Here is a 141031-nt window from a genome sequence, read left to right on the forward strand (position 1 = left end):
GCACCTCCAGCTCCCGTCCAGCTCCTCCAGCTCCCGTCCAGCACCTCCAGCTCCCGTCCAGCACCTCCAGCTCCCGTCCAGCTCCTCCAGCTCCTGCCCAGCACCTCCAGCTCTCCTCCAACAGCTCGGGCTCTCAGGGCCATGGCCTGTGCCCATAAACACCATTTATCCATGCATGTGACCAGTTAGGTACATAATTACCACTTTATATTCACTCTCAGCTGGAGCTTTTGAGTGCTGGGCATGTTCAGAGGCTTGACACTAAAACATGCAGAGCAGTGCATTAAGGCATCAAAAAGGGTAACTTAAAAGTCATTGCCATGGCTACATGACAACTTATTTTGCAGTATAATATGTTCTATGAAATATGTATGATCCTATTCAATATATATCATTTGTTTTTAGCATTTCATTTCTGATAATAGCCTTTTAATGATAATCATGGTCTTTTAATGACTGTAATAATTAGACTCTTATAAATCAACAAGTTTTATGTTAAATATGCTGAAATCCTTTAAAAATATTTATTTTTCTCTGCAGTTTAGAAAGTGCTTTGCTCTTTTGCAGTGTCTGGAATCTCTTTAGAATCACATTAAAAAGTCTTCCAGGAGCTTCACTTCCTTGCCTGTCTGCCAAAGGCTTCTCATGTCTTTTTCTTCTTCCTTTAAGGATGTGATAAATACAAGAAAATCAAGCACCCATTTTTTTCATCTAAAATGTAATTGATAACATTCTTCATCTTTTAACTAACCAGAAACCATTAAATCTTGGTGCTGAAGTTGTAAACAAGGGTCTCAGAACAGCAACACAACACTGAAGTTGTTCCAGACCCATCACTCCCAGCACCACTGGCTCCTGGATGTCCATACAACCAACAATAGCTCTTTGTAGACTTTGCTTTTTTCCTTTCAGAGCCAATAGTAGGCAGCTTTGTAGTCTGTAACTTCCCCATTCTTCAAAACCCCACGTCTTTCATTCTTTCTTGGTGAAAAATATTGAGAGCTTTCAGTGAGGTCATATATCCAGAAGGGAAACTCACGGTTCATTCGATCTTGCAGCACCCCAGATTACACAGGGAGGTTTAATTATACATCTAACAGTTACTCATTTCAACACAGCTTTGTTAGACTTTTATTAAAGACAGGGATGGAAAAAGAGAGGATTATTTGTAATACTCTCTAATTTTTTCTACTTTTAAAGGGAAAGCTATATGCTTTCTTAAGTTCTCCCACATGTCTGCCCACTGACACAGACCTGACCCATCTCCTCTGTTGGTCATGCAAGAGTCGAGATTAATTGTTTTTCAAATAAATAGGAAATACTGCAAAAAGTTTGAAATGAACAGCGCGTTGCTTTGTGCCTGCCCTCCTGGAGCCTGCCCTGCACAGCCCCAACAGCAGGATGACCAGGAGACAGAAGGCACATTTTGGCCTGGCCCAAAGCAGCACATTTGGTCAATATAGGTTCTAACATTTTCAATTATGAAAAATTCAGTTTAAGCAATAATTATAGCAGATCCCCTCTATATAGTAGCAATGGAAGGAGAACACTGTCACAATTGCCTATGGCAACAACTTGAATAAAAATGGGTTAGAGGGGAAAGAACACAATTAGGATGAGACACACATGCCTGACTTTGAAAGGCAGAAAGACAGTTTGTGCCTGGTGCATTAGAGAAAAGGCTCCAGAAGAGCTCGGTGAGCCCTGGGCTCATCTGTCCCACACAGGACGGGGCACACAGGCTCCATGGAGCTGCTGGAGCACTGGCCAGTCCCAAAAGCAGAAGAAAACCTCTCTTCTTTCTGTGTTTCCTTCCCTGCCTTGGAAGAAAAAATTCCCAAAAGACATTTGTGCAACCAATAGACAATAATATATTTATAACAAATAAGTGCAACAGAAACATAGGCGATGTATTAAAGGAAAAAAGTGCAGTATTGAAAAGGGAAAGTGCTGGGAATGAACAGAAAATAAGAATATTGATACTGGTGCCAGGAGCAGTACAAAATAATCATTCCTGTCTTCCTGCATCAGCATCACTGTTCAGGGAGCACACCTGGGGAATGCAAAGCCAGTTTTTGCCACCAAGCCCTCATTTCCAGTACCAAGCTGCGAGGTCAGAGCTCGGTGGGTGCCAGGAGCGAGCCCTGCTCAGGGTGCCCAGCCTGGTGGGTTCTGGGGCTGAGCCTGTGCCCAGCTGGGCTGCAGCACGAGGCCACCACCCTCACAGGGGAGAGCCTCAGGTGGCTTCAATAGCAAAGAACAAACCCAAACCTTTAAAAACAAACAAACAAGGAAAAAACCCACCAAAACAAACAAACATACAAACAAACAAACAAACAAACAAAAAAGAAACATTTCTCAGGGAAATGAAAAAGAAACATTTGCTATCAGGGAACTTGGGTCCAATCTCATCAATCCTACTAAAAGTATCATCACTTTTAGTGTAAAGCCTGGGTTACAGGACCTCATGTTCCTGTCAGAACAAACCAGCTCCATCCCCCTGTCTCGCTCTTTCGTGTCTCAGGCCCAAAAATCACACCACAGTCAGAAGCAGACACCTTCTCCCACTCACCGAACACTCCACTGGAGCCTTTCCACTGAACTCCTCCACTCTGCTTCTCACCAGACATTTTTCAAAGAGTGATTTACACTAGGAGTAATAGTTATCAAATATTTGGTGATTATATCAAAAATAGAAACTTGTACACCACACTGTAATGATAATACATTGGACTTCTGCTAGCATCTCCTCCGTACTTTTTGAAGATTTACTGTGGTTGGGGTTGGGTTGGTTTTTTAAAGAAAGACTGAATGTATGGTGCCATCTCCTGGACAGTATAACCGAAACTACCAACAGTTAAGTGTTTTTCTCAAAAAACCTTGAGAGGCAATTGATTTTACTTCCCTACAGTTCACAGAATCACAGACTGGTTTGGCTTGGGAAGGACCTTAAAGCCATGGCAGGGACACCTTCCCCTGTCCCAGGTGCTCCAGCCCCAGTGTCCAGCCTGGCCTGGGCACTGCCAGGGATCCAGGGGCAGCCACAGCAAATCTGGGAATTCTATTCCAGGGCCTGCCCACCCTGCCAGGGAGGGATTTGTCCCTAGTCTGCAATGTAAATCTCTCCTCTTTAGTTTAAAACCATTCCCCCTTGTCCCTTCACTATCTGCCAATGTAAGAAGTGACTCTCCCCCTCCCTACGTTCCTTTAGAGACTGGCAGGGCTCTGAGCTCTCCCTGGCTCCTTCTCCTCTCCAGGTGAGCCCCCCCAGGTGTCCCAGCCTGGCTCCAGCCCTGCAGCAGCTCCGTGGGTTCCTCTGGGCTCTCTCCAGGTCCCTCCTGGGCTGGGGATCCCAAAGCTGGGCACGGTGCTCCGGCAGCCCTGCAGGGCCAGCTTGCCCACCCCAGAGCAGGGAGAAGGCACCAGCCCACAAAGTGGCAGCTTAGCTTCAGACTGTTCGTATAGAGGGAGAGAGAGACTTTCTTTCTGGGCTTTGTGAATTTATTTCTAGCAGGTATCAATGCCTGTTTAATTCTAACATACTGCCCCGTGGGACTCATTAGCAGTTTAACAAACTGTCCGGGTACAAACACACTGCAGATAAAAAGACAGAATCTTAAAATATTGTATGTATGCCTGCAAAAATAATCTGGGTGAATGATGAAGGGTGTCAGGGAAGTGCTCAACCAAATCAAACATTGAAAACATTCCTGAGATGGGCTGTTTAAATATTAAATAAATACCCTGAACTTCTGCAAATGTCAAGCAGGAGAAATGATGGAATGCTATTTTTCCTAATCTGTTTCCCACTGTAATTATGGACTCTATACTCCAGCTAAAAAGATCATTTATCTTCTGCTAAGCATTTCAATTGCTTTGTCTCCAATAAATTGCAGATATTACCTTTGACGGGTATGTAAGCCCAGCACAGTCACAGCTGATGTGCCTAGAAAATATTTAACATTTTTCTTACATATGACTTTAATAAAACGTTTTTAAAATGTTTCACTTCTATTTTTGTGGAAGTTATTTTACCAAATTATGTATTGCTAAGAAAAATAATTTCTTCTACCCAGATATATTTTAAGGAGGGAAAGCTTATTTACAGGCAAATGGTCTGAACTGTATCCCCTTTTTTATAATACCACCAGTGTAACAATATTTATATTAATGTACAGTAGTATACAAATAACAACACATGTAAGTTATTTTTCCATGAGCTGACCTGGCCACCAGCATGCAGTGGGGACACTTCCACCGTGACACAGATACACAGATAATTTATGCAAAATAAACCCAAAGCATAAGTAAGTGCATGTGTGAGAACTGGGAAACTAATCAAGTAGAGCCAGCGCTAATGAGCGCTGGCAGGCAGGAGCAGGGGCTGTGCCAGGCGTGGGGACAGCGGGAGGGGAGAGCTCGTCCGTGGGACAGAGCAGGGCACGCTCTGCAGATCGAGCAGCGAGGCGGGAAAACACCTGCGGGATCCCCGAGTGCCACCTTGCCCCGTGCCCCTGTCCCCAGCCCCGAGTGCCACCTTGCCCCGTGCCCCCCGTCCCCAGCCCTGAGTGCCACCTGCGCCCCGTGCCCCTGTCCCCAGCCCCGAGTGCCACCTTGCCCCGTGCCCCCCGTCCCCAGCCCCGAGTGCCACCTGCGCCCCGTGCCCCTGTCCCAGCCCCGAGTGCCACCTGCGCCCCGTGCCCCTGTCCCCAGCCCCGAGTGCCACCTTGCCCCGTGCCCCTGTCCCAGCCCCGAGTGCCACCTTGCCCCGTGCCCCCCGTCCCCAGCCCTGAGTGCCACCTTGCCCCGTGCCCCCCGTCCCCAGCCCCGAGTGCCACCTGCGCCCCGTGCCCCTGTCCCCAGCCCCGAGTGCCACCTTGCCCCGTGCCCCTGTCCCAGCCCCGAGTGCCACCTTGCCCCGTGCCCCCCGTCCCCAGCCCTGAGTGCCACCTTGCCCCGTGCCCCCCGTCCCCAGCCCCGAGTGCCAGCTGCACCCCGTGCCCCTGTCCCAGCCCTGAGTGCCACCTGCGCCCCGTGCCCCTGTCCCCAGCCCCGAGTGCCAGCTGTGCCCCCTGTCCCCAGCCCTGAGTGCCAGCTGTGCCCCGTGCCCCCCGTCCCCAGCCCCGAGTGCCAGCTGCACCCCGTGCCCCTGTCCCCAGCCCCGAGTGCCACCTTGCCCCGTGCCCCTGTCCCCAGCCCCGAGTGCCAGCTGCACCCCGTGCCCCTGTCCCCAGCCCCGAGTGCCACCTTGCCCCGTGCCCCCCGTCCCCAGCCCTGAGTGCCACCTGCGCCCCCTGTCCCCAGCCCTGAGTGCCACCTGCGCCCCGTGCCCCCCGTCCCCAGCCCCGAGTGCCAGCTGTGCCCCGTGCCCCTGTCCCAGCCCCGAGTGCCAGCTGTGCCCCGTGCCCCCCGTCCCCAGCCCCGAGTGCCAGCTGCACCCCGTGCCCCTGTCCCAGCCCTGAGTGCCACCTGCGCCCCGTGCCCCTGTCCCCAGCCCCGAGTGCCAGCTGTGCCCCCTGTCCCCAGCCCTGAGTGCCAGCTGTGCCCCGTGCCCCCCGTCCCCAGCCCTGAGTGCCACCTGCGCCCCGTGCCCCCCGTCCCCAACCCCGAGTGCCACCTCCAGGGGTGGGCACTCCAGCCCTCCCTGCCAAGGCCTGACCCCCTTTCCGTGAGGAATTCCTCCTGTGTGGCACAAGCCAGCACCACACCTGTTCATTTTTGCCACCTGAGCCATGTAGGCATTTCCTCCCATTTTTATGCAGCATTCACAATCCAGTTCTAAGGAAAAGGACCATAAGAGCACAGATTCACAGCACTTATCAACACATTTAATTCACCTTGAAATACCAGGTATTTACTGTTCTGGGTAGGAGTATAGGAAATCTGAGCTAAATCAGAGACTTTAATTTAGCAGTTATTTTTTGTTGCTATTTAAGCCAGGCAAAGCTGAGCAGCGGGTCTGGTGTTACAGGTCCATCACTGCTGAGAACAAGCAGTTTCTCACTGTGCCTCTGCAAGAGCTTAGATTACAAAAATGACATAAAATCTCAGCACTTTCATAAATATTCAGGGCTTGAGCATTTTCCATCTGAGGTGTTGGAGGGACTCGGGCTCTCCCACTGGTAGCATAGCTCACACCACAGGTGTGGGAAACCTCTCCCTCACACAGTTTGATGGGATTTGGTGGAATAAGTGTGCTCAGAAACAAATGCCTGTACTTTTTCACTGCACTACTCTAGCACAGCAGCAGGTGAAGGGATAGCTGCTCAGTGATAAATGCAGCTGGGGTTGTGTCCTGTAATCACAGCACAAGCGAGGTGCCAGCGCTGCGGGGCCGTGCTGGAGGTGCAGTGCCAGTTTTGGAGTGGGAGATCCTGGGGATGCTGGCGCAGCATCCAGAGATCCCGCACAGCCCGGCCAGGGCCACGGATCCGCGGGGCCTGCAGAGCTTGGGCGCTGAGCAGAAAAGGACTCCCGGGAAAGCCGGGACTGCCGGCAGCATTGCTGTCAGCAATGAAAACCCCGCACAAAAGAGCAGAGGTGCAGCTCCAGCAGAAGAGAGCATCGTCCTTACTGGAGCGGGTCGAGAGCTCAAGGAAGGATCAAAGGGATCTTTGTGGTGTGCATTGCTCTGATTAGGACTGTTATCCCCTGCATCACAGCCTCACACTGAGGAAGCACAGTGAAGCATTTATCTTTTTTTCTTTAATCTTCTCTGTCAGCGGTTTACAATCACGAAAAACTATGGATTTATCGTACATTTTTTTAACTTCATAAATTCTTTTTTTTTTCTCAGTAGCTCCTATTGTGCTTTTACAGCTACTTTTTATTGTAAGATTTGTGTATAATGAGATCTTATCACAGCAAAGCCTTCTTTCATTCCCCTCTGACTGCATTTGGTATCTGTAATCTCACCAGACTCTGAATACAAACGGAACCCGCAGATCAAAACCCACAATATCCGAGGCAAGGAACCGCAGAGCGAAAAATCTTCAGCAGGAAAAACCTTCAGCTGTGTGACTCCTGCCGGTCGCTATCAGAGAAAGCAGGCGCTATCGGCCTGGTAGGTGCCGCTCCCCAGCTCCCAGCGGGGCGGGAGGGGCGGCAGACGGCAAAGGGCGAGTCCAGGAGCCGCTGGACTCTGCTCCTCAGCGGATTTACAAACCGGGCACCCGCCTGCAGCCCCGGCGGGTGCAGGGAGCGGCCCCGAGCCGCGCCCGCCCGGAGCCCCGCAGAGCCGAGCCGAACCGAACCGAACCGAGCCGAGCCGAACCGAACTGAGCCCAGCCCCGCAGAGCCGCAGCCCCGCAGAGCCCAGCCCCGGCCCCGCCCGGCCGGGCGGTCCCGAGGGTTCCGCCCGTCCCCGCCCCGCCGGCGCTTCCGGGTCGCGCTCCGGGCCGGGCCCCGGCGCTCCGGGCCGGGCATGGGGGAGCGCAGCGCGGCGCGGCGGGAGGACACGGCCCGGCGGCTGGCGCGGTTCGCGGCGCTGCGAGGTGCGGCGGGCTGGGGGCGGCCCGTGGGGCCGGGCTGGGGGCGGCCCGCGGGGCCGGGCCGGGCTGGGCCGTGTCCCGCGGGGCCGGGCCGGGCTGGGCCGTGTCCCGCGGGGCCGGGCCGGGCTAGGCCGTATCCCGCGGGGCTGGGGGCGGCCCGCGGGGTCGGGCCGGGCCGTGCCGGCGGAGGCTGAGCGGGGCCGTTCCCGCAGGCGCGGCCGCCCGGCCCGGCGAGCTGTGGGACGCGGTGGTGCTGACGGCGGCGGACGCGGCGCAGGCGGGCGCGTTCCGGGAGCAGCTGGCGGAGAAGCTGCGGCGGGAGCAGCTGCCCAGGGCCGTCCGGTACCTCGTGTGCGCCGACCCGCCGGGACCCAGGATCGGTGCGTGCGGCCGCGGGGCTCCTGCGCGGCCCGGCCGCGGCCCCGGGCAGCGCTCGGGGCGCGCTGCGGGGACAGCGGGCATCGGGGCGGCGGGAGCCCAGTGGGACCGGGCGGGTGCTGGGGAACGGGCTGTGCCGCTCCTAGGAGCGTGTCCTCTGGGTGTGGGATAGCACTAACTCGTGTGTTGCACATTCGTACTTGCCTTGACCTGGTTATTTAAACAGTCTGATTATGTTTTAGTACACTACCCAGTGGTGATGTAAAACTGGTCTCACTGCTCATAATACCATCCTGTAAGTCTTAATTCCTGTTCACTTTGATGTACAAATTAAGTAATCTCAGTATTATCTGTGGCGTAGAGTAATATGCAGAGGTTAATTCTCAGGAATCTGGCGGTTTTAAGTTGCATGAGCTCATAAAATATCCCAAACCATTCCCTCAGATCCCAAACGTTTCTTATTTCCATACTGTTAATGTCAGGAGTACTTCTGAACACTGCCTTGAATCCATTAGTAGGCTTTTATGTTACTTGTTTCTTACAGGAGCTGGTTTTTGTGGCTGAGTTATGGCCTATTTGATTGATTAAATGCTTCAAAGGTGGGGCTGTGCAGAGCTGACTGGGAGGGCAAATCACAGATTTCCCTGGAGCTGTCTGCTCAGGATGCCATCCCCTCAGAGAGCACAGGCTTCCAGAGGGACTGTCCATCAGCTTCTGCGTGTGATCTTATCAACCATGATATGGTAGAAAGTCTATCCCATGTCTCTGGCTGGGCACCAGTACACCTCACCTGTCAGAACAGGTGTTACTGGAGCTCTTCTCACAGATGCTAAAATGCTTTTCCTTTAGGAAATGGTGGATCAACTCTTCACGCTCTTCGGTGCTTGGAAGAGCAGTATGGTGATCAGTGGACTTCCTTCACTGTGCTGCTGATCCATTCTGGTAAATTTTATATATTTTACTATAAAGTGATACCTTTTCTTTTGTTCTTCCTTAAAATAATAAAGTGGCCGAGGAGCTGGAGTTCCAAAATACTGTTCCCTGAGAAAAGTAACCCGTGTGTCTGATCATTTGAAATTAGGCTGGTGCTTGCCAGATGTTACTGTCACTTCAACACTTTTTCTCAGCACCTAAAGTTGCTCAGTCAGTGAGAAAGATGCGATTCGCAGGTGTGATTTAAATTTCTGCCTTGAAACATCCATTTAAGGAACACAACCCTCCCTCAGGGGACCTTGGGCTCCTCATGCCTCTGGGCAGGCTGAATACTTGCCTTCTCATCCACTGAGTCAGGCCGCTTCCACATGTGGGAGAGCATCAGTGCTGCAGAGGAGAAAGAAACCAAGTGATAACAAGTGTTGTGACCAAACCTTGGCCTTTTTGACCCATCACTGGCTTAAAATTCCCATCAGGAATGTGATGATTCTCCTCCAAGCACAAAGCGGGTAATGTTTGCTTTTGTCACTTCAGCAATAGATAGCTCTGAAACAAAAAGGTAACAAAATCAATCACAGTTTTAATATGAGCTAAATAAGGCAGGCTGGGTTTTGGACATAAGGTCAGATGTGCCCTGAGACTTGGTGTGTGACCAAGCTGAGAGGTGGTTAGCGCTTTTGTGTAGCTGTGAAATAGCTGCCTAGGTTTAGTTTTTTGCTCACTTAGGTGCAGTGTCTCTGTGGAACTAAAAGAGTCTTTTTCCAGGTGGGTACAGCCAGCGTTTGCCAAGTGCAAGTGCCCTGGGCAAGATCTTCACGGCCCTGCCGCTGGGCGAGCCCGCGTACCAGATGCTGGAGCTGAAGCTGGCCATGTACATCGACTTCCCCCGCCGCATGAAGCCAGGAGTGCTCGTCACGTGCTCGGATGACATAGAGCTGTACAGCGCCGGAGTCACGGAGGCCATCACCTTTGACAAACCTGGCTTTACTGCCCTGGCCCACCCCTCAGATCTGGCAGTGGGGACCACGCACGGGGTGTTTGTGCTGGATCCGTCCAGCTTTTCAGGAAAGGGAGGGCTGGAGTACGGATCGTGCTATCGCTTCCTGCACAAGCCTGACGTGCAGACCATGCGGCAGAGCGGTGCGGTGTGCGTGAGGAGGGGTCACCCTCAGCTCAGCGCCCCTGGGAGCTGCGGAGACTCGGCCGTGGCCTCGGAGTGTGTGTACACAGACAGCGTATTCTACATGGACCACAGCACTGCCCAGCAGCTGCTGCAGTTCTATAAGCAGATGGGCACTCTTGGATGTGAAATAGATGCGTATGGTGACTTTCTCCAGGCCCTGGGGCCTGGAGCCACCCCAGATTACACCAAAAACACAAGTAATGTCTCCAAGGAGGAGCCAGGGTTGGTGGCAGTGCGGCAGCAGCTGTACTCCCTCCTGCAAGGCACGGCCCTGAATGTCATAGTCCTCAACAACTCCCAGTTCTACCACATTGGGACTACTCAGGAGTATTTGTTTCATTTTACTGCTGAGAGCAAACTGAGATTTGAGCTTGGCTTGCAGCCTGTGGCTTTTAGCATCTTCCCTGACTCAGCCAAGACCTTGGATCAGTTGAGCATCATCCAGAGCATCCTTGAGCCCGGGTGTGTGATAGGGCCTGGCTCTGTCGTTGAATACTCCAGAATTGGGCCTGAAGTCTCAGTAGGGAAAGGCAGCATTGTTAGTGGGTCCTACATAGATTTCAATGTGGACATACCCTCAGACTGCTTCCTGAGTTCAGTAAGTGTGAAAATGGCTGATCGAGTGGAGTATGTCACCATGGTGTTCGGTGTAGGCGATGACTTGAAAAAGGGCGTGAAATTGCTGTCAGATATACACTCCCTCCAGTTTTTTGGAGTCAGCTTGCCAGAATGCCTTGACCTCTGGAGCTTAGAGGCTTCGGACCAGCTCTTCTCCAGTGAGGGCACACGTCTGGGGCTGTGGACTGCAAGGATTTTCCCTGTTTGTTCTACTCTGAGTGAATCGGTTAGGATGTCCCTGAACATGCTGAATTCTGTGCAGCACAAGTCAGCTTTCAAACTGAGTGGCTTTCAGCTTCTGTCTGTTGAAGAAATGCTCACCTACAAAGATGTGGAAGACATGCTGAAGTTTAGGAAACAAATTTATTATGAAATCTGCCTACAAAGACAAAAAGAGAAGTCTGATTATAGAATGAACGGTACTTGATCAAACCTCCTGTTTTCATTTCTGGACAATTGATTACTTCCCTGCTTGTAAGAATCCTAAGGGAGAAGTGCACAGATCTCTTCTCTGATCTCATTGAAGTAGAAATGAAGGAATTGCATAACATTAATAAAGCAGCAAATGCAAATAAAGTGTTCTTTGATTAAAACAGGGAAATATTTCAGATCTAAAAACAGTATTTGGTGACCTTTTATGGGTTGGATGTTATGTCTTGTAGCTTTTTGTCAGAATACAATAGAGAAAAAAATGTCTATTTGGCTGAAAACAGCTTCAAAAGCTTTTGAAGGGTAGAACAGTAGCAATGTGGAATGATACAACAACTTATGTTTCCCTCTTTTTATGCTGCCATTTTGCAATACAGTTTCAAACAGTAGTTAGGTGGAGGTAAAATGATTAAAAGTGCTTTTAATTCAAGACATCTTGTCCTGGGCATTAATAATTTTTTTCTCTTTTGTTTCATAACTTTTAATTCTTTCTTGGTTTTTGTCAGAAGAAAAAAGATTGGCACGAGTGATTTTTCTTCCCCTTGTGACTCGTAGTACTGGGGTCAACACCAGTCATCAAGACATAATGATTTATTTTTTTTCTAGTAGTTGTTGGAAGCTGGCAGTGTGATGGAGAAGCTGCCAGCTCTTTGTCACCCACGGATTGACTGATGTGTGCCTTGCAGAAAGAAGCACCTTGTATTTCTCTAAACTGAGCTGTTGCAGTCTTTGCTGTCCTTGGTGGGGCAGAGCAAAAGCCAGAGAGGTTTGTTGTGAGTGGCCCCACAGTGCATATCTTCTGACAAACCCTATTCCCCTTCTCCCCCTTCTGCAAATAAAGTTAATATTGAAGTCCTCCTGTTTCTACTTTAGATGCCCAAGATCCAGGTCCAAACAAATAAATCTGCTGGTTTAGGAGTATGCTGTGCAGTGTATCAGCGTGACTTGGCTGTAAATGTGATGCATCTTTTTCTCTTGAATGTCTCTGTGGGTTTTCATGTTTTATTTAATGTCTCATGATGACAGTGTTTATCTCCCTGCTGACTGAAATCCCAAATGACACCTTTCTTATGCCACCTACGAGGCAGCAGAGCAATGTCCCCTGAGCATTACCCACCCTTCTTTACCTGGCGGTAGGTTTCTTCTTCGTTAATAAACCTTCCAAGAAGAAATAGAAAGAAGTTAAATGTGGAGGTTGGGAATTGCTGGAGTTGGCTTCAAAGGAATAAGAATTGCTGAGCAAATAGAGAGTCTAAAAGTCAGTATGAATTATTAGTTAAACAATGGAAGTAGTAGGTTTGGGAACACTTAAGTCCAAGATAAGCCCTCTCAGTCAGAAAGTGAAAGTAGTCACAGAGCATGGAGTTGTCATTTGTATATCATCCTGTTTGCATGATTTATTAATCTACTGCTGCACAAAAGATTTTAGGAGAAACATGTTTGATGCAGACTTTGCATCTTGAGTTGGAGACCAAACTTTGTTTGGTACAGACTTCCCTGAGGGTTGCTGTGCTGCCAGCTGAGTTCTCGGAGTGTTTGGTGACAGTGAAATGCATCCTTTTAACATGGTTATCCACTTTAACTGATACAATTGCATTTGTTCTGAATTCCAGGTATTGATTTCATTACTGAAAGCAAACTGGATAAAAATAGGAAGTGGATTTGTTTCTGGCACATAAGTATTGGGAGAATGAGGAAAAATGGTGACGGAACAACTTGTGGAAAAGGTTGCGGTAGGTGGGGCCAGCAGCAGCTGCTGTGGTTTAGGGAGCAGTGTGAATTCCAAGGCAAAAAAAAAGGAGTGTCATCCTGGTGGTAGCCATGGACCAGCACAGCTAGCCCCCAGGTCAGATCTTGAGGCAAAGGTTTTAATGAAAAAAGAAAGTCTGTTGTAATGGAATAAGCATGGATTTACCAGGTAAGAAACATTGCACTGCTTTAATTCTGTCACCCACTGCTTTCCTCTTACTCTGAACATTTTTGTCTCAAATTGAGAAGGCAGATTTCAGTCAGTATTAGCCCTGGATAACATCAGCAGGTTTAATGGATTACAGGTATGGGAATATCTGGTGGTGCACCATTCTTCATTTTTACACTGCAATCAAGTTTAATGTAAAATGTTACGAAGAACATTATGATATATATTTTATTTATAGAAGGTTATATTAGTTATTTTCCCCTATGATATATTCAAAAGCCACGTGGATGTGGCACTTGGAGACAGAGGTTAGTGGTGGCCTTGGCAGTGCCAGGGGAGTGGTTGGGCTTGATGGTCTGGGAGGGCTTTTTCAGTCCAAACGCTTCTTTGATCCTACAATTCTCTGTATTGCAGCTATTTGTGAAGTGTGTACATCTTTAGCTATAACAAATTGCAGGCCCTACAGCAAGGGTCATGCTACAGTGTGAGTACATCTTATTAAAATCAGAAAGCCTGCAGAGCAGACCCTTCCTGACAACAATAATCCACGGCTGAGGTATTCAATCCATGTATGTATTTTATCTGTATTGCATTTACAGCTCCAGGTAATCTTTGTATTCCACAATCTGCTTTTAATGTAGATGACAACAATTTTCTCGTGCAGCCGGCTGGGATAAGTGTGTCCCAGGGAAACTGAGAAACTTGTGCAAGGCCACCCAGTAAAACTCCACAGCAAGGTCAGTAATTTGGGAGGGTTGCTGGTTTCCAGTACCAGGCCCTTAAAACAAGACCATCACAGCATCCTGACCCATGATTTTCCTGCAGTCTGAGTGATGAAGGATGCAGTCATGAGAGTGCCAGGCATGCAGGACCTCTGTGGATAGGAGTCATCTACTGAAACCTAGAGTTTGATTTTGTATGATTCTCACAGTTTCCCAGATAGGTGCAATGTTCATATATCCTCTAGATCATTGCCTGACTCCATCTATCCTGAAATGCAATTCGGGTTGGTACAATCTCAAACAAACTCAAGATGAGCTTTTAATGATTTTTTTCATGTCAGCTTTCTTTATTCAATTAGTTTTGCTGTGTAGTGCAATAATAGGGCTCATAATGAACATGATTGCAGTGATTTCCCTGAATGCCTTGAGCAGGCGCCATGATCAGCAGAGGTTTAGCCCTGCTGTCTGTGCTATCCTGAAACCTGAGAGGGGGTATGTCAGTGACCTTTGGTGCAGGAAACTGAAACCTGAGAAATTGGGCACTTAACAAAGAGCACAAGGGAGGGCAGCTGACATAAAAATGAGCAGCTGAGAAGAATCTGTGCCAGAAGGATTTGGGGAGCTGACGAGAGGAAGTAAGCTCCAAGGATCAGTTGGATCTGCAGAGCGATGTTCGTGCCTTGTCAGGGTGCTTTTGCTCGAGCTCACAAGTTCCAGCCTCCTCTCGTTCCCAAACCTCTGATGTAAGAGCTTTGTTCTTTGCTCTCTGCACTTGAGCCCCCGTGCAAAGGCCTCTCTAATGCTGCGGAGCAAAAACAACAGCGCAGTGCTGCCGTGCACTCTGTGCATCTGCTGCCACGGGGTAGCCACTGCAAACACCTGCTCCCTTACAAGGGCCAGGGGGCCTCCACTTTCTTCTTCAAAACATGTATTTTCTTTTAGCGCCCTTTTCATTGCCTGGGACATGGCCCAATGTTACCATGATGGCAATGAAGTTTAAGGGAGCAGCTTACAGCTTCCTCAAGTAAATGACAGATGTGAATAGTGTTAATTGTGGGTATGTTCTGATTATTTGAAATAAAGATAATTTCAAAAGACTTACTCCTGTAAGCCCTCCCTGTGAAGGACATTTAAAACCTCAGCTCTCCCAGTTGTTTGGAGACTGGATGTGGGAATCAGTTGCCAGGCTGGTGCCTTTGTGCAAATCACTGGTGAAATATCCCAGGATACACTGAGACAGCAGTTCAGACTCTTCAGACATAGATCCTTGGGTTCATACATAAGTTTCTGCAAGTAAAGGGACAGGCTGGTAGTGCCAGGAGTTCAAACTCTTCTGAAATGGATCTTTGGATTGGTGAGTAAGTTTGTGCAGGTACAGGCACAGGCTGGTAGTGCCAGCAAGGTTGTTACAGCGGGCTGCAGCGTGTGGGAGGATTTAGAGATGTGTGTTCTGTTAACTTGTCTGCTTGCCTGAAATCCTTCACTGCGATGAGAACTCACATACAGAACAGCTGCCAAGGTCAATCACCTCACTTTAAATACATAAATATATCAATATAAATATTTATGTGTGTATATTTGCATCTCACTTTGAATTCTATATTGCCCTTCCTGAGTGCCATCCCCAGATGCTCCCAGTGCCACCCCCTGTGCCAGGGGGTTGTGAGGGGCAGTCATCCCTGGCCCCTCTGATCTGGGCACCCCTGCGCTCCTTGGGGATCCTCACAGAACACCTGGGATTCAGGTGCTCAAATTCCCTTTTCTCTACAAAATCAGCAGCAAGCTGCCAAATTACCACTTCCCACTAGTTGTAAGTGCTCAGCAGATGAAGGCAAGGGTTTGTGTGGGAGTGAACTGGGGGTTTTAAGCAAGCTGAGTGGGGGTTTCTACGACTTTAGCCCAGTGGACAGCACAGGCTGCTTCGCTCCATGCTATTGTTGCATGACATTCCTCTTGGCACAATGTTTATTTTTAGCCAGAGACTATCACAAGTATTTTTCAGCAGGACTGTCACTGCCTCTGAACAGGGAATCATATTACTGCAAGAACTTTGCTGAAACAAAGAAGATAAATTGGACAAATGGGAAATTATAAATCTAGACCAACCCAGACTTGCACGGGTAACTAATGTCACTTTTTTACAGGCAGTGTGCCATCCATCCATCAGAAAGGAGCAAATGGTATTTCAGGAGATAACTCATTCCTGGTTTACTCTTGAGTTCAAGGCTCAGGTATTGTTCTTGACTTAACCCAGATACAGGCTGTGAAAGAAGACAAAAAAGCCAAAAAAACTACTGAACTAAATTTATTTGGGCAACTATGGAAGATCATAATAATTTGTATACTATGTTGATTTAACTCATACTTCATGAGAAAAACCTGTAAGTCTCTAACCTTTTTCTGCTGTGTGTCTGTTGAGGAAAAAAGAGCTAACAAATGCAACCTGAACTTTAAGTTTTCTCTTGAATATTATTTAATATTAAAATATATATGCACTGTCTCTGAAATCCTTGTATATGGTTCTGTATTGACTGCAGTAGGAACAGTTTAATAGCTGTAATATTTTAAACTTTATTAGAAATATGTGTGAAACTGTAAAATTGGATGTTTAAAAATCCAGTGTTTTGGTTACTGCAGCATTATTATTTCTGTGCTTTGAAGTGTTTTATCAGTTTGGAGTTTTTGTTGTAGATGAATGGAAGAAGAAAGTCAGTGAATCCTATGCCACAGTCACGGAGCGCTTGGAGGACGACCTGCAAATCAAGGAAAAGGAGCTGGCAGAGTTAAAGCATGTTTTCAGGTAAAATATTCTGTGAATCTGTTTATCGATTTATTTAAAATGACTATTTGTTATCAAACAGTATTTCCAGTTTCAGGTGTTTTATATGGACAGAGTTTCTCCTATGTGGAATGCATGTTCCTTATGTCTATTTTTGGGAGTATGTCATCACAGTGCTGGGTAGAGGCCCACAGCAGAGTACCAAAATTAGTGGCTGCTGATTATTAATGCCAATATTTTACAACAAACACCTCTATTTGTAAAATAGTTAGCTCTAGTACAATGTCTGATTTGGCTGTGCACTTTTCGGTTTTGCTGATGTGCTTCTGCAGCCAGGAATATTGCTGAAGCGTACCACTGTGAGCAAACACAGAAGCAGTGGGTTCAAGGTTAGGATGGGACTGGCTTTCTCAGGACAGCACACACTCACACTCAGGCTCACCCAGCTGAGTCACACAGACCTGCAAAGCTCCAGTGCAGCCAACTCCCAGCTCACAGACTGGAAAGGAGCTGAGAAAAGTATTGAAACTTCTTTTTTATTGTAACCTTGTTAAATACCTGTAATGGTTGCTCCTCCCTCAGGGTGGGTTTATTGTTACACAAATCCGAGTGTTCTGCAAACTCAGGGTCATGGGTGTGCTGATACTGAATGGAAACTTCTATGGTCAGGCCAAAATTGAGATTCTCCAAAGCAATATTAACTGTAGGTTTATTTTGTTTTCAGCAAATGTAATTACTTACAGTGCCTGATGGATCACTAACAAATCAGTCTGTGCTGAAGGAAACTCACAAGGCTCAATGACAAAAGCTAAAATGTCCAAGTACTGTCTCATTTAACAACCTGTAAGCAAGCACAGTGATCACTGCCCCTGTCATTTCATCTGTGGAGTATAAACCCACTTTTTGATAGGCTTTTCCTGGTTATTCTTTTCATTTAGCAAGATGGCCCCCGCTATGTGCATGTCCTACTCACCATTTAAAAATCAATACACATATTTTAAAAACGCATTGTAGTTATTATTGCATTAATATAGATGCTGAGTTTATATGGATTGTTTATATTTTTAAAGAGTCTTTCTTCTGTGATTTCCCCTAATTTAGATACATTTAGAATGTATATATTGTGATTGCATAGCCAGATTTCTCAGAAAACAAAAATCTGGACCACTCAACCTAATAGAAGTAAAGTATTTCTAGATTTACAGATTGTACACTGGGTATAAATTCAGCCTCGTGTCTCAAAAAAAATTACATTGAGATTTCTCTTTTAAATGTTTCCCACATACAAGAAGCTGTGCTGAAAGATGAAAGAAATACTCATCTGTGAAATCCCTTTTTCAGCTCTGATGAAGCCTTCTGCAAGGTGAACCTGAATTACCGCACGGAGAGCGGGCTCTCGCTGCTGCACCTGTGCTGCGTCTGTGGGGGTAGGTGTGGGGCACGGCACCCTGCCCCAGCGCGGGGCTGCCATGGCTGGCAGAGGCCTGGGCTCTCAGGGAGCTCCTCAGCTGGGTGTGTGGGGCACAGCACCCTGCCCCAGCGCGGGGCTGCCATGGCTGGCAGAGGCCTGGGCTCTCAGGGAGCTCCTCAGCTGGGTGTGTGGGGCACAGCACCCTGCCCCAGCGCGGGGCTGCCATGGCTGGCACAGGCCTGGGCTCTCAGGGAAAGCCCCAGCTGTGTGTGTGGGGGTAGGTGTGGGGCACCCTGCCCCAGTGCGGGTCTGCCATGGCTGGCAGAGGCCTGGGCTCTCAGGGAAAGCCCCAGCTGTGTGTGTGGGGGTAGGTGTGGGGCACAGCACCCTGCCCCAGCGCGGGGCTGCCATGGCTGGCAGAGGCCTGGGCTCTCAGGGAGCTCCTCAGCTGGGTGTGTGGGGCACGGCACTCTGCCCCAGCGCGGGGCTGCCATGGCTGGCAGAGGCCTGGGCTCTCAGGGAAAGCCCCAGCTGTGTGTGTGGGGGTAGGTGTGGGGCACCCTGCCCCAGCGCGGGGCTGCCATGGCTGGCAGAGGCCTGGGCTCTCAGGGAGCTCCTCAGCTGGGTGTGTGGGGGTAGGTGTGGGGCACCCTGCCCCAGCGCGGGGCTGCCATGGCTGGCACAGGCCTGGGCTCTCAGGGAAAGCCCCAGCTGTGTGTGTGGGGGTAGGTGTGGGGCACCCTGCCCCAGTGCGGGGCTGCCATGGCTGGCAGAGGCCTGGGCTCTCAGGGAGCTCCTCAGCTGGGTGTGTGGGGCTCAGCACCCTGCCCCAGCGCGGGTCTGCCATGGCTGGCAGAGGCCTGGGCTCTCAGGGAGCTCTCAGCAGCATGTGTGGGGTAGGTGTGGGGCACAGCACCCTGCCCCAGCGCAGGTCTGCCATGGCTGGCACAGGCCTGGGCTCTCAGGGAGCTCCTCAGCTGCAGCAGCAGCTCTCAGCTGTGTGTGGGGCACCCTGCCCCAGCGCGGGTCTGCCATGGCTGGCAGAGGCCTGGGCTCTCAGGGAGCTCCTCAGCTGGGTGTGTGGGGCACAGCACCCTGCCCCAGTACAGGTCTGCCATGGCTGGCAGAGGCCTGGGCTCTCAGGGAGCTCCTCAGCTGGGTGTGTGGGGCACGGCACCCTGCCCCAGCGCGGGTCTGCCATGGCTGGCAGAGGCCTGGGCTCTCAGGGAGCTCCTCAGCTGCAGCAGCAGCTCTCAGCTGTGTGTGGGGCACCCTGCCCCAGCGCGGGTCTGTTCTGGCTGGCAGAGGCCTGGGCTCTCAGGGAAAGCCCCAGCAGGAGCAGCAGCTCCCAGCAGGGCTCTGAGCTGCCCTGCCCGAGGCTTCAATGGAGCCCCACAAGAGCTGATCCTTCTGTCTGACCAAGGCTCTGTGCAGGATGCACCATGATCCACTGCAGGTTTTCAGCTCATCCTAAACTGCTTCCGATTCATCAATCCAAACCCATCGCTGAGCATTTCTGGCTCCACATTTCTGTCCTGGCTCAGGCTCCAGGACAGGGACCTTGTTGTAGCAGCACTTCATGGTACTTACACCACCAACTTTTCTACCGTAATGAAAATATCTGTATTTCATTTCACATTGATTGAAAGAAGAATTACTGAAATGCTCTAGTGACAAGCATCAGCTGATAGGGCTTTTCCAGATAGCACATCAGAATACACAAGGGAGAAGGGCAAGATGTGTTCTGGGACGCTCATACAAACATACTAATGGTGGGATTTTCCACTTGGATCCACACAGCTGCTCTGTTATCCACAAAAAAGTCATTAGTTCATGTACTTGCTTTGCTCTTGTTATACAATTTTTAGCAGACATTGGCTGAGAGAGGCAGAGACTTTTACCCTGAGGTTTCAGCTCTGCAAAGTACTGACATGCATAAATTATTTTATCAATCTTAGATGTTCACCATGAGGAACAACCTGATCCTGCACTACTGAAAAATGAGTGCATCTTTACTTGTCATTTTTGAGTGCAAGATCCTATCCAAAGATGGCATCAATACCTGGGAACATCAGTGCAGTTGGGGTAGCTGAGAGGAAGTTTAGGAAAACACACACTTACCGTTAGTTCTGTGAGCACTCAGAGAAGGGCAGAGCTGCTAGATCTGACATTGTCCTTGGCTACTGTCACAAGTGCTCAAAAGGCAGATGAATTTATTGAATTTATGTATTTATTCACTGTGTGTCAGAAAGGTCAGAGCAAAGCTCCTGGCCTGGAGCACATTAATGGAGCCACATTAGCACTGCCCAAAATGACTGTCCTTTTGAGGATGTCCTGTGTAGGGAGAGCAGTGCTCCAGTTCTGAGATGGCAAAGGAGTCAGTGATGGGGAAACCAGAGGTTCCAGAAGCACCTTCTGGCTCATGGAGCTCTCTGCAGCATGCTCTGCATGCTAAAGGAGGAGTTGGCTTCTCTAGAAGCTCAGCTACCCTTACCAAACCCTCATTAAAGTGTGAACAAACAGTGAGCTGGTATGTGGCCAGACCCGCAGTTGTCCCAGCCAATGAGGTATTTCCATCAATCTCATCATTCTAAAGTTTCAAAATATATATTTTATTACTTGCCTCAGGTCAGCAGTCAAGAGAGCTATTTCTCTGCTTTCAAACTCACACAGGAGCTTCTTGCCTCATCTGCATGTTCTTTCCTGTAACTGTCTTTTCTCCACTTTTCTCTCTAAAGGCAACAAATCCCACATCAGAACTCTCATGCTAAAAGGGCTGCGCCCATCCAGACTAACGAGAAATGGATTTACAGCTCTGCACTTGGCAGCTTATAAGGTAAATTATTTTAAATAGAATTGATGATGGGAAATCAGAACTGAGCAACTGATTTGTCTGAACTGTCCAGATGAGCTCTCTAGTCATTATTTCTGGTGGAAATGTAAGTTTCACATCTGGTGCGTAGGAAAAGGCCCCATAAAGATCCTATGCACAGGAATCAGTGTGTGCTTTTGCAGTGTCATCTGTGCAACTCCAGTGCAACATCCAGTGCAGCTCGAGACAGAGGAGTTGTCCAGTGCCACCATAAAATCAGCGTAGAGACTTTTTTAACAGCCAGGCCTCAGTATAGAGAAGAGAGAGCCCTGGTGCTGGGCAGAGCTGCCCCAGCCTCCCGTGGCACTGAGCCCCTGCAGCGCGGCTGCTCCCTCTCCATCACGGCCAGGGCTGGGCTGCTCCCTGCAGCTGTGAGAGCCTGTCCAGGAATGATGTGGGTTCATCCTGGCCTGCAGGACAACGCAGAGCTGCTGACGGCGCTGCTGCACGGCGGGGCTGACATCCAGCAGGTCGGGTACGGGGCGCTGACAGCGCTGCACGTCGCCACCATCGCCGGCCACCACAAGGTACGTGTCCCTGGGCTGTGCAGGACTCAGGTGAGTGCTGGCGTTGGCAGGTCATTCTGCTTTACTGTCTTTCAAAACAGAATTCAGAACTGCTTAAGTACAGCTGGATTTTGTTTAATTTTTTCTGCATTTTGGGAATATCATATCTGTGCATGTATTTTTACACTGAACAAACATGCACAAAAGGACGCGGGTCAAAGGTTGGACTTGATAGGTCTTGGAGGTCTTTTCCAACCTTGATGATTCTTTGATTCTGATAGTTCAGTGCAGAATGATGGTGGAGCTGTTAACCTGAGCCCTGACTCTGGGATGGTCTCATTCACAGGTATTTACTGTCTCCTTTGTGGACAGTACAAAGAGGTCTTCTCTGAGCACTCTGGGGTTTCAAGCAATTTCTAAAACATCTGGGCTTTCTGCCCTAAATGTCAAAGGCAGACCTGCTGTTGCTCCCTTGTCCTGAGCTCCTGCTGAGGTTATGGGCAAGTTTAGGGTGCTCACAACCCAACCATATTAACTCAATAAGAAATAAACTGTTAGTAGTATTGAAAAGTTTCTTATTTCCTCCTTTGGAATGATCAGCTCGGTATCAGAAGCATCTCCATAAATTGAGTGGGACTCTCTCTATATATAAACTCATTTGGTTCATCTGCTGCTCAGGGGACCAAGGATTCGTGGTCCGAGTTCTTGCTTTCCTTCTTTACATAGCTGTGAGTTTTTCAGTCAGCTTAGAAGTTCCTCTGCCAGATAAAGTAGCTTGTTTTGTACACAATTTCATTAATATTTGTGGAAACATGGAATAATTTTTTCAAACCCCTTTATAAGGGTGGGTTTTTACCCCTTGCCCTTTTCCAAAAGGCAAAGTCCTTATGATGTCTGTCTCATGGGGTTTTTGTTGGCTCCCTCTAACCTTCAGAGTGGCTTAATTAATTGTCTTTGAAGTGAGATCATTGACTTGAGTGTTCAAAAAACTTCTGAATAATAAACCTTTTGTAAGAGAATTTTAAGAAAAATTGCAAAGTGAGACTATTGTGCAATTTGTTTAAGTATTGTTTTGAAATAACATTTGGTTGTACAAGGAGAGGGAGGCATTAGTTCCCCTTGTTCTCCAGGCTGTGCTGGTGTGAGCCCCACTGGGATGCTGTGGCTGCCTCAGACCAGCCCACCCAGCTGCTTCCTCTGCAGCTTGGGAACGTCCCCTGGGTTACAAGCTTCACTTTCACTCACCGTCAGTCTCCTGAGGATTAAAACCTTTTTTTTCCTACTTAGTTTCTGAAGTATTTCTATCCCTCCAGCATAGCCTCCTACTTGTGATGCCTGTGACAGCTTTCAGTGCTTTCTAAGACTCCTTTCTTCTTTCCTAGAAAGATATCTTGTCTGGGAGACTATCAAGCCTGTCTCTGCACCCCTCTCATCATTTACACTTGAGTGGAGTTTGCTTAGTACAGCGCACAGAATTCTATTTATCAGGGGATCACAAAGCAGCAGGCACGGCTGCCATTGCTACAGCCTGGAAAATGTGTCAAAACCCATCTAGTTCTTTGTTCATCATCAGGGATGGATCCACATCACTCAACACAGTTTTTTCACCTTGAAGATCCACCTTGAAAGCTTCTAGATGAATCTAAATTTTGAATTCCAGCTCCCAAAGAGTTTGAGGAGAATATGGAGTTATTAATTGGAGTTACTCACATCCCTGAATGTGTTACAGCCTCACACTTCATGGCTAAATTAAAGTCAGGCTAATCCAAAGACATTTCAGTCATATTAGTGTAAAAGCTACAGGCCCAAACATCTCTTTTCAGAGACAACAGCTACAGCTTCAGGTTTTTTTTCATGGTAGTTTGCTGGAAAATGTCTTAGTAGACTAATCATTTGAAAGCCACCAAACCATTAAATCCCTGGCTGGCTGGCTCTATGTTCCCACCTCTGGCTCACCAAGATATTAAAAATAGGCCAGAAACACCATGGAGGGAATCAGCTGTGTTAGCTAAATAATGGAGTGTGTTCTTTATTTAGCAGCTGAGCATATTCCCACCCATCCCCTGAGTGCCTGTTGCTGAGCTGATAGAACAGCCAGAAGAAAGATCTCAGGGGATCTTTCTGCAGATTTTTGTTATGTAGTCAAATGCTTTTTTGAAATCAGCAGCAAAACACATGTGACATTTGGCAAGGGAAATTCTGACTGTATGTAAAGGGGGCGAGGGGATCACAACGAGAGTGACGCAGCACTGAGGGCATTCCAGGGAGGATGCAGAACCCCCACACTTGGCAGTAGTCACACCTGGCCCTTCAGTGCTGCCTCCGGGGGAAATCATAGCTGATGCCATAGAAAAATGGTTAAAAATAATGGGAAATGGATACATTTACATTTGTCAGGGCACACACTTTGTGCAGAAAATATCTTCAGGCCTTCTTATGGAAAAGAATAATTGAAATTGTGTAAAGAAGCAATCCCTGTACACTGATGTTGCTTGGGAAGAGTTGGTATTCTCAGAGCCCTCAAGAGTTGCATGGGTTGGACTGACTGTCCTTGTTGTTGCATGTTTTATGTGATTTGGGGGTTTCAGTTGAGCAAGCAGGTGACAGAGGTGCATGGTGACAGCTGGCACTGGCTGCCCTCCTCCAGGGGCTGTCCATGGGCAGGCACTGGTGTGAGCAGCACAGTGCAGGATGGCCCCTGCCCCGTCCTTGGTAGCCCTTCAGCCCCAGCTCTTTACTCTCCATGCACAGGCACCAGTGTGAGCAGCACAGTGCAGGATGGCCCCTGCCCCATCCTTGGTAGCCCTTCAGCCCCAGCTCTTTACTCTCCATGCACAGGCACCAGTGTGAGCAGCACAGTGCAGGATGGCCCCTGCCCCATCCTTGGTAGCCCCTCAGCCCCAGCTCTTTGCCCTGTCCTGACTCATGGTTCTGTGTCCTTCATCATCATGACTCTCAAATCTTTGCACCCATCAAACTGGTATGCAGAACTTCTGAAGCAATCCCCAGCCCAAGCCCTCTGTGTGCCCAAGGACTCCCTCGTGCTTCAGAAAAACCCCTTCAGGCTTCAGTGTAGAACACAAAGTGGTTTCATTCCGCCTTCTATTTTGGCAGCTATGCAGCAAGGCATGTCCTGAGAGTTCACAGCTTTCAAAAAATCATGGGCCTCCTGAAGGACCAAAAAAAAAAAAAAAAATTTTGAAAGAGAGCACTTAGGGTTATTTATTGAAGCCAAAGAGCTCTTATGTTCTAAAATACAAAGAAATCTTTCCGTGTTTGAGGATTTACCTTCACATATTTAAATTTAAAAGGATCTTTCATTTTGTGTGACTTTTTCACTTCTAAAAACTCTGGTATGTTTACAGCTCTTTGTTCATAATGGCTAGAAGAAAATTAAAGGTTTTTTGAGAATATCCAGACAGCCATTTCTGCGTCTCTTACTTAATAGATGAGATTTTTTAGTGGCACACCGATTTTCAGGCTCATTTATAAAGCATCAGTGACATTCAGTGTTCAGTTCAAGTACTGTAAGCTAATCACTTTTACATGCTCTGCATCTTTCTAACCCGTTTGTTTGGGGCTCTTTGGCACGTTTTAAATGGGAGGCATGAGGTCTCGAAGTCCTGTTTCACCAGCTGAGCGCATGCAATGCATGCACGGAGCATTGCAGTGGGCCCGTAGCACACCCCCCAGTGCTGGTGGTGGTGGGCAGTGCTGCTGTTTCCTGCAGGCTGTGGACATGCTGCTGCAGCACGGGGCCTACGTGAACGTGCAGGACGCCGTGTTCTTCACGCCGCTGCACATCGCTGCCTACTACGGCCACGAGCAGGTAACGGGCCCTCAGCCCTGCCCCGTGAGGGGCACTCTGAGCCTGCTCCTCTCTTGTGCTGGCTGGGCTCTGTCCATTCACCACGGGGAATGTTTTGCACAATTAATGTGTGCTTGCTTTTGAGAGTTTTAATATTTTTATAGACATGGAACTTGAAAATGAGTTTCCTATTGAATCTCTTCTCCCTGTTTTAACTTTACAGAGATGCCCATGTATAGTATTACCCAATGCACTGTTGTATCTGGTTTTCCCAAGGTTTTACTTTCATGTGATATTTTAATCAACCCTAATTATTTAGGTAACCCACCTGTTACTGAAGTTTGGAGCCGATGTGAATGCGAGTGGTGAAGTTGGGGACAGACCTCTCCACCTGGCTGCTGCCAAAGGCTTTCTCAACATCACAAAGCTTTTGATGGAAGAGGGAAGCAAAGCTGATGGTAAGAAAAGATATTTTAAAATCCTCTTTAGAGATGTCTTTTCTAGACAGAGTCCTAGCTTCCTAACACATACTCTTTGTATGTGTGTCTGTGTATCATCTTTGGACAACTGAAACAAGAAAACAGCAGTTGGAAAGCTTTCCTTGGTTAAGCATGCTGGTGTGTCATCTCACGTTTACTCTATTTTCAGTAGTAAGTTAGAGGTAAAAAACGGGGAAAAAACAAAATTAAGATTAATATACAGTGTGGCTCATTATTTAGACATTGATTCAGGCAGGGAACATGTGGCCATGTGGTGGGGATCTGTAGTCAAAGTGATTCCAATGCACAGAGAACTAGTGAACGAGGTACAGGAGAAGGATTTAAAGTCAAAATTATGCTGCAAGTAATTTAAAATAATTCATAAGGAAGTCAAAATTCCACAGAGACTGTTTACAAGGGCCTGGAGTGCCAGGACAAGGGGAATGGCTTCACACTGGCAGAGGGCAGGGTTAGATTAAACACAGGGAAAAATCCTGCCCTGACAGTGTGGACAGGCCCTGGCACAGGTGCCCAGAGCAGCTGTGGCTGCCCCTGGATCCCTGGAGGTGTCCACAGCCAGGCTGGACATTGGGAGCACCTGGGACAGTGGGAGGTGTCTCTGCCCACAGGGAGGGACCTGAAAGATCAGGGTCCCTTCTAACCCAGGCCATTCTACGATTCTGTGCAATACTGAGCAAATTCCAAATTATTTAAAGATTAATGTCTTATCCTCAGAGTAAGAGACAGAAATGTTTTTTGGGACGTAGCAGTACATTGCTTGGAAATGTACTGCTCGTTAATACATCAATTTACCATGTTCTCTGGGAGTCCTGCCTGCAATCACACATCCTCCTCCTGCAATAAAAATGCACGGAGGGAAGCAGCACAGTCAGGTCTGTGCGTGCTGTTTTCAGAAGTGAGCTCAGGGTGTTTCAGCCTCGATGTGTATGCTCTGGGCTGAAATAATTATAATAAATGGGGGGAAAAAGAGACATTCTCTCATCATGACAAGGCAGTGGGAGGTTTGCCCTCTGTTAGAGAGTTTATTCCAAAAGGAAAGAATCTGGGGCACCATTTCAGGTCCTTTTCTTTAAACTCAAAATCTTCTGCACAGAAAAAAAGAAAAGGGAGACTGGAAGCGGGAAGCCTTTTGCTCTTAAAGTAGCACACTTTGAAACTTGCTGTAAATGCAGCAGCAGAGGAAAAGTCTTTAGTGCCCAGGAATGAAAGAACCTGGGAAAGAACCTGAATAAATTTGGCACTGTTCAGTGCAGATTGTTCAGTAATTGGGGTCACAAACTTGAACTGTTTCTTTTAACGCAATGTGAGCCCAAACCCGCAGCAATTGCCCATCCCGAAAGCAGGCAGAAGGCTCCCTGGCATGGGGAGCTCCATGACAGCTGGCAGGCTCCAGCATTCCCATCTGCAGATCAAGGATCCCCCAGGGACCCTCTATGCAACTGCCCTTGGGATGTTTTGCTACGACTAGTACATGCCAGCAGTTCTGTGCTGCCCGGACGTTCCCTGTTCTGTTGATGTTGTTATTGTCTTACTTTTGCTTCAAAACTGCTGTTTCTGAAGGTCATTTATAACTCATGATTCCTTCATGGAAAGCTTTGTCAAAAGACTCAATAAGTTTGCAGCTGGAAGAAAGCAATCATGCCCCAAGTTCAGAAAATCACCTTGACAGTGCACTCCAGGTGGCTCAGAGCAATGTGGGTTTGATATCCAAAAGATCACGGAAGTTTCAATTTTGAACAAATACACCCACAAATATTGTTCCAGGAGGTTTCAAAATGCATAGACGCAACACATAAAATTCTACTAAATATCCCAAACCACCCCAGACACACTGTGTTAAGGATAAAATCCTTTCTGTGGTCTTTCTCTTGGTGAACCGGCAGTGAATGCTCAGGACAATGAAGATCATGTGCCTCTGCACTTCTGCTCTCGATTTGGGCACCATGATATTGTCAAGTTCTTACTGCAGAGCAGCTTCGAGGTGCAGCCCCACGTGGTGAACATCTATGGAGACACACCTCTACACCTGTGAGTGCCCTGGAGCAGCTGCTGGACGGGTTTGGGGCTCTTGGGAAGGCTGGTCTGGCTAACTCCTCTGTACTGGCTTCCTCTTCAGTGCCTGCTACAATGGGAAGTTTGAAGTTGTCAAGGAAATAATTCAGCTCTCAGGAACAGAAAGTCTCACTAAGGAAAATATATTCAGCGAAACAGTTTTCCACAGGTGAGGTGTTCAAATGCCAATGTCAGTAGAGCTCCGCTTACACACTAGTGCAACACAACACCCAAAATTACCAATGTCTCACAACACTCAGAATTACAAATGTCTCCCCAGCACCCAGGTGAGGGACAGAGCAAGCAGGGAGCTACACAGGGAGGGTGAGTTTGTGTCATGAGATACATGACAGGGCATGAAGCAAGAGGTACAACAAGGCAGTGAAAATCAGATTCACCAACACCTGATTGGACAGTGGTTCCTCTCCTTGTCCAGTCTGAACAGACTGTTTGCACAACAGTGCAAAATTAGGTGATTCAGCAATAATTAAAATGTTTCTGAAACAATAAAAATGAATATGCTCTGGTGGATTAATCATGCATTTGCACATTTCTAATGATCCTTTATTACTGCATTTTTATTTCTTTGTAATTCTTTTTTGGCTACCCAAAGTACTCCTTTTATGGACTATGGCACTCACCACTCCCTTTGCTTCTGCAGCGCTTGCACCTATGGAAAGAACATAGAACTTGTCAAGTTTCTTCTTGACCAGAATGTTGTAAGCATCAATCATCAGGGGAGAGATGGGCACACAGGTAACATCTCCATACTTACTGGGTATGAGGGTTTATACCAGCACCACAATATTGGGAAGCCATGCACCACCAGGATTTCCAGCACCCCAGTACCTTTCAGGCAGAGCACAGCTTTCTTGAAATATTTTTACTGGAGGCATAGAAGTGATAAGACGTCAGTGAGGATGTATCAGGCTCATTAGGGTGTTTATGAGAAACAAAACCTGGTGTAAACTGTTCCTCCTATATTAAGGCTTCTAAGTAGTGTTACAAATCATTCTGCAGAGATAGGCTTCTGGAATGTAGTGTCTGAAGGGCTGCACACCTTCCTGTCCCCACTACACAGAGCTGCCTTTGTTTCCACTTGCTTTTTCTCACATACAGAGTTGTTAAATGTGGTTTGCAGGTGGGAAAGTGGTGGCACATTGTGCAGAGGCAATAGATTGGTTCTTGCAACCTTAAAGTTTAATTTTCGCCTCTTGCCTCAGGTATTTTTTGACAACATATTTATTTATCGAGGAGATCAATTTGCACTTTACAGTTGTTGCTGCAGTCCCAGTGCTGTGTTCTGACTGCTGTGCTCCCCACGCTTCTCTGATGTTGCAGGATTGCACTGTGCTTGCTACCATGGCCACATTCGCCTTGTGCAGTTCTTGCTGGATAACGGAGCTGATATGAATCTTGTAGCTTGTGATCCCAGCAGGTCCAGTGGAGAAAAGGATGAGCAGACCTGTTTGATGTGGGCTTATGAGAAAGGTATTTCAATTTTCCAGTTTCTGCTACAAAACCCAGAAGCTGTGCAGGAAGGAGAGGGCAGCATGGGAAGGAGATAACACTGACAAACCACCTGCAATGTCTGCAGACAGAGCTCCTTCCACCTGCTCCCCAGGCACTGGACAAAGGGTTATAAACACCAGCCCTTCAATTGTCATCTCAGCTCGCTGCTAAACATTCATTTTATCCAGCACAAACTCAAGAAGAATTCACTGAAGACTATATATTGTCAGTTTCCATTGCAGAATTCCTGCAGCAGTTTTCCTTTGCCATATCTTACATTTTCAAAGTGGACTCAAGAAAATAATGTGCTTGTTTTTACTGGCAGAAATTTCCCATATTTCTTCAATTAAGAATCGCAGTAAGTTTAGATTAGCGTCACCATGTCTTTGCATATTTTGTAGTCACATTTTACGTTTTTTTTTTAATCCCTTGATTTTGTATAAATTAATATTTTTTAAAAGTCTTTTGAGCTACCAGCAAATCCTTGTGTTTCACTTTCCCTCCTAGGTCACGATGCAATTGTGACCCTCCTGAAGCATTACAAGAGACCTCAGGATGAATCCCCCTGCAATGAATACTCCCAGCCTGGAGGAGGTATGGGCTGAGCAATCATTTTATTCAAAGGGCCTGATCCAAAGACTGCTGAAATCTCTGGAAGTGCTCCACCCATGTCAGAGAGCTTTGGGTCAGTCCTGTCCAGCACAAATTAAATAACAGTCATGAGACTCAGCATTTTCTGGCCATACTCAGATTCCTTTTGAGGCTGCAGCCATCCAGCACCCCACTCTGCTGTGCCTGGTACAGTGAGGAAAATGAACTGTATCCCAGCCCAAGCCAGCTCCCATCAGATGTGTTGGTGTGTTCATCTGAATTATTGCCCTTTATTATTAATTCTTTCTGGCATCGACTCATTAATTTATCAGCACCATCACTTATGTTGTCATTATGAACTCCATAATTTCCCTCTGTTCTTTATTTCAGACGGTTCCTACGTGTCAGTGCCATCCCCCCTAGGAAAAATTAAAAGCATGACAAAAGGTATTTGCAATGGCAGATTGGGAAAACGTGAACTTTTGTGGTCCTTTGATCCAATCTGTTTGTCAGCCTGAGCATCCTACACAGGGTTCATTATTCCTGGACTTTCTATGGTACATTGTTCTATTTCCCTGGGGTAATTTTAGGAACATACTTAGCTTTGTTACTCAGTATAGTGACAATTCCTGTATTTGTCTTGTTTTCATTAATTTCTAAAAAATACATATATTTCTTTTTATTTCTTTGAGGAAAGGCTGTGATGTGAAATAACACTAATGAAATACCCATTTCTCCATTAATGCAAAGTATCATTTAAATCACACCATAGAATGCTTGAATTATCCTTATAAGAAAATTTCTGTCCAAAAATAATTGGTGTTGCTCTGAAAGAAATACAGCTGAAACATTCAGATAAATATTTTAAGATATTTTAATATATTTCCTCTTTTTTTTTTGTGATACTTTCAATTTTCCACTTTAAATGTTCACTCTGAATGTCATCAAATCCTTGCATCCTTCACATAGCAGCATCAAAATGCTCTGTTTAGAAATATTCTGATAAACTTTATAATAATAAACTAAAAAGATCAACAAGATAAAGACATTTGACAACTAAATTCAGTTGCAAAGTTTAGATTCTGTCACCAAGAGCCAGTGAGCTCTGGAATAGCATCCCCAGCAGCAGCAATGGGCACTGGCTGCACAGAAAGAAGGGATGAGTTCTCCATGTAGGGAATTCTGCACTACCATCCCATGGTGCAGGCAGAGTCTGGGGACGTGGGGCAGTGCTCACGGCTGGCAGGTGCTAACGCCAGGAGGGCCCGAGGCAGCCTGTGGCATTGCAAGGATGTGTCTGTCACTGGGCTTTGCTGTGGCAGGGACAGGATTGGCAGTCCTTTTACAGGGAAAAATCAGCTTTCCCAGTGCAAGAGCTCTGAATTTCAGTGCTTTTATGCCTGGTCCTCCCCCTGGCCATGTTTTACAAACGGAATGGGTGTTTCTCCTGCAGAAAAGGCTGATGTCCTCCTCCTCCGTGCTGGTTTGCCATCACACTTCCACCTGCAGCTCTCTGAGATAGAGTTCCACGAGATCATCGGCTCAGGTACCAGAAGTGAAAGGGCACTCGCTTTAAATGTTCCGTGTTCACAACAAACATATTTGAGCTTATTTATTTTAAACTATTTTAGGGTCTTTTGGAAAAGTCTATAAGGGACGATGTAGAAATAAAATTGTTGCAATCAAACGGTAAGTTTGTCATGCTTTTCCATTCTGCTTGGTCAATCACCTAGTTTGAAGCATTTCAAAACCCCATATTTTATGATACCTTTGCCTTCTGCTTCCTCTCATGTCACTCCAAGCTACCGAGCCAACACCTACTGCTCCAAGTCTGATGTGGACATGTTCTGCCGCGAGGTTTCCATCCTCTGCCGACTGAACCACCCCTGTGTCATCCAGTTCGTGGGAGCCTGCCTGGATGACCCCAGCCAGTTTGCCATTGTCACCCAGTACATCTCGGGGGGATCGCTCTTCTCCCTGCTCCACGAGCAGAAGAGGTATTGCCCTCATCCACCAGCGGGCCTGCTAACAGAATTCGGAACAGCAGGGAATCTGAGCTCATGTAAATATCCATTTCAGCATAGGACAACAGAGAAAGGAACACCCTAGAAAATGTTGAGCTTTGGTTCAGTTTATTGGGTGTACAAGGTAAACTGATAAGTCTTCACGAATTTGTTGTTGTCATTATTTTACAGTATATAGATTTACTTTACATAGATTATGTAACATTATTTTGTATGTAAAACAGTTTTAAATGTTGCACGATTTACAGATCAGAATAATTTTCAACTGTCCATTAACTTCAAGTAATCTTTTATTTTATTTTACAAAATACAGAATTCTTGATCTGCAGTCTAAATTAATCATTGCTGTAGATGTGGCCAAAGGCATGGAGTACCTCCACAATCTCACACAGCCCATCATACATCGGGATCTGAACAGGTCAGTTTCTGTCTCTAACCTAAAAATTTAGACAACATGAAGGCTCAAAGCCACAGGGACACTGTGCAGTGTCCCACAGCCCCAGTGTCTCATTAGCACTCAGTTGAAATTAATCTCAGGGGTTTTATACAAACCTGTACAAGTCACAATAGCTGAACTGTGGTTGTCCTGGAAGGCTGCAGTAGCTGACAGTGTTTTCCTGCATCTGTTTGTTTTCCTGAATCTCTGTTTTCCAGTGCTGAGTTTCAGCCTAACACCGTCTGTCAAAGGGCACTTGGTCACATTCCCTCATCACTTCCTCTCCATCCCTTTGCTTTGTCTCTTTTGTGTAAATATTTCCCCCCAGTCACTGAGTTGGTGTGTTTCTCGGTTTGCTGAGCTCGTTTGTTACAGCTAACAAACAGCAAGCAGCTCTGATTGCTGCCCCTGGGAGCTGGGATCTTGCATGGCACTGGGCACTCCTCCATCTCCTTGGTGGTGTCCCAGTGGGAGCACTGAGGTCTCAGCATCTGCAGGGAAAAGCCTGTTCTTTCTGTTCTAGCTATGGGAACAGTCCTGTGCATGTTGCAGCAACAGGGGATGAAATACTGAGCTGCACTGACTGCAAGGTTGAAGTAGAAAATGATCCTTTGCTAAAGCCAAAACATGGTCCTTTGCTCTGTCAGGCCTCGAGAGCAGCAGGCAGGCTGGAATGGCATCTCCACTGTGCTTCCAGGCCACAAACCTGTGTTGTTCCAAGGGACAGCCTTGCTCCTGAGGCAGTGGCACGAGCCAAGAGCCCATGGCTGACTCTGCAGCCTGTGGAACTGCTCATGGGGAGCCAAGGCTCAGACCAGGGCAGCCCCATGCCTTGGCGGCTCTGAGGAGAACAATTCTGCATTGCAGGATTTTAGATAATTATTTCCTCAAAAGAAAGCCCAAACCAGTACCTTCCTAGAGAGCCAGAAAGCCCCACAGCAGCCATACAGATCATATTTGTAAGGGTCAGAAGATAATGTGCTCTGGGGTTGTTGGTGCCATTCATGTGTGCTGCTGAGAGAACTCAACTTCTGAAAGTTTAGTGCAAGAGCAGGAGTCATGTTTGCAGCATGAGTCCCAGCCAACCCACAGGCACAATTACCAGATGAAAATCTTTGCAACAGCTTAAGAGAAAGAGTAAGAGTGAAACTCTGTGTTAAGTTTTGCCAGTGGCTTCACAGGAGCCTCATATTTTTTACCTTAAATTTTCGCATAACTCATAACCACCTTTGTGAATTCTGAAATCTAATGCACTGCATATAATGCATTAAATAAACCTGCAATATGGCTTGACAGAACAGAGAGGAAAATTAATCTTTCATGTCTCTACCCTGGAAAAGGGGTTATCCTTCCATTTGAAGAATAATTGGGAGTTTTATTTTGCTTTTCAGTTCTGACAGCCATCAGAAATGGTGACATGCATCAACTTATTTCCACTTACACCATGGTGAGGGATGGCAGCCACGATGATTATAGCACTTTAATAAAAGAGACCATTTTATTATCCATTTAATTTAAGCCATAACAGCTGAACATGGCTGGAGGAAGCCTTTGAGCGACTGACCTGCTTTTGATGACTCTAACTATCTGTGAACACTTCTGAGAGCTGCTTGGTGAGGGAGATGAAAGAGAGGATGGCAGCCTGGTGTAATGAGGATGGAGTCTGCGACTCCTCTTTGTTGAAATATCCCTTGTGAAATCTTAAAATATCCATTGCTTTTCATTACACCCACAGCATGTTAAAGGCAGAAGGATCTTTTAATGGCCTGAATCCCTGTGAAAGGGACATGCTGAGCCTGTCACTTGCCATGGGAGAGAGAGGCCTCCGTGCCTGGCAGACCCAGCACCACGTCCTTTCACAAAGCCAGGATGATTGCACACTCCTCGTTCTTATCTCCTTTTCTTCCTTCCATGGTTTCATGACGAGAACAATGCCTGCTCTCACCACTGCAATCCCTGTGTGACCTTAACAGAAGACAATTAATTTCTGATTCTGCTGAACTCAGTATTAGTCTTCTGCCAGCTCAGTTCAGCTTGGATTTTTCTTGCTGTATTTCTCAAAACACAAGCTTAAGAGTTACCTGTTTCATCTGAGGTTTTCAAATTTTCAAGTGCCACTGAGGCAATAATAGCATTTTTAAGATGTACCTTCCAAACCTTATTTCTGTGGGGTGTATTTTTTACTTTAAAAAAGAAAAATGAGTAACTGTCGTGCTTCCTGGAGGTAGCAGACTGACAAAGCCCTCCCAGAGCCTGCTTCCTGCTCTCAGATATGCCCATCAATGCACTCAGCACCAAGATGAGCATTTCAGCACTGTTGCTCAGATCCTGGGCCAGGGAAGGTTCAGGTTGGGCATCAGGGAGAATTTCATCACTGAAAGGGTGGCCAGGCATTGAAAGAGGCTGCCCAGGGCAGTAGTGTATTTCCCATCCCTGGAGATGTCCAAGGAACAACTGGACATGGCACTCAGTGCTCTGGGCTGGGGCAAGGTGGGGATTGGTCACAGGTTGGACTCTGTGATCTTGGGGGTCTTGGAGACTTCTTTTCCAGTCTCAAAGATTCTGGGGTTCTATGAAAGGCTGATGCATGCTATGAGGAGAAAGGGAGTTTCAGTTTATTTCTCTGCTTCTCCACAAAAACTGTCAGCCTAGGTCTTCATTATGTCTTGACTTGTCAAGTTGGATTTATTCAGGTCTACACAATCCTGGAATAGATTGAAGTTGAAGCTAGGGCTCAGTGCAGTTTATTCACATTGAGACATGGTGATATTTTTTGTCCCTACTGACAGAGGCCAAATTTGAGCAAAGACCACAGCAAAGTCTGTAGCTTTGTTTGGCTTGTGTACCTGCACCTACCCTGGGGCACAGCCTTCAAGAGTCTCTCTAGTTCAGCCTTGTGTTTGATTCATATTTTCATTTGGCATATGGTGTGGGTCTCAAAACAATTCCACGTGTCATACTAAAATCATGTCAATATTTTGATGGAAAGTACGTGTGAGAGCTAAAATCAGATCAAAGATAAATCAAGAGAGTCATGGTTACAGTTTTATGGTTAAATTTATCATCCCAAGGGTTGGGTTTAGGTGAAGGTGAAAATCTTGAAGACAGTGATTTGTGGGAGTGCTGCTTGAGAAAGCTTAAATTTCTTTCTGTCCTAAGACTGTTATCTGGTAAAATTTGTGTTCCTCACTTGACTGTTTTTGTTTGTATCCGCAGCTCTAATATAAGCAAGTTGTGCTTTTTGTTGAGACCATCAATATTACTTCCATTTTCCCTCCTCATGTAAACTCTTGCCAACTTTTTAATTTCTGTTTTTCATACACTTTTCACTCTTCTGAATTTTCTTGGCTCAGCATTTGATAAATATCCTGAGAGCACTGTTGTGTCCACATTCCTTACGTTGTGATTTGCTCAGCCCTTCCACAGCCCTGTGCTGTGAGGGTGTAGTGACTGGGGCAGGGAAATCTTCATCTCCAGAGGTACTGGAAACCTGTGACCTCGCTAAAGCAGCTTGTGGGTCTTTCCCCAAGTTTCCATTTTGTTTGAAACCCTGAGTTTTTGTTGCTGATTTATAAAAGTCTCTCTGGATTTGTTGCATGCAAGTCAGTCAAAGGTTGGCTTGCCCTCTCAGGGGTAATGTGTACTTTCTAACAGTAAATATGAGGCATACCTACAGACATTTAGCTATCTGAGGAGGTGATTTGAGCTCAAATGTTTAGCTAGGACCCGAAAACTATAGCATTTTCACCATCTTTAAGATGCTATCAAACAATTACCTATGGTTTTTTTCCCCAGTCACAATATTCTCCTGTATGAGGATGGTCATGCAGTAGTTGCTGATTTTGGAGGTAAGAAGTTTTTATGAAACACTTATAAATTAACCCCAAATACTCTAAAACTAAACATGTGCTTTCTGAGGGGGCACATGGAAATCCCTGTGGAATTGCACTTAAGGTAGGACTTTTGTATAGTAAGTGTATTGGCCTGAGAGTAATTCTTTTTCTTGCTCTGTTTCAGAATCTCGATTTCTGCAATCCCTGGATGAAGACAACATGACAAAACAACCTGGGGTTTGTTTCTTTTGTTTCTTGTTTTGTTCCACATAATTAATATCAAACAGGCAGGCAAACACAGTTTAGGAGAAGAAGACATTGGAAATACCTTTATTGGAATAGATGGACAGGTGTAGTATTAAATCTCTCTCAATGTTTCTCTGTCTTGGTTTTATTTTTTTCCTCTGTCTTCAATAACAGAGATGAGGGAATATATAACATCTGCAGCAGAAAACAATGCTTTATAAGGCTATCTTTGGAGCTCTATTGCTCCAATTCCTTACTAAAGAGTTATTTTTAATCCACTCTTCCCTACTCACATGCTGTTGGCAGGTGGTTCCTTTTTCTAACAGCTACTCAGCACTGGTTCCCTGATTTCACAGTTCTTTTCTTCACAGCAGCCTGCTGCTCACAGTCAGATTTACAAGACAGCTGTTCTCTTCGTGGGTTTGCGTCCAGATGTGTGCTGTGTGTCACTCTGTGGCCAGGAATGTTCACATTATCCCAGCTGGGTGATGGCATGGAGTGGAGGGGGCAGTGCCAGAGGATGGTGGTGCTGCCCCAGGCCTTGGCCAGCAGCTCGTTAACACTCAGGAGTGGCACTCGCTGTGTGGGTGGAGGGTAGGGAGCACAAGGACTCTAAAAATCCACCCTGAGCCCATCACTCCAGAGAGAGATGAGTTGCTGGTGAAGCAGCCTCAGAACTGGGGGTCTGCAGGGAGCAGCAAGACCCCAAGAGAGCAGGCTCCAGTCCAATGCAGCTATTGCCAGCTTTTACTTCTGCCAGCTGGAGCAGTGGTTAATTCCCATCATATGGCATGTGTGCACATATCTCTCAGACCGTGTGATGTGGTCTCCAGACCTTGAGCCTGGGGTTCTGTTTTTATTCTCACCCTACTGTGATGTTTTAAGAAACATCTATGGCTCTATGGACCTGAGACAGCCCCAGGCTAATGCAGGTACATGTCATGCACTGTAACACACTGACTGGATCTTGCAAGCCAGGTGAAAGCTTTTCCTGGCAGATTACCAATTATTTTATGGAGTGTTGGAGGCAGGAAATATGGAAACAAAGGAAAACAAGCATACAAATAGAGGAATAGGTGCTTGTGTGGGGAGGCAAACACTGCTAATGTGTGATTGCTGTTTCCTGGTGTGCAGAACCTGCGCTGGATGGCCCCTGAGGTGTTCACCCAGTGCACAAGGTACACCATCAAAGCCGATGTCTTCAGCTACGCTCTGTGCCTCTGGGAGCTGTTAACAGGGGAAATTCCCTTTGCTCACCTGAAACCAGGTAACATGCTTAATGAATTAATATTCTGAATTTCTCTGAAGTCGAGAAGAAGCTGCACAGTGTAATTTTTAACCCATATCATACTGAAGTGTGCTATTAAGTGCTGAGATACGGCATTTGGTGAAGAGCACAGAACTATCCTATCTAGGTCTAGGACTAGCAACAAGACACTGACTACAGAGTGTCTGTCTCTCACATGAATATTGGGATTGCAGAGCCATTCTCTGGTACATCTCCTTGGTGTGCCTCAGGACAGCATCCACAAACCAGGGGTAAAGGGGGGTGTACAACAGCAGAGCAACATTTCAAGGGCTGCACTTTGCACTCGTGAGATTCTGACCCCTGGATGTCTGACAAGAGCTGTTAGGGGACATGAGTGCTGCAGGACATGGTCAGAGCCAGCATGGGAAAGGAGGGAGGGTTCAGCCCCTGTGCCAGTGAGACCCTCACTGCTGTCTGACCTGTAACCAGACGTGGGCCTGGGGCCATGGCATGGGCATCCCAGTCTGCTCTTGGTCCGATGGAAAAAGCCTCCTTTAACCTCCAGCCAGCCTTTATTCGTTGGTTGGACGGCTCAGCAGAAGGTTTCCACACCTGCTGGGTGTCTCAGCAGTGGGCAGGGGTGGTCCTGGGGTTGGTGTGACTGCAGGGCTGTGTCTCAGTGATGGGCAGGGGTGTTCCTGGGGTGATCCCAGGTGCTGATGGGTGTCTCAGCAGTGGGCAGGGGTGGTCCTGGGGTTGGTGTGACTGCGGGGCTGTGTCTCAGTGATGGGCAGGGGTGTTCCTGGGGTGATCCCAGGTGCTGATGGGTGTCTCAGCGGTGGGCAGGGGTGGTCCTGGGGTTGGTGTGACTGCAGGGCTGTGTCTCAGCAGTGGGCAGGGGTGTTCCTGTGACCAGGGTGACCCCGGGTGCTGACAGGTCTCTCCCTGGTGGGCAGGGGTGTTCCTGGGGTGACCCCAGGTGCTGATGGTTGTTGTCTCTGGCTATCCCATGCAGCGGCAGCAGCAGCAGACATGGCTTATCACCATATCCGTCCCCCCATCGGCTACTCCATCCCCAAGCCCATCTCTGCCTTGCTGATAAGGGGCTGGAACGCCTGTCCTGAGGTGAGTGTCCCCAGCAGAGGGAAAATGGGCACTTTGATGCCCCCAAAATCACAGTTTCTGTGGGAAGGGTCACTGCAGAAAGCCCCCAGGCAGGCAATGGGATGTGTCAGGAAATACAGGAGAGTTGGTGAATTGAGGAGGAAAGTAAATTAACATTTAGCCTTTCAACAAAACTTAATTAATCACGTAATGCTGATTATGACTTGAGCTGTTCCAGAATGAGTAGAAAATTCCTTGCTGCTCTCAGATTTTTGTAAGCAATGGTTAATGACAGCATGTAACACACATTGATTTTAAATTCATTAATAAGATGTCATATTAAAGTGCTGACTTAGGCAGGCAGTGAGATGGGTACAGTCCCTGTGTCTTGTCACCATTCCCACAGCCAGTCAGCCCCTGTAAATAGACACCATCTTTTCAGAGTCCCAGTACAGTTTGTTACCCATCAGTGTGACTCCAATGTCACTTCATCTTTAGAGCTTCAGGACAAAACTATAAAACTATTGATGGCTCAATCAGCCCATGGATGGCCAGAACTCTGCACAAGATGTGAGCAAAAACTTGCCAAAATTATCTTTATTAAGGTTTTTTTGCTACCGTTCTTTATTAGGCTCTATTTTGCTTTACTAAAAGTGTTTTGCTACCATTTGTTATGGAAAAATGGTGAGTTTTGGGGCTCAACGAGTGTTCTCAAGTAAAATCCCCCACTGGCCTCCAAAGCTCTGCTCAGTTTACAGGAAAAAAAGGGAGTGGGAGTCTTGCTGGATGGCCATGACATGCCTCCAAGTTAGAAAATGTATCCTTTTATTTATCTTTCATTTCATTCAAGGCTCATCCCAGCTGAAAACTAGTTCCCATGTGCCATGTCCCTGTTTCTATTTATCAGGTAGTTGAACATCTGTTTCCCAGAAACTTTTGGCAGCAGCTGTTTCCAAAGGCAAACTGGTGATTAGAAGATTAGCAGCATCTCCTGAGAAGCCTTTTTCATTGGCTAATTGGATTTGTGAGCTTTAATTAGAGCTAGAGAATTTGCCATAAGGCCTAGGGCTGAGCTCTGTAAAGAAGTAAACATTTAGTTTTATGAAGTGCAACTCTCATGGACAAGGGAGGGAGGAGGATGGCCACACAGACAGGCTGGCCAGGAACTCGCCCACTGCTCATCCCTGCTGTTGCTGTGTCTGAAGTCCTGTTCATGGCCAGAGAGAAAGTCAACCTAAAGAGCAGAGCCAATAATTTATTGATAGTTTTTTTGTGATCTAGTCATCATTAGCTCAAATCTAATTGTTACAGAAAGAGAGATCAATTGCAGTTAAAGTTCATACGCACACACGTCTTCATGTTGTAGCTCAGCGCTGAACTTGCAGATTTCATCAGATTCCCAAACAGACTGACAGCTATGCCATGAAATTCAGTGAGGGGAAATGGTGGGGACTGTGGCTCATCCCTTCCCTGTGTGTCAATCTAATCCCATCAGATCTGTTCCCTTCCATTTTTAACCCAGCTCTGGTTTTCCTGCTGTGTTCACAGGGGAGACCAGAGTTTTCAGAAGTTGTCACAAAGTTAGAGGAGTGTCTGTGCAATATTGAGGTAAGGACCTGGCTGCCAGCAGGGCAGGTCTGTGTGTGTGCGAGCAGATGGGAGTGCCAGTGGGCACAGGGACAGTGGCAGCAGCCGGGGACAGCGGTGGCTTTGGAGCGGCTGCAAAAGTCCAGGGGAAAGTGGGATGCAACTAATGAGAGAGATGAGGAAGGACTTGTAAATATGCCACAATGGTATTTAAATAAAAATATTTAAATTTTTTTTTTTAATCCAGTTAATGTCTCCAGCCTCCAGCAACAGCAGCGGGTCCCTGTCTCCCTCGTCCTCCTCGGACTGCCTGGTGGCCCGGGGTGGGCCTGGCCGCAGCCACGTGGCCGCGCTGCGCACCCGCTTCGAGCTGGAGTACGCCGTGAACGCGCGGGCCTGCGCGGCCTGGGCACAGGGGTGGGTACGGGGCACCCTGCCTGGGCACGGGGTGGGTACGGGACACCCTGCCTGGGCACAGGGGTGGGTACGGGGCACCCTGCCTGGGCACAGGGGTGGGTACAGAACACCCTGCCTGGGCACGGGGTGGGTACGGGGCACCCTGCCTGGGCACAGGGGTGGGTACGGGGCACCCTGCCTGGGCACGGGGTGGGTACGGGGCACCCTGCCTGGGCACAGGGGTGGGTACAGAACACCCTGCCTGGGCACGGGGTGGGTACGGGGCACCCTGCCTGGGCATGGAGTGGGTACAGAACACCCTGCCTGAGCACGGGGGTGGGTACGGGACACCCTGCCTGGGCACAGGGGTGGGTACGGGGCACCCTGCCTGGGCACGGGGTGGGTACGGGACACCCTGCCTGGGCACGGAGTGGGTACAGAACACCCTGCCTGGGCACGGGGGTGGGTACGGGACACCCTGCCTGGGCACGGAGTGGGTACAGAACACCCTGCCTGGGCACGGGGTGGGTACGGGACACCCTGCCTGGGCACGGGGTGGGTGTGGAACCAACACCCCGGCTGCTCACGGGGTGGGTACCCAACACCCGGGCTGCCTGGGCACAGGGGTGGGTATGAGCCACCGTGCTCTTCAGGCTCCCCTGACACGACTGAAGGACAGAAGCAGGCTGTGCTGCTGGGAGGTGGCGTGGCAGGAGGGGAGAGCACTGGACCTGTGCCATCAGCTTGTCCATCCCAGAGCGCAGGCTCCATTGGGAGGGCAGTGGGGCAAGGTGAAAGTGTCCTTGCTGAGAAGGGAAGGGGCAGGTGGACAGACAGAAAGACAGAATCCAGAGCCTTGCAGCAGGTACAGAGGCAGGAGACAACTATGTAAGGAAGAGCCTGACAGAGGTTTGTGGCAGTCAGCATTGCTGGGACTGGTTCTACCAGGGTACATCCTAAAAGCTGGGTATCACTCATTTTATGACTACAGAACAGTAAGAATGCCTGATATTTTTAAGGTAGGGACACACATGGGATCTACATTATTGTACCATTAAGAACTGGTTTCAAGGGCAAGCATAGCAACTCCCATCTCTAGGATCAGGGATGAACCACATGTTAGCAGGATAGTGGGCTTTGTCCATGACTGGAAGATAATTCCACCATCTTCTTTGCCTGAGAAATGTATTTGCAAGAACCTTATAGCAGTGCCACATAAAATACATGTCAATGACCCTGGACTGATGTCAGGAATTGTTTCCAAGATGGCAATCCAGAGACAGTTGTGAAGCCCCAAATGGAGTATTTGAGGGCAGTTACTCTGAGAAGGTAACTGTGTGCCAGTAAGCCCTGGGGGTCATGGTCTCGCTTCATGACTTATTCTTGCTTTTTGTTTACTGCACTGCTGTGGCCAGGCCCCAGGCTGATGTCTCATGGTCTTTCCTTCCACTCTGGAAAAAAAGTTCTCATGGTCTGGAGATGTGCCATCGTCAGTCTTACAAACTGACAGCTCCTGTTTAAATTGCAGCAGTGGGCAGCCCCCTTCTCAGGGCCTGTCTCTGGATGACCTGAGGAGGACCTTGCAGTACCCACCCGTGGACAAGAACGGTGAGCGGCTGCAGAGCGCTCCCCGCGCTGCGGGGGCACGGGCCGGGCTGCCGTGCTGGCACTGCAGGGCTGGGGAGCGCTCTGTGCCAGCTGCAGGGACCCTCTCTGCTCTGCAGGCTACGTGTCGGACCCCTTGAGCACCATGAGGTTCCACTCCTGCAGCAGCAGCTTGGAGGACAGCAGCTGAGGGAGGGAGCGCCCACCTGCCCCAGCCCGGCATCACCGCGGGGCCCCGAGTGTCGCACTGCCATCCCCGGGCTGAACAGCTTTGGTGGTGATGACAAATGTCCCTGTCCTGCTTTCTGCTTTTGCACCTCCCTCAGCTGACCACCCCGTGCCCTGCAGCACCACCTCTGACCAAGGGGCATTGAAAAAGAGAAGAGAAGCAGGTCAGCAGAAGTTGAACTCTTCCTCTAGCAGCAATTACAAAGTTAATCACGCTGATATTTTCTGGGGTCTTTTTTTCAAAGTAACAAAAGTTATCTGCAATACTGTCTGTGTGGCCAAGGCAGAGCTGCCTTCCTGGCTGAGCAGGAATCAGTATTTCCCATTGATGGCAGGGCTCTGAGATGTTATTGAGGATGTTGTTTCTCTGCAGCCATGATCCCTGAAGCAGGTCTGCAAAGAGGCCTCAAGCAGTGTGACAGACATGAGCTATGACTGCATGGTGGGCTCTGACAGTGGCACACCTGCCATTACTTCAATAGTGCTGAAGCAATAAAAATGGGGAAGATTTCAGTAAGTAAAGCTCAGAGGTCATTTTCCATTTGTTCTGTTTCACTTGCTGAAAAGTTGATTGGGAGGAAGCTGTTACAGCTCTGTCACAGCTCTCCCAGCACTGCCCCTGGTACCAGTCAGTGATTACCACTGCTCCACTGGGCTCATGTCTCAGGTGCTGTTCCATTTACACCAGCAGCTGCTGGGACACTAGAAATGCCATAATAAATACACAGGAAAGCCTGGGATGGGGCTCACCAGGACCCTGCTGGGCCCTGTCTGCACGCTCCAGGAAGTCACGAGATTCCCATGGAAGGGGCTGAACAAGAGGAACTATAAAGCTCCAGCAAACCACAACAACACAACATCCAGATTTGTCTACAACTGGAGGCAATCTGTTGTAGTTTTTCTAGGAGTACAAGCAAGGCTGGCAGTTTGCATGCTGTGAGGGAAGAGGGGCAGAGCAGAAGGGAGAAGCTGCATCTGGGATGCTGATGAAAATTGCCTGCCTGACTCTAATTGGCCAGATGATGATCTGCTCCCCATGGCCGAGCTACAGCAGCACAGGCAGGGAAGAGGCTGATGGAAGAGGGTGGGTAGAGATAAGGTCTCATTCCTTGGTTTTTGCTGTGGCCAGAAACACCATTGGTGCAGAAAGGATCCACTGTCATATCTGAAACATCAGTTCCAGCACAGATTGTTTTTCAACAGGTATCTTACAAATATCTCTGCATTCTTTTTCCCTTGCTAAAGTAACCAGGCAGTGACTCTGCATTCAGTGACTGGGCCTGAAAACCAGAAACTAAACTGGATTAGAAAAATAAAAGTGGAGAAAGGAAGCAGACTTCATGGGCATTAATACCTCTGTGTACTCACTGATACCTGAGCTGCTGGTGTCATCCCTGAGCACCTTCTCAGAACATGTCAGAGGGGAACACAGGGAAACAACAACAACAAAAAAATCAGAATGCAAAACTTTTTTAGTTTAAAAGCTCTTTAAAAAGACAAGTGCTTGCAACTAATTTTAATACTAATTAAAATTACTGGTTCCTTGAAGGATACAATGTCTTAGTTAATTGCTCTCTATAGCAGAAAATCAGGCTCAGGGGGAAAACATGTTTCATAGGCGTGATCACTTAGTGAAACAAACAAAAACTCTGAAATATGTAAATGAGTAGAACATGTTCCAAAGCAGTTTGTGAGAGTGCAAATAGCCTGTGCTGTTCCCAGAGAAGCCCCAGCACTCCAAAATATTTACCAAGAATGAGATGCTAAGAGGATTCTTACCCTGTTTTGGAGACCTGCCAGTGCCTGGCAGCTGTAGTGATATTTTAAATGGTTTAACATATCAGCAATAGGTGATCTAGATTAAAACAATCTGGCGTCCAACCAGACAAGGGTTTGGACAGCAGCCAGAAGTGAGCCCAGCAGCAGGTCCCAACATTCCCCAGCATGGCACAGCACAGCACAGCCAGGACAGCACAGCACAGCACAGCCAGGATAGCACAACACAGCACAGCCAGGACAGCCCAGCCAGCACAGCCAGGATAGCACAGCCAGGACAGCCAGGACAGCCCAGCCAGGACAGCCAGGACAGCACAGCACAGCACAGCCAGGACAGCACAGCACAGCACAGCACAGCCAGGACAGCACAGCCAGGACAGCCAGGATAGCACAGCACAGCACAGCCAGCACAGCACAGCCAGGATAGCACAGCCAGGACAGCCAGGATAGCACAACACAGCACAGCCAGGACAGCACAGCCAGGACAGCCAGGATAGCACAGCACAGCACAGCCAGCACAGCACAGCCAGGACAGCCAGGATAGCACAGCACAGCACAGCCAGGATAGCACAGCACAGCCAGGACAGCACAGCCAGGACAGCCCAGCCAGGACAGCCAGGATAGCACAGCACAGCACAGCACAGCACAGCCAGGACAGCACAGCCAGGACAGCCCAGCCAGGACAGCCCAGCACAGCCAGGATAGCACAGCCAGGACAGCCAGGACAGCACAGCACAGCACAGCCAGCACAGCACAGCCAGGACAGCCAGGATAGCACAGCACAGCACAGCCAGGACAGCACAGCCAGGACAGCCCAGCCAGGACAGCCAGGACAGCACAGCCAGGACAGCCAGGATAGCACAGCCAGGACAGCCAGGACAGCACAGCACAGCACAGCCAGGACAGCACAGCCAGGACAGCACAGCCAGGACAGCCAGGATAGCACAGCACAGCCAGGAAGCACAGCCAGGACAGCCAGGATAGCACAGCCCAGCCAGGACTGCATGGCTGGCACAGCACAGAGGGGCTGCCTCAGAGGCTCAGCCCCAATGGGCAGGCAGAGGAGTTGGTCCTGTCTGGTTTGTACAGCTGAGCCCCAAAGCCACGCAGCAATTCCCAGGCAGGAAACCCACCCTGCAGCCCTCGTTTCAGACAGATGGATGAGCTGCCCATGCTGTGCACCCCCAGCATCCTTGGTGGTGTCTGTGAGTCACTGTTCCACGTATCTGCCAGCAATGCCAGGGCTTGGTGCCCATTCCAGGAGCTAGACTTTAGACTTTTCCCATCCTGTGTCCACGGTGCACAGCTGGCATGGTTTTGAACTGATTCAATGCATCTCTTCAGCTGTGGAATGTCACCAGGTTCCAGCTGTTTGAGGCACATCTGAGGCACAACCATCAGAAGCCAATGACAGGCAACTGAAAATACCTGACACTTCAGGGAGTTAAAAAAGCCTTCCTGATGAGCCAAGAATGAGTTTTGCCAGTGGCAACACTGTTGGATAGTTTGCTTTGCTCACATATGCTCACTTTAATAATTAGTCTTTTTTTCTTTTTGCTGCACATCTTGTTTTTCCCTAAGTGCAACCTACTTTTCATTTTGAAGTTAATTACTAATTAGTACAATATAGGAAAGCAGAAAGGACTATGGGAAGCTTTTCCAAACCTATACAATTATCCATTTCCATGGGTTTGCTTATTACCAAACTTCTGCCTGCTCAAGTGACAGGGACACTAACATTTTGGAAGTCCACATATATGTTCCTAACCACAGGATTCTTTCCCCCAACTGTTACAACCATACACATAAGTGTCACTTATAAATATTTCAAGACTGTTAAATGATGATCTGTCAGCATTCCAGTTCCTTACAGTCACACTGCTCTGCTCACCAAGGCCTTCTCTGATGCCCTGGTTCTCCTGCAGCCCCAGAGGGGCTCCCAGGGAATCTCTGCCAAGGCAAATCCCTGCATCCCTCTGTGTCTCTGCTCACCTGTCCCCGGGAATTGCCAGTCCCGTGTCCGAACACCCAGGTGTGGCCACACCTGCAGCCCTGGGCGTGAGCTTTAGAGGGTACCTGCACAAGGCAGCTTTAGTGGCACAAACACTCACCCCAGCATCAGTCAGCCCATTGGCAACCAGAGGTGGACACTGGAGCTCAGGCCCTGCTGCACTGGCAGGGCTTATTCCTACAGTTAAACCCCTGGCACAAACTGAAGGAGCTGCACAGACTGGTACAGGTATTTAATAGGCCTGAGTGAACACGTAGGCATGGGTATGGACAGAGAAAGCACAACCCTCTGAGACATGTGCAGACTAAACACACACATGCAAGCAGCTCTAGTACAGGAATGTCTCTAGGAGCAAACACACAGCAACCACTTGATCACGTTTGAGTTTCCAGTTCCGTGTCTATTGATCTGAAGTGACTCACAGCACCAATCCACTCAAAATCCTGCTCATTTCAGTGTCTTTTCCCTCCTTGAAAAGGCAGTTACAGTCCCCACCCTGCGGGGCTGAGTCTGCTGCACCCACCAAGCTCGGAGTGCCTACGGGCTGCTGCACACCCAGCCCCGAAGGGATTTTGCCTGGCCCAAAAGGGTCCTGGGGCCTCAGCGCTGCCAGAGGCGCAGCAGAGCTGAGAAGAGCCTTGGGCAGCAGGGAAGGGCAGCCAGGCTGAGACAGCTCTAAACTCACCACCCTCCTGGCAGCCTCAGCTGAGGCTCCACTGGCTCCTCCTGAGTGACTCCAGCAAAAGCAGAAGGCCAAGCTTTATGCATTTACAAATACCTGTTGCAATTGTTCTGATTTAACAAATTTCAACGTTTCCACGTGCTGAGAATGCCCTGGAGTGTGGCCAGCAGCAAGCCTGGATGCCCAAGGGGAGGGAAGCCCCCCACACGCTCCTGGCACGGGGGCACTGTGCAAGCAGGAGGGCTCCCCTGCCCTGGCATGGGTGGGGAAGATGCCAGGATAACAGCCCTGCCTGCCTGCAGGAACAAGCGGTGCCTAGGGGAGGAGGGGAAGTTCAGTCAGCCCAGTACTTCTCTGGTTTTCAAGAAAAACAAGGCAGACAGCTGTGGAACAATCCTTGTGATTACTGTCCTCGTCCTTCCAAAGGAGTGCTGCTTTCCCGGGCTGGCAGACACAAGCTTGTTCCAGTTGTCTGCTGCACGCTGAGGAGCTGCTCCAGTGAAACGTGACAGGCGGCTGCGCTATTCACAGAGTGAAGAGAGAGAGGAGCGACATCCCAGCCGGCACAAACCCGCGGTGCGCTGAGAGCATGTGGCAGGACACAACACCGAGGGGCTGCAGGAAAAGCTCAGAGCAGGGTTTCTTCCCCATCCTCTTCTGAGGACATGATGAGTGGGTCTGGGTTTGCACTATCCTACAAAACAACAACCAAACATCACAGAAAACGTGCTGAACTCGGAGCTGCTGAGGTACAGCTGTGACATTTACAAGGAGAGGCCGGAGTCACAGGGAAGCCGAGTGCTCCCAGGGCTCACCCCTGCCACCAGAACTGCGACACGCTCCCGGAGGGGAGGGAGGGCGGAGGGCTGTGAGAATTAGTGCCACAGCAAAGGGATTTATTTGCACGCGATTTGGGGCATAGGAAACAACGCAGAAGCCGCCACTCAAAAGGACTTCTCATCCCTTGACCCAGCTACCGTCAGCAGACATTTGAGGAACGGGCAAGGAATGGGACGAGGTGGCGCATCCCGTCTGTGACAGGAATCAGCCTGGGCACTGCTGGGGGCAGTGGCTGCCCCAGGCAGGACTCACCTGACGGGAACTGCGGCTCCTGTCGCCCCCGTCAGCGGCTGCCGGGCTCCCTCCGACGGGACCGTCCTTCCTTGGCTCCGCGGCTGCGGCAGCAGGCCCGGCGCTGGCCGAGACAGCGGCCACCTCGCCCTCTCTGCTGTTCTCAGGGGCACTCGGCTGCTCGTCCCCGGCTTGCCCTGCATCCCGCTCCATGCCCGGCTCCTGCCGCCCGTGCCCGCCCCGCGCTGTCCCTGTCGCTGCCGGCTGTGGCGGGGTGCCCGGGCACAGCCCCTCGCCTCCCGCTCCTCTCGCCCTCGCCGCCACTCCCCCGTGCCCGGGGCCGCTCGGGGGGGTCTGTGCAGCGGCCTGCTCCCCCAGCGCCCCCGCTCCGAGCCCCGCTGGGTGCCCGAGCGGCTCCGTGCCCGGCTCCGGCTGCCGCGCTCCGGCGGGCCCCGCGGCCCGCGCCTCGCCCCCCGCCGCCGCCTCCCGCTGCCCCTCAGGCCCAGCAGCCGCGGGTGCCCCGGCCGGCCCTTCCCCGGCCCCTCCCGGCTCCCGGCCCGCCGCCGACACCGGCTGTGCCCCTGCCCCGCCCTGTGCCCCCGGCGCCGCTGCCGCCACCCCGGCCTGTGCCATGGCCCCAGTGCCCAGCCCGCCAGCCCCGGGCACTGCGGGCCCGGCGGGCATTGCCGGCTCCCCGGGCCCTGCCGGCGCCCCGGGCAGCGCTCCGGGCCCGGCCTGCCCGCCCAGCACTGCGATGGCCACCAGCCCCGGCTCCCCCTCCCCGGGACACCTCCCCTGCCCTCCCACCTGCCCACACCTCAGCCACCCCTCTGCCCCCGCTGCCGGCTCCTCTGAACCTGCTGCTCCATCTGTGGCCTCCTCTTCATGCCCCGAGCCCGCTCCGGCCGCCCCTGCAGACCCTCCCGCCGCCTCTCCCTCGGGTTTTCCTCCCACTGCTCTCTCTGTCTCTGCTTCGCTGCCCTCAGATGGGTTTCCACTCCAAAGTGCTTCTGCTGCGCCCTCCTCCTGCACTGCCCGTGTCTCCTCCACCTGTGAAGACCCTTCAGTGACAGGATCCCCCCGAGCAGCCCCCAGTGCCCCTAACCCAGGTGCCACTTCCAGTGCAGGACCCTTGTCAGCCTCCACAGACTCTGCTCTCGCGTCCTCCACTCTCTGGAGAGCCTGAGCACTCTCAAGTGCTGCTGCAGCTCCTGGGACAGCTTTCCCCATCTCCAGCCACTCTTTCTCTGACCCTTTCAGCTGGGAAAACTGACTTGGCTTAACAAACCCTTTCCCTCCAGACATTACTTCTCCTGTTTCCATATCCCCTAGTGCTTCCCAGAGAGCCCCAGGCTTCCCCAAAGCCTCCTCCCCTTCAGAAAAGTCTTCATCAACAGCCTTTACTCCTTCAGGGCCCACAGCTCTGGCATTCCCATCTGTAGCTGCCACACCAGCATCCTCCCCAGCGTCCTCTCCCTCTGACACAGCCGCCACCGTCGTGTCCTTCCCTGCAGACCCTCCCTGCCCCAGGGACTCCCCTGCCTCGGACACTGGCTCGCCCACCTCCTCCTCTGCTCCTTTGAGGCCTTCATCTGCAGCCTCCACCTCAGCGGTGCCCCCAGCCCCGTCCTGCCCCTGGGGCACGGCTCTGTGTGCCTCCCCGCCTGGCAGTGCCCCAGCTGGCCCCTCTGTGCCAGCTGCTGCCTTGCCCAGTGCCACCTCTCTGTCCGTGCCCTCCTCCAGCACCCGCTGCTCCCCAGCTGGCCCCTCTGTGCCCAGCTCCACTGCCGGCCCTGTTCCCTCTCCTCGGGGCCGTTCCTGTGCCTCGGTGCCCTCCTCAGGCGCAGATTCCCCCAGCGCAGCCCCCGTGCCTGCCTGGGGCAGTGCATCCCCTGCCCCTGCAGCTTTTCCTGCGGCCTCTCCGCTGCCAGCATCTCCCCCAGCAGCCCCGTCCTGCTCCGGGGCTTGTCCCGGCCCCGTGGCCTCCCCTGCTCGTGCCGCTGCCTCCTGCACATCCAGGCTTCTCCTCCCTCCTGCCAGGAGCCTTCCATCTGCTGCTGTTGGGAGAGAATCAGACATTGGTTTGCTCAGCAGCCTGCCTGAGTGCTGCGCGCTCCACAGGGTTAGTGCTAAAGGTGCCATTGCTGCCCAGCCATGAGGGACAGCAGCCTGGGCACCCACAGAGACCTTGCTGTGCTGCTGCTCATCACATCCCTGCACTCTGACCATGATTGACTACTGCTGTTCTGGCATCTGGCATAAAGAATTTAACTAAAAGTGTTGATGCAAGGCCAGTCATGCTTGTCCTGCCTGCTCTGCCTCCCTACCTACCTGCAGGGAGCTCATGTGTAAGCTTGACAGTGACACTCAGAAAGTCAGAAATAGCCGACAAATTGCTCATGTGAAATATGCACAGAAAGGACAAAGAATTGTGGATTCTGTAATTACACCAGGGAATAATACAGGGTTAATTCCTGCCCCTGGGAACCACGGCATTTCCCAAGGAGGCTGCACACTACCAGGAAGCACATGGTACCTCACTACATTCCTGCTTTCCACAGCCATTTTCTGACTCACAGTTGTTTCATGGCCTGCATTCTTCTCCTAGAACCATTTAACGGCCAAAAAAAGCATTCATTATACATGACTACAGATGCCACCTAGTCATCACCTGATTTTTACAAGTTAGGTAAGAAAAAAAGCACAAGGAGACTTTGATAGCCAAAGGAAAGGGAAAGGGCAAACACTTCCATTACAAGACTTCAGGTAATCCTTGCGTCTGACTGACAGCCAATCTTACCTCCACTGGCACCATGCTCTGTATTTGCTACATTCTTTTCTTCCTCATTGGCACACAAATCACCAGGCTCGGGGTCAGAATTCACAGGATGATCATTTCCAGTTGCTTTGGCTGTTTCCTCCTGGACTGGTTTGCAGTCTTCAAAAACTATTACAAAGAAAACAGGAAGCAAGAAAGAGAAATCATTAAAGAGGGAAAAGGGAGTAGAAACCATTCAGCCATCTCAGCTTTAAAATGGTTTAAAATTCATTTTTGGCCAAATCCTTTCACTTTAAGCACTAGCAGACTGAGCCAGTGTTAATGCTGTGAGTGGGTATTGAGCCCACAGCAGCTGCAGCACGGATGAGTGCAAGGCAAACAGAGCAGCACAGGCACGCAGAGCTGTGCAGAGGGACTGTACTCACCCCCTCCTTCCTCACGCCAGGGAGGCTCTTCGTTGCCATCCTCCTTGCTCAATACCCTGCTGTCCCAAGGCACTGGAGGACGTTCCTCCTCCTCATTCATGTCACTTTCTCCTGACCCAGTCTGCTTGAATTCCCCGTTAACCTCAGGATTTTGATGCTGCATTGCCCTTATGTTTTCATGAAAAATTCTAGTATCTTCCCTTGCTGTTAGATCTTCTGGTTTTGTCTTGTCTGCTTCATCTATTCCTTTCTTTTCCAATGCAGAATTCTCTTGATTTTCCTCCACTCTGAGCAGTTTCTTCTCCCCATTCTCATTTCCACAGTGTGCATGTGCTGCACTATCAGATGTACTTTTGATATTGCAGTCCTCTTTGCAATTCTCATGGTCTGCCTTCATTTCAGCTTGTGAGTCAGTCTCAGCGCTGCACTGAGTGCTCATGGATGAGAGAGAGTCTGCAGGCCTCCTCTCTGAAAACAGCAAATTTTAATTTAGTATTTGTCACTAAACCTCTGCATTCACTGGGCACTCACAAAGGGACACAATCCCATCCAGTAGCATTCTCTGAATTATACCACATGAGGATATTGTGACAAAATTCCAGTAAGTATGAATAGAAGAACATTGCCCAGATGTATGAAGTATTAAAATTAAACCATTTAACATGGAGGGTTTTTTTCTGATAATAGAAATAAATCAAAGATTCATAGAGTAGTTCTATCAATCACATAGAAATACATCTCCAAATGCACCTCTAAATATGGCTTTAGACAGGGTTTAATACAGACTCTTCAGCTTCATTAGATAAAAGACTTCAACCACAGCAACAATCCCTCAGCGCCCTTCTGTTAACTCATTGAATATGTGTAAACCCTTCAGGTAGAACTGGAGATGAAGTTCACTGTCTCCTCTAGAAAAGCATACAGGCACCATCATATTAAATTCATAAATGGAAAGTTTGAGGGGAAAAAAGGCTGTAATTCTTCATCAGGCAGTGAGCTGAACAGCAGAGCTGCCTGCTGCACAGCCTTGCTGCTGTCCACAATCTGCAGGGTTCAAGAAGAGATTGGTCTAACTCAAGACCGAAAAATCTGGTCAGGCCAAGAAAATAAAAGTGTCAGAACTATAATCCATGCAGAAGTGCACTGCACTTCAGTGGCATCATTAATAGCAGATAAAATACATTTCAGTAGGAAGGGCACATGCAGATCAACATACGTACTGGACACGTGCAAACTGTAAAACATGCATCAGGTCAGCTTCTCCAAGCCTTGTCATGACCAAAACTAACCTGGTAGATCATCTTCAGAGTCCCTGTCATCAGAATATCTGCCACTTCTATCTTTCTCACTGTCAGAGGCCTGCAGTGCCTTCTGAGATGAGGTTTCAGTCTTCTTTCCATAGTCTAAATTATGGTTTTTATCATTTGAGGATGACTTTGACATTCCATTCATTTGATCACCAATCTGTCCCTCTTCATTAACTTCTTCATCTTCAAAATCTTCATCATATTCTAAAATAGAAGAATTGTACTGTGAGACAGGAAACAGAATTCACAATTTAAAAAGTTCTTTTTAAGCAGATGGAAACACTGAGCCAGTGTTAACGTTCTGAGTTGATATTAATTAACATCATTAATCTCCTTTTGCCCTTGAATTTGCACAGTCTTTTTAAAGCCATGAGAGAATCTAAGACCACAGATAGGAATTGTGAGAGCATATTATCATAAAAAAGCATTGTGTTTTTCATAGAGTAGCAAAAATGTAGCAAAACTAAAGGTATGAGGAATACATTAAACCAAAAATAAACAAAGTTACCAGCCATGGAAAGTGAAAAATTTAGAGCTGGGAAAACTCAGAAATTAAATGTAAGAATCTCTTGTAACAGGAGAAAAAACTGGATGTGATGAAAAGAAATTAAAAGCAATTGAGAAAGCTGGAGAAAGGTAATATATTATACCGCAAAGTACAATAAATGTATATTGACATGGCTGAATAGCAAAGAAGTGTCTTATAAGCTCAATGAATTTAATGAACTGCAGCCAAAGGGCACTGCAGAGGCGCTCTGTTATCACAGCGCTCTAACATGCTCCTCCAGGACCCGGGGGAAAACCCAGCACAAAGAAAGCCTGCACAGAATCACCACCCCTATATCCACATTCTGGAACTCGGGCAGGCACCAGCCTGACGTCTGACGGACCACAGAGTAATCGTCTGATGGACATCTGATGGATCCCTGAGCTGGCAGGGACCCCCAGGGACCCTCGGTGCAGCTCCCGCCCTGCACAGCGCTCTGCCTGGCTCGGGGGCGAAACCCTCTGCATGCAGGTGCATTGGAGAGCTCCCCTTGCCCCAAAGCTGCGCTCTGCACATCCCAGCACAGCACGGGCACGTCGGGGATTGCCGCCCAAAATCCAGAGCAGCCCTGCAGCCGCGGGCTCCCTGCGCACGCAGGAACACGCTGCACCACACGGGGCAGCTGCACTGCTGGAACACACTGCGCCACGCAGGTCAGCTGCACTGCTGGAACACACTGCACCACACGGGGCAGCTGCACTGCTGGAACACACTGCGCCACGCAGGCCAGCTGCACTGCTGCCACACCAGCTGCACTGCTGGAACACACTGCACCACGCAGGGCAGCTGCACTGCTGCCACACCAGCTGCACTGCTGGAACACACTGCACCACGCAGGGCAGCTGCACTGCTGGAACACACTGCACCACACGGGGCAGCTGCACTGCTGGAACACGCTGCGCCACGCAGGCCAGCTGCACTGCTGGAACACACTGCACCACACGGGGCAGCTGCACTGCTGGAACACGCTGCGCCACGCAGGCCAGCTGCACTGCTGCCACACCAGCTGCACTGCTGGAACACCGTTCCTCACTTTGCAGGTTTTATTGCTGCCCTCCCTTCCTTCCATCAGGGCTTTTAACGCACGGAAGTGACAGAACACCAAGGACAGAAATGAAGAGTTCCTGATGCAGAACCAGTCAGGCAAACAAACAATTACCAAGACAATGAGAACTAAGGGAATAAGGAGATTTATTTTTCTGTATTAAAAATCAATTGAGATTCCAATTGCAGTGTTGGCAGTGAGGTCTCTGTCAGAAGGGCAGTTCCTCCTGAAGGAAAAAGGCTTCATTAATCCCAAACACACATCCGGAGGGACTAACGACTGTCAGATGAGTAGCAATACTGCAGAACTGTGAAAGCAAAAATAGGAATAGGAAGTAGGAATTAAAATCTCTCTGTGAATGTGATTGCCTTCAAAGAAGATTATGATAAGAAGGAAGTAAAGGCAGAGACTGAGCTTGATGCCTCTTCCATAGCTGAGTACACCTTCCACTATCCCAGACTGCTCCAAGCCCCGTCTGACTTGGACTTGAGTGCGTCCATGGATGGGGCAGGCACAGCTGCTCTGGGGATCCTGTGTCATTGCCTCACCACCCTTCCTTACTCTCTTTCTTGGCTCTTGCAAACCACCTCATCCTGTGGCATGGCTGAAAGGAGCCCCTCCAGTTCCAAGGCCCAGATACAGACATCACCGCGTTTCTCATGCCCCAGTCAGAGCCGGCAGTCCACAACCCCAGACCTCCTCCAGAACCATCCCCTCCCATTTCTCATCCCCTGCTCATGTTTGGGAATACTGTACCACTTTCACTGGTGGTTCCCTGAGTGGTGGTTTCCTGAGTGGTGCCTTCAGTCTCCACAAAAGATCGGTCTTCTGTTTGTGCTTCTTCTTCTACTTCTTCTGCTTCTATTTCTTCTCCTTCTTCTTCTTCTTCTTCCTCTTCCTCGCAGCACTCCTGTTCAGAGTCGACTGTTTCGTCGATAGTGTCCACGCTGTCCTCCTGGCTGGCTATGGTGAGTGACACCGAGTCCTCAATGGATTTGGGCGGCATGTTGCTGTCACAGGGCTCGCTGTGCGCGCAGTAAGGAGAGCAGGAGCACATGTGCGGCCTCGAGTAGAACTTCAGCTTCTTCTTGGGAGGGTACAGCTTTTTGTCCAGACCCATCGCGAGAAAGCACCTATAAAATAACGCAGATTGGGAAGTGTCACATTTTTCCTCCTTTGAACAGGAGAGGGCAGCAGACACAGCGAGCTCAGATTGTCATTAGCAGGGACAGCAATGCCCTTCTGCCTCTGCCCGCCTCAGCGGCTCGCAGGAGAAGCGCCCCGAAATCCCCGAGAGCGCCCCCAGCACAGATGCAGCTCTTCCTTGGAGCACAGCAAAGCTGCCTACACTGAGGCAACAAACAGAACCAAAATTATTACAGGTGCCCATTCATTTGAAGCTGCACCGAGCATTGGCTGCGAAGACAGGACCACTGAGAAAGGCAGACGTGCTCTGGACCCAGATCCTGCTGTAACTCCCAGCAGTGTGATAACTGAGGGTTTGTGGGTAACACCGGGCGTTCTGTACTTATCTGCTGGGTCTAAGAACTGTGCGGGAAGAAGAAGGTAGAAAGTAATTTTCTGTTTCTGTTCTGTTTGCCTACTTAAAAGAAACCCAAAGAGATGGAAAACAAAGCATTTTGAATGAGTTGTCGAGACTGCCCCTCTTGTATAAAATGGAGTGATATGCCCCCCCCTCTCTCACAGTCAGGAGCTCCACAGAACTGCAGACCTTGGCCAGAGAAAGCTCTCAGAGCAAGGCATGCAGCGTGGTACAGAAACCACTGCAGCATCCCCTCGCTGTGAGCCAAAGCATCGACCCACCAGGGAGAATCAGCTGGGAACCAGAGTGGGCATTCCATGTATGTCATAGAGCAGAAAACAAACCCAAGTGCACTTGGCCTGAAGGGGTGTGAAAATGGTTGTCATTTATGGGCAAAATCAGGTTAATGGAGATGATTTTTAGTCATCAGATAAGGTCAGCTGGATTGATAACAGGCAGGAAAAGAGAGATATCACTAAGTGTAAGAGGGAAAGGGGGACAGAAAGGGAGAGTAACTTAGGAATTAATTAATCCAGTTTTTGGATACTATATTAAATTCTGAAAATTCACTTCACATCTTTATAGAAGTCACAAAAAGCTGAGATTGGGGCATTTCCTAAAATCTATAGCCACTAAGGCATTCTGAATTCAGATGCTTCTCACTCCTTTGAACATGCAATGAACATAAATCATGTTTGTTGTTAGACTGGAGCAAAAACTATGGTACAATAAACTAGCATTTTTTGCAAGAATTTAGTCCTTTCCTGAAGGAACAGACCACACCTCTGTGAAGAGTCTCTTGTTCCAACTGCTAGCTGCTCTTTTAAAAAATATTTATTAAAATAATACAGAAGATTTTAAATTATCCACATGTCCGTAAGTTTATGTATGGCCTGAATTAACAATTACAGAAAAGGAAGATTTTATGAAAATTAAAGCCTCTTGGCAGAATCACAGCTGTTGGTCACAGCACTGACATTTGCCCAAGACCTTTCTGCACAGATTTGGCTTCTGAACCATAACAAATATTCAGTGCTGCCTTATTCTGAAGCTAGGACTATTACAACAGAATCTCACTTCAGAGGCAGAGCTGCTTAAAAATCAATTATCGCCAAAAAAGCCTCTGGAAACCACAGCTAACGGAGCAGCACGCTCGGTGTTTATTCCACGGCCACTGTGCCACAGCCACACGGGTGGCACATGGAGCCCACCCCAGAGGCACTGCCCCCTGCTCCAGCACGGGCATGGGGGCACACAGCATGGGAACCGGCTGAGCTGGTGCCCTGGGATGGGAGCCCTGACAGGAGCCCCCACCCTGCCCCAAGCAGTGTCCCCATATTGTGCACACAGCCCTGGAGGCTGAGCTGGTGCCCTGGGATGGGAGCCCTGACAAGTGCCCCCACCCTGCCCCTTCCACGGGGCACTGAGAAACAGAGCAGGCTCCACAGAGCTGCGTGGATGGAGCCAGGGAGACGAAAGAAGAGAAACAAGCTGGAAACTCTCCAAGTCAAGTCCTTGTGAGCAAAGCGCGCTCTGTCCATACCTGTAGCAAGGAGGGGCTCCTGCCACGTGCAGCACCCTGAAGTAGGTGTTTCTGCGCTGCAGCCGGCACGGCCTCTTGGTCTGAAAGCCTCTGTACTCACAGCAAGAGCTCAGCCTGTCAACTTGGAGCCCGTTCAGGAAAAAGGTGAGGCTGAACGGGTAACCGAGGTACCTCTTAGAGATGAACTGGAAGGTGTCTGCAATCACAGAAAAAAAGGGTTCAAAGAAGAACATTGTGCTTCACTGTCAGCCTGTAGCAACTGCTCTATCTTAACTGCATCGCCACAGCATCACCACGTCACCCTCTGTGGACAGGCACTGGGGTTCTCAGGTCTGTCCAACAGTCGGTTCAACTCCACACACACAGCCCTGGCTCTTGCCAGCCCCAGAATCCTGAGGTGGGACAGCTGGGACAAGTGTCACACTGTCAGCCTGGCCACTCACTGCTACAGCAGGACAAAGACCAGAGCCTCCCAGCCATTTCCTATGTCCAGTTTTCCAGAACACGATTCATCTTTTACTGCTGTGATGAAATTGCACTCACACTTCCCAAAAAGAGATGGGAACTGGGCTCTCACTATGTACTTTTCCTTCTGGAATAAGAAGCAACATTCACTGACCCATATTAGCAACTCAGATAACCCCCCTTTAAGGATAGTTTATTACTACAGCTGCTCTATTAACCATATATCTCTAGAGATAATTAGCATAAGCCACAAGCATTTTGTTAAATCAATTCTCTAAGTTCTTCTACCATCATTGCAAAAGCAATTGTAACCTCACTTTCAATCATGGGACAGTAGATCCAGGTCTAATGTGGAGGCAGATGGTATAAACATCCCTGGATGCATACATCTTGACCAAGCTGAGCTGTAATCATTCTGATGTCAGGGCAAAGTTTTAGCAAAAAAATGATGTTGCCACAATCAATACAAACTCTCTGGCTCCATCCTTACCTCCTTCCAACAGGTCGCCTTTATAGACACAAATGTTTTCTGTTCCACAGTATTGCTGATAGACTTTGATTTCATCCTTGTGATCACGGAGTGACACGTGCTTACTCTTTCCCAGGTAGATCATGGTGACCAGGGCGTTGCTGCACAATGGGGACTTGGGGAACCCATTGGTATTCTGCAGCAGAAAATGCACAGAAATGCCTTCAGCTCCCAGCTCCAACAAGGGGCAAAAACAAAGCTCACATCAGTGCAGCTCACGCTGGAGACTTCCAGGCTTTTATAACAAGAGGCGAGCTGATTAAATGGGGAAGTGTTTGTAACATGCAGAGGGTGTGGGATACGTTTCCAACTGAAAACCCAATGCACTGAATAGCCCCAGATTTCAAGGGCCAGGTTTAATGACCCATATCATCCCACCCAGTCCAGGGTTCCTGCAACGTTATTTACAGGAGTTAAAACTGGCTGCAGACAGTGTAACTGATGCAGTGTTCATAGACTCAAGGCATTTCACAAATCCCTGAGATTCTAGTGCCAGAGACAGGATCAGACAGACTGAAGTGGCAGGCTTTGAATAACTGTTAATCTGTGTTGTTGTTCAGCCCCTTTTTTCTCCCCAGCTGATGAAAATCACCAAATGTTTTAGTTTACAGGGACATGCATAGCAATTATATATGTTTTAATAGTTATACATTTTCTTTATGCAAACTAGGTATGCACATCTTTCAGCATCAGGCAAACACACCAGTGAGGGATGCAATGCGCCCGTACGGGGACAGAGAGCACTCACGTTGATCAAGAACTGCTCGTTGAAGCCCGTGGTGGAGTGGAACCATCTCTCGACGGGCAGCCCGCGCCGGATGCCGGGGATGCAGCGGTCCCCGACGTGCGGGCGCGGCGGCGGCACCGGGGCCGCGCGGCGGCGGCGGCGCTTGCTGGGCCGGTACGGGGACGCGCCCGACATGTAATCCATGGGGTTCCGGAACTTGAGCTCGCTGCTCTGCCTCTGGAAAAACATCCCAGTGACGGGACACCGCTCCCGCAAAACCCCGAGCACGGAACCGGCCACGGTCTGACTGCCCGGTACAGCGAGCAACGGGCATCTTCTGACACAGCTCCTGAGCCAGGGCAGGCACCCTCCTGACACAGCCCCTGACCCAGGGCAGGCACCCTCCTGACACAGCCCCTGGTCCAGGGCAGGCACCCTCCTGACACAGCCCCTGACACCGAGCAACAGGCACCCTCCTGACACAGCCTGACCCAGGGCAGGCACCCTCCTGACACAGCTCCTGAGCCAGGGCAGGCACCCTCCTGACACAGCTCCCGACCCAGGGCAGGCACCCTCCTGACACAGCCTGACCCAGGGCAGGCACCCTCCTGACACAGCCCCTGGTCCAGGGCAGGCACCCTCCTGACACAGCCCCTGGTCCAGGGCAGGCACCCTCCTGACACAGCCCCTGGTCCAGGGCAGGCACCCTCCTGACACAGCCCCTGACCCAGGGCAGGCACCCTCCTGACACAGCCTGACCCAGGGCAGGCACCCTCCTGACACAGCTCCTGACCCAGGGCAGGCACCCTCCTGACACAGCCCCTGACCCAGGGCAGGCACCCTCCTGACACAGCTCCCGACCCAGGGCAGGCACCCTCCTGACACAGCTCCCGACCCAGGGCAGGCACCCTCCTGACACAGCCTGACCCAGGGCAGGCACCCTCCTGACACAGCTCCCGACCCAGGGCAGGCACCCTCCTGACACAGCCTGACCCAGGGCAGGCACCCTCCTGACACAGCTCCCGACCCAGGGCAGGCACCCTCCTGACACAGCCTGACCCAGGGCAGGCACCCTCCTGACACAGCTCCCGACCCAGGGCAGGCACCCTCCTGACACAGCTCCCGACCCAGGGCAGGCACCCTCCTGACACAGCTCCTGAGCCAGGGCAGGCACCCTCCTGACACAGCCTGACCCAGGGCAGGCACCCTCCTGACACAGCCTGACCCAGGGCAGGCACCCTCCTGACACAGCCTGACCCAGGGCAGGCACCCTCCTGACACAGCCTGACCCAGGGCAGGCATCCTTCTGACACAGCTCCCGACCCAGGGCCTGGCATTCTGCTCATGAAAATATTCCTGTGCTAAACCACTTTCTTTTAATCTGCAAGGCAACATCCATATTGCTTGAAAATGTCACCTTCAGAGATACAGACAGCACTGCACACCGAGATCTCATCTCAGACAGAACCCTGCACAGCCCTGCAGCACTGCTGCTCCCTTGCAGCTGGAAAGCACATCCCAGAGCAGCCAGTCATCCAACAGAAAACAGAAACATCACTTGGCCTCAGTGATACAGGATGTGCTTCAAAATGCTGCTTGCTCATCTGACTACAGATTTAGTGCTCTGCAGAATGAAATGGACCACAGCCCATAAGAGTAAGGCATGACTAGAGAACAAGTTCTGTAAACGCTGCATGCTGTGGCTCTGAGTTCTGCATCATGTTCTCAGAAATTACATCTGATTTAGTGCTCACAACTGTTTTGTCAGTTGTGAGCACTAAAGAAACCATTATATTGCCCATAATTTGAGTAGACATAAACAGGACCAACCAGCAAATTCTTGAAGAACCATGACCATGCAGATACACAGCAAGCACAGATCAGAAGGGAGCTATTTACACCAGTGGTAGCAGATCACAGTCCCACTCCAAAGCCCTCTCACCCCATGGAATGCATATCACAAAACCAATTACATTTTTCTAGAACAGAAGACAAGTCCAAATATCACTGGAAAGTAACTGCAAATATATCAAGACCATGTTTGACTCTCATTCTCTAAGCCCACTAGTGTGATTTAGTAGAAAGAATGATCAAAAAAAGGAATTTTTTGCTACTTTGCAGCTCCTTTGTAAGTGATGATGAAAACTTGTAGGACTTGCAACTGAAAATATTGCAAAGTTTCTGGAGTCAACCAGGTGCTGCCTCTCTCTCTCTACATAAGAGAAAATCTACATAGAGGGAGAAAATTTTGTATGCAGAAAGATTTTATACTATAAAAGGTAAGTCACCACATTTTTCCTCACTGTGATCAAGAACTGGGATTTAGACCAGTAAGACAGTGTCTTGAAAATTGAGGGGAAGTGAAAAAGGACAGTTTAAATAAAAGTTGATGCCATTTGAAAGGGATGTTCCCTGTCATGTACAGTTCTGGGAACCACAGTACTGAAACAATATTACAAAACTGTCCCTAAAGTGGGACAGTTTAATTTCAGAATGAAGTACAGCCTCACCCCACAGGCAAATTGCTGATAATGTTGCAGTGCATGGCACTTCTGTTTGGAAGCCTTTGATACAGACCCTGCTGCAGCCCCACCAAGAAGGGGGTATATTTCCTGTATATTTCCTGGAGCTGTATTTGGTCACAAGGAACTCTACAAAAGGAGAAAGAAAACAATGACAAAATCTCAGTGTATAGCTCCCAGTGCAGAGCAGCACCACAAAGAAAAATAATAGCACTGATGGAGATATCTGGAAGTGGTGAGTGATTACAGGTACCTGCAGGACATGACATTTTCTAGTCTGCCTCCAAAGAGCCAGACCCCTTTAGGCACCCCTAACTGACCATTCAAAACAACTCTTGGCCATAAATTCAAGGTTTGCTACTATCTCCTCACTATGCAGTCTTGTGGCAAACACAATGAACTCACAGAAACTGCAGCAGTGTGCTGTGACTTCAGCACGTGGACCCAGGGAGAATGCACAACAAAAATGTACCATTTTTGTTCAATTTCACAGATTTTTCTGACTGCTTTATTTCATGTTTTCCTTGTATACCCTTCAGAATACCAAGTTAAAATGTTAACATCCAACAGCACTGTTGAACTGAGGTTCACTCACCACCTTAGAGACGGGAGGCTCCTTGGCTCGGAAATAATAACGTCCATCACCATAATCAAATCTAAGTCTGGGTCCCCTCTATATGAAAAAAAAGGTCATTCAGGACTCAAAAGTTTCTCTTCAATCTGCATCAATTATCATTATTGATGTAGAGAAACAGTTGAAACTGACCTAGATATTTGACCTTTGACTTCAGGCTTTAGTACTATTATATTTCAAGTATATTTTCATTATATTAACACTCCTTCTTTGCTGTTCACAGAGAGCAACAGCCAGAGCTCCTAGACACAGCCTTCTGAAATGAGCTCCAGTCTGATTTCATTCCTTCAGCTCTGTTTTCTAAAAGACTCCCACCTTTTTCAGGGCTTTACAACATGCGTAACCTTGTCCGCAGCCCCTGCGCCCACTGACAACACTAAACACACTGATAGTGGCCTGCCTGAGGTCAGGAGGCAGCTCAAAGGGAAAGACTGAAGCAGATTGATCAGACAGCAAAGGTTTCTGGGGTTTTTCTGGGTTCCGATGTGCCATTCCTGCAACACTAGCTTCTAGGGATTCCTTAACCCAACCCAGCAAACGGGAAATGAGCCTCAAGTGATGAAGGATGTGGCCCTAATGCAGAATGCCCCAGGCAGTGAGTGCCCTGTGCTGTGTCCCTGGGCACACTGTCAGCTGTCTGTGCCCCATGGCAGAATGCCCCAGGCAGTGAGTGCCCTGTGCTGTGTCCCTGGGCACACCCAGCTGTCTGTGCCCCATGGCAGAATGCCCCAGGCAGTGAGTGCCCTGTGCTGGGGTCTGTGGGCACACTCAGTGTCTGTGCCCCAGGCAGTGAGTGCCCTGTGCTGTGTCCCTGGGCACACCCAGCTGTCTGTGCCCCATGGCAGAATGCCCCAGGCAGTGAGTGCCCTGTGCTGGGGTCTGTGGGCACACTCAGTGTCTGTGCCCCAGGCAGTGAGTGCCCTGTGCTGTGTCCCTGGGCACACCCAGCTGTCTGTGCCCCATGGCAGAATGCCCCAGGCAGTGAGTGCCCTGTGCTGGGGTCTGTGGGCACACTCAGTGTCTGTGCCCCAGGCAGTGAGTGCCCTGTGCTGTGTCCCTGGGCACACCCAGCTGTCTGTGCCCCATGGCAGCCATGCATTGCTGCTGCACTCACCCGCAGCGAGCGCCCGGTGCGCTCTCCGGACACCAGGGGACAGAGCGCGTGGTGGTTCCTGGGGGCCACGGGCGGGTGGGGGGCGTACAGGGGGGACACTTGTCCCATCAAGCGCTCGATCTGAAAGAAAGGGAATTTATGTCTCTGAGGCTCTGGATCCAAAACCAGCGATGTCTGTCTCATTACATCTGTCTGTCACTGCACAGCTGTGGCGATCAGCTGGCCTGGACCCGATGGAACAGCTGGTTAAGCAAAGAAAGAACATCATGGGAGAGTGTGAGACTTGTCCCCACCTCTGATTCATTTCCTGCAGCTCTCTCCAGCTGCTGACCCACTAGAATCAATTCATGTCTGTTTCTGTATATCTCACAATTCTTGGTTTGTTTGAAGGTCTCTTTCTTTTTTAAATTTGAGCGCGCCTGCCGCTTTCCTGCAGTGACTGCAGCCTCTCCCCACCTTCTCACCTCAGCAGCCCAGTGCTGGGATGGCTGCCCCCCTGCAAACAGACAGCTCTGCCTCTCACCCTCCCTTGCTCAGCCATCTGCCTTTCTCCTTTCCTTTCAGGTGAGCGACTCAGATGAATTCACTGAACAGATGAGGCGAGAATTCAATTACACCACTGGCTCCAGCCAGGCTCCTGCACCCAGCATGGCAGCACAGCACACACAGATCAGGTGTCTGCAGGTGTCTTTCTCAAGGAAGCAGTTCTGGTTTACGTTCCAAAATTATTCCAGCCCAGGATCCCTTGACAAGGTGCCTGAATCACTGCTTCCATGGGGTGACTCCCTACCACAGGAGTTCCATCAGCAAATGACACCTTTGCAATTTCCATAGTGACCAGTGTCTTTCAGGAAAATCTCCTCCTCTCTCTACCCCATGATTTGCCTATAGATGTATTATTTACAGTTTAACACACCTGACATTGTTTACCAGCTGCTCAATGAAGCAGCCACCTTCTCAAGGCACTCTTCTCAAAGCACTCAGGTTCCTAATACAGAAATAAAATTCTGAGCATGTTTCTGCCAAAATGAGGATGACTTTTCCCGTATGAATTCAGGTGATTGCATGGGGAGAAGAATCATTGACTTCTATGGGATTTCCATGACTGTAACTAGAGAATCAAGTTCAACCTACATGACAGCTAAATGAAGACTCCTAAAACTCTCTGATTTCTCACATGCCAGTTCTGCCCAAATCCTGTGGAGAGGCAAACAACCAAACACACGAACTCAGTGCTCATCAGCAGTCAAAAGCAGAGAGGTCTAGAATTACTGGGAGGAGAACATATCTTGAATTATTCATTCTGGTGTGGCTCCACATTTCAAAACAGAAATAGTAGAACGAGAAAAGGTAAAAAAATAACAACGGTAATGAGAAGCCTGGAGTGGTTCACCTAAGAAAAATTCAGACTGAGGACCTTCAGCTTGGAAAACTGAGAAGGAATGAGAAGAACATATGTAAAACCACAGACGCCTTGGAAAAAAAAACAACACTTAATAACTTTTGTCATACCGAGAACAATGGAGCATCGAACAGACATATCAGACAGCAGATACATTTATTACTATGCAGAAATGCAAGGAGATACCATTTCATGCAATTCATTATTAAATCACCCAACCAAGAGCACTGCAGAAGTAGAGGAATAACTAGATTCAGAAGGAATTAAATGCATAAATGGAAGCTCCTGAACTTCTGGACAAAGGACAAAGGAGATGTAACTGGGGCGGGATCATCCTCTGTTTGCCTGTTTCTTGTATTTGTCCACATCAGAGACAGAGCACTTGTCTCAATGAACCACTGGTCAGGCCCACGGTTACCACCCAACACAGCCAAACTGCTGAAGCCTTACCTTGGCTGACTGCATCGTCTCTTTCCTGGCAGAACAATCAAGTCTCCTGTTAATCCCCAGCTGATGATGATGCTATCAATACAAGAGGAAGAGAAATCCCATTACTGGCCATCATGAGATGTCAGTGTGTGCAAGAACTCTTGCTTCTGTCCTGCTTGTCCCATGCCTTCTCCCTGGCCACTGCTCTCAGTGAGCCCTCTAATAAAACTACTGTGTATTGAATCTCTTTGCATTTCACCTGCATGTATTCACACAGCCAAGGGAACAACTGAGCACTGGTACAGTTGGTAAAGTTGTAGGAACCAGCTCCATTCCTGATATCCCATAGGAATGTGCCCAGATTTTGCACTCAGAGAGCATATATATAAATATGTTCAAACTGGTTTGTTTTTATCAGAATTTTGTTAAGCAAACTAGCCCTGTGAATATCATCTCATAATCTGAGAGCTGTCAGAAAGCAATAAGGAAGGCAGGACAGTGCCTGCTCTCACAATAGCATGGTGTGACAGTGAGAGGCCCACGGAGGTTTCACGTGGGGAGCCTCAAGCACAAAGTCTGTCCTTTTCCCCAGCAGGAAAGAGCCTTCCAGGGAGCACGAGGGCACACATGGAGAACAGCCCAGTACACGTCAGCAGCCCCTGGCTGTCAGTGGGGAAACACCCGAGAAGGCTCATATAGTAGGAGTCTTAGTAAAATATCTGTATTGTATATTGAATATCTGTATATGGGCCTTGCCCTGATAAGCCCCGGTTGTTTTTGATGGGCTGCAGCTGCAATGTCCTTAATTGGGCTGCAGTTTTAGCTAGTGAAGATAACTGGGATAAAAGGGGCTGGGCTTGGCCAGTCAAGCTGAGCTGATAAGGAGCCCTGACGAAGAAGGAGCAACAAGCAGGAGAAGAAGTCAGAGCTGTGAAGAACTGCCCCCAAGAAGTATCACCGAGAAGCTACAAGACTTTAGAAATATGGTTGCGACAGTACGGGACTTTAGAAATACAACAACAAGACAACAACAGGCTCACTCAGTAAGGGCACACCTCAATGTCAAGGACCTTGTGATATATGGCATCAGCCAAGCAGCCCTGGACGTGTCTCTGGTGGTCCCTCCTTATGGCATTGAGGCGGTATTCCTTCTCCGGTATGATTCTGCCGCTCCTGGAGATCTGCCGTGCACAAACAGAATGCTACTGAAAAGGAGGAGATGAAATAAAGTGCGTTTTGAAACAATGCAGTTTCCCAGCAGACCGCTCCCTCGCTCTGGTTTGGTGCAGGTTCCCAGCACACCACTCCGTCGCTCTGGTTTGTTTCCCTCTGCCCTGCCGTGGTGAGGAGCTCCCCTTCCAGCACTGCGCTATCTCTGACCCCGTGAGCTCCCCCAGCCCCAGGGAAGGAGCAGCAGCCGCGTTTCTGACAGCCCAGGGCTCAGCCTCACCCTCCACAGGCCACGGGGTGGGAAGGATCAAACACCCGCTGCCCTGCTGCACCTCTCTGTGCAAACGAGTCACGCCCAGGAGGGCACCAGGTGTTTAACAAAATGTCCAGCTTATTCACCTTTACCAAATCCTTCAGTTTTCCATTAAATACTTCCGAAAAATAACACTGAAGCTATTTAAACTAGCCAAAGATGCTTACATTTCACAGTGTAAAAACCATGAGTGAACCAATGTGATTCTGTATATCTGCAAACTGAAACACTTTGCAGAGGGAAACTCGAATGAGTAAAAGGAAATATTTGGGGGGAAAAAAGCATAAAAACATTTTGAATTGAATGTAGAATTGAGGAAAAGTTTTCAGTCTCACCAGTCCTGATTTCTGAAGATGTCGTCTTATCCTGGCATTGCTGAAATATCCCACTAGGTGTTTGTCTGTAAGACTGTTATAGGTTTCAAGAATACTGCAATAAAAAATGGAGATGTCTATAATCTCCTTGACTGACAAATTATTACAGACTACATTGAACAGAGCTACCCACAGTTTACTACACAAAATGCACAACATATCTTACTTCCCCGTCTGGAAAACAGGACAAATAGAGAAGTCAGTGACACTAGGATGCAGTTGGTAATACTCAAAATCCTTTCACATTTGTACAGTCTGCACAGTCAGGTACATGTCACATAATATGTTCAGACTGATCTCTAGGCTCTCTGGGCTCAAGTTACACAAGAGACTGAACTGTTTTGTTTTCTTTGCTGTAGATTTAAATGCACTGTGCCTCTATTACATCCCTTTCAGCTGGATAACTCAGTTATATGTTTATTGCCAGGCTGATCTGCCACACACAAAAGCATATTCAAGGAAAGAAAGGAGAAATGCTTTGAAGTAAAGAGATCATGGATTTACAGGAATTTTACATAGGATTTCACTCAAAGGTAGCTGCCCACAATAAATTAAACTTTAAATAAACAATGTAGGTTACCCTTTTATGCCTGTTGGTTAAATACTGGTATTTATAGCAACTGCTCTATGTTACCTTTTTAATCCAGAGTTTGCATTTGAAACCACCAGATTCTACCAATTCTGCTAAGTATTAATTTATGGTATCACCTGGCAGCTGCATGTTGAGGCAGAGGAGAAACTCAATCCAACTCCTTTTAATTTACCCCTCCACCTAAGACATCCTGGACCACATAGCTAGTTAAAATGCAGCTCCCATCTGAACACAGTGATGTGGCAATTTCTGTTTCACCAAAGTCTCAGAACATGTATTTTCTCATTTAAATTATGAACAGGCTGGCCTTCAAATATATTGAATTAAATTCAGAGTTCAAAAGGGTATGAGAGGAAATAAGGAATTGTGTTGGGCCTGAGCCAACATCCATGAAATCATTGTAAGGAATGCAAGCAGGCCCGCCAGGGTCTGGCTGTGCCACAATTCCAGCCCTGGAACCTCCTGCAGCCATAAATGCTGGCATGGACCAGTGCCTGGGGGTAATTTTATATTTCAGGAACACTCCAGCAAAGCAACCACTGCTCCCGTTTAGCCTGCTCCAGTATCTACACAAGGACAAGAGAAGCTCTTGTCTGAGCTGTCTTGTTCAAGGTTCCGGTATTAAAGAACCACACACAAAAGTCACCTTTAAAACCTCTGCAAGAGGCAGAAGTGCAGAACTGACAAAATCCATGTTAGGAAAAAACACAGCAAAGGGAAAGCACCAGCCTCAGACAGCTCTATACAGCCTGTGTGTCACAGTAATCACATCCCTTTTCTGGGTATTCCTGGGACTCCTTTATCTCTGCCCATTTATCCTGTTCATTCTTCTCTCTAAAAATGCTGGGGTTTTATTAGAACAGCAGACAATTTTCCTGGCACAGAACCTAAACTGACTGATCTGTAGATTCCTGGAGTATGTCTAACGCTCTTCCCAAGATGAGTGTCATGTTTGTTTCTCTGGCATCGCAGCCAGTGACAACATGTCACTCTTAGGTCAGTAATTTTATATTTGAGGTTATTTAGAGTTCTATGATGCTATGATCATCGACACTATTATTTATTGACAGTATATTTGTTCTCAGCTGGCAGCTGACCCAAAGCCCTACACTCAGAGCCAGAGCTGTGTACCATGGTAAATTTTAAGACCGCTCTCACTCATTTGGAAGGATATCAAAACAAAGCCACAGCAGGCATCCTATGTGTTTTGTAAAGCAAACATTCACAGTTAATATTTCACAGTGCAATTAAATTGGAGATCACCAAATAAATGATGGAAGAGAGCACCAAAGCTTCAGTTATTAATTGGCAGTCACAGGGCACCATGGTGCCTGTGCTCCACCTGGCACCCGTGTGCCATCCACCCCCCCAGAGGAAGTTTTAAGCCTCACAACCGCACACGGAATTGGGAGCCAAAGGAGCGTTCTGCTACTGATCTCTTGTGCGGCCCAGGAGCAAGTTCTACGCTGCTTGCTTACTCAGATCATCGCCCACTATGCCAGGATGTGCCAAATTCTGTCACAGAGCCCTGCAGAGATTCTCTGTTCCTCGCTGTTTGTCTGTGACATCAGCTGGGGGGAGTCCGGATGCTCTGAACTCAACACCTGCAGGTCGGAAGGCAGGTAACCAGGGACTCACCTGCAGGCGGCAGCCCCTTCCCCACGGCTCCATGCCCCTGCGCAGAGGAGGCCTTACCGAGCGGAGCCCCGGCTCTGCAGGCAGGCAGCGCCCCCCCAGCCCCGCTCTCTGCCCCAGCCCCGCTCTCTGCCCCAGCGGGCCGCAGGGACGCGGCCCCGAGCCCGGCACGGCTCCCGCAGCGCCCAAAGGCGGCACGGACCGGCCCCGGCCCCACTCACCGCGGCTGCGGCGCGCTCATGGCAGCGGCAGCGGGGACAGCGGGGACAGCGGGGACAGCGGGGACAGCCGGGACAGCGCGGCTCCGGCACCGGCGCGTCCCGGGCGTCGCCAGGAGACGGAGGGAGGGACGAGGGAGGGACGAGGGAGGCAGGGACGGGAGGAAGGAAGGCAGAGACGCGCAAAGGGGAGGGAGAAACGGGAGACGGCCGGTGCTCCGCCCGCAGCCCCAGAATCACAGAACCCCAGAACTGCTGGGGTTGGAAGGGACCTCTGGAGAGGCCAAGCCCAATCCCCTGCCAAGGCAGGGTCACCTGGGACAGGTTGCACTGGAACGCACACAAGTGGGTGTGGAATGGCCCCACACCCTCCCCAGGCAGCTCTTCCAGAGCTCTGTCACCCTCCGTGGAGAGTTCTCTCTCACACTGAGGTAGAACTTGTTGTGCTTTAGGTCACGGCCACTGCTCCTCATCGTGTCGCTGGGCACCACTGAGCAGAGCCCGGCACCATTCTGTGACAGCCCCTGGATATATCTGTACGGATTGGTGAGATCCTCTCTCGGCTGTCTCTTTTCCACACCAAGCACGCCCGCCTCGGGCAGTCTCTCAGCGTCAGAGATGCTTCAGACGCAATGTGCCTCATCATCTCTGCGACCCTCTGCTGGACCCTCCCCAGCAGCTTCTTTAGTTGGGGCACGATGAGATTAACCAAGAGCAGCTGCTTTTCAGAACAATTCCACTCTTTTGTGTTTTAGAAACACATAGAACAGCAGCTTCCAGAGCTTGCATTGCACACAACTCCTCACTTTGAACCCCAAACCTCTCCTGCAGGTGCCAAAATCGGCACAAATACAAGAGCCTGTTCAGCCCTTCCAATCACCCACGGCAGCACCAAGCAGGCTGCAATGGGGAATCACTGCCTCCAAAATCCCGTCCAGTCAAATCAGGAGAAGATTCTCAACAAACTGAGATAATTATTCCGCCAAATTCAATGGTCTGTGGCCCCCACTCTCTTCCTCACCCTTTTCTGCACTGCCAAGGAGCAGCATGTCCCAAAAGGAGAGCGAAACCAAGGACTCTCCAGGATGGCATTTCCTAGGTTGGTGGCTTGCACAAATCAGACATACCTCATTAGTTCTATCCACAGTACTTCTTCCAAAGTTAAAAAAAAACCCTTCAACTTATACAATACATTGGAAATTGACAGAAGAATAAACGTTATACGACACTGCCAGCAAGTCAGCCCAGTCCTGCTGTGCCGTTCTGCCAGGTCACCTGGCACCCTGTGATGATGTGCTAACACAGAGCTGCTCTGACACCTTCTGGTGACAAACCCCACTGCAACCTCGGCCCTTGGGACAACAACGAGGAGGGCACACCAGAGACTTGCTCTGAATTTCTCCTCTAAACATCTTCCACGATGCAGTGGCAGCACTAAGCAAGAAAGGAGCCACTGCAAACCATCAGACTCTCATTCATGTCATGTACCCCTACTAAATTGAGACTGAATTAAAAATATTATTTGAATACAGAATATAGGAGAAAGGTATATACTTTTTATGCACATCATCTCCACAATCATATGTCATTAACCATTACTTTTAACCTCTGTTTAGTACTTTGATATTAAGAGATGTTTTACTTTCTCTAACAGTTGTCAAGAGCAATAGCAGGTTCCCAACTGACACCACTGCTCAGGCCACATTCTGCTTGAGACAGCAGGAGCAGTCAGCACCTTTCACCTGGATAATCAGCAGAGACACTAGCTACACACCCCTTACACCAGGTGAATCACTTAAATCTTCACTTAAAAACACAGCTCCCTACTGCTGTGGGAAGTGCTAGGAACAAAACCAGCTTCAGTGCCCTGGGGCAGCCCGGAGGGAGGAAGGAGCCCACTGCACCTTGGCAGACAGGCCCACAGCTGAGCTGGCCTCGTCCTTCTCTCCCCAGGCAGCTTTCTGAAACCACTCACTGAAACACTAAATGGAAATTATTAACTCTACAAACATTCCCCCATCTTTCCTGGCAACACCACCTGTTGTGCAATGGACTGAAGGTTCATGAGAACAAGACCCAATGAAATGACCCCGGTGTCATGGCCAAGTGCCCCCACATAGACACCTGCACACAGCCCTGGTGCTGAGGCTGTGCCCTGCCCACTTCAGCAGCTGGAATTTCAGCAATTTCACAGGAACTCTCCTGCCACAAAGCCATGCAGCCTCCACTCTCCCCTCCGCTCTCAGGGCAGCCAGGGATCCAGGAGACTTTTATTAAAGCTCATAGGAAGAACTGAAATCTTCCCACTCAGCCATTCACCATCCAGAAATGAGCTGCTTCGGTCATGATTGTCATTTCCAAAGAGGCAAATCCCAGCACGCAGCTCCAGAGTGACAGTCCCTCTGGAGGGGCCGGGATGCTGTCACCTCAGCCTCAGAGGCACAGACAAGCACAACTGCCTCGGCTCCAAACAGTTCACGTTTGAGAGATTCTGCCCATCTTTTGAGCTGGAAAGTAAACTATTTTGTCAGTAAAAGCTTTAATTTCAAGTAAATTACGTGACAAAATTTGAGTACAAAATTTGAGTACACATTTTGTGGCTAAAAGAATTTACAGTTCTAACTAACACACATAGTGAGTTGTTTACTTTTGTGTATCTGTCAAAAGCATCTTCATTCTGTTACCTACAGTGGCCTCGCTCTGCCTTCACATGTTCCATGATACCAAACCCCACCATTCCCTGCAGCACAAAGTACGCCAGCAGAGAAAATTTATTATTGCCACATCAATCAAAAAAGCTACCAAAATTACATTACAGTAAATGCAACTCTGCTTATTACAAAAAGAAAATGTTAACTAATTCATCTAAGTGAGCATTTTCTGCTACTGTCAAACATGATCAAAGGTTTGTAACATACATTCAGTGAACCATGTAAGCAAAGGTGCAGGTAGAACAGCTACAAAATAAATGGAAAAGGGTGCTCCTTTATAGAAGGAGCACCATCTTCCCTCGGGCACCACTGCTACACATAATGTCTTCATGAGCCTTGGCTACTTTCTCCAGGGGATATTCCAAGCCCACAACTGGTTTCAGCCAGCCAGCTTCTATGCCATCAAGGACTGCTGTGGCACATTCACGCCTTTCCTCCTGCATGCAACAAACACAGTGTTTATGACAAGGTCTTTGCATTTCAGAATACTATTGGCAATTTATGCAATAATTTAAGCAAATTCCACAACCTGAAAATGTTTTATGATGTTCTGAGATTGAATCAAAACATAAAGGAATGAACTAACAAGTTTGTTACAGTGAAATTATTCTTTCATTCCTCCAAATAATTTTAACTGTAAATAGAAGGGTGCTGGAACAAGTCAATAAAGCATACTTAGAAACAGAAGCGCTTCTCACCTCAGTTGCAAGAAACAGACTGACTCCAATTATGCTGGACTCCTTGCTCATTGTGTCTCTTGGGTTTATCTCGATGCGTCCCCTGCAGCCCACAACCTGCCCAGAGGAGTCAGAGCTGTTCAGGTGATGCTGAATGCACAAAGTCAGTGACACAAGCACCCATCAGCACCTCCCTGCTCAGGGACACACACACTCACCATCACCCTCCCTGCACAGGGACACACACACTGACCATCACCCTCCCTGCTCAGGGACACACACACTCACCATCACCCTCCCTGCACAGGGACACAAACACTCACCATCACCCTCCCTGCTCAGGGACACACACACTGACCATCACCCTCCCTGCTCAGGGACACACACACTCACCATCACCCTCCCTGCTCAGGGACACAAACACTGACCATCACCCTCCCTGCTCAGGGACACACACACTCACCATCACCCTCCCTGCACAGGGACACACACACTCACCATCACCCTCCCTGCACAGGGACACACACACTCACCATCACCCTCCCTGCTCAGGGACACACACACTGACCATCACCCTCCCCGCTCAGGGACACACACACTGACCATCACCCTCCCTGCTCAGGGACACACACACTGACCATCACCCTCCCTGCACAGGGACACACACACTGACCATCACCCTCCCTGCACAGGGACACACACACTGACCATCACCCTCCCTGCTCAGGGACACACACACTGACCATCACCCGCCCTGCTCAGGGACACACACACTGACCATCACCCGCCCTGCTCAGGGACACACACACTGACCATCACCCTCCCTGCACAGGGACACACACACTGACCATCACCCTCCCCGCTCAGGGACACACACACTAACCATCACCCTCCCCGCTCAGGGACACAAACACTGACCATCACCCTCCCTGCACAGGGACACAAACACTGACCATCACCCTCCCCGCTCAGGGACACACACACTGACCATCACCCTCCCCGCTCAGGGACACAAACACTGACCATCACCCTCCCCGCTCAGGGACACAAACACTGACCATCACCCTCCCTGCACAGGGACACAAACACTGACCATCACCCTCCCCGCTCAGGGACACACACACTGACCATCACCCTCCCCGCTCAGGGACACACACACTCACCATCACCCGCCCTGCTCAGGGACACACACACTGACCATCACCCTCCCTGCACAGGGACACACACACTCACCATCACCCTCCCTGCTCAGGGACACACACACTCACCATCACCCGCCCTGCTCAGGGACACACACACTGACCATCACCCTCCCCGCTCAGGGACACAAACACTCACCATCACCCTCCCTGCTCAGGGACACACACACTCACCATCACCCTCCCTGCTCAGGGACACACACACTCACCATCACCCTCCCTGCTCAGGGACACACACACTGACCATCACCCTCCCTGCTCAGGGACACAAACACTGACCATCACCCTCCCTGCTCAGGGACACAAACACTGACCATCACCCTCCCCGCTCAGGGACACACACACTCACCATCACCCTCCCTGCTCAGGGACACAAACACTGACCATCACCCTCCCTGCACAGGGACACAAACACTGACCATCACCCTCCCTGCTCAGGGACACACACACTGACCATCACCCTCCCCGCTCAGGGACACAAACACTAACCATCACCCGCCCTGCTCAGGGACACACACACTGACCATCACCCTCCCCGCTCAGGGACACACACACTGACCATCACCCTCCCTGCACAGGGACACACACACTGACCATCACCCGCCCTGCTCAGGGACACACACACTGACCATCACCCTCCCTGCTCAGGGACACACACACTGACCATCACCCGCCCTGCTCAGGGACACACACACTGACCATCACCCTCCCTGCTCAGGGACACAAACACTGACCATCACCCTCCCCGCTCAGGGACACAAACACTAACCATCACCCGCCCTGCTCAGGGACACACACACTCGCTGCCCAGGACACAAACACTCACCATCACCCTCCCTGCCCGGGACAGCAGCTGCAAGTCCGCATCCAGGTTGACATTGGAGAGCATCTCTATGATGATGTCCACTCCTCCCGGCCCTGTGCATGCCTGTGCAGGACACAGGATGTTATTTTACTGCTTGGGTACCATCTTTCATTTTAAACACTACAGAAAGTTTCCACTTTACAGCTCATTGTTTAAATTTTCAGTGCAGCCTTTGTGCTGCAGCTGACAGCAAATGAGCTGATTTGTAGCACATTTTGCTGTGCTAACTTGTGATGTGATCCCACACTAGAATTTGCTGAATGTAGGAAGTTCTAAATGCCACAGCCTGTGAGGAAAGCTCAGCTCTTCCAGCCCGAGAAAGTTTTTCCTTGTGTAGAAATGAAAAAGGCAGTACACTATTGATCTACATAAATCTATTTTAAAGTCTTCTGCAAACAGCTGTTCACAAGTTGTTAAGAACAACACTACCTGCATTCCTGAGTCCAGACACAGGCCTACCTTAATTTTCTCTGTGTAATTCGGGTCTCTGTGATTAAAGGCTTGGTGAGCGCCGTTTCTCAGGATCACACTCATGCCCTCCTCAGTCCCTGCTGTGCCCAAAACCTTCAAACCACAAGCTCTGGCAATCTGACATGCTGCTAGTCCCACCTGAAGGGAGGCAAAAAAAAAAAAAAAAAAAAAAAAGAGAGAAAGAGAGAAAATTATTTCACCTCTTTCTTAGCATTTTAAATAGTCTACCATCAACTTGGAACTTCCCCATTTAAAAAGCTAGTCTGGTAAAGTGTTTTCTAGCCAATAATTTAGATCTCAAAGACAGCCAAATACTCTTTAAAAAAGAAAAGATATTTACCAAGGCATGGTACATTTTTGAGGTTTTTTAATAGCTATCAACATTTGACACACATAGATGTAGAATGCTGAGTATCTGTCAAACCTGAGCCCAATATTTTTTATACAAATCCAAGGAAATTCTTCTCTTCACAGAATCACCTGCTATTAATACCAGCATTATACATTGCAAAGAAAATCTGCAGGCACAAATTTTATTAACACTACTTTAGAAAGTGAATTCTCAGTGTCTCCTACCAGCTTTGCACTCCAGTAAAAACAGAAGCACTACATTTAGTTTATGAAAATTTAAAAAAGGATTTACGATGCTAAATGCCATTCTAGTATCTCAGAATAAGATATGAATTCATCTTTTTGTTGTCTAACAAATAATTAAGGAAACTTGGCCTGTTCACAGAAGCTGTTTGGTGCATCACCAGAAATGAGCAACTGCAGAGTGTGGGAGATAAACTAAAATGTTGAGTCATAAAGATCTAAAGTAAATTTGTCATGAAAACCCAAAGGAAACTAGAAGTGCAATTTCATGTGGTATTCAGTCGCAGGTTTATATATTCCAGCACCTTTCCTTGTGCAGCCAGCTGTTGGCTCATGAGTAAAAACATGAGAATGCAAACAGAAATGCACAGTTGCCCTGCACCAGTGACTTATTCTCAGAGGACTGAGAACAATTTGTACATATTGGAAAATTAGAGCTTTCTGCTGTCAGCAATAAAGCTTCCAGACCAACCACCCCCTGCAGCAAGCACCTGCTCAGGATGTGACCCCCTGACTGGGAACTCACACCAGCACTCGTGCAGTCTCAGTTATTGGGAATAACGGGGTTTTTGAGAAAGTGTACCCTAGAGTATCTGAAATAAAAACCTAATCTGCTAATCTATTGACACAAATATGACCACAACTCCTACCCCAGGAAGAAGCAGACGCAAGGACAGAGAGCAGTGCTCTCTACCCCTTGCCTCCTTGGAATACTTACCCCTCCACTGGCACCATGAACCAGCACGCTCTCCCCTGCTTTGGCACAGCCTCTAGGAGAAGAACACGAGAAATGCTGGCACTGTGACTGCAGCACACAGACTGAGCATGGGGCTGCAGATACTGACACCAAATCTCACTGTTCACACACGGGGCTGCAGATACTGACACCAAATCTCACTGTTCACACGTGGGGCTGCAGATACTGACACCAAATCTCACTGTTCACACGTGGGGCTGCAGATACTGACACCAAATCTCACTGTTCACATGTGGGGCTGCAGATACTGACACCAAATCTCACTGTTCACATGTGGGGCTGCAGATACTGACACCAAATCTCACTGTTCACACGTGGGGCTGCAGATACTGACACCAAATCTCACTGTTCACATGTGGGGCTGCAGATACTGACACCAAATCTCACTGTTCACACGTGGGGCTGCAGATACTGACACCAAATCTCACTGTTCACACGTGGGGCTGCAGATACTGACACCAAATCTCACTGTTCACACGTGGGGCTGCAGATACTGACACCAAATCTCACTGTTCACACACGGGGCTGCAGATACTGACACCAAATCTCACTGTTCACATGTGGGGCTGCAGATACTGACACCAAATCTCATTGTTCACACACGGGGCTGCAGATACTGACACCAAATCTCATTGTTCACACAGCATTGCTTCCAGTCTATGTTCCAATTATATTCCAATTTATGGCTAAACAGATACCATAAGCCTTTTTGGGAAAACAAGGAGGCAAAATAAATCCTGTGACTGATGACTTGAAGCAACGTGCAGCCAGCAGTCAGTGAGAGCCTGGTACTGAGCTTCAGTTCAGGACTTTGGCCTGCCACAGGAAAGCAGTGGTTCTGCTCCACAGCACCTGTCTGCTTACTGAGGAAATTACAACTATTGCTCTTTTTCTTCCCCAGCCAAATACCAATGAGTTCTGAAAGGGAGTCACATATTTTATTCCATGAAGCCTTTCCTGGTAGGTTCTCTCAAGAAAAAAGACTCAGCAGGAAAACACAGTCACAAGCTGCTAGATCACAATTATCTGACAATTCCATCAGCGTAATGTTTTTAAACATGTCCCACTCACCAACCTCCCCCTTTTATAGGACAGCGAAAACACGAACTTTGGCACTGTAAATAGCAAAGATTAAAGTGCACAAGCATGGTTTGGTGCCTTACTTCTGGAACAGGGCCCGGTAGGCAGTGAAGTAGGGCACCCCGAGCGCTGCTCCCTGCCTGAAGTCCAGCTTGTCTGGCAAAGGAAAGACTCTGCTGGCTGCAGCCACTGCATACTCTGCATATCCCCCAGACAGCGTCTCAAGGGTGAAAACTCTGTCACCTTTCTGGAATGGAGGGAGAGAATGCAGAGAAATCAATCATTTCCCTTACTTTTTCCTTCATAAACGTTAAGATGAAATTAACAGAGGTTTGGGCTATTTCTAACAATTCTCCTATCAAAAATAACCAGTTATATTTGTCAAAGAAATTTTTATAAAATCTGATACATACCAGCAATGCAAAACAAACTGTATAATTTCTTATACTTAAATCTAAGTATCATAATTATAACCCCACCCTGCAGTGTAACACACAAACCTACTGCCTCATTAATATGACCTTAATGAACTTTGAAGTCAGGAATTCCATGCACAGATTCCAAATGAAAAACCTCAAAAGCTTTTACAAACACAAAAGAAACATTTCTAAATTATTTAAATGTGGATATATTTATCCCCTCAATATACCCTAAGACATCTCTCTCTCATTCAAGCCAAGAGCATCACAATTGTCAGAGGAAGCAAAAAGTCACACAGAGCAGATAAAGCAAGCTGTTAGTAAGAAAATATGAAAAAAGATTATTCTTCTCTCTTGGTAACCCTGTCTCTCAGATCTCCCAAAATTGTTACACAAATTCCAGATCAGGAAATTCCAGCCCAGTTTTACCTACAGTTTTTAATGTTGGTTTGGGACCAAATGTGTAATGACTTAAATGGGACAACCAATTTAAAAACTAAATTGATGTCATAGATATCTTTCTTAGCAAACTGATATTTGCCTTCTCCTGTCCTGAGACTTTCTCACTGAGAAATCCAAATAAAATTACTAGACAGGAGTAATACGGTATTTGAACAATTTTAGTAACAAATTACATAATTTATGGAGCTTTATAAATAAGCAATTTCCACTTCTCAAATACTTTACAGAAAAATTTTTAGTTCTGCCTGAAATTACTACCCCCAGCAAGAAGCTTCCAATCTCAACTTTTTCTGCAACACCAGAAAAATAGCTCCAAACCCACAATAGCTCCAACTTTTGTACAGCAGACATCAGCGCTTTGAGCAGACAGAGTGCAGTGCCTCCTGTGAGAGCTCTGAGCTTCAGGAGGGCACAGCATTCCTCACAGCAGACTGTGGGATCCCACTGTGTGCTTGGACAGTCCGTGCAGGGGTTTCCCCCCTTGAAGAGATTCTGTGATATAAAACCAGGTACAGTGTCACAGCACTCAGCCACAGAGGACCATGAAGCAATGGTGATTCTACCCCAGTGTGTAAATACCTTGAATGCAGTCACGTGCTCCCCAACACCTTCAATTACCCCAGCCACATCCGAGCCAGGAGTGTAGGGCAAAGCTGGCTTCCTGGCATAGGTCCCAGAGCGAATGTATGTCTCAACAGGATTGACCCCACAGGCATGGACTTTAATTAATACCTAAAAGAAAAGACACTTCTTAAGCAATAACTAAAATGATTTAGCTCTTGAATTCACAGCATGGTGTGGTAGCATTTTTTCTGAATTCTCAAACAGCCTCTGTAACAACCCAGGGTCAAAGTGAAGCTAATTTCAGGGAAATCTTGACGTGGAATATATAGCCCACAGCAGAGTAAAGAGCCCACATTTGTTAAGCATGGTATCTCAAGTAGTACAAACACACTGACCAAAACTCACATACTCTAGGTGCAGGGTTTTGGCCATATCTCTCATTCTGTCCTGCAGGCACTTGCTAACATTCATTATCGCTATTTTCCTTCACAGAGCTCACGTATACCTGGTTTTCTTTTGGAGCAGGAACTAACACATCTGACTGGAGTTTAAGCACTTCAGGGCCGCCAAATTCAAACACTCGGACCGCTCTCATCACACTCCTGGTGGCTGCCATGGCGACCAGCGGACCTGCTAAAAGACACAACGAGACCCCTGGTACCTGTTCAGGTCACGGGCAGCCTGAGCCACCGGCCCTGCGGACACCGCCGGGAACACGGCACACACCGTGGGGCCGAAGGGCGATCGATTCTGTGAGAACGAACCGAACCGGAGGGGAGGCAGCGGGGCAAGGGAAGGCAACGGGGCAAGGGAAGGCCCCGGGCTGCTCTGGGGCCTACCACAAACACACCTGTAGCGTCAGGCCCCGCCTACAAACACACCTGTAGCGTCAGGCCCCGCCTACAAACACACCTGTAGCGTCAGGCCCCACCTACAAACACGCCTCCGCCGCCAGGTTCCGCCCACAAACACGCCTCCGCCGCCAGGTTCCGCCCACAAACACGCCTCCGCCCTCAGGCCCCGCCCACAAAGACGCCTCCGCCGCCAGGCCTCGCCCACAAAGACGCCTCGCCGCCAGGCCCCGCCTCTTGATCCGCCTCGCGGTCAGGCCGTGCCCCGGAAGCGCTCCTTGCGATCAGGCCCCGCCCCTTCGGGCCGCCTCGTACAGCCGTCGCCTCCGTGTAGCCCGACCCTGTCCCCGTGGCTGTGGAGCTTGCCACGGGTAGAGCAGAGCCGCTGCCTTCTCGTCCCGTCTTCCCGGACGAGCGCCCGGGAGACCCCGCGCCCACCGCCTACCTGCGGAGCGCCGCTGCCGCGCGGCGGAACGCGGAGGAGGGCGGGGCCGTACCACTACGGGCCCCGCCCCGCCGCGCCGCCCGGCCGCGCGCCGAGGTTTGTCCGCCGTGGGACGCCGTCCCCCCGCGATGGCGGCGTTCGCGCGGCGCAAGGCGCAGCGGCTCGCGCGGCCGGACCCCAGCCGGAAGCGCGCGCTGGACGCGCGAGCCGCGGAGCTCGCGCGGCTGCTGAACGCGCGCGAGAGCTTCTGCACCACGAGCTCGTGCGACGGGAGGGTGATCGTGACGGTGCGTGAGGGACGGGAACGGCACGGGGATGGTGACGGTGCGTGAGGGACGGGAACGGCACGGGGATCGTGGTGATGGGTGAGGGACGGGAACGGCACGGGGATCGTGGTGATGGGTGAGGGACGGGAACGGCACGGGGATGGTGACGGTGCGTGAGGGACGGGGCCGGCAGGGGGATCGTGGTGATGGGTGAGGGACGGGGATGGTGACGGTGCGTGAGGGGCCGGCAGGGTGATGGTGACGGTGCCTGAGGGACCGGCCGGGGGATCGTGGCAGTGGGTCTGGTCGCGGTGTGATTTGGCTCTTGCTTCAAGGGGCTGCTTCTTTATTTCCAAGGAGCGTTTTTGTAGCAGCACGAGATTAAACCTCACCGAGCTGCCGAGCCACTTTAATGGTTTCTGTCCATCACCAGGACACAGACGGCATGGGCATCCAGAAGAAGAACTGCGCGTGGCTCCTGGTAACGCATGACCCGTGTGTCAAAGGCGATGTGGTAAGGGCACAGTGAGATACAGCCTTTATTTTTATTCACGGAAATGCTCCAGTTGTCATAGAAAACACATGGTGTCAAAGGGTTTTTATTCCTGCTACTAACATGAATTGATACTCGACTCTCAAAATTAACTTTTCCTTAGATGCGTTGCTTAATAAATTCTTCATGCCTATTTTAAGAGAATGCTTTTAAACTCAGTATCAAATTCTCTGCTCAGTTATAAAGGCAACTGATATTCCAGAAACTTAGATAATTTCGTGCTGTCTGGAGTTATATTTAAAACTCTTGAATTAAAAAATATCTCTTGAGCCCAGCTTGCTGTGCTCGCAGACAGATACCTGAAGGTGGTGTAACAGGGAATCTCTTATATAGCATTGTTAATTTAGTATCATTAAATACCCTGAAATTAAAAACATCTATAGTGCAGGATTTTTCATTTTTAATATGCTTTCATAATAATCTACTCTCTGCATATATTGCTTTGTCCCACAAAAGAGGCAGTTGCAAGATCAGCATGTTCTCACTCAATTTGTAGTTCACTTTACCATACATATACGTTCTCACACATGCACAGGAGTGTCCTCCAGAATATTTGTTTTCATTAGTATTTGTTCCAGCAAAGCAAAGTTTGCTGAAATTTCAGGCCAAGGAGAACACAGCAGGGTGTTGTTAACTCTTACAAGAGGAAGTACTATGACTTTTATGTAAATGTTTTGGTATATTTTCCAGATGACAGCACTGAAGAAAGCCACTGGTGATGCTGTGTTCAAGTTTGAACCATTTGTTCTTCACGTGCTGTGTCGAGAGCTGCAGGATGCGCAGCTGCTGGTAAAGCCACGTGGAGTGCAATGTGGCATTGTTCTGTTACATTCTTGCCTGCAAAAATAAAAGTATTGGCTCCTGGGTAAGCAGTTGCACTTAGAAACAGTCCCAGGTGTGCTGTGTGTTTAATAATTAGAGTAGTAAAGTAAGTTGGTGAAAAAACACAGCTTTAAACTTGGTGAGTGTTTTACTGTACTTAGAAAGAAAAAAGACTCACCTGCAATTCAGTCTTCAAGCTGAAGCAGACTGCTGCAGGAAATGCTGCCTGAGGGGCCTGGGCTGCTCTCACTGGCTGAAGGGGCTGGATTTTAGATGGTACGTTGCCACCAGCCAGGCCATTGGGTCCATTTTCAGTGCACTGAATGATGCCTTTGCCTTCTGCTTTTGCAGTGTGACTGCAGGGAGCGATGTGTGCTGGGCTTGTTTTGGCATTAGTGCAGGAGAGCTGAGGGACTCGGGTAGAGTGCAGCTGCGCTCATCGTCTGTCTGTGAGGTTCCAGCTCCTTGGGATAAAGCAGTTCAGTGCCCAGAGAGACATTGCACCCTTCTGCACTGATGGATTCAATTAGGATCCACCGTGGACCTCTGAAAACCACCCACCATTTGTGGGTTTGATCTTAAAAAGTATTTTAATGTAACTGTTTTTTAATAAGTCTGGGTAGATGATTTGAATATGTTTTTTGCAAAATTGAGATTGTACGTTGCATTGCAAGGCGTCCATAAATATTTTTTGCTGTGAAAGTGTACAAGACCTGTTTAAGTATTTATTTTTTCTGCAGCATTCAGTGGCTATTGACTCTGGGTTCAGGAACTCTGGTATTACAGTTGGCAGAGGAGGAAAAATTACAATGGTAAGTACTCTACTACTGTAAGGGATGTAATGAAGTTGTGTTGTTACGTTAACCTTGATTTTTGTACCAGCCAAGACCTGACTGGTGCTTAGGAGCTGTCACAGGGCATGCTATAGCAAAGAAGTAGCTTGCTGCTTTAGGTGACAGCAACTTAAATAATTGTATGGATAAGCAGGTTTTTTACTATAATGAACTCCCTACATTATTTAAATAACCTTCATAAACGAAAAAACTTTATTCCAGGTAAATCATGTGTGTGTTTTCAGGCTGTGCGGAGCACTCACTGCTTAGAAGTTCCATTGAGCCACAAAGGGAGATTGATGGTCTCTGAAGAATATATTGAATTTCTGGTACATGTAGCCAATCAGAAAATGGAAGAAAACATAAGGAGGATTGACAGGTTTGTAAGAAAACACCAGTTCTGTTCATGACATCTAATTTTTCTTCAATATTAAGTGAAATGTTAGCAACCACTTTTCTCCCCTTGCATGTTTTGATTACATTCTAAAAGCATTCGTTTCTCAGAGTAATTTTCAGATCCTGAGCAAATGTATAAAGACAGTAACTAGAGAATTGTTTCTGTCTAGATTCCGCAAGGGCTTGGAGCTGGCTCTGGGAGCTGCTGTCCCCACAGACACCTTGTTTCCCGAGGGGCCAGAGAAGAGCCAATCTGTGTACGTGCATAGAAGAAAGAGACGGACTGCTCAGGAACAGGCTGATCCCAGCAGAGAGCTGGAACCCCAGGATGATGCTGAAAGCAGTCTTGGTCTGTTTGCTGAAATCATGATATAGACTAAGACATTTGAAAGCAAATGGCGAACTGAAAAAGTTATTAATGCTCTTTTTAAGAGATTTATGTACTCCTGTGCTCCAAGTAGTTATATTCTCATGGACATTGACCAGAAAAAAAGGTAACTAACAGAATAGTGAGCAGGTGTAGCTACAGGACACAGAGAACAAAGCCATAGAATGTTTTAGGAGTTTTTAAAGTGTACTGTTAAATTAACAAAGTGGCACTCCATCAGTTATCTTAGAAATAACTGGTTTGCTGCAGCTTTTCACTGTGTTCTGTGTGGCAGCATTTCACTTCCAGCTTCTGGGTTTTGCAGAGCCAGCTGGCTCTGCAGGTTTCTCCTTCAGGGAGGGGAAGACAGGCATTGAAGACTGAAGACCATCCAATACCTGCGGTGGAAATTGCACAGACACCTTCCAAAGTAGCGCTGTGTGCACCGGTCTCAGGCCTCGTGTGTTTGGGCAGACTGGCTGAAGTATGACTCAGTCCAGGGGCGTGATTTCTGACAGTGCAGAGCTGCTGGCCAGGAGCTGTGTGAACGAAACTGGAGTCCCACAGCCCCTGGGGCAGCAGGCAGCTGGTGGGAGCAGCCCACAGCAGGACAAAGCACAGCAGCTCCTCAGGTGTGGGGACGTGGCTTCTGCCGCAGGTGTTACTGCAGCATTGTTGGCATGTGGGCTTGTGCCAGACCTTTGCAGCACCATTTTCCACAGACCTTCCTCTCCACTCCAAGGGTCAACTGCCTGTCGGGACTGAACTGAAACTCCAGGGCTTCCATCAACAAAAAGCAGCATCTGCCTCCGTGCAGAGGGTCCTCCCAAGCTGCTGCCTTAGCAAAGCCCTGGGGAGCCCCTGTTGCCATCCCCGCTGCTGGGAGTCCCACTATTCCTGCAGATCCCTCTTCACCACCTGGGGGGCACGTCTCGCACACAGAGGAGGTAGTTGTTGCTTGTGGATTTCAGGGAGTGCGTTCAGAATGGTCTGAACCCTCCTCTGCACGTGACATTTCTTAAAATGTCTAGCGCTGGTCTGTTGGACGTGGCTCAAGGGACTGATGGCACCAGCACCAACCACAAGCAGTGCCCGCAGACCCTGTAACAGCCCAAACCCTCACCCTGTGTAACAGCACTACAGTATTTACATTCTGAGAAACAGTTTGTCAGAAACTGATCCCACATTCCTCTGAAAAATGATTAAAAAATCAGGAAGACTTTTTGGTATCTTAACACAAAAGTGTTATCCTAACCCCATCCAAGGTTGCAGAGGGTGATGCTGAGGAGGTTTCTGGGACTGGCAACACCTTCCTCCATGCACCGCCGCTCTTACACCTTGCCCCATGCTCACCCAAGTTGCACCAGCTCATTTTGAGGTTCATTTTATCAAGCTGTGTTTTATTTGCAGCTGCTGTATGGGATTCTGTTGGGCTGTCAATGTGCAGGGCACAGGCAGCAATTGGGAAGAGCATCCAGAGGCAGCTGGAGGCAGCACCCTTGAAAAGGGGATTCTGGGGCTTATGGCTGCAGGGAAATTCACCAATAAGCAACAAGACTCCTAAAACTGTCAAATGTTTATCATTTCTAAGTGTGCTTGGCCACTTAATTAATCTAAAAGGTATTTTTATACTTGCTCTCACTGCATTAAATTTTTTTAAAATTAAAGTTTCACTACCTGTGCACTCAGTTTTCCAGGGGACACAGATGGGTTCATTCACTCCAGGAACTGATTGTCATTTCTCTCACCGTAGCATTTCACATCCCCACCAGGAAACTCCTCAAATCAGCGCCGCAGCATTCCCTGTGGCTGTGCCACAGGTTCCCAGCCCGTTGTGCTCCCCAGCGCATCCGTGCACTTGGGCAGAGAGTCACTTGGCCCATTCGCTGGGATAATTCTGTATATGCAAATCACAAGTGTTCGCTTGAAACAGCTTCCTCTGAAATTCAGATACTTAAAATGGTTTACAAGAGCATGGCAGTAACAGCTGCAGAGTGCAGTGAAATCAGTGCTCTCACATGGAGTTAAACATCTCCAGACCAGGGTGGCTTTGCACCTCTCAGCTTCCACTCCTGCCAGGGCTTCACTTGAATTTAACCAGGTCTCAATTTAATTTCATCAGTCTCAAGTTTTTGAATTTATCATATTATATGTATAATGCACTGGAGGCTTAGCAGGTCTTCAGTACTTTTGGTTACTGAAAATACACAATTACTTTGTAATATCTTGTGAATTTGATTTTACATACTGGGATTGTTATGGGAGATATTTCAGTTCTTATCTACCCATAGTTGAAAGTACCCCAGGGGAACATGCTGGGTGCTTTTTTTTGAAAAGGTGTGTCTTTAAAAAAATTGTGTCTTTAAAAATTATATACATACCTAAATTTCCTGAGCTGCTCACTTCATTTCTTCACACCAGGAGAAAATAAAGCTGGCAAGAATTGCTGTCAAACATGCTGTGTTGGCAGTGGTGTGACAGCAGGCAGCTACCTGAGATCAAGGTCAGAGAATTCTCAGCTTTTTTTTTTTTTCTTAAATCAGAGAATGACACCCAAATTCCACGTAGAGATTACATGAAAGATCTTGTTCTGCTTTCTGGATGCAGTTTATTTATGGCACCTGAGCAGGTATGCTATTTTGGTCAATTTTATACTGGAGGGGAAAAGCTTGTTTTTATTTTCTGCAGGATCCCGAGAAAAGAGAAATATTTTTCTCAAAATCAGCTTTTATAGTTGTAATTGTGATTTTTGCGGAGCAGTTCTGACAGCTCAGAGCCTGATTGCTGGGTGCTCGGCCCAGCTGGCCGAGGACACTCACTCTGCCCCGTCCCGCACCGCCCGGTTCCGCTGCATTCCGAACCGCCCGGCTCTGCCCCAGCCCGAACCGCTCGGCTCCGTTCCGAGCAGCCCGGTTCCGCTGCATTCCGAACCGCCCGGCTCTGCCCCAGCCCGCGCGGCTCGGCCGTGCCCCAGCCCGAACAGCCCGACTCTACTCCGTTCCGAACCGCCCCGCTCCGTTCCGAAGCGCCCGGCTGTGCCCCGGCCCGAAGCGCCCGGCTGTGCCCCGGCCCGCCCCGGGCGGGGAGCGCCGTGCCGCGGGGGCAGAGCCCGATGCTGACGCGTCCCCTCGGTGCTCTGCTGACACCCTCCCTCTGTCTCGGGGGTTCGGGCAGAGCTGGAAGGTGCCGGCGCGACCAGCACTAACGGCGGGTGAGAGTTCATTCGTACGGGCACTGGGGCTCCTCCGTGTGAACGGAACAGGATTTTTCGTTTCTCTAAATAAGGACCTAGTAAGTTCTTTTTTATGGTATGTTAGCACTGCGCAGGGAGAGGGGCTCTCGGCGCCTGCTCTGGTCCGCCAGTCCCTGCTTGTCTTCACGTCCCGGCGGGTGCCTGGCGGGCGGCACCGAGGGGCACCGGGACCCCAGCGTGGGCACCGGGACCCCAGCGTGGGCACGGACGAGCGCGGAGCCCCCGCAGCCCCGGTCCCGCTCCCCGCCGGCTCGCCAGGCGCCCGGGAAAAACCAGCCCTTGCGCCTCCCCCGCTCACGCTCCGGCTGAGGGCAGAAGCCATTCAAACTCCCGGAACACCGAACAGCTGGCAAGGGAAAACTGCTTTCCTTGGGATGATCAGCAGCTGTCCACTAATGGGGATACAGACGGCCCCATCAGTTCCCGACCGCTTGTTCCCGATAGATTCAGCATCCATGTTACACAGGCAGCACTGCTCTTTTAAAATCTGCTCATTTAAATATTTTTGCATAATATTGCTAGCAAAAATCAAGAAATATTTACAAGGGAAATGCATCCAGAGTTCATATAAATAATCCACTTTTTTTCTGTTACTTTGCATCCCTTGATGTCTTATTTCAGAGTTTTCTTCAATCGCACTTAGTCTGAGACTTGTTTTGTTTTCTCTCACTTGAAACACCTTGAAAATACCGCAGAGAGAATGAAAGGAAAGCTAAATCTGCCAAGATTTCACTTAGAGCTCTGTGCAGGGTCTGCTTGTTTTCCCTGTAACATATTCACCTCGTAGTGACATACAGGATCCAGGGACACACCAGTTTTGGAAAATACTCAGGAATGCTGTGGGTAGTTCTATATGAGACCAGAATTTGTCCCAAAATGTACAATATTAAAAATGACAATTTTCCCTTCATTCCTATTACCTAGAAATGAAAGTTCCAATTCAAGAATGTGTTTTCACATCCACAGCACTCTGGGGTAGTATTAAATGAACTCTGTTTAATAAAACACATTCCAAGTTGCTATTTTGATTGAAGCATTATACTTCTTGTCTTGCTATAAGTAGTTCAGATTTCACTGGGTCATTGAAAATTTTTGAATCAGTCTCTTTTCAAATCATATTTAAAATACAGACATAAATAACTGAGACACAGATCCCTTCACAGCACAAACCAGGAGTAAGGGACTCTACTGCACAGCCGGTACTGCAGTTACCTCCCCAGACAGGGAGGAAATTTTGTCATTCTCCAAACACACTGATCAGATCATACCTTTCATAAAACATCTCACATTCATCCAGGGAGACAATAGCATCCCATTTTGTCCTTGAATCATTGAAATAAGAGGTATTTTGATCACAAATGTCTGCTATTATCAAAACATCATCATGATTTCTGCAGGATTAGAATAGGTAACCCAGGTGAAGCTGTGCACAGGTCTCCCCCAGCACAGGTCCCCCCGATTCTGTTTTTCTGCATCAAGTTTTATCTGTTTTTAAACACTCTGTCTGTGAGAACAGCAGCACCAGGTAAAGTCCTTAGTTCTGCCCAGGGCAGCTGTGGCCCTCTCAGATGATGGCCAGAAGAAACATTGTCCAAGTCCTCTGTTTTGATATTTTCTCCCTTGAAAACCCTAGAATCACAGAATTGCTTTGGTTGGAATAACCTCCACGATCAGCTCTGATGTGCATGTGAAAATCACAATAGACTTGCAGAAGATGGAAAAAACATTCACATAAATACTGAAATATTTACAGATGCAGTTCTCCCTGCTTGAACCAGAAAATAAATGCAATAAACGGAGCTCAGGGTTCCAGACTTGGTACTTCCCATCAGGATAACCTATGGGTCAAATGGTTAATGTCCCTTTGCCTGCTCCGGACAGTCCAGGCAGGGTCGGGACAGCAAAGCAGCAGCTCCATCCAGCTGGGTGGCCCTGACCAAGGCCAGGGGGGCTCCAGCGAGGGCTCGGGTGGGCAGCAGGCTCTGGCATCACCCACCCACCTGCCCCTCATCCTTTCCCTTGGGAAGGTCCCAATGCAGAAGGTTTCCCACTCTAGGCAGCTCACGCAGGAGCCCTGGGCCGGGAACAATGCTCAGTGCCCACTGATCCCTGCATGAATCTCTGGGCACCCTACAAAGGGAAGAGCCATTGCACCTTTCCGTGCTTCATGCCAGCTTCTACATGGCACAGTCCCACGGTCTGAGGATCCCTCCAGACTTTTCTTTCTTATGTATTTCCACTGTACATGACTTCCCTTCCAGTATGAGATTAAGGAGAAAAGGAGTGGTGGAAGCAGGAGAGCTGTAGCAGGAAAAAAATATCTGACAAACAGCAACAGCTCCCCAACACCCCTTAAAAGTAATGACGATTTACCAAATGGTTGGGAAGTTGTTATAATTCCTTTTCCAAATTATTACTCACCCTTTAGATTAGAAATGAGGCCAGGGTTAGCAATCAGCCATAAATGGTAGGATTTCTGAAGTAGAAGCACTTGTCTGATTGTGAAGTGGAGGCCATTATTGCCTTGATTGAGTCTTTTTTTTCCGGGTTGTTTTTTTTTTTTTTAAGCTTGCTTGATTTGTGGCTGAGAGCACACATTCACCACAGTACTGGGAGCAATCAGAGTCTTCCCTGCTCTTTTTTGCTCAGCGATTTAGGGTCCACTACTTTGGCACAGCTGCCACCTTTTAGCCTCCATCAAGCAGAGATATTTTTAAGTGAACTGCATTTTGTGCTTGTCTTTTATCCTCCCATTGCCTTCCTCATGCTTTTTCTTTCTTTTTCTTTTTTTTTTTTTTTTTGAGGGGGGATGGGGGGGATGGATGTCTCTGAAAATATTGGGTGAACTTTAGTTACAAGTAAGAAGTTGAAGGAAGGCAGATGAAGCTGGCTGGTTGTCATCTGGCTCTATGTACATATCAGATCTGCCGTTACATGAAAAATATAAAAATAGTTGAAGTAATTTGGCAAGTACTGAAGTAAGCCAGAAGCACTGATGGGTGTTTGGGTGCTGGAGTTGAGTTTAGTTTGCCTGAAACTCAGAGTTTAGCCAAGAATTTGTATTTATGGGATTTATTTCCAGAAGTTATGTGTTTTGCTAGCATGCTGTTTTTTAGAGCTCCTCCCCAGCTGTCTCTGGAGGCTGAAGCACAGCTGAGGGGCTGGGGCCTGGCAGAGCCCAGGGCTGACCCTGACCCCAGCCTGGTGCAGCTGTGATATGAGCTGGTGCAGCCTGAGCACAAAGCAGCAGAGCAGCACCAGGGCCACCCTGCTCCATCAGCCACAGAGCCTGCCAGCGCTTGGGACTCAGGATCACACAGATCCATCCAGCCACAGAGCCTGCCAGCGCTTGGGACTCAGGATCACATCAGCACATCTGCAGGATGCCACAGGCACAGACCTCCTTCCTTTAATTGCTGCTGCTCTGAAATAGCTGTTCTGCCCCATAGTCCATTTGCAGGCAGAAACCATGTCAGCTAACCCAGTAAAACACACTTCCATGGGCCACTGGCACATCCCTACAACCATGGTGAGTGGAAATGCACCAAATGCCCAACTAGAGTGGTGTGATAGGCCCTGGGAACACAGGGGCCAGGCTGTGCCATGTAAAGCCATGTAAATTGGTGTAACATTTACTGTGCCATGCGATGTGATGTGATGTAGTATGGTGTGATGTTGCATTAGAAGGCTAGCCCTGTTGACTGTGTGCAACAACAGGCAGTGGAAAAACAACAGAACTAATATTTCCTGGTGCTGGAAACTGCAAATGCAGCAGAACAGGTATTTAGTGCAGGTCTGTAATTCACCTATTCCTCAGACGTTTTTCAGAATGTCAGCTTGCAGGATCCAGTGCATCGCTGACATCAGCCACCTGCTCACCTGGGTGGGACACAGAAGAAATCGCTCCAATAGGTTGTGTCTCCTTCTAAGGATGGCCCATTTGGAGCCAGAGAGGGGATGGGTGCCAAAACCATCCCGGAGGGGAAACGGGAGGCAGAGAGCAGCCGTGGTCACAGGGCCAGCTTGCCTCTGTCCCTGCAACATGCCCCAGGGTGTATCTGCTCATCTGACAAAAACCTTCCATCAACTGAAAAAATGTTATATTTTGAACAAGCCTTAGTTAAAGTTTCAGCTCAGTTGAAATCTTGGGGCAGATGCTGTGGTTATTTGTGTGGAACAGCTATCTAGTATTTTTCCAGGGATAGATTTTTTTTCCTAAATTTATATTTCAGGAGAGGTTCTGTTAAAAACAAGCATTGCAGGAGGTTGGCCAGTTGCTGTTGCCCATCAGCCCACTCAGAGATCTCTGCAGTTGTATTTTGTCAGCTCTGAGGAGCTTGCCACTGGGGTGACTTTTCAGATATCCACACCCTGCATGTTGGCCAGTTTTATGAATTGAAGGGTGCTGCTCTGCAAGGACTATGAGAGCAAAAGAAAATGGTCCATTTTTCACACGTGCCCCTTTCCCAAGATCATACCCCTCCTTTTCCTTACATCAGGCTGCGCTGCTGCAGTCCCCACAGAGGGACAGGCAGGATTCTCCTGGTCAGCACGGGGTCCAGCCCCAGCAAGGAATGTGTGTCTCACTCCCTCCCCGCAGCCCGAAGCCGAGTGCAGCATTCGGAGCTGTCACTAATCATTATCAGCTACATCTCCTGCCCTCCTGGCAGCCCCAAGCAGGGGCTGCGCTGCAGGGTGGTAGCTGTCACCGGGGCTCCGAGGAGAGGGATAACCATCTTGGTACAGACTTGACATCTATAAATTGATTACATAAGTGGGCAGTGGTGGTCCTTTCAAGTATGTTCCTTTTGTTTCAGCTTTACAGTAAAATTACCAGCAGCAGTTTACAATTAAGGGAAATAATAATAACTGCATATGCTTTCATCTGCACATACAATTACAATAAACTGCTTGCTTTAATAGGATTGTGAAAAATCTATGTTTGACCCCTACAAAAAAGTAAACATTCTTGTTCTGGATACTATATCATTATCACAACAAAGGGAAACTCCTGAAATCCGATGATTTAAACATCTGGAGAATGTTAATCACTTCAAAATGACGGATGTTTTTTATTTCAGCTTTTGACAGACACACTCCTTTCATAGATAGATGATTATTTACATAAATTACATCACCAATGTGAAAAAAAAGTCCAAAATAACTTCAAAGGATAAAGAGCTTAATTAAAAGGAGGCCTTTGCATTTCTTTTGTTGTAGAACACAGAAGGAATAGAAGAATTTGCAAAGGGAAAGTGTAACGCCACCATTTTAAATGTTTTGCAATTTGGCTGTTGGCTTTTCCCCTCTGCGCTCGGGCTATGGGAGCGCACTTTGGAGGCAGCCGAGGTGCAGTGACAGTGCTGGCAAATGTGGCTCACGCTGCCCCTGCCCCAGGGAATGCTGCCAGGGCAGGCTGTGAGATGGGCAGGGCCCGAGGGGCATTTTCTGCAAAGGCTCTGCAAAGCCAATACTCCACTCTGGCCAATACCTGCAGCTTCCACTGCTCTCTTACAACCAATTCCATACAATATAAAGCCACTGTCTTCAGCAGAACTGTTCCTCACAGCTCAGATTTGTTTGGCTTTACATGTATAAGTAAAATAAATAATGTTAAATATATAACAAATACATAATATGTTCTGTATAACATAACATGTTCTATTTAACATAATGTGGTCTATTATAACACCCAGATCTACAAAGAGCAGCAGCAAGGCACTCATCAAGAGTGGGATTACGGGATCTGCATCCAATCCTTCAGTCCTGTGCCTCAGTGCTACTCATCAGGAAGCAAATTCAGCATCCTCCCCCCTGCCGCTGTGGATGATGAGAGCAGGCTCAGCTGCAAGCTGCCAGCTCCCCAATACTTGTGAGACAACAATTTCAAAGAAGGTTGCAGGAATGAGAGAGAGGAGCGTGCAGGACAATGCCAGGGTGTGCCATCTGCAGAGACCCACGAGCCCTTTGGGCATCCCGCGTTTGACCAAGGGTGTGAGAGGCAGCTGCACGCCCAGAGCAGGCCCAGAGGGTCCCTGTGCCGATCCAGCTCACGGCCCCTGCCCCAGCTGAGCTCTGCCTGCTCCGAAGGGCTGGAATCGGCCTCGCTGCAGCACATTGGCCCTGCCGCAGAGCCCTGGGCTGCCGCAGCCAGAGCCGCCGCAATCTGGCTGATCCGCCGCAATTTCCTCCTACACGCTGAGCTGATCCGCGCGCTGACCTCGGCCAATTTGTCTTCTTTCTGGCAGAAATGTCATCCGAAAGGAAGTTATTAAGTCAAGGAGGTAATTCTGCAAGAGCAGTCCACTGTATAAACAGAACTTGACCCAGGGTAATTTATTTCCAGTCCTGCACAAAGGTATGACCAATACATTTTAGGATCTAAATATGCAGTGAAGGCCAAAACATAAGTATTTTAAAAATATTCATGAGGAGTTTTCTCTAGAAAATGAGAAAGAAGTGTAAAACAGCGTTTAGGATCAGAAGAGATTTGGTATCTGTATTTAGGAGAATAAACATCTGCAGACAGTAGAGCTTGGCCTAGAGTTTTGCTAACCAATAGCAAATTTTATTGAATTCCCTCCCTAATGTGTTAAACTACATCGATGTCCCCCCACTTAACAACATCGCAGAGGGATCATTTACTGTCTTTTTTCTTGACCAACTTGATAGACTGCTTAAAAATCATTTTAAAAAGGAGGCAAAGAGTGAAAAAAATACTAATTCCTCCTCTCCAATGTAGAAAAAAAAAATTTAGAATGCAGTTGGAGGCTGTCTTCCTTACTAATATTAAATTAATGTTTTGCTTAGCCTAAAGCAATTTTCTTACCCAAGTCCAGTTCTCAGCACATCCATGAACACAAACCATGAGGGTTTTCTTGCGCTGGGTGCACACACGGACACCAACAGCTGCAGGGATCTGCTGCCCCAGCCCCTGCAGCGGCCGGTCCTGCCCAGGCACAGCCCCGGGTCCCGGCCAGGGCCCTCCATCCTGGGCAGGTGACAGCCACAGGTCCCCTCTGGCGTGCCCTGCTCTGGACACCCTTTGGGCTGGCTCCAGGAAACGCCCAGCAGTGAGGAGACAGGAAAATCCCCAAGTTGGGTCTGCAGAGAGCGCTGGAGCAGCCCCCATCTGGGCAGGAGGCGCCAGGGCTGCTCTGCAGGCAGAGCCTCACATCCAGCTTTTGGCAAAACTGCCGGCAATGCTGTCACAGTTTCAAGAATCAAAAGAGTACAGAGGGCTAATGTCACAGTTCCTACGTCATCAAACCTTTTCTTGGTGTGCCAAGGTATGAAATGGTTAACTGTATTTATATTGAGCATGCACGTGACTTCCCAAGATACGAAAAGCGGCTCCCTTTCTTGCATGGTATTTACACTTACATTAAATAACTCACTTTCTAGAAATACCAGCATTTGAAGCTTCGGGAACTTCATGGTGTCAAATGTTCCCTTGATGGCTGCACCTGGACCCGGATGAGCTCATTGTATACAACTACAAATGCATTGCCTGCTCTGTTTGCTTTCACCAGTGAAACATGATGTATGTCTCCAACAAACACAGAATCTGCTTTTTGTTCTTGCTCTTGTCACCCAAAAGGAATTTCACAACATATTTTATTTGGTTATCACATAAAGTCGTGTTATTTTCAGTGAGTTTCATATCAGACATGCCTCAGATTCTTCCTACAGCTCATAGTACCCATCAGTCCTTCATACTATTATCATAATAATTGTTTGGAATTATCATTACTGTTATGTATGCAGAGAATAGAAAATTAAAGTAGCACACAAATCAAATGGAAAAATGCATTTTAAAAGACCAGAATTCAAATCTAAAATGACAGGCACAACAACACTACCTCTCTCTGGAAAAGATGTGGATCTTCACAGCTATGGATGAGGCACTCCAGAAGATTGTTCATCAGTATACATTTTAATACAACCTTAAAATATTAAAATTAGAACTGGGTGAGAAGTGCTCAGCCAAATAATTTCAGTTCTATCTGTTTCAGAACACAAGCCCCTCTGTTCCCTTCCCGCCCCCTCACTGTCAGCCACAGACAAGGTGGCAGTGGTGTCACCCAGCCAGGTGTCCCAGGCAGTTTTGCATCCTCCTCCAGGTGCAGCAGAGCCAGAGAACCCCCCAGTGCAGCACAGCTTGTGGGGAGCCCTGAGGGCCCAGGATCCCCTGGCACAGCTGGTACCAGCCCCAGACCCAGGTCAGAAAAGTGATTAAGGGCAAAACCAAAGGAGGAAATTTCACAAACAAATATTTCTTTCTGTTCCAAACCTTAGTGATCTTTTGTCTGACAGCAACAAGGATGGTTCTGAATTCTTCTGCTGCATTAGCAGCCTAAATATCTGTGCCACAATCAACCAACACACAAATATGACACACGTGTCCAAGTTACCAAGTTACACTCTTAAATCTGGAGCAAGATATGCTTTCAACGAGTCAGAGTCAGGAATTGATGCCAAAACACTCCTGCTTAGGTCAGTCTTTGAGCAAATTGTGGATAGAAGGTGGTTTCCAGTGGGATATCAAGGTTTAGCAATTTGATCGAGAATGTACGATTGGACCAAGCAAAAGTAAACTGCAAGAAGAGTTTCCAGGTTATATATATAAATATACATACTAGCACGAGCAGTTTTACCATGGCAAGTGCAGCAGGCAATGAACCATTGCGCTGCCTCATTCCTGCCATAGGGAGCACTGACACTTCTAGGAATTTAACCAAACAAGCTCCTGATAAAAGTGCAAATAAAATAGAGTAAAAGAGATTTGTAATTGTAGTTGAGACCCCCAGCTTGAGAGAATTGATCTCTGTCTTTTGCTTTCCAGTAGCTTCTCTGTGTGACTCAAATATATGCCCCACTTTACCGGTCTTTCCATAAGCAAAGAACAGTTTCCCTTTTATGAGAGAGATTTAGCCTCTGACTGTGGCTGCAGCATGCCCACAGCAGCAGGAAAAGCACCTGCTGATACCTCACAGTCCCCAACGCTTTTGCCTTGCTCATTTCTCTGCCCTGCCCAACGCTCTGTGGAGGCACAGCCAGAGCAGAGCCTCGGGCAGCTCTCTCCAACCATCAGCACTGAAATCTGTCAAGGGGGTCTTGGAGGGTGAGCTGTTACAGAGCTTGCCCAAACAACAGCCTGGTTGGTCTGGGGGTGCCTCTGCCTGTGCTGCAGGTCCCTGGTGCCAGCGGAGCCCTGTGGGTGCCACTGTGCCCTGGAACCAGACCTGAGCGCCTGCGAGCAGAACCAGGCCCAGAGAAACCCCAGACAGGCACACAGCGGCTGGGTCTGAGCTGCAAACGCAGCTGATGCTCAAACCAAGCACTGCAGTCCATAACTGCTCACTGCAATCCCTTACTACTCACTGCAGATGGAAACTGTGTAAGCCTACACTTTTCACACCACATTTTGATTCAATACCAGCCAAAGATCAGAGCCAAAATTCTGTCAAGACTCTGTTCTTTTCAGTTTTCATTCCTTGAGAAAGAATCTGAGGGAACAACATGGCTAGGACACCTTTAACCTAATTAGAAACTTATGCCCTCTTGCAAATGAATAGAAGAGATACAGACAGTGAAAGGAAATGTCACCAAAATCCCAGGATTCCAACAGTCACAGGGATGTGAGCAATCCTCTGGTAACCCTATAGCTGCATCAAAAGCAGCCAGCGAGCCCCGGGCAGTATTGCCAAGATGATTACTCAGTTCCTCTTGGAAGTTTGCATCCAGTTTCATATCTTACGTGCCCCACACTCTGCCTTCTGCAACAGGTAAAAGGAAACTAAGCCATGTGTTCCTGTTTTAATTACAAATCCAACCCTTTCAACTCATTCCTGGATGACTTAATTATGCTGGGAGACTGAGCAAAGCTGACAGGTGAATGTGAGCATAAGGAGTACAGCATTGTTAATCTAAACCTTTCCTCTGCACTGGGGGACTCCCACCACGACTGGCAGCAGTGAAGCACCCAAGGGCCCCAGGGAGGACTGATGTGGTTGCAAGGCTCGGGTAGAACCTGCACAGCTCCCCATCTCTGGCACATTTTCCTTTGTAAAACCCCCGGTAAATGCAGTTGTGAGCCATTTTGCAGTGGAGGCATACCAAGGAACTGAATGATTTACCCATGGGCATACAGATGTCATGCCACTGACATGACAGGGGACTGACATTCAATGTCCAGAGTCCTTGGCTCCTTTGCCAAACACAAGTGCACTCTCCACACCCAAGCCGTGCCCAAGGGCATGTGCCAACCAGCCAGAACCAAGGGAATGGCAGGGCCTGGGGTGTTAAAGTCACCTTCCAGCTGTAACCACGCATGGCTCAGCAGGCACTGCCCTCATGCCCATGGTGTTATGGCTGGGGAACAGAACTCCCTCTGAAGCAGGACTATGGCAAGAAAAGCAGAGGGAGGTTTGACCTGATTCAGGATTTTCCTTCCAACACCCACTACCACATACAGCACAACACTCAGTATCCAATTGAGATCTCCTAGCAGACTGATGATGGAACGTTCCAGGCCCTTCTCAGCCCTCAGGATGATAGCAGATGGCTCTGTACTTCACCACTCAGATGAAAACCCATGGGTTCAGAGGTATTTCATCTCTCTGCAGCATGTCTCAGCTTTTTCTTTACCAATGACGATTATTCAATAAAAGTTTGTAACTTCAACTTCATATCCACAATATAAATCAGGTTTAACTGCGCAGTCTAAATATGTGAGTGTTCTGGCAACCAATTGAAAACAGATAGGTTCCTGCTCACAGCTCCATGGCAGTGAAAACCATGACAAGCTGAGGAAGGTATGCTCAGAAAGGAAAATCTCACACCAGTGCTCATATGGAAATGATTTTTTCAAAACACTGTGGTATTACAAACCCAGCCCAATAAATAGCAAGGTCACAGTAGCATTGTTCATCATGGCATCTCCTGTAAAATTCAACTTATTCAGCATTTTTGGCAGTCAAGACCCTATTTGCTCCTCAGTGTTAAAAGTTAACATCTGAACAAAAGAGTCCTCTTCACCATTACCAGTTATTTCTAAAGGTTCTCAAACTCAGGAATTAGGGTATAAGCTCCCGAGTGCTGGAACCTTACCTGTAATATAGTTGCCTACATACCAACATGAAACATTGCATACTTGCTACTTATAGTAACAAAAATTAACAACTTTATTAGTGACCCCAAGCCTGCCAGTGCTCAAAGATCTCTTTGGAGAAAGCTCTCTGATACACGGTTTAACTTTCGGTGGCTCTGTGTGGAGTCGGGAGCTGCACTCAAGGGCTCCCATGGGTCCGTTTCAGCTCAGGATATTCCATAATTCTATGCATGTTGTTGGGCCAAGACCAAAGCACCCGTGATAACATGTTCAAAAGTCGTGTACATGTGTCAGTTTACAGAGGTCTTCTTGAGAGCCTGTGTGGGCTGCACTGGATATGTCTGTGCCTGGAGAAAAGCCATGATCAAACACACAGATTTAATTTAAGAGGCAGGAACAATCACTCAAAAAAATTGCTGAGTGAAGGCTAAATTTGGTCCACTTGGAGATTTCATAAATACAATGTAGTGGTGAGCAAAGTTACCGAAAAGCAGCATGTTTCTACCCAGTCACGCAGCCCTGAGCAGGGGCTGGCCGCCTTTGGGTGGCTGGGAGGATCCAGGTGCTGGCTGTTCCTCCTGGCAGCCCTCAGATGGACAGACAGGGGGAAACAAGCATTCCCCTGCTCGGGGTGCTCCAGCTTCCTGCACCGGGGAAACCCTTCAGCTGCTGCTGTGCCAACCGTTCTTGTGGCCTGCACACCCTTACACAAGACACTTTATCTGTTTTCAATGGTTCCTAATCCAGGACAGGAATCAAACACGTGCTTAAACACATACTGAAGCCCCATGGAAGCAAAGAGAGCAGCTCAGGAATCCGTGCCAAAGCAAGGAGAGTTATTTCAGTGGCTTGGGAAACAAAGCTGTGGTTTTGCTCTCCCCTCCCGTGCTCTGAGCTGTTCTCATCCCATCCCCTGGGCCAGCGAGGCCGTGTGCCCCTGCCGGAGGAACGTGGCACCAAAACCCACCTGACAGTCCCTCCCCACAGGTGTCCCTTCAGGGCCTCACCTGGCTCTGCTCACAAACTGCATCTGCCCAGGAGCCTGTGAGTGATGCTCAGGATGCTCAGGCGCAAGGACCGCATGCTGCTTGAAGATTGGGGCCACATTATTCCCAGGGAATCTAACCTGCAAGAACCATCAGCAGGATGAGAGGAGATGACCCCAAGCTGCACCACAGGAGCTTTGGATTAGATATTAGGAAAAAAGTCTTCATGGAAAGGGTTGTAAAGCCCTGGCACAGCTGCCCAGGGCAATGGTGGACTCACCATTCTTGTAAATGTTCAAAGAAGTATGTGGCTGTATTACTTAAGGACATGGTTTGATGATGAACATGAGGTTGATGGCTGGACTTGATGATCTTAGAGGGTTTTTTTTAACAATTCTATAATTCTGTGGTTGGAGTTTCTTCTCTGTTGTTTGGAAAAGCCATGTTTTTACTATATTTTTCCCTCGGGCAGCTCCTTGCAGGCTGCCATGACGGTGCCACACAGGGAGGGGCAAAAGGCAGCTCCAGGAGCAGGAGGGCTGGCTGTGTCTGCTGGGAAGGAGACAATCAGCTTTGTCTGTAGGGGAAAGAGGTAAAGTATTGCTGCTACCCAAAATATCGCAGTGTGACTGAGCAGCAGGGTCTCGGCGAGGTCTGAGCAGCCACAGGACTGGCTGCAGTGACGGTCAGCCTTCCACAGAGGCGCTTGCACATCACAGACACAACCAGCCACATTCAGCTCGTTACAGCCCTGCTGGTTCTGGATATGCGTTTTTTCCTGAAATGCACCTCTCCCATCTGATTGCTTATCAAATAATTAGCCCAAATTTGGTCTTTGAGTGGTTGCAGCTTTTTGGGGTGAATGAGAGTTTCGAGCAGCTCGTTCCTGTCCTCTCACTGACATGCACAATGGAACATGGGCGAAGAAAGGGAATAAGGCAGGGGCCTCCAGCACTGGGTGGGCCAGGGCTGAGCACCCTCCGGAGACAAACCCCCACACTGCTCTGGAGGCTCGGGGATCAATCAGCCCTTCCCCACATGTTGTGGCAAACACTTACATATCCCACGGAGGGGCTGTGTTCACTGATAAATACCAGATTGCCTCAACATGGCTGTTCTGGGACTTAAGTTTCTTGAAAAATGCAGCTTTTATTAAAGACAATTAAGCATTGTTTTCTTTGGTGTGAGTCACTGAACTGCATCATGTTCTGCCTTTACATTTTGGATGATCAGTATGATGATACTGGGAAAATGTAATAATTTTGATTACCACAGCAAGAGCAAGGGCAACAAGTTCTGATCTTAAATTTCACAATGCGCATCTATTACTACTCCCATATTAACAGAGCAGAGCCCTGAACATGTTCATTTTTTACCCATGCTCCTTGGGAATATTGGAATAGTTATTGTTCCATCCCAGTTCTTAGATACTACAGCTCTGCAGTTTACCAGCTCAAGCCAAATTCATACTGACTTCAGGAAACTATTAGAATATTTCAGCCAATTTTCCTCTAGCAAGAAGCAATCACTTGGGAACAGAAAGGATTAGACTCCATCTTCAATGAGGTCTAAGCGGTTTTTTAGGCACTTTCTCAGGAACACCACTTTGGAGAAGCCAGCTTTCATAGTCATTCTGGTAAAGGATTTTCCATCAGCAGTAAAAGCCTTCGGAAGGGAGCCAAGACTTTGCTGTCCTTTAGTCAATGGAGCCAAATCCTCATCACCTGTGCAGCAGTGGGGGCAGGATTTGCCTCTGGCCGCTCAGGGGGATCAGACTGTGATTTCAGGGCACATCCACCTCACACACACAGGCAGTGCTCCAGGGCTCCCGTTCCCATCAGGAGTTATTCTCCCACAGTGATGTAAAGGTGTTATGCCAAAGATGTTGCATGAATTACTTGGCTTTCTTTTCTGTTATGACTGCTGGCTAATTCCCAGGCAAAAATGGGCACGTGAGTGTGGACACACCAGGGTTTACCTCCCTCCCCTCAAGAGCTGCCCAAAAGTCAGTTCTGACTTGGTGGAATTTCTATTAATTACAAGATCCTGCACCTATTGCAAAGGCAAAAATCTGCCTATTAAGAACAAAAAAGTGTTAGGCATCAGAAATTACCAAGCAGACTTTCAGAGCCTCAGAGGTTGTGCTGAAGCATTTTCTCGTGATCTGTTAACAAACGTCGCGTTCCCTGAGATGAAAGACTCTCCCTTTGGTTGCTAAATATAACTCAGACCTATAAGACCTGTACAAAATACACTAAACCCAAAATAATAAAGCAGTAGTTTGGATTCCACTTCCATCCAGAGTTTTGGAAATTTCTGTGGTCTGATCTCCAGCTGATAAAAGAGGAGCATGACCATCTCTGCGAGAAGAATCCACTCCACGATGAAAAACCAGCTGTGGCTTGGACAAAAATGGCCCTCAGGACCATTATTCTGTTGTGCAGCACAGGTAATAACACCTTGCAGCTTACAGCAGCACAAGTCTTGTGATTGCTGTGGGAAGCTTCAGCCTTGGTTCCTTTGTCTTGCAGGTTTGGATTTCAGGAGGTTTCAGGGCTTAACAAGTTCTTGAAACACTTGGCCAATTGTTGGTTTTTTTCTTTCATGTAGTGAGAAAATGGAGACTGAAATGGGGAAGAATCTTTCAGAAAAAAACCCAAAACAACTATAGTTGTTCTTAATTATTATAAAAATATGAAGATATATAGAAGAGTTAGATTTCATATGGAAAATTCTAATCTCTAATTAGAATTCTCTTTAAAGCTTGATTCCCTACAAAATACATCTCTGTGACAAAGCTTTCCAAAGGAGTCCAATTAATTTCTACAAGATAAAATCACAAGAATTTCTCAAGGAGTTGGTTTCTAAACCATTTTTATTCTAAATTAATTTTTATTCCTAATACCAGTAATAAATTATTTTTACCACATTCTTTTACCACATTCTGAGTTACAGGCTGCCACAAAGTTACCAAGCCACTGGAATAAAACACTTTAAAGCTTACAATTCTTATGAAATATTTTGATTACATTATTCCATTGATCTTAAAGATAAAAAATAAATCACAAGGGAAATTCTTGTGTGGTTCAAAGCCCTATTCACCTGATTTGAGCTTTTGTTTTTGCCTTGAGTTAAAGATATACTCATTAACTTGAAATAATACACGCAAACTTTTAACCCTTGTGAGCTGAGTTTGACTCAATGTCCTGCAGCATTCCTGGGGAGGTGTTGCACAGTACCTTATTTTGCTTTCACAGATGTACAACAACTTAGAGTTCCACAGATGATGCTGGTGCCTCTGAAATAGTCCAGATATATTTAAATTTACATTAAAACACAAACACTAGGCTGCCACAGCCTTACAAAGGGTGTCCATAGCGCCAGCATTTACACTGAAAGCTCAGAGTAAATATTGGGATGTTCTTCTGTGATGAAGAAAGGTGCAAAAAGAAAGGACAAATGGGTCATGAATTACTAAATAAGATGTTGGATTCTCTTGAAGGTGCGTGACTGTGCAAAGGCCATTTGTCAGCAGGAGGGACTTTGCAAAAGCACCTTTCTTACCTCCATGTAGTTTGATTGTGAACTTTGAAGGTCTCTGGGGTACGGTGCACAGCCTCCGCCAGGGGAGAAAATCAATCCTCACAGTGTAACCTGATGTTCAGGACACCCCTCTGCCCCTCCAGCCCCCAAACCACAACCAGGGTTACCTTGGTCACACACAGGTCACTGTCACAGGAGCGCTCACTAACAGCAGTGCCCCAAACAGCCCCACAGTCCCCAGAATTTAAAGCAGATGATGATTTTTGAAGTGTTGTGACATCTCACATAAGCAATTAATTGTTGTCCTGTGCCAGTGCTGAGCAGGGGCACAGCCCCAGCCGTTGACCCTGCACATGCACAAAATGCTCGTTTTGTCTCACTCCGAAATGCTCGTTTTGTCCCACTCCAAAATGCTCATTTTTTCTCACTCCAAAATGCTCATTTCAGGCTTTGTTGGCATGGCAAATAAATGCAATACAACGCAGCACACTAAGGAAGCCAAAGGATGCATCTACAGAAAAGATTCACAAGGTAATTTTCAGTCATGGCAAAACTGAAGAAAATCCCAACTCCCACAACACACATACCAGGTCCAGACATAAATTTCCATCTCTGCGCACATGCTGTCTGTACTTACATTGCCTGCCAAGTGGTTTTAGAGAAACGTTTATGTAAAAAAATGTGCTGATTCATCAACAGTAATTTTGTATGTAGGGAAAAAGGTCAGTTATGAGAAACCAACAGTTTCAATATCCAATCAGAAATCCAATTTCAGGAGTCCAAATTAACAGTTTCAAGTTTTTATTCAAAGTCACTCTTTTACTATGAAAAACTAATAATTTTTTCACAAATTTAAAAAATATAATATGAAACAAAAAACAAAGAAATGGAGAACATAATATTTTTAAATATTCTAACAAACAGTTACAACTGACTCCCTCAGAGCCGGTCACACAAAGTCATTCACAGCTCTGCAGAATTACACCCAGTTATCAAACACTGTGTGCTGCACGCTGTCCCGAGCCACCACCAGCAGCAGCAACCCAAGGACAGAAGCTTAGACTAGACTACAGTTTGCTTCTACATTTTAATCAAAAATTAACTCCTAATCAGCCTTTCCTGTAAGTCCCAATTAAAACAACATCATGGAGGGTCTAACAGAATTCTCCAAAGTTTCTTTCTACAATTTTATTTTAAACAAAAGAAAACAAAAAATGAAAGTTGCGTGGGATATGTGTTGCAGGTCTTGGCTTTCAAGGCAATTAAATCCTTCTGCTTTTAAATCCCCAGGTTTTTTACTCAGCAGAGCAGAGAAAATCTCTCTGTTCATGGGGAAAATGACAACTGGGATTTGCTTATTTGTTCTCGTTGCGAGGCACCCCACTGCCAAAGCACTCCTCCCACCCTGGCCACGCACCGGGAAAGGGCTCTCCACGCTCCACGTGGGAAACGTGCCCTTGGCTTCCCACAACCACCAGCACCAAATGTCAGAGAAAAACACACAAAGGAATTAAATTAAACAAAGGCGGTGCTATAGAAAGGGTCCCTAATACACAAGATAAGCTCTCACACTTTAGCAAACATTTTACTTCCAAAGGACAGCAATCTGGGTAGCCCAGGACGTTATGTAAGGGACAGCGACAACAGAAGAATCATAAAGTTTAAAAGTCTCTCTTAATCAATGACAAATTTAGTACTTGTTGCTACAATTACAAAGATAATAGTTCCTTTATGTCAGTGCCTTTGGTTTTGCAGCTGTAAAATAGCTTTGAATTCAGCATTTCAAGTAACAGAAATTAATAGGAGGTCATTCCTACCAGAGAAATTTTAGGGGCCCATCCTCTCTAATCATCATTAAAAACTAAATCCACAGGAGAAGAGGCACTTTACTGATTGTCAAGTGGAAGCTATTATTCATTTGATGAAGCTCTTGGCACTGTGCCATTTATTCTGCTGTAGAGCCTGCTGGTTGCTCTACTTCATCTCATGCAATCAAGGTTGTTTCTGCCTGCCAAGAGTTATTTATAGAGTAGGGGAAAAAATAGCAATATGTTCTCTTGCTTCAAAAACAAGTTTCAAACTTTCTGAGTGAACAACTGCCTCCCTTCTCCCTGGTGACATTCTTCTTTTTGACCTGCACTAGCACAAAAACAAAAGCACTTTCCTAGATTTCATCTTTCTTGAAACATGAAAACAATTCTCGTGCTGTAGACGTTTTCATTGAGAAATCATCTGATTTTCTGCAGTTGGGATTCGGCACAGCCCCACAGCTACAGCAGCAGGCAGCTGCTCCCCTCGTGTCACCCCTCTCAGCCCAGCGTGCCAAAGGGGACGGGCAGAAAGGACCTTTGAGGGTCCCTGCTCAGCTCACCTGTACCTGCAGAGCAGGGAAATTGTGTTGGGGATGGGGACACTGCTCCTGCCTTCACTAAGCTGCCAGTTTGAGGAGCCAGCCAAGGCATTTCAGATGAGGGACGATGAATTTCCATCCCAAAGTTTGATTCTCCAGGTCCAGACCCTGTATAATCCTTAGACCCAGGTGGAGTGGGCTGCAGTGCTCTGGGAGGCCTTTATACCCTGTTTGATGTGCAAATGACTGTAAATTCCTAAACAAAAGCTTAAAGTCTGTTTTTTACCTCAAGGCCAGTTTAAATTAGGAATCCTAACGTTCTTGAACTGAAATACATAAAATCAGAAACAGTCTTTAAAGTGAATGTAGTAAAACATCACTACTGTTGAGTTTGAGCATAAAACTAGCACCAACCCTTTATGGTTTATGTAGTTTTTAAGAGCAGCCCAAAATAAAGCTCAGACTAAACATCTGAAAAGGGGAGAAAATTGATTTCCTGCATGGTAAGACTAGAAGTCTCACAAATGTTTGGGGAGAAAAACTATCAAAGTGCAATTGAGTAATATTCAATTCTGATTTATTCATCTCAAAGCAAACTATTGTCGTCTCCACTCCAGGAAATATTGTTAACCTTCAATTTCCAGAGCCATTAACCAGTTAATTTAAACAGACATGGTTATTTCAAGTTTACTCATTGCAGTCCTGGCGCCTTTGCTCACACAAGTAGCACCCTATTCCATGGGTGTTTTCCCTGATATCACACAATTCTTTCCTGAACTATCTACCACTGGTATTCTATTCCACATTAGAACTTCAAACATAATAAACAAAGCACAATCTCTGCACCAGTCTCCTTCGCCCCTAGACCAAACCATCTATTCCCTGATGAAGTCCACAATAAATTCTCTCTGGTGTCTGATGGAGGGGTGTCTGGTGACAGCACAGGCAGGGGCAGGCACGTGCGAACAGCAAGGGATGCATGCAGCAGCTCTGCAGTAATCACAGAATCATTTGGGCTGGAAAAGCTCTCCCAGACCACTGAGTCCAAGCGTTCCCAAGCACTGCCAAGGCCACCAACCCATGTCCCCGAATGCCACATCCACAAGGCTTTTAAATTACTCTGAGAATGGGGACTCCAAAACTGCCCATGGCTGACAAATTACTTGTTTGGTTTGCTAACTTTGTCTGGAGACTAACAAAGATGATTAAACTAGCCCTGTTTCTAAGCTTTTATTATTTTTATCATCTTTCTATTAATCTCATAGACAAAAAAGCAGAAATTTTATTTCAGATTATAATTTCCTAAATAAAGTACCAACCAAATGCAGAAATGCTATTTTCTAATGGGTTCTATTCCCTTCCTTCTGACCAAAATAAATTTTGCTATAGCTTCGTGGATTATTAGTCAAACAGAATTCATAAGACATACAAAGAGCTACTTAAATACAACTGCTATGGAGAGACTACCACGAACTCCCTTCAACAAGAAAATGTTGAGTATTTGTTGGCCAATTTCCTAGGGATTTCATACATAATAAACAAAGTACATTACAAGCTCTTGATTTAACAAAAACCCCTGAATTATGCATTTGTGTAAGAACAAGTATTGTAGGCAAGATTTCACAGGTATGCAAATTTTATGTAAAATATTGTTTGCATATGTGTAATACCCATCCCCCAAATAAAACATGGTATAATTTCAAGGAAGAATTTTCAGCACAGTAACCTTGATCAAGAAAACACAGTTTTCTGAAACAACCAGCAAACCCATTGTTAAAACTGGGATGTGAAAAAAAAGATGCATAAATCACTGGAAAATCATGTGTTCTTTGAGGATTATGTCTTGGAGCTGGTTTTCCCATTGGATGACATGCCAAACCCCAGACACCAAAATGGGTTATGCTGAAAAGCAAATACCAGTCATTAACTTTCCTGTGGTTTAATAATTACACCTCTTCCTGGGGATGTGATTAAACCACACACAGCATTAGAAAACAGAGGGAATTAAGTCAATATGCCTCAGAGCTGATGAGTAAGTGAATGTGTGGATTCAAGGAAAAGCTGAATCAGATGGCTGAATGAATGTTTCCAAGGTCCGTCCAGCAGTGCAACACACGAATGCAATAAGAATAACATCACTACCAGATGTAGCTGTATTCCCCCTCCGCAAGGAAAATGCAGCATTGCATTACAGAGCAGCACGAGGAGCACCATGGCCAGCAGAGACCTGGCCCCCACCACGAGCCCTGGCTCTCCCAATGGAGGGATGACTCCTTGGCAAAACATTTTGGCCCACCATTTATTCCATCACCAGTGCTGTGGGCTTGTATCCCTAGCTGGAATACAGAGAAGAGCACCTGAAATGCCTGGCAGGGAACTGAAGCCCCTTAAATCGTAAATACAACCAAACTGAAGCCTGTAGAAAGGAGCATTCAGCTCAAAGACAAACACTCCCATTCCATACGTGCCTGGCCAAAGACAAGCTAAGAGTCCAGACATTTGTGTTCTCTCTCCCTTCACCATTGACCAGCACTGCAGTGCTGGAAACACTCCCAACACAGTGCTACAGCATTGTGCCACGATCCACGTGGCACTGTGAGACAACATAAGCCACAGGAAACATAATTTCTGAAGAACTGTGTTAAGCAAACACTCCCCCATTTCTCCATTTTTTAACTGGAGTAACTCCAGGAAATTCTCTCTAGTTACATCTGGGTGGGAAGCAAGAAAGGGGGAAAAAACAGTTTCTGTGTTCCTGCCTTTGCCTGTAAGACAACACTGCACGTCACACTGACTGTGGGAAACGGGCACGTACCAAAGCATCTGCAAGGAGACAGTGTACTCCGACTGTGACACTGCGAGGGACAGTGTCCAGCCCTACCCTGACGTGTCTTGCCCTCCCCACATTTTTCTCAGTCCACTTGCTTTCCAAGCCGCCTCCTCGCCTTTGTGGCTGCAGACCAGGGCAGCACCGGGGGAGGCTGAAGGAGGAAGGGCTGCTCGTTCTCAGGGGCCCTTGGCATCCCTGGGCAGCTCCATCACAGCCCCCGAGGAGGTTTCCAACCTGCTCTGGATCTGAACCAGTGGCCAGGACAGAAGGGACCTTGTCAAGGTTTGGTCTGTTGATCCAACCCAGTGCTTCTTAAGCTGAGCAGCAGCCCAGCTGCCAAGAGTTTGTGGACTCCAATGAGTGAGATTATTAGTTTTTACCTTGTGTTATTTTACATTCTCTGGAGAAGAGATCATTTTGGCAGAATTTGATGCAAGCAATAAATAGCAAATTCTAAAAACCTTCCAGCTTTATTAGACGCACTAATAAATCCGTTAATACATCATGCATGGTCTATTCAGGTCAAGTGCCAGTCCGTAGGCAGGGACAGCTCTTTTCCTTTGCCCACTGACCATGCTCTCTGACTGTGGCATGGGAGGAGGACTCATTCTAAAACCATTTGCAAGCAACAGGAACAAGCCAAAAAGGCTTGGCAAAGTTCATAAGGATGCTGGCTGAGGAGGCCAAAGTAATTGGCTTTGATGGAGCAACATCAGGGAGGAATTTAGGACTAAAGCATTTCAGTTGTGAGCAATTTCGGCTCCAATGTCACCATCTGGTTTTGGACAATTCTGTAACTGTGCTGCTCAAGGCTATGCTCCTGGGAAGACCTGGTAGTTTTGTACCAGAGCAGGGACACACAGCTACCCAGATGCTGCTTGCAATCCCAGGTAGGGGGAAATAACAAAAGTGACAATGTTTTTATTGTTTTTGAGCATTTTTCTTCAATAGTTTTGTGGTTCTCTGTGAGATATGCAAAGAGAAGGCATTGCATCTTTCAGTCATTTGAGAAATCATTTTACATCAGTGGTAACCAGATTTTGGACCAGATGTACCCAATGTAAAGTTTATTTAAATTGCAGGGATTGCAGGACTAAAATGTGTCACATCCTCAGAGTCAGTAATGTGATATTACATACTCCAAGAAGATCCAAAAGCACACTAGTTTATTTGATAGACTGGTCTATTATTTAAAAAGTTATAAAGATAATAAAAAGAAATACAAATTATAAATATAAATTGTAAATAAACATATCTCTTTGCGAGAAAGGTGATAAATACATAATTTTTAATGAAGATGCATGCCTCTGAAATTCCTCTGACCACTGAAGCAGAAATGTAATTTATCCCATTTTGATAGTCTAATCAGGAACTTTAAAAAAACAACTATTTCACTGAATACCAGAGCCATTTCATAGCTCTTTTTATCAAAATCATATGGATTTACAGCATAAGCAAGGGACCCAGGAAGGGTATGGAGCTCAAACACTTTGACCATAATGAGTGAGCTGATTTCTGTATTTTCTAATGTAAAAGAAACTGAAGAATGAAATTAAAGGTACATTTCATGTTCTGACCTTCTTGCAAGAATCAGACTCTGCTGAAATTCAGTAGCTCTTTCCCTTCAGTATCTCCTCTACCTGGACTGCCTCACTATTTGCTGTAATGTATTAAATCTACTCTGTAATCACAGGAAAGGAGACCACTCAGGTAACTGCAGTTTATCGGAGGATGTCACTTTAGCCGGCTGTCAGGCCACACTTCCACAGCCACACTTAACCACATGTATTGCACATACTCATTTTCTCCCAAGCTGTAAGGAAGTTCACAGCATGTGTGTGTGGATGCTCTCACTTTGAGCGAAACCACGTTACTCATACAGACTCAAAAACGCTAAGCTTAAATGTTGACATTCACAAAGTTCTACTGCGAACCATATTCAAACAAAACAGATTTACAATGTATGCTCTACAAGAAGGGATTTTTCTAGCAAATTCTGGGATTAGCCTAAAGGAAGTGTGAGACAATAAATTTTAGCACTTTAATAAACATGTGATTCCCTGGAGAGATAAAAAATTTTTAAAAGAGAGGTGTCACTGTGGTCTGCATGCCAGATTGTTTCTGTGTTTCTGCCCTGTTACTCGCTGTTCCCACTGTGTTTACTGGAATAAATGGGCAGGTCTTCTTGGAGCCAGGTAGAAGCTCAAGGATTCTTTTTTACCCTCTGTAATTTCACCCACAGCTACCCAGGGAATCAGGCTGTATAAATATTGACAAAGAAATACACATAACAAAAATATTTATCATTTCTGTTTAACTCAGCACTGAAATTTTGCTTCAGGATATGAGGTGTCTGTTTCAGTGAATCTGCTCATTAGTAGACAAAACAAACAGGATTAGAAGGTTTGTTTTTCAAACGGGATCCGTGACGCACGCCCTGGTTTAGAAGCTGTCCCGCTGGAGGAGCCTTTAGCAGCGCACAGTCCCTGCCCTGGCAGCGCTGCACAGAGAGCTGACAGCTCTGCCCATTGAACGGAGCTCGTGGGAGCTCGCTGCGGCAGGTGCAGGGCAATAAATGCATTCATAAGTGTCTTATTCTGACTATATTGAAGCAAAAAGCCATTTTTCCTGGACTGTCCTTCCTGGGAGATCCCACACAGGCTGGAGTATGAATAAATATTGAAATGCACACTGGGATTCTCAGCGTAGCAGCAGAGCAGCACCATTCCCAGTCCAGCCAGAGGGATTCACTGCTAACAGCACAGCACATGGAAGAAGCACTGCGCCCAGGTCAGGGTAACTGGAGCCCTGAGCATGATGTCAGTGCCAGCCCATACCTGGCTGCAGCCCAAAGGAGAGCGGGCACAGCAGAACCTGGTGATGCCCAGCGCCCGCCGCTCCTTCCTGCCAGTGCCACCCCACCTTCACCAGGAACCCGGTGAGCACACTGAGGGTCCTGCTCTTCACAACCTCACACTGCAGCTTGGCTTACTGAGCCAGCTTTCTGCCATCTGCCATAAAGAAAATAAGGGGAGCCATGCTGTATTTGTATGAGCTGCTCAATTCCTATGCCATCCAGGCAAAACAGGAGCCCATGTTATTTCTGTCATTAGTTATAATTAGAGAACTCTAATCAACCCCCTGCCTGCCTCAGTACTCAAGTGTTTGAACTGCAATTTTACTTGTGTTCTTCATTAAGCAGAGGGAAAAAGGAAAAGAAATTCATTCATGAAATTTCCATCCATATCAAAGTCTTTTATTTTAGGATTTACTTCCAACTTACGTATCTTTAGACCTCTTAAACAGAAATACAGTCTCCTCCTCTACCATTCTCTTTCATGCAACATCTTTGTAATGTCTCTTAAAGAGCAGAGAATTCTCATTCTTCTGTTTAAGTAACCACTGGAATTTGATGCAGAGATGAAGAAGAAATATTAAGAGAACACAAAGATCTTTAAGACAACAGAGGTATTTATTGCACATACTTTCTGGTACAGAAGGTCAAAATTACTTAAAAATCTTCAGCATCTTAAGTCTCAGCTATTTCCAATAGATGGAGCTGATGACATAATTACTAGTGATTAAATTTTAAATTTATTAGTGAAGGATCTTAAAAGGCACAGGTTAGCAGCATCAAGCCCAGAGTGAAATCTTCACCAGGACTGCCCAGATGCCATGACACCAAATTTCACTTCCACCCACTGCACTGTATTGACACTGGGTGTCACAGATTCCACAGGTTGCTGGATTTCAGAGGTTCCTAGAGACCAGAGAGAGGGATAAATAATCATCCTTTTACTCCATCGTATGCTTGCCGGAAAATGTGCCATCTACACGAGCTACATCAATCAAGGCTTCTTTTAAGCCAGGTGTTTCTCTCTTTTTTCACAAACAGAACCACATGCTACTAAGAGAGCCTCAAGGAGACCAAGCCACCTAAGCCCGACATCGTGACATTTGCTGGACATTGATACAAGAGACTGATGCAGCAGATTTCAGTCACCAAGCTGATCAAGGCATGTAAAAGTTGATGAAAAACTACACAAAAGGTTCTGTTTTAGAAGAGATCACTCAACTGCTGACTGTGATATTAGCAAGACCTGCTAGGCAAATATCAGACAGGAATACCTTTTTTTTCCCCAGAAACCCAGGACAGTTTATGCATATTGGTCTACAAATTTAAAGTGAATGGGTGCATACTGATGTTTATGAGGATGCAATAAAGGAATGGTAGATTAGAAAAAGGGTTAATAAGGAGTTATCTGATTACAAATGTAACTAATGTAAAGAGTACATCAAAAGAAAATAGGAAACAATTCCAGTCTGTGAAAGATTTTGATTCAAAAACAGCTGATTTCAGCAAGCAAACTCAACCTAATTCAGTTACTTATGAAAGGGGGGAAAAAAGTTGTCTTTTCAGGAAATCTTCAGCATTACTGATTTACTGAAATTTGACAAAGGACTGATAATGAAACATTTGAAGAAGATGTTGTGGTGGGAGATTCAGCAGAGTTCAAGCCTCAATAGTCTGTAGTTAAGATCAAAAGCCTCCAATTACTGTTACTATCCTCAGTTTCCTAAAACTTGTGGAATTTATCATGTCCTTAGATGTAGCAATGGAAAGAATATTTTCCTATGTAAACATATTTGGACAGAGTTCAGAAAACTGGCAAACACAGGTTTTTCTGGGACTGGGCTTAAAGTTAAAGCCAAAGTCAAAAAATGCATGAAAAACCTTCCTTGTTTAATTCAAAACATCCATGACACATGAGAGCAGAAAGCAGTAGTCCAAACAACAACATTATTAATGAAACAGAGCTGCATATTTGAAGACAATGAAAATATACACTAGGGAGAAAAATACATGTCACAACAGGGAGCTGCTGCTTCCCTAAGACACTCCTTCAGAGAATTTCCCCTTGCTTTTCAGGCAGTCTGTTTCTGTCATGCAGGAAAGAGCCAAGCTCATGAGTGTCGGAGCAAGCAGCGCTGCTCTGGATGCGCAGCATGGCCAGGGTAATGCATGGCAGGAAGGGAGTGTGGCAGTGCAGGGACCTTCGGGCTGGAAATGCTGCAGGGCACAGGTGGGGGCTGCTGGCACCTGCTCTCAAACTCCTCCTGGCCTTCTACTTCCACAACTTCCCCGAGAAGCCACTTTCCGTAGCAAGGAAACACTGCTGACCAAGCAGAAACACCACTTGTCCATTCAGGGCAAAATAATCTGCCTTTTTGTTGGGAGCCATAAAAATAAGTGCAATGAGAAAAATAAGGCAGTCACACATCATGTCTGACACAAAGCCCTAATCCATCACCACCACTTGGGGTTTGGCTGTCTCCAGCCTGCAGCCACTCCTCACTGCAGCACCTCAGGCAGCACGGGGAGCTGGTGCCCTTCCGCGGGTGTGCGGGTGCCAGGAGGAGCCCTGAGGGTGCCACCCATGGCAGGGGGGCTCTGAGCTGAAGCTGGCACCTGCAGCCTGTTGGTGCCCTGCCACTGCAGGGGCAGCTCCCCCCAGAACACACGGGACAGGGGCAGCAGCACCAGCCCATGCTCTGGGGACAGCAGGAGCGGGAACCCAGCCTTGCTCCAGCTGCTGTCGCGACAGGGGCAGCTTTCCCAGCCCAGCAGGACTGGGAACCAGCCTTGCTCCAGCTGCTGTCGCAACAGGGGCAGCTGCACCAGCCCAGCAGGAGCGGGAACCCAGCCTTGCTCCAGCTGCTATCGCGACAGGGGCAGCTTTCCCAGCCCAGCAGGACTGGGAACCAGCCTTGCTCCAGCTGCTATCGCGACAGGGGCAGCTGCACCAGCCCAGCAGGAGCGGGAACCCAGCCTTGCTCCAGCTGCTATCGCGACAGGGGCAGCTGCACCAGCCCATGTTCTGGGGACAGCAGGAGCGGGAACCCAGCCTTGCTCCAGCTGCTATCGCGACAGGGACAGCTGCACCAGCCCAGCAGGACCGGGAACCCAGCCTTGCTCCAGCTGCCATCGCACCGTGCCCGCTGCAGAGAGGTGGGACGCGGCTGCCCGACAGGGAAGGGATGCAGTTTTAGCTCTGGGTCAGAGGAGCTCTTTGCCACCTCGTTAGCCCCGTGCTCCCAATCGCGACCGCGTTCCTCAGCACTCGGCTGCCCGGACGGCTGTGTCATGCGAGCAGCAGGCTGCACAGATGTCAGATGTCACGCTCTATCTGATGAAGAGGTCTCTGCCTCGGGCTGTTTATATATAACCTACCAGAATTTCCTGCTGCATGATGAAATAATTAGGGGGCCCTCATGCAGGGAACAATGTTGTGAGTAGGTTGCAAAGGCATTACACATACAAAAAAAGAAAATTCTAGGCATTTTCCTTATCTGTGATACAATCTTCTAAGACTCCTTATATACCAACTTGTCTAATTCAACTTGTTTGTATTATTTCTTTTAATGTTCTTCATACAGATGCTAAATGAAGGCTTCAAAAAGTTCAGCAGCGGTCTTTCCTTTATGCTCAGATTACACAGTAGGAATAACAGCATGGGAAAACCAGAAAAAAAATGGAGATTTATTTGTTTGTTTTAAATCAAGATTGCTTTTTGCATCTAAAGTTGGTGAACTCTAAACTGTGGATAGCTTAATAGAAGCTGATCCTGTCATCAGACTCATTTTGTGGCACTCTATTTTTTCTAATCTCTATTTTTTCTAATCAGTTTTGATTTACAGCTGGTTTTATCCATAAAGAGACCACCTATATGCCCACAGACCCTCCATGTGCTGCTTCATCTCCCAGCTCACTACAAAATCCAGCTGGATCATATCCCCAGCTGCAGCCTGGATCAGCTTCCCTCTGATCGTCCAGCCCAGGAGGGAGGCTGGCACGGGGGTCTGTCCAGAAACACCCCCAGGGTGGAGACCCCTGCAGCCCCTCAACCCTGCCAGGGCTGTGCCAGCGCCCTCACCCTCTGCTCTGAGGTGCAGAGATCAGGGCACCGGGAGCTGCTGGCAGTGAACACGGGCAATGATCAGGGCACCGGGAGCTCAGTGCAGTGAACACGGGCAGAGATCAGGGCACCGGGAGCTGCTGGCAGTGAACACGGGCAGGGCTCAGGGCACTGGGAGCTGCTGGCAGTGAACACGGGCAGGGCTCAGGGCACTGGGAGCTGCTGGCAGTGAACACAGCTCAGGGCACTGGGAGCTGCTGGCAGTGAACATGGGCAGGGCTCAGGGCACTGGGAGCTGCTGGCAGTGAACACAGCTCAGGGCACCGGGAGCTCAGGGCAGTGAACATGGGCAGGGCTCAGGGCACTGGGAGCTGCTGGCAGTGAACACAGCTCAGGGCACCGGGAGCTGCTGGCAGTGAACATGGGCAGGGCTCAGGGCACCGGGAGCTCAGGGCAGTGAACACGGGCAGAGATCAGGGCACCGGGAGCTGCTGGCAGTGAACACGGGCAGAGCTCAGGGCACCGGGAGCTGCTGGCGGTGAACACGGGCAGAGCTCAGGGCACCGGGAGCTGCTGGCACTGAACTCGGCCAGCTGCACACACTGGGCCCTCCAAAACCTCCTGGGGCTCCGCAAAGCCAGTTTTAATGAGGTCAGCACATCTGAGGCGGAGTTGGAAGTCATCTTAGGAGAGAAAGTTTGTTGAATATTTGGCATTGGGGTAGGCTGCCCAGAGAGACTGTGAAAATACTCCTTGTCATTTGTTTTGAGAGTGCAAAAGTATTAGATAGATCTCATGGTTCGAATTAAGAAAATGAATGAATAAATATCAATTTTCAGATTGGATGTGTAACTCATAGCCAGCCACCTAGCCTGGATTTAGACTTTCTCTGGGGAAAGCATGAATAAGTAATAAACATGTAATTAAATGATCAAAAACATGTCCATAGAGTTAATCAATGGGGTATTCTCAGAGAAGTGCAGTAGGAAACAAGGATATGCTGAAGAAACACTAGACACGATAAACGAGTAAGTCAGATTTTTTTGTAAATTCCTCATATCACAAAGTCATTTGATAATTTTGATTGGAAGGAACCCTAGAAGATGATCTCAGGACCTGTACTCAATGCAGGGACACCTCAGCCTCTCAGCAAGTGGCCGTGGGGGCTTGGCTGCCACCAAGATCAAACCACAGCAATCATGCTGGACCTCAGTGTAGAGCAAACCAGGATGAGCCATGTCACCTTTTTGCTTCTTACACAGCCTCAAACAATGTGTCAAGACATACAAAATCTTTTCAGAATTCAGAATCAACCTATCTTCCAAACAGCTCAAACAGTTGCCGTAAGTCTATCACATTTACTTCCCTTAATTCAAATGACCCCAAATAATTGGAAATAGGATAACAGCATAAGACAAGTTTTCTGAGTGGTCACCATCTATATGTTCGTGGTTAGGAAAACTAGATCCGTGCTTTTATTAGAACACAGCCTGGAAAAGAAATTGACATTTCCCAAGTATCAAAATGTACATATGTCACTGTTCTACAGATACGTAATATAAAACAATTTCTAAATTATCATTGCCTTCCCATGTCTATTAAGCATCTCAGCGGTCTTCCTTTATCCATCTTCTTGTCTAAATGGATTCTGTCTTTCACTGAGCAATGGTTCAGGCACAATAAACAGACACTTGCTTGAGTGTGTTGTCTCTAGAGGTATCAGTTCACATTAACACTTCTGAAGTTAGGTCTGCATATAGCACAGCTTACAGCACCACCAAGGTAATCAATCTTAAAGGTTGAAATAAAACAGCATTTCTTTGATCTTAGTTTTCCATTCAGCTCACTATTTAATAGCTTCCTTAAATATATCCAGGAGAGAGACACTCACTTTTTCACCACCATTAAAACCATACAAGTCCTGAACATCAGCAAGGCTCTGGGTGGGGCACACGGGAGGTGGGAGCGCACCTCATACCACGAGCAGCAGCATTCTGCCTCCTCTGAACCAGACAGCAATGTATTCCCCTGTGCTGCTATTCAGCCTCTGCCTGCTCATTTTGAGTTCCTTATTCTCGGTGCACATTCAAGAAAGAATAAAAAGGCCATAAGAGAAGGAAATTTTTGCTGCTCATGTATTTGAAGACTACAACCATAACAGACATCAAGTCACCTATCATCAAGGCCAGGACACCCTCGATAGCAGTCATTCCTCTCTGTAAGGGAAAATCAGCAATGATATGTGATGATGGAAGGCTTTGCCTTCCTCAAGGGCCAATTTAGCACAGCAGGAGAAAAGTAGCTCAGGCAATATGCATCTCAAAGCAGAAGAAAAATTTAAGGCAGGAAGAGGAAGACTGGCTTTGGAAAGGAGAGTAAGGGATGAAGGCAGTAGCACTAATTGTGGGAAGGATAACCATGACAAGGGCAGTGGATAAAGTGGAGAAAATTTAGTCCTTGCAGCTTTTTAGTGTATAGGATACCTGGACTGAGAAAACTGGGAGAAAACTAGGGTTGGAGCCTAGACAAGTGTAAGTTACAAGAACGGCTGTTTCTTTGTTCAGCTGCTTTCTACCAAAAGGTAAAAAACCTTTAAGAAGCCAATACCTGCGTGTCAGGCGTCTTGCAGCAGGCTTGCAGAGCTATGGCTCTCGCTGAGTTCTGACTTCATCACTCAGCTGTGAATGCCTTGCTAGGCCAAATAAACAGGAGCAGCTTCTGGCCCAGCATGTTTGTCCCCAAACCCAGCCCAGATGAGGCTGTCTCCTGGTTGTCCATCCTCCCTTCTGGCCCTTGTTTGGCACCACCTCCTCCACACAGGGCCATCTCTGTCTTGCCTAGGCAGAATTCTGCATGGCGGTGCCCAGCTAGCGGGAGCCTGCTCACACCACACCACTCGTGTGCCCCACGTGCACTGGGGTGGCACCGTGCCAGACCCCCATCCTCTAGGGCCCCAGGCAAGTCATTCATTTCCCTGCACCTCTGTTCCTGCCTCCAATAAATTTTACTGACTTACCTTACACAGCTGAGAAGAAAGATTATTAAATTAGCAATTAAAAGTTGTGGAGAATTCCCTTCACCGCTGTCTGCTGCCAGAGCCCTGGAACTGTATCTTAAACAATTTACAAGTCCTATTAGTGCCTGTTTTTTGCATAAATTATTTGTTGAATAAGCATTATCTTTTGACCTCTAATTTGTAACATCAAGTTACAACTTCTGCCTAAATGTGCATTTCAAACAAAAACCCAGTAGTAGTAGGATAAAGGAACAACAAAGCCTTATACAAATTAAATACGATCATTTGAAGTTGATGTATGTTACACAAAACTTTTCACCTATTGTTCTCTGTCCTTCAACCCAAAAATTTCATAAACTGAAATTTTTTCCAAGTTTCTATGGATTTAGGCAGTCCATTTGAAAATGGAATTCCACCTGTCCTGTAGGCAAAGGACACAAAACAGAGACAAGTCCATTTTTCCAGGCTCTCAGGAAATTTTGTCTTGGTGGTCCACTAAATCCTATATATTGAGGGACAATACTGAAATGTTTTCAGCGTGAAAAGGACTCTAGTCTAGGGGAAACCTGAACTCCTTTGCCCTGATTTTTGTGATTATATATATTCTTATCTTAGTTTTAACCTATTCTTAGTTTTCCTTTGCAACATTTCTAAGCCCTTTTCTGATAATCATTTTATTCCCTTGTTTTCATTTTGTTTGGCAACAGCTGAGCTGGCAGCAAGCCCAAAGCCCGGTAAATGACAAATCACTACCAGATGAAGCTGTGAGTTTTACACAGAGCATGTCTTCTAGCAATGGAATACTTTTGAGGCCCAATAAAAATTACCAAACTGACTGAGAAGACAAGTTCAAGCCTTTTACATGAAGGCCTGCCATTAACAAAAAACCAGATTAATTCTCCAATCAGTGAAACCAGTGATTGGGCTAATGAAGCCTCTGAAAAGCTGAAGAATCAGAAGCAGAGATAGAAATGCAAATCCTTGGCAGGGCCCCCAGGCTGGTTTTAACACTTGCCGCCTCACAGGAGCAGGAAAGACCCTCTGTTCCTCCAACAAGAAGGAGTCCCAAACCAAAATGATCTCAAGAAGCACTAATGCCCCTCCCATCCTCTGTGTCCGAGTTGCAGCTCTGTGCCAGGTTATCTCCCTGCAGAGCACTGAGCTGACATGGGCACAGGGAGCTGCCCAGCATCCCAGCACTGGGGCCAGAGAGGAACGTGACCCCGACAGAATTCCTGCTGCCAACAGCCATCACAAATCCTTTCCTGCAGACCCTGCATCCCCTGAAGCACAGCTTACAGCCCTACCAAATCCTTCCCTGCAGGCCGTATCCCCTCAGAGGGTCAGCCCCCAAGTGGGCTGAAGTTAGGACTGGGAAAAAGGACATTTCCCCTGGGTGCCCTCCAAGCAGGCCAGCACTGCCTTTTTCCCAGGAGTCCTCCCTGGGAACCCAGCATTGAAGCCACAAGGCACAGAATGTGAGCGCTTTCCTGAACCTTGTTTCATCCTTTCCAGGCTGACACCTCAGGACGTCACTTTTTGTTATCCAAAATTATCAGACAAGAACTGAGGAAAGCCACCTTGCAAAAACGTTTCCCTGTCTTTTGCTAGGTAGGTGTTTTAATCAAGGATTTGGCACTCACAGTACCCCTGCAGGTCGTGTAGAGAGGATCATTGCCTACTCTAGTAATATAGACAGAGAGGCCTGAATTTCTGTGAGTAGTGATTTTGTAGTAGATATAGAATGATACAGGGGATGTAAACCAACAGTGTTCTGAGTCACATAACAGAGGCTGGGCAGCATCTGGCTGTGGGCATAGCCAAAAGATGTAAAGTGAAGCCGTCAGAGTCCCGAACATTCCTGAGGTGCACCCTTCCCAGACTGTCATAATGGATGATATATCCATGCAATGAATGTTGCAAAGTAGCATCAGAGGGGAAGGAAAAATCTCAATAAAAAAGGAGTGTTTGGCTATAACCCTGTGTCCCTGGATGTCACACGACAACAAAAATTCCCTGCAGCCTCTGCCCTGGGCTCCCATGGAGAGGGCCCCCATAGGCACCCACTGCACCCCAGTGTAAAAGCAATGGCAGCACCCGTGGGCCCCAGGAACACGGGCCAGGGAACCCCAGCACTGCCACTGCAGAAAGCTGCAAGGTAGAGGTGAGAGCAGCCTCAAAGGGTTCAGTCCAGACAATACTTCCCTGTCCCGGGGGCATCAGACACCGTCTGGAAGAGGCCTGTCAGCCTTCATTGGCTACAGGTAATGGTATAGGGTAATTTCTCCTGATAATGTCACTGCAAGAGGAAATCCTGCAGACTAAACTCATTAAAGTCTGAGGGGAGCACTGTGAGGGGCTCCTACTGCAGGGAGAAGGACTGTAGGCTGGGTTTGTCTGAGTGGGAGAGCATCTCTTTTGGCACATGGTTGGAAAGCTCTCAGGGATTTCAAACACCCTTCTTTGGCATGTGTCAGCCACTTTAGGGCATGTGTCAGCCCTAAAGTCCAAGTTTTCACTTCAAAGTCATCCTTCCTTCCAAAATGCAGCCCCCCAAGGGAAAACAAAAATACCAAGGGGAGATGGCAGATCGGTGCTCAAGAGCCAGTAATTTAGAGGCAATTGAGCAAACTGTCATTCATTTGCACTCTCATATCAAGCAAGCAAATAAATAAGACACTATATTGCTGTAAGTGCTTGTTCCAGAGGCTGTTGGGGCTTTGAATCAAGACTGATAATGCCTTGATTTGCTGGAGGGCAATGTCATGTGCCCCAAACAAGCACTGCTATCTCTGCAAGGCACCTGAGGTGCACACAGGATTTAGCACCTGGCTCTCCCCTCTCTGTGCTTCCTCAGGGCTGGAGGGAGGCCCTTGTGGCACAGGAGGAGGGGGCACCACGACAGGGCTGTCCCTGGGGTGAGCAGCCAGTGCCCACCAGGCTCCCATGGTGTGGGCAGCGCTGCCAGCCCTCAGCCACAGCTCCTCTGGCCCCAGCAGAGTGCACACGCTGGGTGTTCTGCACTTTGGCCCACACCTGGTCTCTGGCTCTGAAATGCTGACCTGCGCATTGGCCACAGATTTGAGAAAATGTGAATTTCCTCCTCTTCTGAGAAGCACAGTGGGACAACTTATCTACTCAGCTCAACAGAAAAATGCCCTTGATTTCAAAAGCAAGGCAGCCTGATCCCTGATCTTTTGTAGGAAAATATTTTGACAGTGTAACAGATGAAATTAGCTAAAGCTAGGATGACTGGCACTTAATCTGATAATCCCTCCAGAAGCAATTACCTTGAAAATATCTGATAAAATTTGTTCCGTGTGTGTCTGTACCGTGGCAGTGCACCACAGCCCAGCTGGCACACAGCTCTGACCTGGCCACCGCTGAGGCAGCGGGGCCTGGGGACAGTGTCCTGCTCACCATCCTCTCCTGCAGCCATCCCACTCCTTCCTCCACAGCACAGCTGGTTCCCACACCATGGGACTTGACACAGGCAAAATTCAGTTATCTGGTTAGAGAACTTCAGCTTCATCACAACAAAACAATTGTGCCTTTCATCAGCACCAGTCAGAAAGTTTCTGATGGACAAGTACTTTAAGAATCAGCTTGCCACAAGTGAAACAATTTAGGGAAACAGCATGTCACTTTGCAGAATATTAAGCTTCCTCCAGTATCCCATTTGCAGAGGAAGATATTAGACCCCTAACTGCATCCATGATTCTTCCAGTGCTTTCCTAAAATAATTGTTTTTATTTGGGAACTTAAATGGAAAGAGGCATACACATGTAGTGTAGAATATATTTGAGTCATCACTTCTGTACACTAAGCTGGTCTAATTCTGTTTCCTTCTTAATTCCTGACAATGGACTTTAAAGCCATTTGCATCAGATCCATGAGTTTGTGCTTTTGCCCAGATATTACCTCACACTTAAAATGAGAGAAAGAGGGTTGTAAACAGACAAATCCTGCACCAATGCGACCCATGGGCACTCAGCATGGAAGGACAGTCCTTCAGGTGACCCTGAAGAAGGTGAGGGCTGTTCTCTCTGCTGGGCCAAGCTGGAAGGAGCCTCCTGGCGCACCATGAGATGCACCTGGCTAAAGACTCACACAAACCCTGAAGAATGCATTTTGTGGGAGTAGATGACCTCAACTGAGCTTCAAAATTATGAACTTTTGTTGGAGAAGGTGTTTAACTGTTCTCTGAAAGTAAGGCAGGAGGAATATTTTGCCTCATCCCATGAGAAAATGAGAGATGCTGTGGCCATTGAAATCACAAAGACACACTTGGAGAGCAGGCTGTCCTACCTTAACTACTCTTGGTATCAAAATGCGACTGGTGCTTACACAGAGTGAGTAAAAGCTCATTTGCCAAATGAAACTGGTGAAAACATACTTCATTCTTAATTTTCTCTTGCAGTAAAACCAGAGTTTCTACAAACTCTGAAATACAGCAGAGCTAGAACGAAGGAATGCTTCAACTACACCAAGCAGAATTCTTTAGTGATATGGACTTCAGAGAAAGGAGGACCCAGGAATATACTTAATATGATTTATTAAAATTGACCCTGAAAATAAATTCTATTTCTCTTACATACCTATTTTAAAACATGGAGGCCTTTTCTACTTAAATAAAACTGTTTCTGTATTTGAGGTCTTAATTATATAATTAGTAACAACAGCAAATTAAAATGAATTAATCCCATTCTGATTTATTTTGCTTGCAGTGTTAAATAAGAGGTACACAAAACACAATTAAGTAATTTTAAGTCTTCTCTTTAAATCCTAATCAGAAATTGCCACATCTAGATAAAGCCAAACCAAAACAAAGCTTTTCATTTGTTATGAACTGAGAAGTGTGTCAAGTGCACAGTGCCCACTGACTCCAAGATAAATACTTCCGCTGCTTCTTAGTATTTCTGGCTAAAAAGTTGCTCAACAATTTCAGGACTGTGCACAGATGATTACACAGAATCTACTAGTTGGAATAATTAGTACAAGAAAGCTTTAATTACAGTGTACAATATACAGACAGACATTAGCCTGAGGATAGGGAAGGTCTGACACTTGCTAAAATGAAGAGAGGAATGGTTTGTAGACTTGCACTGGTATCAGTACACCACCCTCATGTTGTGTGCTGACATTTCTGCATGCACCTCACCCCCAGGCAGCCCGCTTTGTTCATTTTTAAGCACGCAGACAGAACCCAGATTTATGTCTCCAGCTAAGGCATTGCACACACCCAGGTGAAGCTCAGACACGTGGCCCACAGACCCCGTTTGAGGGTCCAAGCCCTCCCTCAGCTGACACAGGCACAGACAGAGGTGGGCACTGAACAAGCAGGGGCAGGGGCAGTGCAGCGGGGCTGGGGCACGGTGCCAGCCCTGCCAGAGCAAGGGCTGCTGCTGCGCTGGCACAGGCCATGCCCAGGGACACAGGAAAGCTGTGCCCGTGCCCAGGGCAGGGGGACACCTCAGCTGCTGGCAGTGTGACTGCCCCGGAGAACAGAGCCTCACATTCCTTCCCATCCCATGTACCATATCATGTGCATGTGACTAGCAGAGGTCCAAGAGTTATTGGGCTGTTTTGGGTGTTCTAAATTAGCCCACCTGTGCACACACAGAGACACTATCTGCCCACAGATGTACATGTGTCCCACCAGTGCCCATTGACACTCATGGGGTAAGTCTTGGAACGGAAGGTGGTAACCCCAGCACAAATCAGAAAAAAAATATAACATGAAGCAGATTATTTGTTGGATGGTCCAGCTGTTCTCCCACCACCTCAAAGCAGTTTGTGGGTCCCCCGTCTCATCTCATTTTTTCTCCAAGTGCTGCCCAGACTTCTCCCCTGCATGGGTGGACCAACCTCTCCCCTGAAGATGGCAAATGTGACCGTGCACTGTTGGGCTGCTCCTAAAGCCTGTCGAGAGCCAAAGCTTGCAACTGTGTGCAGCACAAATGAGAAGGTCAAGAAAGGGAATCAACATAGCTGTTGATTTTTCAGGCAGCCTGAACACCAGAGAAAGCATTGTTCCCTTGGAGTGCACCAAAGATACAACCAATGCTAACCACAAATTCTCCACATGGCAAAAAACACATAAAATAAACATTGCAGAGAGACCTCTTAACTATTCCCAGGGCATCAGGCAATGGGGAAGGTACCTCACCTGCCAGTTTGGCACGCACATCAGTGAACTGTGTCCCCTCAAGGAGTGTCGTCATAGACCACGCCAATTCCTTCTTACTGCAGGGATGAGTCCTAACCAGTGCCTCTGACTGCTCCAGTAGATGTATTTGTGGTTAGATGGGCACTGCACATTGGACATTTTCATTTCTCTGCTGTACAAATCAACAATCTTAACCTACATTTACTATTCATTCCATATGGGAAGGAGTCCTTCACTATACCAACAACTTCTTTGGTCTTTAGATGTAATTGCTGTCTGGTCGGACTCCATTCTTCTTGTATATATCATCTAGTCACACGTATCATAGCTGAATAGCACATTCATAGCCTCTAGCACTGAATAGAATCCATATGTTCTCCTCTTGTACCCCTGCAGAGATTTAGCAGTCTGAAATACTTCCTATGGGATCATTCATATCCCATTTTAGACCAACATTCAGACATAAAGCAGCATCACGAGAATGTGGGGAACAATCAAACATCAGTATGAAAATCCCCCAAAACACTGGTATGAACTGCAGTGAAGAGAGGATAAATGTAATTTCCATTTCTGAACTGTCTATGATTTTGTCTCCCCAGAAAGTGCAGATTTCCACAGTAAAAGTAGAAATATAGCAAAAAACATTACAGAATATAGCCAGTAAACAAGGCAGAGAGGGGCCATGTCTCCCCCTCTGCTTGCAGCCACCTAGGAGGCCAAACCAGGCAGCCCTGGTGCCCTCACAGTGCTGCTGTGATGAAGCTGGCAGGCATTCACAGAGCTGTGTGCGTGTTCCACCTGCCAAAACCCCGGGCTCCAGCCTCACTGGGCTCCACACACCAGGACACTTTCAGTGGGCAGGAGCATGGCAATGCAAGGGCTTCGCTTTGGTGGAAGTGACACAAAATGCTGAGCATGGACCCACTGCATACTTAGTTTTGTAAATCTGCCTCTCTGTGTCACCAGGAGCTGACTGAAGGGGATGTAAGTGTTTGGATATTTATAATAGAGCGGTAGACTCTATATTATAGTCTGTATAGCTGTGATGGCAAGTCAATGTTTCACTGAATTCTAAGTTTTCTTTCATCCCTCAAACTTTCTTTCCCTGAGAGCTGATGAAATAATTTTTCTCCTGCTCAAGCACGAGCATTCAGATTGGTACCAAGGAACAGCAAAACATTAACCAATTAAGTGCTGTTGTATGTAAACCCTTTTTGAGGTTATCAGCCAGAGGTGACTCATCTCAACAAGTGTTCCTTGTATATATTAAAACAAACAGTTGCTTTTAAAATTACTGTTCTTTCTGTCGCTCGCTTGTCCTTCTGCAATATCACATTAAGCAACAAACAGAAGCTTATCTTAGATGACCAGCAAAAAAAGCTCATTTTCTGTTGAATTTTGTTGTGGAGTACAAAGAGTACCTAGAGTGCATAATGAGAGCACAGCATCTCCTGGGCCCCAAAAATGTGATGAGTGGTTTTGTGTAGAGCAGTGGGGTGAATAAGACTGTGTTGTTAACATGCCACTTAAGTAATCAACCTCTTCAGTTACACTTTTTTCTTTTTTACATATGCTCACTGAAACTTATCCTTAATGTCCTTCAAAAGCAAAGACATGATAGTTGGGGTGCTGCTGACTGCAGCAGGAATGGGGCTGGATCCAGATTTCCATAATTATAACCAAGGTACCACAAAACAATGATTTTTCCTGCAACCACCATGTGCTCATAGATGAAAGATGTATTTTAAACACTGACCAGTGTCCTTTCTCGTGTGAACAGGTTAGTTAAACTCAGAAAACAGCTCAAACCAAGCAGGTTGACATATGTAGTTGTGTTAAACTTAACATGATATTTTCCCCATTTTGTCACCTGCCCAAAAGCATTGGAATGTTTTCAGGCACTAAACTCAATAAAAGATGTCTGACCAAAAACATACACTCTTCAGGCTCTTCGTTCTCCTCCAGATCAACATCCCTCTGGCACCAGCTAAAATTTCCCCTCTCAGTTCTGTGTCAGTCAAGAGCTAATATTGTCATATCAGTTTTAAAATTATAAGCACCAAGAATAATAAGATTTCTCATTTCTACTTAGAACACTGCTCTTCTTACTATTTAAAATCTGCAGCCTCTGCACTTTCCAAATAAATGTATTTTATTTCAGAGTATTACAGTAGCACTTTGTAAACACCAGTTTACATAACTGTAAATGTGGATTTACTTGCAGACGTAAGCAAACATTTCGTCAATTGTAACCTGTGGCCAGCAAACCAGAATCTCGTTTCTGGAGGCTCGCTGTGTTTTTCAGACCGGGTATGAACGAATCACCTTTCTTTCATTAGCTCCCTTCCCGATTTGCCCACTTACTAAACAAAACAGCTTAGCTCGCTAGTCCCAAATGTGCTCGATTTTTAACAGATATTTTCGCTTTAATACAGACACTTAACGCTGTATAAACACACAGTCACAAATTGGCTGCGGAAGAATTTGAAAGAAGAATCTGCCCTGGAACTCTGTTCTTTCTCTGGAAAGCATTGGCTGTTCTGTGGGAAGAGAGCTGTCGTTCCTCACGGCGGTGGCTGTCTGTGCCCCTCGGCGGGGGCTGGCACCCACCGGGTGCCCCGGAGCCCGAGGAGCCCACGGAGCCCAGGGCAGCCGCTCCGAGGGCATTGCAGCGGGCGGCGCTGCCCGGCTGCCGCTCGTCTGTGCCGGATCCCGGCGGGCTCGAGTGCCGCTCTCGGGGACAATGGCCAGCGGGGCTAGGAGCGGGCTGCGGCCCGGCCGCCCTCCCGCCCTGCCCGGCACGGCCCGGCACAGCGTCCATCGAGCGCTCCCGCAGCCGCGGCGGTCCCGGCGCCGCTCCCCGGCCGCTCTCCCTTGCCGGCCGCTGACCCTCGCCTCGGCCGCCCGCTCTTCACACGTCCTTCCCCGCCATCTCTGTCCCTCCACCACCGCAGCCCGACAGCGATCGCGGCCCGCGGGCCGAGAGGGTTTGTGCGAGCCCCGGGTGTGGGCGGTGCGGGCCGGGGCCCGGCGGGTCCGCACGGAGCGGGCTGCTCACGGTGCGGGCAGAGCCCACGCGCGGAGATCGCGCTCGGCTGGAGCGACCCCGGCCCCTCCGGGAAAGCGTTCCGGGGGCAGCTGGGAGAGTGCAGGATTTCGCGATACCCGCCGGGTCCCGGGCAGCCTCGCCTTTCCCGGGCCCCGCGGTGTCCGGCAGAGCCAGCCGCAGGACGGGCAGACGGATGGGTGCCACGGCCGTGGGTGGCACGGACCCCAGCCGGGGCGGCTCCGGACAGAGCGGCCGAACAGCCTGCGGGGGCAGACGGGACTCCTAGGGAAGCGCTCCTACTGCCGCACCCCTCGGGCGTTTCCCAAAGGCCGTCCAGGGAGGGGCTTCCCGCTGTGCCCTGTCCGTAGGGACGACGGCCGAAGCAGCCGAAAACCTTCCGAGCCTGCTGTGGCCCCGGGCCCCGGCCTCCCCCGCACAGGCTGGCCCGGGTCTCTTCCAGAGAGTGATTATTCATCGCATGAACAGAAGCGAAAAGTGCAAGGCCGGCAGACCCGGTATCTTTCAGGCCCTCCAGCGTGGAGTTACCATGCTCACCGAAACCAGGACATCCTTACAATGTTGTGTCTGTGTATGTATAAACAACCCACCATGGTTTCCAGTTTGTCTTTGCCTTCCATTACTTTAGGGGCAAAATGTACTTTTACATTATCTGATCGCTGCTCTGATTTCCTCCGTCCCCAGCGCTTTCCGTAACGGAGTGACATGACACAATTAGCATAGATACTTAAAAAGTCAACTTCTACATCAAGTGTTCACCGCGATTTCAGGAACGCAGAGATGCAACACTTGATTTGAACAGGCACGGCTTGCATCCAGATAATACGTTCAGAGTGCAGAGACCAAGAGTTGAAATTAATGAAGATGTTCCACACTGGTATGTCGAAATTATTCCCTACACGTCTGGTCGCAGTGCAAGGGCCAGCAGTCTAAAAACATGCAGGGCTGCATCTCGCTGATTCCTTTCTTGCCATCTGCCTCCCCGCCCCAGCTCCCTGTTGAAGGGAAGGGGGGAAAATGCTAAAAAAAATAATTGGAAATTGCATAAAAGTCTTGGTCTTGGTAGGGGAACCACAGACTCAGGAATCCATTTAGGGAATAGGAATTTTTCCCTTTGACTGGTCTTGCCACTCACAACTAAACAGCACAGAGCTCTACACTAGAAGAGCCGTGGACAAAAGCTACATGCCTGCAGCCCTGAAAGATCATAGACCCGCAAACCAGAGCCAGCCCGACCCAAATGCATTGCACTGATTTGGAAAACGAGTCACTGGTAAGCGACTGGGGTCGTTTGCTTCCCGTTAAACAGCCCAGAGTCAATTATTCAGGGCTAGTCCAAACCCTGCATCTTCTACCACTGGCTGGGATCAGTGGGGGGGCAAACTCACAGAGAGCAAGTCTGAGGGCGCTGGCTTGGCTACTTCTTCCGCAGCTCACAGAGGCTCCACAGCCCGAGACACGGCGATCTACAGATGAAAAACCTCTGGACTCTCGCAGGTGTATAAACACCCAAGTAGTGCAAAGAGATGGTTGAGACGAGAGGGGACCTTCCGGGGAAGTGAACCTTGTCCCGAGGGTGTCGGGCTTCCCTGCCTGAGCCGTCCCGCCTCTCCGAGCTCTCCTGCCAGCAGCTGCTGGGGGACATGGGGTGGCGCTCCGCTGAGGGGACGGTGCGACCCCGCGGTGACCCCAGCCCTGCGGCGCGGAGGGACCCACGGGCGGGCGCCGGGATGCGCGGCTCGGGCACAGACAGCGCCGCGCCCAGCGGCACCGGCCGGCCCTGGGCGCCCGGTTTACCCTGGCCCTGGTGTCGGTGCCCGTTTTTTATAAGCTGACCACAGTGGCAGTATTAATTTCTCACAGAACCTGTTTTAACAGGAGGATCGGTGTCGCTGAAGAAGACTCCAGAGAGAGGCACCCAGCCGCATGCACTTGCAGCACGGTGCAGTCTCTGATGAAGGAGTCCGTGTGCCAACACCCTTGCATTAAAACAGCCCTAATTCTCCGCGGTCAGTATGTTCTTCATGCTGTACCGTATCGTCAAATATTTAAGAGATCTTTCCTATGTGTAACTGGTCAGCGCTCCCACCTACAAACATCCTCGTGTAACTCTTGAGAGAGGGGAAGCAGAACCAGATACAGACCCCCGTCGGAGGGTCCCCCTGGACTCACCCGCTCTTCTCCACTCTCAGCCTCAGCAGGATCAGGCCAGGGCCACCCTGCCCGCCGCCGACAGGTTCCCCTTCCCTCCCGTCTCTGCCGAGACCGCGACGCTCCGCCGAGGGGTCCTACCCGGCGGCCCAAAAGGGGACACATCCTTCCGATGTGCTCAGAGACCGCAGTGGGAGAGCAGGGTGCACATGAGCCGGGAATTCTCTAGACCCTGCGTGTCTGCCCGTTTTCATCTCTTCAGAAAACGATGCAGGAAACATTCACTAAAATATCGAGGGCGTGTAATTTAAGCGATGAAGTTTAGACTGAGCTTCGGAGAGACGGGTGATAAAGGTGGACGGCCCAAAGTGTATCCCGGATAACCAAGCCCATACGCTTCCCACGTCCGCCCAGTACACGTTATCGCGTTTCTGACCGCTTCTCAGAAATAACGCCTCTCTCCAATTAGCTCGGCAAAACTGCTCACCTCTTGCGAAGCCCCTGCGGCCACAACAATAACCCGGATCTGCTGGCGGACCGTTCTCTAGGCGCGTTTTCCTCCTGATTCCCCGAACCTCCCGCGCCCCGGGGAGGCCGACCCAGCCTGCGAGTCCGCGCAGCCATCGGAGAGGCCCTGGGCGAGCCCGCCGAGCCCCGCACCCCGCAGCGTCCCTGCCCCGCCTCCGCTGAGACCCCCGCACTGCGCGGGGCTGCTCCGGAGCCTCAGGGAGGGCGGAGAGGCCGGGCGGCCGCGGCAGCCGCGCCCGCTCGTCACCGGCGGAGCCGGCTCCGGACGCCGTGCGAAACAGGGACATCTCCCGCACGCTGGTTTTCCTCCAGCCCCGCACTATGAATTACCGCTGCTCGTAACCTCACGGTCGCCGCGGGAAATAACGCGCAGATAGACTTTGTTGATTCCTACCGCTGTATTTTCAGAGCGAAAAGGCGCATAGGAAGGGGTTTGTTTCATAGAAATCTAACCCGCAGCCCTCCTCGGAGCGCGCACCAACCTCATTAATTATCTCGTTGAAGGCGCAGGAAATACAAAGACGATCGACAGCCTTGACACTGCTCCCGGCCGTGCCCGATCCGCCGCGACCGGGCTCACCACGGGCTCTCATCACGGTGGCCCGGCCCCGCAGCAACGCATCCCTCGGAGCCCCTCGCCAGGTGCTCATTTTCTGTCGTGCTACCTGCGACAGACGACAGCAGCGCTGTCCTGCCTCTGTCGGTCAGGGATGGGGAGATCCGCGTGGGGGGCAGGATGGGGGCTCGGCAGGATCCGCGCGGGTCCAGCTCCGAGCCCAGCGCTCCGCTCCGCCCCGCCGCGACCCGCGGGGCCGCCCGAGGGCCCGGCCGCCGGCGCCCCGACCTGCGCTGCTGCGGCCAGGGAGCAGAGCCCCAGGGGGAGCCCTGCTGCGGGGGGCCTTGGAGCGCGGCGGGTGCGGTTACCGGGCGCCCTACGGGGCCGCAGCCTGCGGGGCGGCTGCTCGGGCCGGATCGGGGACCGCGTTTGAGTCGGAGTTTGAGCGAGCACAGCCGGGCCCTTGCGGGACACGCCAGAAGGGCAGCTCCGGGTCAGCGCAGGTGTTGGTCAGGGCTGGGCCGCTGCACCCCGGGGCCAGCCTTGTCCGTGTTCCCTGCCGGCGCTCAGTGCTCCGGACGCCGAGCCGCGTTACGGCCATCCGAAACCCCAAAGCCCTGCTTGCCTCGCTGAGGCAGCGGTGTCAGGGACACCGCGACTGGATGTCAGCGGGATTCTGCCCACGGTTAGATCGCTTAAAACCGCTAGCCAAACGAGTAATTGACGGGACGTCCCGGCTTTACCGAAATTCGGCACAGCCGAGTTACGGTTTCACAAGATCGGGTCTCGGGATTTGAAACAACGATTATCTTTTTTAGCGGGAGAGCAGTACGGGGCTTCTCCTTCCACACAGCTCCTCAAACGCAGAATTCCCTGCATCATGTTTTAAAACGTAGGGGCAATTCTCTCAGGTCACTTTACAGAGGATCAACAGCACGTCCTGCATCCGTGGTGAGGCGAGGCTGAACCACAGAGGTGAGGGGAAAGATGGAAACTAAACGACAAGTTTAATTAAAAGCGGCTGGCTGGTTAAACACCTGCCTAGAAGTAGATACCCGGTTATTTATCTCACCTGCGAGGGACGAGCTACTGCTTTATTGTGCTCCAATGTTCCGAGAGCGCACCAATGGTGCTTGATGCGAGGGAACTCTGCAGACAGGATTTGTAATCGTGGAGAAAGGACGCCCGTAACCCACAGCCTCTCCACGGAGAGACGCCAGCTGGTTCTGCAGGCAGTGAGGGACAGTCGGCCTCCGCACCCTCTGTTCCTGGTGCCACCGGGACACCGGTGCTAATCAGCAGCACTTGTGGGAGCTTAGAGCCGGAGGAGCGCTTCCATAGCTCAGGTCCTTCTATTTTAGCTAAATGAGAGAGGTTTTATAATGGGAGGTGCAAGCAGGAGGTGAGTAGTGAGACAGATGAAGGAGCTGTGAGTTTGAGCTGCAGGATTCGCTCGGGCTTTGGGATTTAGGAGTGCGGGAAAATCGCTCGTACTGGCTCTCCATCGCGTCTGTTTTCTTCGCTAATAGGGAGATGCGACTGGAACGTGTGCCTAGACTGGGGTGATCGGGGGAAGTTGTGGCAAAAGATTAGGACAAGTGAGGGGGTTCTCAGGGGAGTTGTTTGTTGTTGTTGTTTTGTTGGGGGGGTTCCGTGCCTCCTCCCCTCGCTAAATCCGCACGAGCTCGCTAGTGGAGATAACGGCCCCGCCGCGCTGGAAGGCGGGTTCTGTGCAGGAGGTGAGGCCAGCGGGGCAGGTCCACCCACTTGAAAACAAAACTTTTTTTCCTGCAGGCTCTGAGAGCAGAGACCGGCGCGGGGTCCCCGGAGCCGGCTCGCCGCCCGCCGGGGGCTGGAATGCGGTAGGGTAGGGCCATGTATTGGAAGAGCGACCCGATGTTCGTCTGCAGGCTGGAGGACAAGGACCTGCCCGCGCTCGGGGGCCCGGCGGAGAAGGTGCGCGGGCGCGGGGGGGCGGCGCGGCTCGGGCCGTGGCCTCGGCCGTGGCGCTCCCGCCGGGTCCCGCGGACACCGCGGCCTCCGCCGGGGTCCTGGCGGGACCCGCAGGCATCGGCGGGCCGGGCCGGGCCGGCGCGGGGCTCCTGGGCGCGGCGGGGCGCTGACCGTTGTCTCCCCGCGCTCCCGCAGGCCAGCCCCGCAGCAGCTGACGAGGACTCCTGCTCTTCCTCCGCTGCCCTGTCGCCCTCCTCATCGCCGCGGTCCATGGCCTCAGGCTCAGGCTGCGCCCCCGGCAAGTGCGTGTGCAGCAGCTGCGGCCTGGAGATTGTGGACAAGTACCTGCTCAAGGTAAGGGCGCCCGACCCGGAGCCCCCTTCGCCCGGCGACTTCCCTCACCGCTGAAGCCGGAGGGCGGCCTGCTTAGGCAGAGCCTGCCGGGTGGCGGGCAGCGCCCGGAGAGCCTCGGGGAGCCGGACCCGGTGGGATCCGGGGCCACAGCCCCCCGGGCGGCCCTATCGCTCCGCTCAGCCCTCCCCGCCCCGGGCGGCGCGGACACGGGAGCGCGGGGCCCCAGCGCGGTTGTTGGCGGTGCTCGGGCCCGAGAAGGGACCCTAGCTGCTTGTCGGTGTTTCGGGTGGCGCTGCTTGCTCTGGGCTGCGCGCTCCTGACGAACCGGGAGAAGCGCGGAAGCGAGTGGAACGGGGCGTCCCCACCGCGGCCATTCCCGCGCTCTCTCGGTCAGATGGCGGCGGCGCGACCTGCGTTTTACTGACATAGGTCTGGGGTGAACGGCGTGAGCCTCAAAGCCAAAAAAGCCTCTTGAGAAATGGAATAAGTTATTCCTGCAAAAGGTGGTTAACTAATATATTTGAAGAAAACGAGCTGCGTGCTTGCAGAGCTGTTCTGTTGTCTTAGCAATCAGAATCGAGTAAGATAATTTAAAAACAAATAAACAAAACCAAATGGCTTTGAATATGAAGCGTTACTGCGGGGGGAGGTGTGGGAGAGAAGTTTATTTGCTTTTCGTATTATAGCCGTTAAAATTATTCTGGGTCAGAGTTTTGCTGTCTTTCCTCTCAAAATTGAGAGTTACGATCATGGCAGAAGTCGGTTGATTCCATCAATCTTAGACGAAGTTGTTGTATAGTCGCAAATTGATAGTGGGTAATACCCCTGGAAAGACATCTGTGGTGTTGTTAAATCATCCGGTTAGGTCTTAGTTGAGGTGGGGAGGTCTAAGTGAAATGCCTGCGGAGCTAGTGTCCATTTCAAATGGGGCTGGTGCAGGAGCTGCCGCGCATCCCTGGTTCGGGTGACCCCGTCTCCCTTTCAGCAGCTTGGGCAGGCACAGAACAGGCGGGTGGACAAGGACCAAAACTGACTTGAACTCAATTTCAGTTCTGTTAACTCCCGTGACGTTTTGGCAGCTAATCGATAGTTTACTGATCACTGCTGTCTCCTATCTGAACAACCAGGATAACGGGACTTGGAGCAAAAGACCTCTAAATTATTTAGCCTTGAGTTTAAATTAGCTGTTACTGCTTCTTGTGTAGGCAGAGAGGAACCGATGCCGGTATGCCGGTGTCCAGCAGCAGCACACTTGACAAACAGGAGCACAGACAAACGGCATTGAATGGGACAGCCAGGGAGCTGCCGGTGTCCCGCTCTTTGGAAGCTGTGTAAACTTGTCAGCATGTGGGAAGGTGGCTGCCGACACGGATGATGGTTAGGAAAGTGTTGGGCAAACGGCAATATTCCAGCCTGAAGGATGGCTGAAATGGGTGATCCCAGCAGGGGTGTTGGAGTCCAAGCGTTGCCTTCTCTGAGGTTTGTCTGGCCGTGCTCTGATGAAAGGCACATTCCGGATTACCTCAAATCTGCTTTACAATAGGGAATATATGGGCTGTTTGGTATGAGATGAGAAATTGGCTCAGTGGGGAGAAACAAATTAAAACATAATCATTCTTTGGTTTTCAGAATTCCTCCTCTAGAGTATGGGATTATCCAGAGGGTTATTACTTAATTTTTGTGGTCACTGGGAGCCTTGGGTTGTCAAATGATTTATTTAGGTGATGTGCAATGTCTGTGCAATTAAGAGCTCCTTTTATAGGAAAGTAGAAATTAAAATAATTGCTCTCATTTTATTTAGTTTATATGCCCTAAAATGATATGTAAGTTTCCAAATGCTGATTTCTACTGCATTCCATGACTACGTTTAGTTTTGCTATGGACATACTAAAGAAATATTGAACTTGCTATTAAAACACCTGCTGCTGTTTTGAAACTCAGATGCCATTCACCAAATTTGCTTTAACAGAAACATGGCAAATGGAGAAGTGGTTCATGGTGTATTTCTATTTGACAGACCTTTTTCCCCTTCAATACTCGTGTTCTAAAATTTTAAATAACTTTGGAATGTTTGTTTTTTGTTAGGCAGGAATCTGTGCAGATTAGGAAATAGAAGTGTGTTAGTTAGTTGCCTTTCTAAGGTCACACAAGGCCAAAATTTTCTCTCTTACTCTAGTGCTATGAGAACAGAACTGGCCACAAAACACCTGCACGGAACTTGTATCTCTTGCTTCCTCTTCTACCGCTTTTAATTATAAACCCATGAAAGCTTATTCTGACGACTTGAATCAAATTAGTTTACCTTCAATATGAGTGCAGTTCTATAGAGAAAACATTTTGCATTCAAGATAACTTTTCTGTGAATGATGGTGCATATAGCGTTTGATCATTTCTGGAACAAAACCCAGGGTTTGTAAGTATAAAATGCAATATTGGTGGTACGGGTACTGAGGGGTGGTTCTTTGTTGGGTTTTTGCAGGTGAATGACCTCTGCTGGCACGTGCGCTGCCTCTCATGCAGCGTTTGCAGAACGTCCTTGGGAAGGCACACCAGCTGCTACATCAAAGATAAAGACATCTTCTGCAAACTGGATTATTTCAGGTATATCATACCGGAATATAATTTATCAGATAACTTGTTATACTTGCTTGTTTCTTTTCACTTCAGCCACAACTGAAATTCGCTTGAGACTTTTTCATTTGCTGGGTTTATTTTCAGCAGTTTAAACTATGGCTTTGCTTGAGGAAGGACTTGGGGAACCCTAAGTCTGTGTAACGTGACCTCCTGCTAAGTCTCCAATCTGCCCTTCCCCTGTTGCATACAGCTGCTGTGTTTATCCCATCACTTACTCGTGTGTGCATGGAGGAGCCCCTGCTGCAGTTTGGTTGTAAAGCCATCCTGAGTGCAAAGAGTCATCCTTGGATAATGCTGGCTGAGAATGCAATGTAAAATTGAGATGACCTGTTTGGAGCAGTGCTTCACTGGTGTAGGGCTTAAGGCATCACAAGGAGCTGTAAAATCAACCCAGAATAAATCCCATTACATTTAAAAGAAACTTGCAGCAGTTATACTTTTCTGTGATCAGTTTGATTTAGAATGTGATTCCTTCAAAATTACTGGCTAATCTTGCAAGGAAGAATATTACTTGTGTTGGCAATGGAATATTCAGGATGCAGAGTCTTTGATCCAGAAAGCAGCAAAAATTGCTGCAGTTAATTTTGATGTGATTGCTAGTACTTCTCTAGTTTGATTGCTAGACCAAACTATCTCTGGCGTTCTCAGGTGTGCAGTGAATAGATTGCATCCAGCTAGTCAAGTTTGAGACACAGTGGGAGGGGACAAGCTGAGCGCTGTAAACTTCTGAAAAAACTAAATTTGTGGGACTTGAAAAAAAATTGGGTCTGCAAAGATCTTGGGGACAAATTCTTATCTAAATAACCAACATATTTTGATGGCTACTTTCCCCTTCAAAGAGAATTTTTTCTAGTGTAATAATGCAGATTTTCTAGTTTATTTAAAAATCATAATGTGATGTGAATTGAGGAAATAACTATGAAGACGCAGGTTTTCCCCTGTCTGCTGAAGATGCTAAAGATTAGTAAAGGGATAATCTAGCTAAATATATTAATTCAGACTATCACTACAATAATGTGAAATACATTTGAAAAACTGGAAGAATTTTCAAGAGTCTGCTGTTTCCATCTTTCAGCTTATAAAAGGAATGATGAGGAGCTATGAATTCATGTAGCAGTTAAAATGCTTTTATTTTGCTCTTTGCCTTCTGAAAATACTAACCTCTGTATTTCAGTAGTGTCTTGCCTTAAGCTATCATATAGAAACTTGCTGATTTTCCGGTTTTTTTGCAATGCCAGCACAGTCATGTCGTGGGCTTCAGCGGCGCTGCCACAGCCGGGTCACCCCGGTCCTGCGGGGGCCTGGCTGTGCCTGGGCCCGGTCTCAGCTGCCCCCGGTCACCCCCGGTCCTGCGGGGGCCTGGCTGTGCCTGGCTGGTCTCAGCTGCCCCCGGTGCCGTTCTCGTTGCAGGGGCCTGGCTGCGCCCGGCCGGTCTCAGCTGCCCCCGGTGCCGTTCTCGTTGCAGGGGCCTGGCTGTGCCCGGCCGGTCTCAGCTGCCCCAGCGCCGCTCCCCGGTCACCCCAATCCTGCGGGGGCCTGGCGGTGCCCGGACCCGGTCCCAGCTCCCCCGGTTCTCGTTGCTGGGGCCTGGCTGTGCCCGGCCGGTCTCAGCTGCCCTCGGTCACCCCAGTCCTGCGGGGCCCTGGCTGTGCCCGGCCGGTCCCAGCTCCCCCGGTTCCCGTTGCTGGGGCCTGGCTGTGCCCGGCCGGTCTCAGCTGCCCCGGTGCCGTTCCCCGGTCACCCCCGATGCTGTGGAGGCCTGGCTGTGCCCGGCCGGTCCCAGCTCCCCCGGTTCCCGTTGCAGGCGCTACGGCACTCGCTGCTCGCGCTGCGGGCGCCACATCCACGCCACGGACTGGGTGCGGCGGGCCAAGGGCAACGTGTACCACCTGGCGTGCTTCGCCTGCTTCTCCTGCAAGAGACAGCTCTCCACCGGGGAGGAGTTCGCGCTGGTCGAGGAGAAAGTCCTCTGCAGAGTACATTACGACTGCATGTTGGACAATTTGAAAAGAGAAGTTGAAAATGGTAACGTACTGCTTAAGAACTATGTCCGTAGTTCAGATTTAATTAAATTGTTGGGGGTTGCTCCATTTTCCACACTGGGAGATAATTGGCTGGTTTTACTAAGACTGGAAGCACAGGTACTTGAATCAAAGTAATGGTAAATTATTTCATATTCAGGGGATTTTATTTGTTTGCTTTTGCAATTTTGGTTTGGGTTGGGTTTTTGTTTGGTTGGCTTTTTGGTTGTAGTTTTTTTTTTGTTTTGGGGCATTGTTTTTTTGTTTTGTTTTAGTGCTTTGGGTTTGTTGTGGTTTTTTTTTTTTTTTTTAGTCTGCAAAACTTGTTTTGTATCCTAAGGAAAACAAAATATCAGCATATCCTGTTGATAAAATATCATGTTACATTTATTTCTTCCCTCACTTGCAAGGGACTTGTTTAGGGCATAATGTGTTATGATGCTAGATCAATTGAATTTTGAATAGATTTCTTTTTTTAAGCTGAAATTTAGCTGACCAACTACTGTTGGTTATTGTTGGAGAACAGCCTGACTTACAGCAACATTGTGAATGTTTAGAAGGCAGTGTTGTTTTCTTTTTAATGTTTCAGGTAATGGGATTAGTGTGGAAGGAGCATTACTAACAGAACAAGATGTTAATCATCCAAAACCAGCAAAAAGAGCTCGGACCAGCTTCACAGCAGATCAGCTCCAGGTAGAGACACTGCTAAAAACTTGTGTAGCTCGGGTTAAGCAGGACATGGGCGCTGAACCAATAGAAAGTTTTATGCATACAGGGGGAAAGAAAAGCTTGAATGCTTTAAACTATTTCATAAACTATCAAGACACAGCATGTTTCTGGAAGTTTATATAGTACTCTTCGAGCTCTTTATTTCCCTGGGGGAAGGTTGTAATTCTGAAGAGTGGAAGCAAAAAAGGTGGTTCTATTTGATTGCTCGATGAAATCTATTTAATCAGCCATTTACATCACTAAGCATAATAAAAACAAAATATTTTTTAGATTATGTAATGTGAAAAGTTGTACTGAAGATGGCTACTGTATGTGACTTCAAGACATTAATAAGAAGGAAGTTGGAATTGTTGTAGTGCCTGTATCTCCTCCACTTTCCAGGTTTCTTGTCTTTTTGTTGCCTTGACAAGAGTTAACTTCTATTGAGACAGTTTAGAGCTACTGCAAACTCTGGATAACCACTTGAATTAGCTTTCTAGGGAAAAACTCTAAGATAGGGCCAGCTTCCAATGAAAGAGGGGACGGTGAGACAAGATTTAGAGGTTTTAACCTGTAGTGAGAAGGAAGTTGTGACTTTCTGCCTAATCCTGGCTGTACATCCCTGCCTTCAGTTTAACAGGTCTTTGAATTTCTGGTAACAGTATGAGTGATTTTGTTGGCCTGTCCTCTAATAGTGAAAGCAGTTGAGAAACTCATCCTGAGGTGTAATAACATGGGAGGTGTTAAGGTAGTGCTATAAAAAAGGGCATGGAGTTGTTCAAAGCTTCTATTATAGTCATGACTGGAGAGAGGAGCTGGTGTTAAAACACAAAACAAGCATGTAAACAATAATCCATCTGGGTGCACAGGGCAAGGGCTCTGGACATTGAGCCTGAACTTCAGCAAAAGGCAGCTTTTTTGCCCAGCAGAAGCCGAAAGGGAGATAAGACCAGCCATTAGGATGGGAACTGTATTCAGGGGCTCTTTGCAGCTGCTGTCATTCAAACTTCCATGTTCCCTTCCTTTCCTGGTTAAAGTAGATTGTAACATACTTTAGCAGGTGTTTGAGGTCTTATGGCATCTTGTTAGTTCATGTTACTTTCTATCTGCTTGCTGTACCTCTGTACCTGTCCTCGAGGCTGCTATAAGACTTTGCTTCCAACAAGAGAAACATTGGGATAAGTGCACTGTCAGAGTTGGCAGCGTGTAATTACCTCACAAAGCACTTGTACAAAAGAATGTCTACACTTTTCTGATGGCTTTGTTCTTTAGCACCTCCCAGGACCTGAAAAGGCTCCCAGAATGCCGGAGAGGCAGTTTGGATAAGGGCTGGAGTGAGGGGACAAGGGGGGATGGCTCCCACTGCCAGAGGGCAGGGATGGATGGGAGATTGGGAATTGGGAATTGTTCCTGGCAGGGTGGGCAGGCCCTGGCACAGGGTGCCCAGAGCAGCTGTGGCTGCCCCTGGATCCCTGGCAGTGCCCAAGGCCAGGCTGGACACTGGGAGCACCTGGACAATGGGAGGTGTCCATGCCCGTGGCATAGGATTGGAACAAGGTGAGCTTTTAAGGTTCCTTCCAACCCAAACCAGTCTGTGATTCTATGAAGAATTACAAAGGTAAATAGTCCGATTCTTCAAAGATGAAGCCAGGCAAAGTTTGATGGGTCAAAAATCCAAAAAACAAAATAAGGCTTTGAAATTGCTGAAGATACCCTGCAGAAATCCATCAAGCCCTACTTTCATAAACAGGCTGAATCCTTAAAGCCTGTGAAAGTTTTCAGGATGCCGGCCAAATTAACATTTACTTCCTCAGAAAAAAGGTGTAATTTATATTCTTAAGAGAAGTGCTGACTACTTCAATTTTCTGTCAAAAGATGAGCAGCCAAGCCATCAGAAAGGCCAGGTTAGCCACAGTGGAGCCTGTTTCTTGGGTTGGTAAAAGACGAAGGAAACAGAGCATTCCTGTATCCTCCATGGAGATGAAAAGAAGATCAATTACTCCATTTAACATAGGATGCAGATAGTGATTGACAAGTTCAGAGTGGTGGACCATGGCTCATGCCTTTTTTATGCTGTCTGCTGCTATAGGTGTTTATTGAGCATATTTGAGTTGCTCTGCAGTAAATTTTCTCCTATAGTTCTTTTAATGCAGTCTTACAGAGGACTTCTTCCAGTTTTTACTACTGCCAAGCAGAATGGGTTTCTCTAATTTCTGATAAATGTCACAGTTCACTCAGGCATAGCAAGGACTTGTACTTTGGCTTTGGGAGATTTTTTTTTTTAATGTATTGAGTACTCTCCAGAGACTAGTGATCACAAAAAAAAGTTTCCTGAAGACAAGCAAGGAGTAGTACCTTAGTCTGAAAATACTGTCTAATGTGGCTTTTGACACAAATGCTCCTACAATCTCCTGCCTTGCCTTTTCAGGTTATGCAAGCACAGTTTGCTCAGGACAACAATCCAGATGCACAAACACTTCAGAAACTGGCAGAAAGAACAGGCTTGAGCAGGCGTGTTATACAGGTAACAGTGTGAAGTTCCTTGACTCACAGTCTGGTACTCATCCATTGGAAATGTTCAACCAAATTTTTTTTCTGAGGTTATTCTAACATAGAGTTTATTCTAACATGGAAAAAGATCCTAATCTCTTTTAACTTTGGACAACATCCTTAGTCAGGAATAGGTCTAGAACAAGCATCGTAATTTGGAAAACTTGCTATATTCCTCTTGTACTTTGTGTGAAGGGATTAAGTCTTCTAGGAAGAAACTTCTCAGCCTAAACAGTATAGAAATTGGTATTAATTTATTTCAAATATATATTTGACTGCAGTAGTCTGTTCTTAAAACCTGCACTCTTTTTGAAAGCGTCTGTGGTATGACATTAGGAACAAGTGAATATCTAGTCATTTGTTATAGAGAGCAGAGTTAAAATATGCACCCATGCCAACCAAAACTGAAACGCAAACTCTGAATCCTTGCTTGAAGATGTCTCCCAGCAAAAATATGGATGCATTTTTTAAAAATCACATACACAAGTGTGATTTTAAAACTATAATACAAATTATATATTCATGTGTTAATATAAATAAAAATTAATTTTGAGCTGCCTTGGCTCATTCTAGCCTGGAAGATTGACAGAGTGTTTCTATAGAAATGAGGTATCTGGCTGCTGCAATCAATCCTTAAAAAAAAAAAAAGGAAGCCTTTTCCATGTGAAAAGGCCAAGTGGGTATTGTGTGTGAAAGATGCTTTGCTGCCAAATGAACTATGCAAACTCAGCTTAAGA

General features: G+C 48.3%; 6 protein-coding genes across 8 annotated transcripts in view; 4 read left to right on the plus strand and 2 right to left on the minus strand.

Moving 5' to 3' along the window:
* The first annotated feature begins 7423 nt into the window (after positions 1-7423).
* FPGT (fucose-1-phosphate guanylyltransferase) lies at positions 7424-11461 on the plus strand. Its single transcript, XM_054294566.1, has 4 exons — positions 7424-7493; positions 7703-7870; positions 8718-8810; positions 9567-11461. Exons 1-4 carry the CDS (start codon positions 7424-7426, stop codon positions 11027-11029), a joined length of 1794 nt encoding a protein of 597 aa, XP_054150541.1. The 3' UTR covers positions 11030-11461.
* A 4290-nt stretch (positions 11462-15751) lies between these two features.
* TNNI3K (TNNI3 interacting kinase) lies at positions 15752-43516 on the plus strand. The gene is made up of 25 exons (XM_054294578.1): positions 15752-15791; positions 16363-16471; positions 17792-17877; positions 20600-20697; positions 21150-21260; positions 24970-25068; positions 25367-25505; positions 27431-27575; positions 27664-27768; positions 28261-28355; positions 28941-29090; positions 29619-29705; positions 30093-30149; positions 31156-31248; positions 31334-31391; positions 31505-31699; positions 32040-32144; positions 35958-36010; positions 36180-36232; positions 37376-37508; positions 38506-38615; positions 40143-40202; positions 40429-40598; positions 42106-42185; positions 42302-43516. Exons 1-25 carry the CDS (start codon positions 15752-15754, stop codon positions 42370-42372), a joined length of 2502 nt encoding a protein of 833 aa, XP_054150553.1. The 3' UTR covers positions 42373-43516.
* A 1644-nt stretch (positions 43517-45160) lies between these two features.
* ERICH3 (glutamate rich 3) lies at positions 45161-69328 on the minus strand. The gene is made up of 16 exons (XM_054294567.1): positions 69267-69328; positions 66780-66873; positions 66017-66142; positions 64983-65054; positions 63131-63250; positions 61978-62055; positions 61371-61472; positions 58882-59097; positions 58095-58269; positions 57140-57335; positions 54810-55186; positions 52444-52665; positions 51155-51622; positions 50751-50897; positions 47972-50007; positions 45161-47573 (listed from the first exon to the last, which is right to left on the minus strand). The coding sequence occupies exons 1-16, from the start codon at positions 69284-69286 to the stop codon at positions 47508-47510; spliced, it is 4515 nt and encodes a 1504-aa protein (XP_054150542.1). The 5' UTR covers positions 69287-69328; the 3' UTR covers positions 45161-47507.
* Positions 69329-71460: 2132 nt separating this feature from the next.
* On the minus strand, positions 71461-80418 carry CRYZ (crystallin zeta). 3 transcript variants are annotated; one of them, XM_054294573.1, is made up of 9 exons: positions 80359-80418; positions 79568-79695; positions 79078-79230; positions 77701-77864; positions 76499-76550; positions 75175-75324; positions 74677-74778; positions 72673-72768; positions 71461-72411 (listed from the first exon to the last, which is right to left on the minus strand). In XM_054294573.1, the coding sequence occupies exons 2-9, from the start codon at positions 79676-79678 to the stop codon at positions 72250-72252; spliced, it is 990 nt and encodes a 329-aa protein (XP_054150548.1). In that variant the 5' UTR covers positions 79679-79695; positions 80359-80418; the 3' UTR covers positions 71461-72249. The 3 variants fall into 3 exon arrangements, with proteins under 3 accessions (XP_054150548.1, XP_054150552.1, XP_054150549.1); XM_054294577.1 differs by having other exon boundaries at positions 79568-79692; positions 80359-80391; XM_054294574.1 differs by lacking the exon at positions 80359-80418 and adding an exon at positions 79913-79977.
* A 68-nt stretch (positions 80419-80486) lies between these two features.
* Positions 80487-83740, plus strand: TYW3 (tRNA-yW synthesizing protein 3 homolog). Its single transcript, XM_054294560.1, has 6 exons — positions 80487-80645; positions 81058-81138; positions 81868-81966; positions 82740-82811; positions 83078-83211; positions 83399-83740. Exons 1-6 carry the CDS (start codon positions 80487-80489, stop codon positions 83601-83603), a joined length of 750 nt encoding a protein of 249 aa, XP_054150535.1. The 3' UTR covers positions 83604-83740.
* A 46381-nt stretch (positions 83741-130121) lies between these two features.
* The window catches only part of LHX8 (LIM homeobox 8), a 12458-nt gene continuing 1548 nt past the window's right edge, over positions 130122-141031 (plus strand). Inside the window, exons 1-7 of the mRNA XM_054294571.1 lie at positions 130122-130160; positions 131869-132030; positions 132223-132381; positions 134861-134982; positions 136820-137040; positions 137626-137729; positions 140173-140268. Of these exons, the coding sequence (XP_054150546.1) occupies positions 131950-132030; positions 132223-132381; positions 134861-134982; positions 136820-137040; positions 137626-137729; positions 140173-140268 (783 nt within the window). The 5' untranslated portion in view covers positions 130122-130160; positions 131869-131949. The remainder of the gene's footprint in view (positions 130161-131868; positions 132031-132222; positions 132382-134860; positions 134983-136819; positions 137041-137625; positions 137730-140172; positions 140269-141031) is intronic.

The sequence above is a fragment of the Melozone crissalis genome, unplaced genomic scaffold (assembly GCF_028551555.1).
Source record: "Melozone crissalis strain CALT ecotype California unplaced genomic scaffold, PUWL_Pcris_2 ptg000254l_1, whole genome shotgun sequence".
NCBI lineage: Eukaryota > Metazoa > Chordata > Aves > Passeriformes > Passerellidae > Melozone > Melozone crissalis.

Coding starts and splice junctions, on each gene's coding strand:
- FPGT (XM_054294566.1), top strand. CDS start 7,424: ATGGGGGAGCGCAGCGCGGCGCGGCGGGAGGACACGGCCCGGCGGCTG. Junction 7,871..8,717: donor CCCGCCGGGACCCAGGATCG/GTGCGTGCGGCC, acceptor CTTTTCCTTTAG/GAAATGGTGGATCAACTCTT. Junction 8,811..9,566: donor TGTGCTGCTGATCCATTCTG/GTAAATTTTATA, acceptor GTCTTTTTCCAG/GTGGGTACAGCCAGCGTTTG.
- TNNI3K (XM_054294578.1), top strand. CDS start 15,752: ATGGGAAATTATAAATCTAGACCAACCCAGACTTGCACGG. Junction 32,145..35,957: donor ATACATCGGGATCTGAACAG/GTCAGTTTCTGT, acceptor TTTTTTCCCCAG/TCACAATATTCTCCTGTATG. Junction 36,233..37,375: donor ACATGACAAAACAACCTGGG/GTTTGTTTCTTT, acceptor CCTGGTGTGCAG/AACCTGCGCTGGATGGCCCC.
- ERICH3 (XM_054294567.1), bottom strand. CDS start 69,286: ATGAGCGCGCCGCAGCCGCG. Junction 65,055..66,016: donor ACAAGGTCCTTGACATTGAG/GTGTGCCCTTAC, acceptor TTGTATTGATAG/CATCATCATCAGCTGGGGAT. Junction 50,898..51,154: donor CTGGCGTGAGGAAGGAGGGG/GTGAGTACAGTC, acceptor TCTTTGTAATAG/TTTTTGAAGACTGCAAACCA.
- CRYZ (XM_054294573.1), bottom strand. CDS start 79,678: ATGGCAGCCACCAGGAGTGTGATGAGAGCGGTCCGAGTGTTTGAATTT. Junction 79,231..79,567: donor CTGCTCCAAAAGAAAACCAG/GTATACGTGAGC, acceptor CTTTTCTTTTAG/GTATTAATTAAAGTCCATGC. Junction 74,779..75,174: donor ATTACACAGAGAAAATTAAG/GTAGGCCTGTGT, acceptor TGTCCTGCACAG/GCATGCACAGGGCCGGGAGG.
- TYW3 (XM_054294560.1), top strand. CDS start 80,487: ATGGCGGCGTTCGCGCGGCGCAAGGCGCAGCGGCTCGCGCGGCCGGAC. Junction 81,967..82,739: donor TGCAGGATGCGCAGCTGCTG/GTAAAGCCACGT, acceptor TTTTTTCTGCAG/CATTCAGTGGCTATTGACTC. Junction 82,812..83,077: donor GAGGAGGAAAAATTACAATG/GTAAGTACTCTA, acceptor GTGTGTTTTCAG/GCTGTGCGGAGCACTCACTG.